Genomic DNA, 144179 nt, shown 5'->3' with positions numbered 1-144179 from the left:
CCAATTTGTCCCGAGTGCGCTGATAACCCATATGTTGGGGTAAACCCCTGTTTGGGCACACGGGAGAGCTCAGAAGGGAAGTAGCACTGTTTTACTTTTACAACCAGAATTGGCTGGAATTGAGATCGAACGCCATGTTGCGTTTGGAGAGCCCCTGATGTGCGTAAACAATGGAAACCCCCAATTCTAACTGAAACCCTAATCCAAACACACCCCAAACCCTAATCCAAACACACCCCTAACCCTAATCCCAACAGTACCCCTAACCACACCCCTAACCCTGATCCAAACCCTAATCCCAACCGTAAAGGTAATCCAAATCCTAACTTTAGTCCCAACCCTAACCCTAACTTTAGCCCCAACCCTAACCTTAGCTACAACCCTAACCCTAACTTTAGCCCCAACCCTAACCCAGACTTTAGCTCAAACCCTAGCCCCAACCCTAACCCTAACGGGAAAATGGAAATAAACACATTTTTTTTATTTTATTATTTTTCCCTAACTAAGGGGGTGATGAAGGGGGGTTTGATTTACTTTTATAGCGGGTTTTTTAGCGGATTGTTATGATTGGCAGCCGTCACACACTGAAAGACGCTTTTTATTGCAAAAAATATTTTTTGCGTTACCACATTTTGAGAGCTATAATTTTTCCACATTTTGGTCCACAGAGTCATGTGAGGTCTTGTTTTTTGCGGGACGAGTTGACGTTTTTATTGGTAACATTTTCGGGCATGTGACATTTTTTGATCGCTTTTTATTCCGATTTTTCTGAGGCAGAATGACCAAAAACCAGCTATTCATGAATTTCTTTTGGGGGAGGCGTTTATACCGTTCTGCGTTTGGTAAAATTGATAAAGCAGTTTTATTCTTCGGGTCAGTACGTTTACAGTGATACCTCATTTATATCATTTTTGTATGTTTTGGCGCTTTTATACGATAAAAACTATTTTATAGAAAAAATAATTATTTTGACATCGCTTTATTCTCAGGACTATAACTTTTTTTTTTTGCTGATGATGCTGTATGGCGGCTCGTTTTTTGCGGGACAAGATGACGTTTTCAGCGGTACCATGGTCATTTATATCCGTCTTTTTGATCGCGTGTTATTCCACTTTTTGTTCGGCGGTATGATAATAAAGCGTTGTTTTTTGCCTCTTTTTTTTTCTTCCGGTGTTTACTGAAGGGGTTAACTAGTGGGACAGTTTTATAGGTGGGGTCGTTACGGACGTGGCGATACTAAATATGTGTACTTTTATTGTTTTTTTTTATTTAGATAAAGAAATGTATTTATGGGATTCAGTTTTTTTCTTTATTTAGGAATTTTTTCTTTCTATTTTTTTTTTTACACATGTGGAAATTTTTTTTTTAACTTTTTTACTCTGTCCCGGGGAGGGGGGGGGGGGGGAGGGACATCACAGATTGCTGATCTGACAGTTTGCACAGCACTCTGTCAGATCACCGATCTGACTTACAGCAGTGCAGGCTTACCAAGCGCCTGCTCTGAGCAGGCACTTGGTAAGCCACCTCCCTCCCTGCAGGACCCGGATGCCGCGGCCATTTTGGATCCGGGCCTTGCTGCAGGGAGGAAGGTAGGAGACCCTCGCAGCAACGCGATCACATTGCGTTGCTGTGGGGGTCTCGGGGAAGCCCGCAGGGAGCCCCCTCCCTGCGTGATGCTTCCCTGCACCGCCGGCACACCGCGATCATGTTTGATCGCGGTGTGCCGGGGGGTAATGTGCCGGGAGCGGTCCGTGACCGCTCCTGGCACATAGTGCCGGATGTCAGCTGCAATAGGCAGCTGACACCCGACCGCGATCGGCTGCGCTCCCCCCGTGAGCGCGGCCGATCGCATATGACGTACTATCCTGTCACTGGGAATTGAGTCCCAGGGCACCTTGATGGGATAGTACGTCATATGGGATTAAGAAGAGCTTCGGTTTTACGGTCTAATGGGTCTAGTAAGATTCCTGCATCTTCAACAGGGAGAGATGACTGTTTTGAGGTGGATGCCACAGCCGCATCCACTTTTGGGACCTTGGACCACGCTGCTAACTCTTCATCACTGAAGGGGTAACGCCTTTTGGAAGAGGATTGGAGAAACCCCTTACCTTGTTTGTCCCATTCTTTTTTTTTACAAGGTCTTTGATGGCGGAAATGACTGGGAAAGCTCGCCGTTTTTTGTGGCCTAGGCCTGCAAACATAATATCCTGTGCTTATCTGACCCCCTTAGTGTCTGGACAACTTATAGTGTTTCTCACGGATTTTATAAGATTGTCTATGCTGTCAACTGGAAAGCATGCTCCGCCCTCATCCTCAGAAGAACTGGATGATGATCCTGAGGTACTGGAGGAACGGATTAAGCCCATCTCAAACTCTGAACTGGAGACGGGGGAAAAGCTTTTGCTTTCTTGTTTTTTTAGGCTTTTTGATCCCAGAGATTGGATCTCCTGCCTAATTATGGCCCTGATATTAGTGGTTGTAACCGCAGCCTCGTCCTGTAAGGTCTGATTTAGGCAGCTTGGACACAACCTCTTTGAATATGAATCGGGAATGGGTTGTACACACAGGAGATTTAGGCAGTATTCTATCACTGTTTTTCTAAATGATTTTCTGCATTTTCACTTTTGAATGTGCAATATTAGTCTTATGGGATAGTGCATTCTGCATGATACGCACTGATATCTTGGTAAATATCTCTGTTATATTTATATACCATGGCCTGTTGAGGGACGTCCTTAGGCTCTATCACAAGCCGTTTGGGTAGTTCATATGTCATGTCTATGACTTTTTAAATGTTTTTATTGGTATTTGTCTGCTGTGTATTCAATAAAACCTTTTTGTATTTTGTGGTGATCCCTGTTGTGGTCTTTAGCTTTTTCTATGCATAATTATGATTGTTTCTTATTGACCTCAGGTGTATCCCCGTATGCATTTTGTGGTGCCCTCCAGAAAACGTATTTTTGTCCTATATTTCTATGCAGCTGAACGCTCCAGTCCCGAGTGCTGGCGGTATTGTCGGGTATTTAGTGCGAGTTTCTCGCATTGCAGTTGTAAGTGTGACACCGGCCTAACACAACGACACCTCTATATAAGACAACGCCCTGTGTAATTGCTTCTATGAGTAAAACTTATAAATCTAATACTAAAATACAAAATGATCAAAGGTATTTAGGTATATTTCATTGTCTAAATAATAATTAAAGCAAAGTATGAGCCCAAAAGAAACAGACATTATACTGGACCTTTATCTAATAGAAAATAAAAATATTGTTGAAATGACAATGTTAAAAAATGGACAGAATCCATAAACTGCCAGCATGGCTTTTGGAAGAGCGGCGAGCAGCAAAAGCCTCGTTAAAGGATCACGAACGCCACTATCGACCAGTTACATAAACAGAGGTTAAGGTTGACTTAGTTTTCTAAAATAATCAAGGATATCTCAAGAGTACAGTTGTAGAATGTTTGTGCCCGATATGCTAATAAGTTGGCAACCAAGAACACCATGCCTTGAGGACACAAAGGCCTTAAAGCTGGCATATTGATGAGCTCAGAATACTCCCCCACCCTTTCAGAGTGTGATTGACAGACCATTTTTTCAAGCCACATAATCAGAACCTAGAAAATAATTACAAATTCCAGTTACAGTTCAGCAACTGTTGGAGAACCACAAGGCTGGCGACCACAGCGCTTCAATAGATTACAAATGTGCTCAAGAGCCGCAAAGAGGGAATAACATTTCTTCCATGATGTTTATAGCAATGTAGATTTAAAGGTAATTTGGACTTTATGTTTAAAGGTTGATATATAAATGCATAAAATTAAATGGCGTCAAGTGTTTTTTTTTTATAACTTCCTAACTGAGCCGCTGAGGGCTGCCATTCTTATTTGCTGTTGTGTAAATGCGTGGCATTACACACAGTAACTAAGGCAGCCCCAGGCTATAAGAGACTACTTCTGTGTCCGACCCTATCTGCTATACTGTGACAGCCTCAGTTGAGAACTAGGCACACTGTTGTGAATTCTGTTGTCGAACTCCCTCCCGTGGTCGTGAATGGTACTTCGGCGAGTTCTGTCTATGGGCTCCCTCTGGTGACTATGAGTGAAGCTGCTGCTTCTGAGGTTCCTTACACAGGTGACGTGGTTTATCCTTTGGTTGGCTTCTCTATTTAACTCCACTCAGATCGTTACTCCATGCCAGCTGTCAATGTTTTAGCATTGGTTCAGTTCGCTCCTGGATCTGCCTGGTGACCTGTCTTCTCCTGCAGAAGCCAAGTTCCTTATTGTTATTTTTGCTTATTGTTTCGTTGTCCAGCTGGTTATCCTGATTTTGTCTTGCTAGCTGGAAGCTCTGGGATGCAGAGTGGCCCCCCCCCCCGCACCGTGAGTCGGTGCGGAGGTCTTTTTTGCACACTCTGCGTGGTCTTTTGTAGGTTTTTGTGCTGACCACAAAGATTCCTTTCCTATCCTCTATTTAGTAAGTCTGGCCTCTCTTTGCTGAAACCTATTTCATTTCTGCGTCTGTGACTTTCATCTTTTCTCACAGTCATTATATGTGGGGGGCTGCCTATTTCTTTGGGGAATTTCTCTGAGGCAAGGTAGGCTTTATTTTCTATCTCTAGGGCTAGCTAGCTCTGAGGCTGTGACGAGGCGCCTAGGGAGCGTCAGGAGCGCTCCACGGCTATTTTTTTGTGTGTGATAGGATTAGGGCTTGCGGTCAGCAGAGCTCCCACATCCCAGAGCTCGTCCTGTATGAGTTTAACTATCAGGTCGGGTGCTCCCAACCACCAGGTCATAACAGTACAGCTGGCCCAAAGTATTAATGCATCTCAATAGAGGGATAAGAGGACTTCTGAGACCATTTTTTTTTCTTTGCACTGTGTTTTGTCTTTCTTTTCCCCTAGACCTTTGGGTGGTTCAGGACACAGGTGTAGAGATGGACATTCAGGGTATATCCTCTTGTGTGGATCATCTCACTGCAAGGGTACAAAACATTCAAGATTTTGTGGTTCAGAATCCTATGTTAGAGCCTAGAATTCCTATTCCTGATTTATTTTCTGGGGATAGATCTAGATTCTTGAATTTCAAAAATAATTGTAAACTGTTTCTAGCTTTGAAACCCCGCTCCTCTGGTGACCCCGTTCAACAAGTAAAAATCATAATTTCTTTGTTGCGTGGTGACCCTCAAGACTGGGCATTTTCCCTTGCGCCAGGAGATCCTGCATTGCGAGATGTAGATGCGTTTTTTTCTGGCGCTTGGATTGCTTTATGATGAACCAAATTCAGTGGATCAGGCAGAGAAAATCTTGCTGGCTTTGTGTCAGGGTCAAGATGAAGCGGAGGTGTACAGTCAGAAGTTTAGAAAGTGGTCTGTGCTTACTCAGTGGAATGAATGTGCCCTGGCGGCAATTTTCAGAAAGGGTCTTTCTGAAGCCATTAAGGATGTCATGGTGGGATTTCCCACGCCTGCTGGTCTGAATGAGTCTATGTCCTTGGCCATTCAGATCGATCGGCGCATGCGTGAGCGCAAAGCTGTGCACCATCTGGCGGTATTCTGAGCATAGGCCTGAGCCTATGCAATGTGATAGGACTTTGACTAGAGCTGAACGGCAAGAACACAGACGTCGGAATGGGCTGTTTTTACTGTGGTTAATCCACTCATGCTATCTCCAATTGTCCTAAGCGCACTAAGCGGTTCGCTAGGTCTGCCACCATTGGTACGGTACAGTCTAAATTTCTTTTGTCAGTTACTCTGATTTGCTCTCTGTCGTCCTATTCTGTAATGGCATTTGTGGATTCAGGCGCTGCCCTGAATTTGATGGACTTGGAGTTTGCCAGGCGCTGTGGTTTTTTCTTGGAGCCCTTGCAGTATCCTATTCCATTGAGAGGAATTGATGCTACGCCTTTGGCCAAGAATAAGCCTCAGTACTGGACTCAATTGACCATGTGCATGGCTCCTGCACATCAGGAGGATATTCGCTTTTTGGTGTTGCATAATCTGCATGATGTGGTCGTTTTGGGGTTGCCATGGCTACAGGTCCATAATCCAGTATTGGATTGGAAATATATGTCTGTGTCAAGCTGGGGTTGTCAGGGGGTACATGGTGATGTTCCATTGCAGTCAATTTCGCCTTCCACTCCTTCTGAAGTCCCTGAGTTTTTATCAGATTACCGGGATGTATTTGAAGAGCCCAAGTCTGGTGCCCTATCCTCATAGGGATTGCGACTGTGCTATTAGTTTGATTCTTGGTAGTAAGTTTCCTAAGGGCCGTCTGTTTAATTTATCTGTGCCAGAGCACGCCGCTATGCGGAGTTATATAAAGGAATCCTTGGAGAAGGGTCATATTCGTCCGTCGTCGTCACCATTGGGAGCAGGGTTCTTTTTTGTGGCCAAGAAGGATGGTTCTTTGAGACCTTGTATTGATTACCGCCTTCTTAATAAGATCACAGTCAAATTTCAGTATCCTTTGCCGCTGCTGTCTGATTTATTTGCTCGGATTAAGGGAGCTAGTTGGTTCACCAAGATAGATCTTCGAGGGGCGTATAATCTTGTGCGAATTAAACAGGGTGATGAATGGAAAACAGCATTTAATACGCCCGAGGGCCATTTTGAGTACCTGGTTATGCCATTCGGGCTTTCTAATGCTCCATCTGTGTTTCAGTCCTTTATGCATGACATCTTCCGAGAGTACTTGGATAGATTTATGATTGTATATTTGGATGACATTTTGGTCTTTTCGGATGATTGGGAGTCTCATGTGAAGCAGGTCAGAATGGTGTTCCAGGTCCTTCGTGCGAATTCCTTGTTTGTGAAGGGGTCAAAGTGTCTCTTTGGAGTTCAGAAGGTTTCATTTTTGGGTTTCATTTTTTCCCCTTCTACTATCGAGATGGACCCTGTTAAAGTTCAGGCTATTTACGATTGGACTCAGCTGACATCTGTGAAGAGCTTGCAGAAGTTCCTGGGCTTTGCTAATTTTTATCATCGCTTCATCGCTAACTTTTCCAGTATTGCTAAACCGTTGACTGATTTGACCCAGAAAGGTGCTGATGTGGTCAATTGGTCCTCTGCGGCTGTAGCGGCTTTTCAGGAGTTGAAGCGTCGTTTTGCTTCTGCCCCTGTGTTGTGCCAGCCAGATGTTTGGCTCCCTTTTCAGGTGGAGGTTGATGCTTCTGAAATTGGAGCAGGGGCTGTTTTGTCGCAAAGAAGTTCTGATGGCTCGGTGATGAAACCCTGTGCCTTCTTTTCTAGAAAATTCTCGCCTGCTGAGCGCAATTATGATGTGGGCAATCGGGAGTTGTTGGCCATGAAGTGGGCATTCGAGGAGTGGCGACATTGGCTTGAAGGAGCTAAACATCGCGTGGTGGTCTTGACGGATCACAAGAATTTGACTTATCTCGAGTCTGCCAAACGGTTGAATCCTAGACAGGCTCGATGGTCGCTCTTTTTCTCCCGTTTTGATTTTGTGGTTTCATACCTTCCGGGATCTAAGAATGTGAAGGCTGATGCCCTGTCAAGGAGTTTTGTGCCTGACTCTCCGGGTGATCCGGAGCCGGCGGGTATTCTTAAAGAAGGGGTAATTTTGTCTGCCATTTCCCCTGATTTGCGGCGTGTGCTGCAAAAGTTTCAGGCTGATAGACCTGACCGTTGTCCTACGGAGAAACTGTTTGTCCCTGATACATGGACTGGTAGAGTTATCTCGGAGATTCATTGTTCAGTATTGGCTGGTCATCCTGGAATCTTTGGTACCAGAGATTTGGTGGCTAGATCTTTTTGGTGGCCTTCTTTGTCACGGGATGTGCGTTCTTTTGTGCAGTCCTGTGGGATTTGTGCTCGGGCTAAACCCTGCTGTTCTCGTGCCAGTGGGTTGCTTTTGCCCTTGCCGATTCCGAAGAGGCCCTGGACGCATATTTCCATGGATTTTATTTCTGATCTCCCTGTTTCTCAAAAGATGTCGGTCATTTGGGTGGTTTATGATCGCTTCTCTAAGATGATCCATTTGGTACCCTTATCTAAACTGCCTTCCTCCTCTGATTTGGTGCCATTGTTTTTCCAGCATGTGGTTCGTTTGCATGGCATTCCGGAGAACATAGTCTCGGACAGAGGTTCCCAGTTTGTTTCGAGGTTTTGGCGGTCCTTTTGCGCTAAGATGGGCATTAATTTGTCTTTTTCTTCGGCTTTCCATCCTCAGACTAATGGCCAAACCGAACGAACTAATCAGACTTTGGAGACATATCTGAGATGCTTTGTTTCTGCTGATCAGGATGATTGGGTGTCCTTCTTGCCTTTGGCTGAGTTCGCCCTTAATAATCGGGCCAGCTTGGCTACTTTAGTTTCTCCTTTTTTCTGCAATTCTGGTTTCCATCCTCGTTTCTCTTCAGGGCAGGTTGAGCCTTCGGACTGTCCTCGTGTGGATGCGGTGGTGGACAGGTTGCAGCAGATTTGGACTCATGTGGTGGACAATTTGACATTGTCCCAGGAGAAGGCTCAACGTTTCGCTAACCGCCGGCGTTGTGTTGGTCCCCGACTTCGTGTTGGGGATTTGGTTTGGTTGTCATCTCGTCACGTTCCTATGAAGGTTTCCTCTCCTAAGTTTAAGCCTCGTTTCATTGGACCATATAAGATTTCTGAGGTTCTTAATCCTGTGTCATTTCGTTTGGACCTTCCAGCTTCTTTTGCCATCCATAATGTGTTCCATAGGTCGTTGTTGCGGAGATATGTGGCGCCTATGGTTCCCTCCGTTGATCCTCCTGCCCCGGTGTTGGTCGAGGGGGAGTTGGAGTATGTGGTGAAGATTTTGGATTCTCGTGTTTCGAAACGGAAACTCCAGTACCTGGTCAAGTGGAAGGGTTATGGTCAAGAAGATAATTCCTAGGTTTTTGCCTCTGATGTTCATGCTGCCGATCTTGTTCGTGCCTTTCATTTGGCTCATCCTGATCGGCCTGGGGGCTCTGGTGAGGGTTCGGTGACCCCTCCTCAAGGGGGGGGGGGTACTGTTGTGAATTCTGTTGTCGAACTCCCTCCTGTGGTCGTGAATGGTACTTCGGCGAGTTCTGTCTATGGGCTCCCTCTGGTGGCTATGAGTGAAGCTGCTGCTTCTGAGGTTCCTTACACAGGTGACGTGGTTTATCCTTTGGTTGGCTTCTCTATTTAACTCCACTCAGATCGTTACTCCATGCCAGCTGTCAATGTTTTAGCATTGGTTCAGTTCGCTCCTGGATCTGCCTGGTGACCTGTCTTCTCCTGCAGAAGCTAAGTTCCTTATTGTTATTTTTGCTCATTGTTTCGTTGTCCAGCTGGTTATCCTGATTTTGTCTTGCTAGCTGGAAGCTCTGGGATGCAGAGTGGCCCCCCCCGCACCGTGAGTCGGTGCGGAGGTCTTTTTTGCACACTCTGCGTGGTCTTTTGTAGGTTTTTGTGCTGACCGCAAAGATTCCTTTCCTATCCTCTGTCTATTTAGTAAGTCTGGCCTCTCTTTGCTGAAACCTATTTCATTTCTGCGTTTGTGACTTTCATCTTTTCTCACAGTCATTATATGTGGGGGGCTGCCTATTCCTTTGGGGAATTTCTCTGAGGCAAGGTAGGCTTTATTTTCTATCTCTAGGGCTAGCTAGCTCTGAGGCTGTGACGAGGCGCCTAGGGAGCGTCAGGAGCGCTCAACGGCTATTTTTTTGTGTGTAATAGGATTAGGGCTTGCGGTCAGCAGAGCTCCCACATCCCAGAGCTCGTCCTGTATGAGTTTAACTATCAGGTCGGGTGCTCCTAACTACCAGGTCATAACAGCACACCCCTTGGGCTGTCCAGTTCACAACTGTAGGTGGAACCCTGCGCTGTGTGCATAGCTACAATTTCCCCGTCATTGTTCATGCAGTGATCAGCGGCAAGTGGTGACAGGAGAGAGCCTGAAAACATCCCGTTGCTGTGGTCTGAACACTTGGGGTGTGTTTCCACGGTCAAGGAACGCTGCGTGTTTGACGCTGCGTAGAGCCGCAGCATCAAACACGCAACGTCCAGATGTTACATCATAGAGAAGGGGATTTCATGAAATCCTGTCTCCACTATGCGTTAAAATACGCATGCGGCAGACCCGCGTAAACAGACATGCGGCGCATCTTTTCAGAACACAGCACGTCTGTTTACACTGCGGCGACTCACTGTAAATTTCCCATAGATAATCATTAGATGCGGTAAAATCGCATCTAATGATTAGTCACATGCGTAGTAACTGCGTGAAGGCAGCTTACTATGCAGGTCTCCTAATTTAAATAAGCTCTTACTTGTCCCGCTGCCGGAAGTCCCGTGTCCACTGCAGTTCTCGCGGTAAGCTAATTTCTCACGATAACTTGGCTTACCATGAGAACTGCCATGCACGTGACACGGAGTTATCTCCGGTCACTAGTCCGGTTCTCACAGCTGATCATCTGATTGGAAGAATGCTGCAGTGTAGGTGATCGCTGGAGAGTTATCTCCAGCGATCATTTACAAGAGCTGCCATGTCTGGATGTCAGGCATCCAGATGTAGCAGAGCTGGACTCATCGTGGGACACTCGTTATTAAGGACTACGTCGGACGCAGGGAGTATACTGTTGATTTATTATTTTTCTTTTTTTCCAAGAGACGAGGGCATTGCATAGATTGAGTGCCATTTCTGGGGCGGCTGGTATTTGTAGCCGGGGAGAGTGGGGGGCGGTGGCCAATATGAATATCAGCCCGGAGCGGTCTGCGTAGCCTTTCTGGCTATAAATTATAGGGGGACCACACGTCATTTTGTTTTGGGGGGGGGGGTCCCCCTATTTTTATAGCCAGTAAAGCCTAAATATACAGCTGCGGGCTGATATTCATAGCCTGGGTAGATCCATGAGTATTAACCCCTTCCCAGGCTACAAACATCAGTACCCCAGTCATTGGCTTTCCCTCTCTGGCGCAGAAAATTGCACGGGAGCCCACGCCATTTTTTTTTTTAAATTAGCAGATATTGCTTTTAAGGCCGGAGTCATCCTTGCGAGAAACTCACATGAGTCTCTTGCCTCAATACCCGACACTGCCGCTGGCACTCGGACCGGAGCGTTCAGCTACACAGAAATACATGCAGCCGCACGCTCTGGTCCTGAGTGCCGGCGGCAGTGCCAGGTATTGAGGTGCGAGACTCGTGCGAGTTTCTCGTATGTGTGATCCCGGCCTAACTCTTTATTAACATTTTATTATATTTATTACTAAACATCGGGCTTGGTATTATCTATCTATTATCTATCATCTATCTATTGTATCTATCTATCTATTATCTACCGATATATCTATAAATATATCTATCTATAGATAGCTAGATAGATATATCGATAGATAGATAATAGATACAATGACCTGAGGTTAGCATCCTCAATAATCAGAACCTCCCACTCCCGTCTCCAAGACTTTACACGTGCTGCACAGATTCTTTGGAATGCACTACCTAGGTTAATACGATTAATCCCCAATCCCCACAGTTTTAAGCGTGCCCTAAAAACTCATTTGTTCAGACTGGCCTACCGCCTCAATGCATTAACCTAACTGTCCCTGTGTGGCCTATTAAAAAAAAACAAAAAAAAACAACAACATAATCGGGTTCCTCGCATCATGTTCTCATACACTTTATGTAGTTAATAGCCCTCTGTGTCTGTACTGCTACATACTTAGGCAGTTAACTGGTTCATGCAGCTTTACATGAACACCTGAGCCTTACACTATGGCTGGTCCGAATAACTAAAGCAATTGTTACCATCCACCTCTTGTGTCTCCCCTTTTCCTCATAGTTTGTAAGCTTGCGAGCAGGGCCCTCATTCCTCCTGGTACCTCTTTTGAACTGTGATCTCTGTTATGCTGTAATGTCTATTGTCTGTACAAGTCCCCTCAATAAGTTGTAAAGCGCTGCGGAATATGTTGGCGCTATATAAATAAAAAATTATATTATTATTATTAGATAGATACAATAGATAGACAATAGATAGATACAATAGATAGATACGATAGATAAATAGATGGATAGATAGAGCGATAGATAGATACGATAGATTTATCGTATCTATATCTATCGCTCTATCTATCTGTGTGTCTAAACATTATTCTTCAATGGAGTATGTAAATGAAGAGGTTGGATAAGAAATGACAATTTTTTTGTATAACTTTATTTAGCTTACAAAAACACACACAAATCCTCATGAAAAAAAACGCATGAAAAACGCATGTAAAAACGCATAAAAAACGCAGGTGACCTGCCAGTGACCTCAGGTGTAGATTTGGTGCAGATTTTACCTGTGTCAAATCCTGAGCAAATCCTGATGCAATCCTGACCGTGGAAACATACCCTAACTCTGCTCCGTCAGTGTAAAAGGGAGGAGGATGTGGGAACCACAAACAAAAATGTGACCCAATAAGTCCATAGTAAAAAAATAGTACTTCATTAGAATCTCAAATAATCCACAAGTTAATGACAGGGACAAAAAAAAAATGCAGCCATTAAAATACGTGCGACTGTTGAAATAGACGCCCCAGCCCGAGAAGCAACCAGGCAGATTATCAAAGCAGACAATCAAACATAGATTTAGTTCATTAGAATCACCCACCCCATGTCCCCATGTTATGCATCTGTCTTATTTATCCAACAATACATATTACAATATAAGGGCACAGAGTTACGCTGAGCAGAACCCAATGGGATCACTCATGTGGGGTAAAACAAAGATGCTGCCTTATTGTGAATACCAAATGGTAAGTGCCAAGATGTAGATAATTACCTCAAGTGAGTGGCACAAATGTGCTTGCAGGGCTGGCGCGTCCCCACGACTCGCGTTTCAGATGTCCTTCGTCAAGTCCTTCAATGTTGGGAAGAGGATGTTGAGTCCATAAAATATTTTACTGTCAGACAATCAAAAGGTCACACTCTCTGAAAGGATATGGCTTTTTTACATCATACAGGGATCAAATGTATTAAAGATTTTAAAGCTTTAATATAAAAATATGCACGGCTTACAATAAAAGATAGAAAAAGATCAATATAAAAATATGCAAAAACAGTTATGAAATAAAAAAGGTAGAAATAACAAATACCTAAATGTTTCCATTTACAGATACCTTCTGTTCCTTAAAATCATATTGTTGTAAAATGAGGCTCCATCTGAGCAGTTTCCCATTTTCCCCTACTACTCTGTTGAGCCAACTCAGTGGGTGATGATCTGTGATCACGGTAAAGTTGTGCCCATACAGGTATGGCTGTAGTTTTTGCAGAGCCCACACAATTGGTAAACATTTCTTTTCAATTGTAGCATAAGCAACCTGTCTGGGCAGGAGTGTCCTCCTCAGGTACTCAACTGGATGCTCTTCACCTTGCTGGTTCACCTGGCTGATAACCACACTTAGCCCATAAGTGCTAGCATCAGTCTGCATCACAAACCTGCAAGTGAAATCTTGGGTCTGAAGAACGAGTGAACAAGCCAATGCTGATTTTAGGGCATCAAAGGATTCCTTGCATTGAAAAGTCCAGGAAATAATTTGGGCAAGCTTCTTTTTTCTCAGGTCAGTTAACGGCTTAGCCAGAGCACTGGCAATACAGTCAGACCTACTGTGTTAATTTGCAGTAGCACATGAGACAGATGCCCCAGGTGTTCCTGCCAGGAATTACTAAAAATGGCTACATCATCAAGATAAGCAACTGCAAAACCATTAAATCCCTCCAGTAGCTGGATTAACCAACCTGTGGAAGGTGGCAAAGACATTTTTCATACCAAATGGCATCACCAGAAACTCAAACAGACTAAACAGTGTTTTAAAAGCAGACCTCTCGTGCCTATTTTGTCATGGGCATCTGTTAATATCCCCTACTTAAGTCCATAGTGGTCAGGCAAGACAAACTAGCCATCTGTTCGAACAACTCTTCAGCATTTGGTAGGCAAATGTTGTAAGCAAACTTAATTTTCTGTAATATACACAAAATCGGGTGGTGCGGTCCTTTTTCGGGACAAGAACTACAGGGATTCCCAGGCAATCTGGCATTTTTGCATTACACCAAGGCACAGCATTTCCTTTATCTGTTCCTTCATGTTTGTTTTTATATCCGCTGATATCCGATATGCCGATTGCCTTACAGGGGAATGAGTAAAAGTGTCTACATGGTGACTTGCTAAATGAGTCTTCCCAGGTTTCCCTATGAAGACTTCTCTGAATTCCCTGAGCACCCCAAGTAGCTCTGACTTCTGACTGCAGAATAGCAGTCCACTCCAGTGACTCCATACACTGAGTCCCAGCCCCCAAGTCTGGCAGCAGGTCATCCTTTCCCTTCACGGGCATGCTGCAAATAGGTAAGACATAAACCTCATTGTTGTGATGTGCTTTCAACATGATCACATGAAAACTTTTCTGATACTGTGTATGTTCATCCAGGGTCACTACGAAGTTAAAAATGTAAACGCTTATAGACCGTGAACGGTCTCTCCCATGCGGGCTGTAATTTGTTCTCCAACATAGGAACTAACACCCAAACCTTCTGCCCCTCTTCGTAGGCCCTCAGTCTGGCATTACGGTCATACCTGATCTTCTGATTGATACGGGCCTGGGTCACATTCTCATGAGCCAGTTCTCTGTTTCTGCATTCTCTCCTGAAGTCTCATTACATATTCCACCACAGCGACTCCTAAAGTTTTGGGCTCATCCTTGCAACAGTCATTAACTAAAACAAGTTACCCCCTGACCCTTCTTCCATAAACGAGTTCAAAGAGGGAGAATCCTGTAGAGGCCTGAGGTAACTCTAGGTGTGCAAACAGATGAGCGAGGTAAAATTTCCAGTCTGTCCCTTCCATCTCTACCAGCATCTTGAGCATTTGTTTTAGGCCATGTTCACACAGTGCGTTTTTAACTGCGGAACCGCCGCGATTTTGCCGCTGCGGGTCCGCAGCTGTTTTCCATGCAGGGTACAGTACAATGCACCCTATGGAAAACAGTTACCACTGTGCACATGATCCTGAAATTCAATAAAAAAGCCGCGCTGAATAGCCGCGGTAAAAAAGAAGTACCATGTCACTTCTTTTTGCAGAACTGCAGCGGTTCTGCACCCATTGACCTCCATTGTGAGGTGAAACCAGCAGTAAAACCCGCAGACGAAAAAAATATCTGCGGGTTTTCTGCGGTTTGTGGTGCAGAACCACTGCAGCAGGAAGTGCGTGGGCGGAGTGTGGCTGCCCCCCCGTGCCCCAATCCCACCCCCCCATGCTCCGATGCCACCCCCCGTGCTCCGACACGTCCCCGTGCCCTCATCTCCCCCCCTTATACTTACCGGGCCTCCCGGTGTCCGTCCGTCCGTCTTCTCCCTGGGCGCCGCCATCTTCCAAAATGGCGGGCGCATACGCAGTGCGCCCGCCGAATCTGCCGGCCGGCAGATTCGTTCCAAAGTGCATTTTGATCACTGACCTAACTAACCTATCTCAGTGATCAAAATAAAAAAAATAGTAAATGACCCCCCCTTTGTCACCCCCATAGGTAGGGACAATAAAAAAAATAAAGAATTTTTTTTTTCCCACTAAGGTTAGAATAGGGTTAGGGTATTTTCAGCCATTTTAACCCTAAAAAACTTCCTAGAAAACACACAGACTCTGCACAGAAAACTGCATAAAAAAGCACTAAAAACCGCATCAAAAAACCGCATCAAAAAACGCACCAAAAACGCATCAAAAAACGCACCTGCGTTTTCTGCCAAGAGCTGCGGTTTTTAGTGCAGGAAAAACAGCAGGGAAATCAGGAACGTGTGAACATGGCCTTAAGGTACCGTCACACTAGACGATATCGCTAGCGATCCGTGACGTTGCAGCGTCCTCGCTAGCGATATCGTCCAGTGTGACAGGCAGCAGCGATCAGGCCCCTGCTGTGCTGTCGCTGGTCGGGGAAGAAAGTCCAGAACTTTGTTTCGTCGCTGGACTCCCCGCAGACATCGCTGAATCGGTGTGTGTGACACCGATTCAGCGAGGTCTTCGCTGGTAACCAGGGTAAACATCGGGTAACTAAGCGCAGGGCCGCGCTTAGTAACCCGATGTTTACCCTGGTTACCATCGTTAAAGTAAAAAAACAAACGCTACATACTTACCTACCGCTGTCTGTCCCCGGCGCTGTGCTTCTCTGCTCTGGCTGTGAGCACAGCGGCCGGAAAGCACAGCGGTGACGTCACCGCTCTGCTTTCCGGCTGCCCGGCGCTCACAGCCAGAGCAGAGAAGCACAGCGCCGGGGACAGACAGCGGTAGGTAAGTATGTAGCGTTTGTTTTTTTTACTTTAACGATGGTAACCAGGGTAAACATCGGGTTACTAAGCGCGGCCCTGCGCTTAGTTACCCGATGTTTACCCTGGTTACCGGGGACCTCGGGATCGTTGGTCGCTGGAGAGCTGTCTGTGTGACAGCTCTCCAGCGACGCTGCAGCGATCCGGATCGTTGTCGGAATCGCTGCAGCGTCGCTTAGTATGACGGTACCTTTAGAGTTTAATTAAAATGTTCACACAGACCATTGGTCTGAGGATGAAAGGGACTGGCTACAAGATGCTGCACATGTATTTTCTAGCAGAGACTTTTCATCAGGTTAGACATAAATTGGGTCCACTGATCAGTTAACATCTCCCTGGGTAACCCCAAGCGAGAAAATACAGTCAGTAGTGAAATCAGCCACTTTATCGCCTCTTATGGAGGACAGTGCCACTGCTCCTGGATATCACGCAGCATAGTTGACAACTGTGAGAATGAAGCGTTTGCCAGAGTGGCTAGCTATTTGAAAGAGGCCCTATGATAACAGCTACTCGTTGAAAAGGCTCATCATTCACTGAGTGTGGTATCAATGGGGCCTTTTGGATGTCTTTCTAAGATTTTGAAAAACTGTGCAAGATCGACAGTAATTGGCTATGTCCATCCCCTTATTAAGCCAATAAAAGTTGTGTGTCAAACAGGCTTTAGTCTTTTGTACTTTAAAGGTGCACGGCCAGTGGGATTTCATGGGCAATTCTTGGTAAGTGTTCTATGAGTAGATAGGGGATAACCAGACACTTAGAACAGCTCCCATGCTCTATTGTGCTATTGGAGGGGATCTCTTTATACAGCTTTCCCTGATTCTAGTATATTCTCTTCTTGTCAGCCCCAGCAGGAAGTTGGTCTGCAAGGCATCTCAGCTTCTCCAGACTGGCATATATTAGCAGAGCTTTCTAGAAGCTCTGACTATCAATCTGTAGGCCCCAGCCTAGTGGGAACGCCAGACTCTGGTCTGATGCGGAGTCTGCAATCAGGAACCTCAGTAGATCTGCCATGTGGAGAGGCTCCTGGGCCATAGTAGGGTTCTCCAGTTTTGGCAGTTTTTTTCTGAGACTCATCGTTTAATCCTTGGGGTTCTTAGGTGGGTAACTGGCTTCCACCTTGTCCGGGACATAATGGAATTCCATTCTGCCCAGGTCTGTGCCTAGCAACGCATTGATAGGGATGGTATCTGATACACCCACTTCACTCCTCAGTCCTTTCCCTGCTGCCCAGTCCAGATACACACAGGCCATGGACACGGCCGAGCTGTCCCTCCCAACTCTGGTTACAGACATTGGCCTTCCTGGAATTATATCCGAAGTAGTCACCATTTCTAGATGCACCAGAGTTACTTCTGCTCCAGTGTCTCTGAAGCCAGTGTCTCTGAGGCCAGTGGTAACTTTATTGCCAATAGTGACAGATTGACAGTTCTCATTATTCCTCACATCAGTGCCAGCCACAAATAAGACAGGTGGTGAGGGCCCCGGCGGCATGGTGGTCATAGTGGGTTTCTTCCTACAAGGGCAAGTGACACCAACATGTCCCACTTTGTTACACGTAAATAATCAATGTGTATCAGCAAAATATTGTCTGGTCCCAGGGGCTCCGGAGGATGTAGATGTAGAATGTCCCTTTCCTCCCTTCCAGCTGAATCACGATGGATTCCAAGCTTCTGGCAGGGTTACCTTTGGACTCTGTGCTGCCTCACTGATTAATGCCCTCCTTCCTCGGGCTTAGAGGTTTGGTGGGCTTCCCTCTCTTGGAAAGTTTGTTGTGCTACCATGTTTTTTCCTTTTGACGACAATGGATTTGATGATGCTGTGGGCGATCATCAGAGATTGGGATTTTTTTTTCTTAAATAACCAAACCCTGACTTGTACTTCTCAATAACTTGTATGGAGATCTCCTTGGTCTTCATGGTGATTGGTTCGTGCTACCTCTTGCTTCATGATGTTGCAGCCTCTGTTGCCTTTCAGAAAAGGTGTGTATATACTGACAGACTATGTGACGCTTAGATTGCACACAGGGGGACTTCCTTTTACTAAGCATGTGACTTATGAACGTAATTGCTTGCACCAGAAATGTTTAAAGGCTTCACAGCAAAAGAGGTGAATACATATGCACATGACAATTTTTAGCCATTTGTTTCCATACATTTAATTTATGCCTATAGTTTTCTCACTTCACCAACACTTCACCAACTTAAAACTATTTAGTGCTGATGTATCACACACAAATCAAATTTCAAAATATTTAAACAGGTTGTAATGTAAAAAAATAGGTAAAAAGCAAGGGTGAGTTTGTGAATATATACACTTTCGCAAGCCACTGTAAAAGCTGAGTTATGTTCACTCAGAGGCTGCATCCCAAAACACACACACACACTTCAATGGAAAAATAAAAAAATAAAATATTTTCCTACAGGACTCAGAAAATGGCAACACAAACCAAAAGTCTTAATTACTCACCATGACAGTACCACCTGAGACAGGGGATCCTCCCTTCAGGAACAGGAAACCTACAGATACAAAAGGGCAGCACCTCTCCCACGCATCAGTTGGATTACAGAGCACAAAAGGACCACCAAGGTAAATGACATGATTTATGTACAATACTATTAATATTAATTATTCCACCAAAATGTAGATCATAAGAGGAAGTGCACACCCAGAACTAAAAAAAGAAGGGAGGGAATCTACAGGTGCAACTGAGAGAATTACAGAGAGTAATAACTAATTAGGGAGGGACTACAGCCTGCAGCACCCTTACACCAAAGGCGAGGTCTGAGGAAGCACCCGGATCTAGTCTGTAATGATTGACAAAATATGTAAGGCAGCTACTTGACCCTCTCCAAGCATGTTTTTCAATCAAAACCTCCGATCTCTCCACCCACGAGGTTGCCATGGCTCTAATGGGATGCGCCCTCAGACTTCCAGGTGCCGACCTGCCCTTCGAGATGTATGCTGGTGAAATAGCCTCCCTAATCCACCTAGCTAGCATGATTTTTGATGCCCTAAGGCCCCTTCCTAGTGCCCTGATAGGAGACAAACAAGGCGTTCTCTTTTTTCCAGGGATCAATAACTGCTAAGTATTCTAGGAGACATCTCCTAACGTCTAGGGTGTGGAGTTTCTTTTCCTATTCGTTACCAGGATTAGGGATGAAGGACGGAAGAACTAGTTCCTGCGTTCTATGGAAACTGGAGACTACCTTAGGCAGGTATTCTGGGTCAGGTCTAAGTATTACTCTATCATTTATTATTATTGTACATTTTTATAGCATCATTTACTCCATGGCGCTTTACATGTGAAAAGGGGGCAAATATAGACAAATACAACTAAACATGAGCAAAAAACAAGGCACACCGGTAGATAAGGAGGGAGGACCCTGCCCGCGAGGGCTCACAGTCTGCAGGGGATGGGTGAGGATACACTAGGAGAGGGTCATCATCTCCAAATTGTGTATAAGGAGGAAGCCTGGATGTCACTTAAGGTACCGTCACACTCAGCAACTTTGCAACGAGAACGACAACGATCCGTGACGTTGCAGCGTCCTGGATAGCGATCTCGTTGTGTTTGACACGCAGCAGCGATCTGGATCCCGCTGTGCCATCGCTGGTTGGAGCTAGAAGTCCAGAACTTTATTTCGTCGTCAGGTCGGCGTGTATCGTCATGTTTGACATCAAAAGCAACGATGCCAGCAACATTTTGCATGGAGCTAACAACCAGCGAGAACGATAAGTGAGTCGTCGTTACGTCACTGGATCGCTCCTGCATAGTTATGGAGTTGCTGTGTTTGACGTCTCTACAGCGACCTAAAACAGCGACGCTCCAGCGATCGGCTCGTTGTCTATATCGCTGCAGCGTCGCTGAGTGTGACGGTACCTTTACTCTACGAGCTGATGTCAGTGCTACCAGGAAGGCTACTTTGAGGGACAGGTTTTTTTATGGAGGCCGCTGAGATAGGTTCAAATGGGGCCTCTGTCATGGCCGTGAGGACTAGGTTTAAATCCCACGGCATGAACCTATCTTTTACTACTGGTCTGGACCTACTTGCCGCCTTAATGAACCTATTGATCCAGTGATTACCGGCAATGTTACAGCTAAAAAGAGCTCCTAAGGCTGACACTTGCACTTTAAGGGTACTAGTGGATAGCCCCATGTCCAGACCTCTTTGTAGGAATTCAAGAATCTGATTTATTGATGTTGATTGACCAGCTACCACCCCTGAGTCCTGAAGGAACCTTTTCCAGATTCTGAAGTATATTTGGGTAGTGATTACATTCCTGCTTTTAAACAGGGTATTAATCAAGCCTGGGGAGAAACCTCTATCTTTCAGCAGTGACCGTTCAAAATCCACGCGTCAGATGAAGGCCATCTATCCCTGGACTAAAACCTCACCCATATGAGCCCCCCCAACTGGAAGGGCTAGTGTCCGTGGTGACTATACGGGTTATGTTATATTCCCAGGGTACCCCTCTAGCTAGATTGTTTCGCTCTAGCCTCCAATCGAGGGATTTTATAGCGTTTCGGGATTAAGTTAGCTGGCCTTCTAGATAACCCCCCAAAATCTTTTGACGTAACAAAACCTCGCCCTGTAGTTTCCTTGTATGGAACTGGGCCCACCGGACCGCGGGAATACAGGACAAGAGAGAGCCCAAAAGAGACATGGCTTTCCTTAGAGACATGGTGGGGTTATTAGAGGCACTCAGGACCTGATAGTGCAGGCGAACTAACTTTTTGGAAGGCAGACGGCATTCCTGATTCTGGGAATCTAAGATTAGGCCTAAAAATTGCTGAACTCTCATGGGCTGCAGTCGGGATTTTTTGATGTTTAGCAGCCACCCTAACCGCTCCAGGGCAGACATTGCTTTTTGTAATTGCTCCAACTAATGTGCCGCTGTTTTGCCTATAATAAGGAAGACATCAAGGTAGGGGATCACTAGAATGACTGACTCACGCAAAAGGGCCATTACCTCAGCTATAACCTTAGTGAATACTCGGGGGGCGACTGCAATACCAAAGGGAAGGGCAACATATTGGAATTGTCGGATCGACCCCTCTAAATGAACCGCCACTCTAAGGAATTGCTGGTGAGCTGCATGAATGGGTATATGGTAGTAGGCGTCTTTTAGATCTAATACCACCATAAAGCAGTTTTCAAACAATTTTATTGTGGAATTGATTGATTCCATTTTAAACGGCCGTATGACCAGAAATTCATTGAGGGCTTTCAGATTTATTATGGTCCTAAAGGAGCAGTCTGGCTTACGGACTAGGAACAGAGGAGAGTAGAAACCTCTGCCCCCCATCTTCCTCCGGCACTTCTGTCAGGATTTTTTGCTGCAAAGGTCATGAATTTCGACTTCCAGGGCCGCCTGCTTCGATGGGGAAGACCTGAGTGGGGTAATCTTAAACCTGTTTCAGGAATACAGGAAAACTCTAATCGTAGTCCCATGGCTATTAACCCCAGAATCCAGTTGCTATTAGAAGTCAGGGACCAGGCCGGGTAGAAGGCAGTTAGCCTACCTCAGCCGCTAGTCATTGGTGTGGTTTCTTAAATAAATAAATCCAGTACCTCTCCTTTTTTCATCCCATCTGCCTTGATCTCTGGACCTTCTTTGAAAAAAAATATTTTCCTGGTGAAGGGACGTCTAAGAAGGGGTCGGCAGACTGGAGAATTTCATTTTATCGTCTCCAGCTTTTTCCAGAAGTTCGTCCAGATCCGGGCCAAACAGATATTCTCCCTCACATGGAATGGAGCAGAAACAGGATCTGGCCTGGATGTCCCCTGGCCAACACTTTAGCCACAGAGCCCTTCGTGCAGCATTTGATAGTCCAGCGGCCCTGGCAGCCATCCTTGCTGAGTCCGCCGCAGCATTGGCTAAAAAGGATGCGGCGTTCTGAATTATTGGCAGGGACTTTAAGATGGAATTTTTCGAGGCTCCATCTTCTAGCTGGGATTCAAGCTGGTCCAGCCAGACCATCATGGATCTGGCTGTGCATGTAGCAGCCACCGCCGGTCTTGGGGTACCAGCTGACATTTCCCACGTCCCTTTCAGAAATGAGTCCGCTTTCTTATTTAGTGGATCTTTTAAGGAGGACATATCATCAAAATGAATGGAGGATTTTTTGGAGGCTTTAGCTACAGCTGCGTCCAGCTTTGAGGCTTTATCCCATCTGTTCACCAAGGGGTACTCGAAGAGATATCTCCGCTTGAAGGCTGGTGGTAGAGAGCCCGTTTTTCCGGCTTTTCCACTCTATAGTTATCAAGCCCTGAACTTTGTAATATAACGGAAAAGATTTGTATTTCTTAGGGTCAAGGCCGCCAAACCGTTACCCCCATAGTGGACCTTACTGATTTGAACAACTTGGCCATCTGATCTAGGGGGAAGCAGAAACAGTTGGAGTACTCTTCTGAAGATGATGCAGAAGAAGAGGCAGAGGCTTCTGAAGAATAATCGCCTTTCCTAGGGGCAGCTGAGGACTCTGACCCTAAGAAACTCGCTCCTCTTTTCTTCTTAGAAGATTCCCCTTGAGATAGGGACTTTGGGGAATCCTTAACTTCCATTCTAATAATCTCCCTTAGGCTTGCGGTGAAGTCAGGGGTTTCTTCCACCACCTGTAGAAGTGGGGGAAAGAGTTAAAGACTACGCCTTAACTAAGGACAACTGCTCCATCTTTATTTAATCCCCTACCGTCTGTTGCAAACAAGTTTAGGACAGGTATCTGGCAAAAGGCAATTGCAAAGGGCACATTCCGTTTTTCGTTTTACCATAGCATTTCTTCCCCTAGAAAAATAAATAAGGGAAACACTGCATCAGGGTACATTCACGAAAGATCTCTTACCCAAGCAGTAGCGGTAGGTACCGGATCACAGGGAAGCGAGCTGAATCCTTCAGCCTGGAAGAACCTTTGTGGCTAGGCTGCTCACTTCGTCCTCGGTTTTTCAACTGGGGGTTTGCATGGGACCTCTCTGAGGCACGCTCCTGCTCCAAGGGAGCCTCTGGCTCATCCATTGCTGCAATGGACCAAAAGCAGCCCTGCAGCATGTCATGTGGATTTTATAGCCCTCCCCCAGAATCCAGGTCAGCAGGTGGGTGTGTGTAGCCAGGGAATTCCCCGCTCCGTAGTTCATCCCATCGTGCTCCGTCCCCCGCTGCCCAAACCACTACGACCCGGCGGCACCCACATGGAAAAAAAGTCAGCCGTCATCTGACTTCCGGCCCCCAGTCACTTCCGGAGCTCAAATGGACGCGCAGGAGGACAGTGGTGCAGCACCAAGGCACGGCCAGGCCCCCCGTGCACAGAACAGGCCCGAACAGCACACCAGCAGGGGGCATACTTGCGTTCCAGCGCTGGCTTTGGAGACTGCAATCCTCCGGACCCCGCTCCACACACTGTTGTGGCGCTTCCAGGGAACCCCCCTTCCCGCTCCCCCCCCCCTCTACCTGAGCCGGACAACCGGCCTGGGAATCCTGACGATCGAAAAATGGACGATCTGTAGGGCATCCTGTCCTCTAGGAATAGGAAACCAACTGTTGCGTGGGAGAGGTGCCGCCGTTTTGTATCTGTAGGTTTCCTGTTCCTGAAGGCGGATCTCCTCTCAGGTGGTGCTGTTATGGACGTTTGAATAAATATATACCGGTATATATACAGTACAGACCAAAAGTTTGGACACACCTCATTTAAAGATTTTTCTGTATTTTCATGACTATAAAAATTGTAAATTAACACTGAAAGCATCAAAACTATGAATTAACCCATGTGGAATTATATACTTAACAAAAAGGTGTGAAACAACTGAAAATATGTCTTATATTCTACGTTCTTCAAAGTAGCCACCTTTTGCTTTGATGACTGCTTTGCACAGTCTTGGCATTTTCTTGATGAGCTTCAAGAGGTAGTCACCGGGAATGGTTTTCACTTCACAGGTGTGCCTGTCAGGTTTAATAAGTGGGATTTCTTGCCTTATAAATGGGGTTGGGACCATTGGTTGTGTTGAGGAGAAGTCTGAAACACAGCTGATAGTCCTACTGAATAGACTGTTAGAATTTGTATTATGGCAAGAAAAAAGCAGCTAAGTAAAGAAAAACGAGTGGCCATCCTTACTTTAAGAAATGAAGGTCAGTCAGTCCGAAAAATTGGGAAAACTTTGAAAGTGCCCCTAAGTGAAGTTGCAAAAACCATCAAGCGCTAAAAAGAAACTGGCACACATGAGGACCGCCACAGGAAAGGAAGACCAAGAGTCACCTCTGCTTCTGAGGAGAAGTTTATTTGAGTCACCAGCCTCAGAAATTGCAGGTTAACAGCAGCTCAGATTAGAGACCAGGTCAATGCCACACAGAGTTCTAGCAGCAGACACATCTCTACAACAACTGTTAAGAGGAGACTTTGTGCAGCAGGCCTTCATGGTAAAATAGCTGCTAGGAAACCACTGCTAAGGACAGGAAACAAGCAGAAGAGACTTGTTTGGACTAAAGAACACAAGGAATGGACATTAGACCAGTGGAAATCTGTGCTTTGGTATGAGGAGTCCAAATTTGAGATCTTTGGTTCCAACCACCGTGTCTTTGTGCGACGCAGAAAAGGTGAACAGATGGACTCCTCCATGCTTCACGGTGGGAACCAGGCATGTAGAGGAGGTGTGATGGTATGGGGGTGTTTTGCTGGTGACACTGTTGGGGATTTATTCAAAATTGAAGGCATACTGAACCAGCATGGCTACCACAGCATCTTGCAGCGGCATGCTATTCCATCCGGTTCGCGTTTAATTGGACCATCATTTATTTTTCAACAGGACAATGACCCAAAACACACCTCCAGCCTGTGTAAGGGCTATTTGACCAAGAAGGAGAGTGAAGGGGTGCTACGCCAGATGACTTGGCCTCCATAGTAACCAGACCTGAACCCAATCGACATGGTTTGGGGTGAGCTGGACCGCAGAGTGAAGGCAAAAGGGACAACAAGTGCCAAGCATCTCTGGGAACGCCTTCAAGATTGTTGGAAGACCATTTCCAGTGACTACCTCTTGAAGCTCATCAAGAGAATGCCAAGAGTGTGCAAAGCAGTCATCAAAGCAAAAGGTGGCTACTTTGAAGAACCTAGAATATAAAACATATTTTTAGTTGTTTCACACGCTTTTTAAGTATATAATTCCACATGTGTAAATTCAAAGTTTTGATGCCTTCAGTGTAAATTTACAATTTTCATAGTCATGAAAATACAGAAAAATCTTTAAATGAGAAGGTGTGTCCAAACTTTTGGTCTGTACTGTATATATTTTAATTTTTTTTTTAAACTATTTTCAAACAAAACAATACAAACTCCCTCCCATGTTTCCAGATAATTCTTTACCATACAATTACGGTTGCAAAAAAACAAAAATGGCAGACCTTTATTAAAGAGAAAGGAACAAAAACTCTACAAATTGCTAGGTCGACAGAAAAAAAAAAGGAAAAACAAAAGCTAGCTATGGCTCCTTGAAGAGGGGAAAAAAAAAACAAAGTACAAAATCTGTTAACAGGTCAAGAGTCACAAGTTTTTGTTCTTATTTTATTACCCTTACACCTCTGAGTAAGCTGCCATACAATTCCAGAGATATTGAACTTTTTATTTAGGACTAATTTTTATTGTATTTTCAAGTGGTCCAAAATAGTGAGCAGCCTAAAGATACACCCCAGGGTGTATAGACAGATCGCCTCTGCTGGGAACTCTGCAACTCCTTCAGGGTTTCCTGGTGTCTGTGCTGCCCCGCTGATTAATGCCCTCCTTGCCAGGGCTCATAGTTTTGGTGGGATGCCCTGTGGGTACCTCCCACTTGGGAGAAGACCATAGAAATTTCTAAATAAAAAAAACCTAGTGCAGATTAAAAAAACAAAAAAAACAAACAAGGGTGCAATGGGAATAAAAATAAGCAAAAGCTGGCCATTTACTGTGGCGGCGGGTCCTTTTTAAGAATTATGCAATGCTCACTCAAATCAATACACTGTAATGCAGAACTCTGTAGCCAAGAAAACCCTGAACTGTGGATCCCCTACTGCTTCTTCAGAATTCCCTTCCTGGCTTCTCTTTTTTTTTATCCATTCTTCTTATCAACTTAACGGTCTCAAAGCCTTACAGAATATTTAAGGACATGATTATTATCACAGATATAATTGGTACATCAATAAAGACGCTCACATAAAAAGGTTGTCTTATTTAATAGAAAAGTAACTTTCTGGTTTACAACAAATCTGGTATACATTGTATACAATCACACAATCTTTTTATTTTTTTTTATTTTTTTTTTAGCCTAATGCAGATGAACATGTATTTCATATTGAAATATATTAGGTATGACGGGCCAACAAAAATATTCATTTTCTACATACAATTTAAAAAGATGCATAAGAATGCAAAAAAAAAAAAAAAATTAGGAACACAACACAAGACACTTGTCCCATGTACTTGGCTGAATACATTCTATAGACAAGACATCAATATGTAAAATCTACAATTCGTCCACCAGGCTGCTATATGGAGATCAGAGCTAATAGAATCATCTATCGCGTTAATATCTAGGCACAGCAAGATGTCAGCAGATGCCATGGCCAAAAAATTCCATCACTCAATGGGGGCAGTCAAGATATGTACATTGGGATCTGTGTGTCTATGCCCAAACAGGTTTATGCCCATGAGACCGCTGAGATGAGGTCAGTAGACCCGTGGGCAGTCCGTGCCTGGACCATAACACGCGGATGTGTGAAATCAGCCATAGACGGATAATAAGTGATGTGAAGGAGTTTTGGGCAGATTTTCTGCCCCACAACAACCAAACAAAAAAAATTAATAAAAAATAAAACGGCTGCCCAATATATGTAGAAATAAAAAGAGTGCTTGGTATTTCGACATCACGAGGTTCTGCAGGTGCCCAGTCTGGTTCCACATGGCTTCTACAATAACCTGCTTGGACATGGATTGCAGGCCTGAAGAAATTCTAGCCCATTACACCCATACATCTCACTGCATCCCAAACCACTGCTCCTGATCTGCCCACTGAGCTGCTTCACTATCACTTCCCTCCAAGTCCCCTTCTTCTCCACTACCCTCCATATCGTCCACATCTTCTTCCTGAGTGGCATCTGTTGGGCTTTCTTCCTTCTCCATTTTCTGCATTCCCTCCAGTGACTTCTGATCATTTGGATCCAGACTATGAGTAAGCATAACAATTATTGTAGAGCAAAATCCTAAGGAAACATCTATCATTCAACAATTTGTTCAACTCCGCAGAGATTTGCTGAAGACGTTATACCCACACTTGTGTTACATTTACCCACTACTGGGATATTATCAGCACAGCTCTAAAGTAAGACTAAGGCTATGTTCACACGTTGCGTTTTGGCTGTGGTTTTTCTGCAAATTAAAAGCTGTGTTTTACAGTGCCAGCAAAGTCCATGAGATTTTAGAACTCTCGAGCACATACATTGTTTTTTTTTTTCCCCCCATAACCGTAAACCTGGCCTTCTTACCCAGAGCAGCTATTCTCAGCTCAGCTTTCATATTGTAGATCAGATCATGAAATGAAAGTGGAAACTGGTTGCAACGGGTTATAAAGCTAGGCTTACTATTACAGTTTTTATAGACTAGGCCCTAAGGCTAGGTTCACATTGCGTTAGGGCAGTCGGACTGCGCTAACGCAATGTCCCAAAAGGGATCGCGTTTGGCGATTCCGCTAGCGCAGACACCCAATCTGCGCTAGCGAGGAACGGACCTCGGACGCTGCAAGCAGCGTCCGCGGTCCGTCCGAAACTAACGGGACATCGCTAGCGCGTGCCGAAAATGGCATGCGCTAGCGATGAGCTAGAGATCCGTTAGCACATTGCCGTCAATGGGTACGCTAACGGATCCATTGCATGGCGTTAATTGCGACAATTTCGCCATGTAGTGGAGTCCGCTAGCGTTAACCCATTAACGCAATCTGAACCTAGCCTAAGGTTTTTAAAATCGTTATATGACACAAATTTGAGTTTCCAGGGCCAAGTAGTTAAATGGAATCTGGAGATCACCAGCATGATGAAAAGTTCAGTACAAGTGACAACTAGAACTCCATTACTTGGAATCCTGAGCAGTCACACTGCATCTCAGGAGCTGGGTTTAGGGTCTGGATAATACCTCCTTCCCAACTGCATAATGCCAACACGGTTTGGTGGAGGAAGAATACTGGTCTGGTGTAGTTAATGGTTTGCCTAAGTAGAGGACACAAGCTGCTGAGCTCAGTGATTGCCTGCAGCACTGCTGACATGCCACCGCCGCAGCCTGAAAAGAATCACTGGAGCCACCGCAGAGACGTGCCGTTGGACGGAGGTAGGGCGAATACCAGCTGTTTCTAAAATTTGTAACAGAGGAACGCGAATGATGTGCTCAATACGGAAAAAGGAAAACCCCATTAAGCAGAATCTGTCAGCAGGTTTTTGCCATCTCATCTGAGAACAGCATGATCTGGGGAAATGGACTCAATCAATGTTATTACTTGGTGCAACCGTTCCAACACTCAGTTTTTACAAATCCAGGAGAGCTCAAAAACCTGCCCCTGCCCAGACCAGGCACTGTGTATACAAAGTCTATAGACAGTGAGCTGCTTATCACAGAAGGGGGAGGAGTCCAACTTGTAAGCATGTGGCCAGCTAGTCATAGCTATGTTAATCACTAGGTGATTACAGCTTCAGTGTAAGTATATAACAGAACACACCCAGACATGTGACATATCATTTAATTCAATGTTTTAACCCCTACCTCATGCGGTCCTCAGTTTACATAGCAAAAACCTGTCGACAAATTCCCTTCAACACCGTGACACATATACACACAGCTTTGGCAAAAATTAAGAGACCACCACATCAAATCCCTGTCATGGGCAGCCCAATCTCCAGACCTGAACCCCATTGAAAACCTCTGGAATGTAAATCAAGAGGATGATGGACAGTCACAAGCCAAACAAAGAAGAACTGCTTACATTTTTGCACCAGAAGCAATGTGATAGACTGGTGGAAAGCATGCCAAGACGCATGAAAGCTGTGATTAAAAATCATGGTTATTCCACAAAATATTAATTTCTGAACTCTTCCCGAGTTAAAACATTAGTATTGTTGTTTCTAAATGATTATGAACTTGTTTTTTTTTGCATTATTTGATGTCTGAAAGCACTGGGGTTTTTTTTTTTTTTTTTTTTTTTTTAATTTTGACCATTTTTCTTTGTCAGAAAAAAAAAATACAAAAATTATTGCTTGGAAATTCGGAGACATGTTGTCAGAAGTTTATAGAAGAACAATTTATATTTTACTCAAGCATATACCTATAAATAGAAAAATCAGTCAAACTGAACATTTTGCAGTGGTCTCAATTTCTTCCAGAGCTCTAGATCCTTTTGAGGAATATTAGTTATTCTAATCATCCTACGTAGTGCAGTGTATTTTATATCCAATCATAGGATCTCTGGTTCAAGTTCCCTTGTAAGACTAATAAAATTTTGTGACATATAAAAAAACAAAACAAACAAAAAAAAACAACTGTTTTTTTTAAAAACACAAAAATAAAAAAGTAATACTCTCCAATTCCAATGAAAAAAATAAAATAAAATACACCCCCCAACACGACACATTTGGCATTGCATGGCCGTAATGACCTGTACTTTAAAGGGATATACTTTAGCCCCCAAGCTGTTTGAAACAACCTGCCGAGTTCTTTATAAAACTGTGTGCAAGTGCACCTAGAAGACCAAGACCAAGAAAAATTACATGTAAAATACCTTTCACAAAAAATGATCTCTATTCACCAAAAACATGTCGATGACCGCACAAACAAAGTATGTTACAGCCATTAAATTAACACAAACATAGATGTGTGGATGATGTCTGGGCCCGAACTGGTAAAATGAGAAGTGGATGTCTACTAGAAGTGCTAATTGCTGTGCTGCAGAGGGCTATGCAATGCACATGCTCCACACTTTGCTGCAGAATGCTGCATTACAGCAAGACATTAAATGGAAATTTTACATAGGGAAACCCATTCTCTGCACAGCCAAGAGCTATAGCGGGTCACCTTTACCATCTCTGGACATAAATCAGCACATAAATCCACACAATTACAAAAGTACTGATCTTTTAACTCTTAAAAGAAGAAAAAAAGAAGAAAAGGTAGAATTGGTCTACTAATGCTATGCTTGGCTAAAAATGATGGTATTTACGGTAATATCTCCCTCGCCAGGAAATATCATTTAGGTTTTTTGACCTTGATTACTTTTTTTTGTTAGAAAAGTCTTACACAGAGAATTGTAAAATAATAATGTAGATCAGAAAATCCATATAGATTCTATAAAAGTAATTACCATACAGAGAGGGGTTATCAGCAGTCATGTATGTAAGCGAGTGATATTTCAGATACATTAGGGACAAATATTATTCTGGACATGTTCCTGTAATACATGGTCCAGTCCAATAGCAGATTCATATCCACCATTGACCAAACTTGTGCTTAGCTCGGCAGGGCCTCCTACCAGGTCCAAAAACAACGTAGAAAATTCAGAGAAGCCGAGGCACAAAGACCACCGCAGGATCTTGATAAAAACGTGAACTTTATTCCAATATAGTTAAAACAAGAAAACAAAGCAGACAACGTTTCGGCCATAATTGGCCTCTCTCAAGACTAAAAATATACAGCTCTGAGAAAGGCCAATTATGGCCGAAACGTTGTCCGCTTTGTCCTTCTGTTTTAACCAAAGTGGAATAAATTTCAAAGTTTTTATTATCAAGAACCTGCGGTCTTGATGCCTCGGCGTCTCCACGTTTTCTGTAAATATGGTCCAGTAATTATTTTTATAATGTAGGCCAAGTCTATACAGTCTCATACGTTGAGTCACATGTTGGAGGATTACCCACCATCCATAACTGATTGAAGGCTATAAGTGTGAACAGAGCCCAACATCCTGCAGACTCCTCATGGAGACGAGACATTGCTTGTTGCACATGTAGAGAAAAGCACAAAGTCCAGGTACCTGAGTGCGATGCTGTACTGGTCCATAGCTTCCTGAAATTCACTCACAGCAACAAGGAAATCCCCCAGCATACGGTGCAGGACACAATCACTTTGGTTTGCCAGGGTGCTTCGTAGCAGAGCTATACCTTCATCATATTTCTGTTCTCGACCTGCAAGTAATAAACTTTTATTGCACTTTGTTATGATATGGAGAAGACATACAGGGACAGTTTATAAACAAATGGATTTTCCTTATTCATAAATGTGCTCTTAAAAAAAAACTAATACATTCTGAGCCACCTCAACGGCTCGTACAGACAAGAGAATAATGACGGGTGATGACAGAGGGAAAAAAAAAAAAAAAAAGATTCCACACTGACCAATGTAAATGAGCCGTATGAAAGCTATTCAAGTCTATGGATAAACAACAAAAAAATTAAAATAATAATAATAACATGAAAATCTGTATAGCATGAGATTTTTAAAGATATATTGCCATTATTAACCTGGGAAACTATCTGATCATGTACATTTTAAAATGCTGATACATAAAATCAGCTGCCACACGAACGTTAAAAAAAAAGAGAACACACTGAGGACAAAGATGAATATCGTCCTTAGTTTTCTAGATGTGCTTATCTGACCTCGGCCTAAGGCAGTGTGTGACCATGCAGTATAGTCATGTGTTTGGTACTACAATCCCCTCTAGTATGCCACATTTTGGGGTAACCCAAGCAGAAAGTACAGCCAGGTGGGTCCACGGAATATATTTGGCTAGCCTGACATCGCACTGTCAACTATATCAGCATTCTAGATGCCAATACAATAGAAAGCAATGAGGAGGAAAGAACGTCAGCTCATGCTCCCTCTCCCATCATTCCCCCTCTGCATACCGGGCGTGATGACATCATTACAACATGCCCACTGTACCGAGCTGTGCAGAGGATCTGAAGACACCATAAAAAGACAGGAGCAGATGGGGAACACACAGGAGTATTTGTTTTTCAATGTGGGGCCCATTTTACTGTATGGAGCACTATGTGGGGAAATTAATTTTCTTGGGGGACCACTTGAGAGACCATGATGTGGAGGGCCAAACCAATAGCCTGAAATAAATTTTGCTAAGTATTAACATATAATTAGTTTATATTAATTATAACCCCTTAAATGATGTCCTAAAAGCTTCTTAGAGCATGATGTGCCCAGAGCCTCCCAATACAGACCCACAGACAAAGGCACAGTGCCAAAACATGCGTCGGGGTGGAGCCATTCCACCAGGAGAGGTCATCCGTGGGTATGTGAAATGCAAGCAGCGCAATCACAGAGAAGAATCGCTGCTTCTTTGACAGCAGCAAGCACACCTTGCCCATGTCCACCCAGTGCAGTCAGGACGTGAGGGGTAAAGCAAAGTGAGAAGAGGAAACCCGCTGCAGAAGAATAGCCGGCATCTACTGAGCATGTGCAGCCTGTGGGGAAAGAACTACAGAACATATTCTTAGGCAACCATGTAGGAAAGAGCCTTTGACATGTGGGTTTCAGGGAGGGATATCATAGACAGCCAGCAGTTTTGGATAATGACTGCATTTGACATTTTCATTTATATCAAGATATTAAGCCACCGAGCTGTGAATTATATTGTGGGAATAACCCTTTAACATCCCTCCAAAATACATTTTACTCTGGGAACGCCAGCAAGTTTCATATGGACTTTTGCTTGAATATATTCTGCGATCTGCTATTCCCCACACGATTAGTGATCTGACCTAGTTACTTACTGAGTAGTTCAGCTTTCTTTACGACAGCCTTTATGTAATCAGGCCTTTGGAAAAGTGCTTTGTCTAGAAGTGTTTTCGCCTTTTCCTGAGTTACTGGATCTTCCAAGCACACGGTTGCCAGAAGCGTCAGTGTCTGTGCATTGGCTCCAAGGGTTTTGTAAACATTATTGGCCATGACCATGGCTTCCCGGACACTGTTAGATGCCAGATAGCATTCAATGAGCCCTGGTGAGGGAAGAACAAGTGGGCTCTGTCAGATGGGCATTTGCTTGGTAGCAACTCTATGTAAGAAATGGTTAAGGCAGTAGTGCCAGGTCTCTACATTACATGCCAAGCTGAAATAAAAGAAAAAAAAATTATACAGTACAGATCAGCAGTGCAGAACAAGGTCTGCACCATTCAGCGGGTATGTTTTCCTGCATGCAGAGCAGTCTACACTGTAGACTCTTCAGACTAAGATGAATGGCATTCTAAAGTTACAATGAAAAAAAGTCAGAGGCATTTTAAAGACTAGCAAGAAAGTTTCAGATACATCAACTAAAACCCTCCATTACGGATTTTTGCCACAAAAGACCATCAACACTGCCCCCAAGTGGAAGACAGGGGCATAAGTAGAGGTGCTTTTCATAGTATAATTACGGTAATTATATTAATACAGTTGAAACCAGAAGTTTACATACATTATATAAAGAGACACATATGCATGTTTTTCTCAATATCTGACATGAAATCAGAATAAACCTTTCCCGTTTTAGGTCTATTTGGATTACTATTATTATTTGACAAATGTCAGAATATTGAGAATGTTTTAAGGCATTTTTATTTTATGTTTATTAAGTCAAAAGTTTACATACATACATTTCATTAGTATTTGGTACCATTGCCCTTAAACTGAATGACTTGGGTCAAACGTTTGCGATATCCTTCCACAAGCTTCTCACTATATTTGGTTGGAATTTGGGCCCTTTCCTCCTGACAAAGCTAGTGTAACTGATCCAGGTTTGTAGGTCGCATTGCTCGCACCAGCCTTTTCAGGTTTGCCCATAAATTTTCAATAGGATTGAGATCAGGGCTTTGTGATGGCCACTCCAAAACATCAACTTTGTTATCCTTTTTCCACTTTGTTACCATTTTGGCAGTATGCTTCGGGTCATTGTCCATTTGGAAGACCCATTTCCGTCCAAGCTTGAACTTCCTGGCTGATGTTTTGAGATGTTGCTTCAGTATTGCTACATAATCATGCTTTCTCATGATGATGTCTATTTTGTGAAGTGCACCAGTCACTCCAGCAGCAAAACAACCCAACATCATGATGCTGCCACCGTGTTTCACAGTTGGGATGGTGTTTCTTAGGTTTCCAAGCTTCACTCTTTTTCCTCCAAACGTAACAATGGTCATTATGCCCAAAAAGTTAAATGTTAGTTTCATCAGACCACAGCAGGAGAGGTCTTCAAAAAATTAAGGTCTGTGTTCCTGTGTGCATTTGCAAACATTAATCTGGCTTTTAAAGACTATGTGCACACGTTGCGGATTTGCCTGTGGAATTTTCCATGCGGATTCTGCATCTCTTGGCAGAAAACGCAGGTCAAAATCTGCGCTTTTTTAATGCGTTTTTACCCCTACTTTTTCCTAAAATGGAATGGGTGCAGAAACGCACAAAGAATTGACATGGTCCTTTTTTCAATCCGCTGCGGATTCTGTGCAGATTTTCCACACCATTTGCACAGTATTTTTATTTTCCCATTGATTTACATTATACGGTAAATCACTTGCGGATCTGCAGCATTTCTACACAGAAAAATGCTGCGGATCTCCAGTAAATCCGCAACGTTTGCACATAGCTTTATGGTTCTTTTGGAGTACTGGTTTCTTCCTGGCAGAATGGCCTTTCAGTTAATGTTGATACAGTACTCATTTCACTGTGGATATTGAAACAATCTTCATCATCTTCACAAAGTCTTTTGCTTTTGGGTTGAAATGCTCATGTCAGACCAAAGCACGTTCATCTCTGGGACACAGAACCAGTCTCCTTCCTGAGCGTTATGATGGCTGGACATTCCCAGCTTGTATGTACTTCCGCATAATTGTTTGCTTCAGGTATCTTGAAATTGTACCCAATGATGAGCCAGACTTGTGCAAGTCCAAAATTATCTGCCTGTTATCTTGGCTGATTTCTTGAGACTCTATTATGCTACACAAAGAAGCAGTGTGTTTCAGGTGTGCATTAAAATACATTCAAAAGGTGTGTCTCTAATTCACTCAGATGTTGCCACAAAACATATCAAGCTTCCAAACACATGACATCATATGGGCAGTCCAGAATGGTTTAAAGGCATAGTAATCTTAGTCTATGTAAACTTATGACTTTGCAGTAAGTAATAAAAATGCCTTAAAACATTTTCTCTCATTATTCTGACATTTGGCAAATAATAATTATGGTAATCCTAATTGACCTAAACCAGGAAAAGTTTATTCTGATATCATATCAGATATTGAGAAAACATGCATATGTGTCTTTTTATGTAGAGTATGTAACATCTCTACTTATGCTCCAGTCTACCACTGTATTGAGAGAAAATGGGTAAATTAATGTTTACATTTAATTACCATATATACTCGAGTATAAGCAGAGATTTTCAGCCCATTTTTTTTAGGCTAAAAGTGCCCCTCTCTGCTTATACTCGAGTCATTGTCCCAGGGGGGTCGGCGGGGGAGGGGCAGGAGTGGCTGCTGTCACATCATACTCACCCCCTCCTGGCGAGGTCTCCGCTTCTCATATGGTCTCCAGAGCCAGTAGCTCTTCCTGTGTTCAGCGATCATGTAGTACCGCTCATTAAAGTAATGAATATGGACGCGACTCCACTCCCACAGGCGTGGAGCGGATATTCATTACTGTAATGAGCGGTACAATGTGACCGCTCAGCACTGGAAGGAGCTGCAGGCCCTGGGACGATGCAGGGAAGTGCAGAGACCACATAGTATGACGGGGGAAGGGTGAGCCATGCGATATTCACCTGTCCCCGTTCCACCACCGGACTGTGTCTTCCGCATCCTCTGGCTGTGACGTTCAGGTCAGAGGGCGATGACATGTTTAGTGCACGCCCTCTGCCTGAACAATCACTGCGAGACCCAGAAGACACGGCGGTGGAACGGGGGCAGGTGAATATCGCAAGTGCCAAGGGCCTGAGCCAGCGGCGACTCCGGTACCTGGCTCCCATAGTGCGCTGATGTCCCCGCCTGCTCAGGACACCGGCACCTGGCCAGGTGAGTATGTTTGTTTTTTGTTTAAATTGCAGCAGAATACGGGAAATATTATTCTATGGAGCATATTATGGGGCTATCAACCTTTATGGAGCAGCATATGGGGCATATTATTCTATGGAGCATCTTATGGGGCCATCAACCTTTATGGAGCAGCATATGAGGCAATTATTAACCTTTGTGCAGCATTATATGGGGCGTATTTTGAATGCAGCATCTTATAGGGCCCATTATGAACTTTATGGAGCATTATATGGGGCTTCCTGATTCAATATGGATATTCAAAAACATTTAACCTACTGATGTCAATTAATTTTACTTTTATTGGTATCTTTTTATTTTTGAAATGTACCATTTCCCACCCTAGGCTTATACTTGAGTCAATAAGTTTTCCCAGTTTTGTGGCAAAATTAGGGGTCACTGCTTATACTCGGGTCAGCCTATACTCGAGTATATACGGTACCTAAAATCCATTTTTTTCAATTTGGGATTTTAATTTTTTAACTGACACTATATATTAAAATAAAATTGGCCTCTGAGCCACATAATACATTGATACTTTGTTCTTTAGAGACTTATTTCAGCAATTTTCTCAGCACCACAAACAGAAAGGATTGAAATGAAAAGCTGTAAGCAAATGGGATCCACTACTGACAATGACCTCTGCAGAACTCGAGAGTATGCTCGTCATCAGGGGATGGGCGCGGTGTCACTCACTGCATTCATCACCACCCTCTGTTGCTGAATCATTTGAGGGTGGTACTAGAAGCTGTGGAGAGGGACTGGTGTCTATCTCCACCCCGATTACCGCATCCATCGCTGCCACAGGTTCTGTGAAAGAAGATGAGTGCTGGCGCTGCACTCACCTCTCCCACAGCATCCATTACTCAGGACGACTTTAGAGGATGCACCTATAACATTACGTTTGAGACTCTTCTCAAATGAAACTTGACAGGAAGTACAGTAAGAAAAACACATTTAGGGATTAGCTAGATAGGAAAAAGTGTAAGGCATTGTGTAATAATGCAAATGAGTGCTTGGGGGGTAAAGACATATTTAGAAAATATATTTTAGGTGCAGGACCATCCCTTTTAACTATTCGTCTGAGCCATAGCAGAAGAGCTGAGTGCTCTCGTTTTCAGAGTCTTCGAGATTTCTGATTTTCATACCCTGTTGGCTGTGTCCTGGGCTTATATAACAGCAGGCTTACAGCATGATCAGGGTGGGTATGGAGGCCAAATAAATCCATGCATCCTTCTCCTTTTGGAATACTTCGCATGAATCAGTTCGCATGATGCACATTGCTTGCTAGGCTAAGGCTGTGCATATCATATGCTCTGATGGGAAGTGTCAGGAAGGGTACATCCTCTAGAGAAGCTTGTAAGCAGCGCTCTTCATGGATTAAGCACAAAATACGGAACTGCCATTTCAACAATCCAATGGATCATCAACTACCAAATTCTACCTTCTAGACATTTCTCATTACCCTGGTGAACCTTTGATTCCAAGGATGAATGTGTAGAAAATCAAGCATAGGTGAAAGACATCACGACTACAGCTTTTTAGGGCAGCAGCCGAATATCCATTAAGTTTAAGGCTGGGTTCACACTGCGTTGTGTGAACCCGTTTAACGGACTACGTTACACCACGGCATAACGCGGTGTAACGTAGTCCGTTAACGCCGCCATTACTTTCAATGGCGAACGCATCGCTAGCGCACGCCCACAATGGGCATGCGCTAGCGATGTGCAGTCATTGAGTGACGGCCCCGAGACGCGGGCTGTAGCGTTTCCAGGTCAGTCACTGCTAGCGCAAATGGAGCTAGCAGATGCTCCATCTGCGCTAGCGCAGTGCCAAAGTCGGCACTTGCGTTAGTGCAGTCCGTTTAACGGATTTGTTAAACGGACTGCACAACGCAAGTGTGAACCTAGCCATACTTCCCTATTGCTGAACAGGCGCATTTTTGTTGTTCCCGTACACGTACTATTATGTGGCACAAAAGAAAAAAAAAAAAATTTCAAAATACATTTTGCTTCCCCCCCTTCAATATACAAGGCTTAACCCCTTCACGACCTTGCCCTTTTCCGCTTTTGCGTTCTCGTTTTTCGCTCCCCTCCTTCCCAGAGTCATAACTTTTTTATTTTTCCGTCAATATGGCCATGTGAGGGCTTGTTTTTTGCGGGACAAGTTGCACTTTTCAACAACATCATTGGTTTTAGCATGTCGTGTACTGGAAAACAGGAAAAAAATTCCAAGTGCGGTGAAATTGCAAAAAAAGTGCAATCACACACTTGTTTTTTGTTCAGCTTTTTTGCTAGGTTCACGAAATGCTAAAACTGACCTGCAATTTTGATTTTCCAGGTCATTACGAGTTCATAGACACCAAACATGTCTAGGTTATATTTTATCTAAGTGGTTAAAAAAAATTCCAAACTTTGCTAAAAAAAAAAAAATTAACAAAAATTGCGCAATTTTCCAATACCTGTAGCGTCTCTATTTTTTGTGACCTGGGGTCAGGTGAGGGCTTATTTTTTGCGTGCCGAGCTGGCGTTTTTAATGATACCATTATGGTGCAGATACGTTCTTTTGATCGCCAGTTATTACGTTTTAATGCAATGTCGCGGCAACCAAAAAACCCGTAATTCTGGCGTTTCAAATTTTTTTCTCGCTACACAGTTTAGCGATCAGGTTAATACTTTTTTTAATTGATAGATCGGGCGATTCTGAACTCGGCGATACCAAATATGTGTAGCTTTGATTTTTTTTATTGTTTTATTTTGAATGGGGCGAAAGGGGGTGTGATATAAACTTTTTTTAAAAATTTTTTTTCATATTTTTTAAAACATTTTTTTTTAAACTTTTGCCATGCTTCAATAGCCTCCATGGGAAGCTAGAAGCTGGCGTAACTCTATCGGCTCAGCTACATAGCAGCGATCATCAGATCGCTGCTATGTAGCTGAATTCCAGGCTTGCTCTGAGCGCCGACCACAGGGTGGCGCTCACAGCAGGCTGCCATCAGTAACCATACCATAGAGGTCTCAAGGACCTCTATGGTTACCATCCTGACGCATCGCCGACCCCAGATCATGTGACGGGGGGGGGGGGGGGGGGTCGGCGATGCGATCATTTCTGGCCGTGCGGCCAGAAGCGCCGGTTAAATGCCGCAGTCAGCGTTTGACAGCGGCATTTAACTAGTTAATAGCGGCGGGTGAATCGCGATTTCACCCGCCGCTATTGCGGGCACATGTCAGCTGTTCAAAAACAGCCGACATGTCCCGGCTTTGAGGTGGGCTCACCACCGAAGCATCAAAGCAGAGAACCCGACCTCCGCTGTAATAGTACGGCAGAGGTCGAGGAGGGGTTTTAATATAATACATTGTTATTACTTTTTGTTTAAATGTTCCCCTCCGATATCTGAAAAAAACCCAGCAACTACAGGGACAATATATTAATAGGCGTTTATGCAATTATTCTGGGGTTAAACAGCTGAGAAGTCAAAGTATTTTTCCAGGATACATGACTTACAAGAGCCGGCATCAGCGCTATACAAATCTCGGCCGCGGCTTTGCTCCCACACTTCATTGAACCTTGGAAGCCGGGTGTACGAGTCTTGGCTTCAGAGTCACACCGCGCATGATCGAAAGTCTTCTGCACTTCTGATGATGCGCAGTGTGCCTCTCTGAAGCCAGGATGCGTACACCCGGCTTCAGAGGCTCAATGATGTTGGAAGCAAAGCCAGGAACTTTCATTTTATTGTATTCATTTTTTTTTAATGCTTTTTTTTCTATTTTATTTTTGCTTTTTATTTCACACACTGAACACCCCCATAAGATCTTTAAAGACCTTTGGGAGCATTTTAACATATTAATACATTCTAATTATTGTAGATTAACTCTGTAACTGAGGTTGTTATGATAACCTCAGTTACAGGGGAAATTCTGCCTCCTGCCTGCATATCAGAGTTTACTGGGTCTCCTAGGATCAAGCAGCTTCTGCTCCGTCCCTACACCCGGCTATCACACGATCACTCCAGAGAAGGAGGAGCTGTCAATGCTTCCTAATCTGTATACACAAGAGGTACTTCATTGCTATGCATATTGCGATTGAAAAAGGTAAACTTGGTAATAAACCACGTTTATCTTCTTTGTGGTGAGTCCGGCTGTGGCCAACAACCGTGTCTCCATCCCAGTATTTGCACTTTCTCCTGCAGGCTTCTTAAGGTACCGTTACACTAAACGACTTACCAACGATCACGACCAGCGATACGACCTGGCCGTGATCGTTGGTAAGTTGTTGTGTGGTCGCTGGGGAGCGGTCACACAGACAGCTCTCTCCAGCGACCAACGATCTGGGGAAAGACTTTGGCATCATTGAAACTGTCTTCAACGATGCCGAAGTCCCTGGGTAACCAGGGTAAACATCGGGCTACTAAGTGCAGGGCCGCGCTTAGTAACCCGATATTTACCCTGGTTACCATTGTAAAAGTAAAACCCCCCCCCCCAAAAAAAAAAACCAGTACATACTCACATTCCGATGTCTGTCATGTCCCCCGGCGTCACCGCTGTGCTCTGCTTCACGGCCGGCGCTGACACAGTGCAGGGAAGCTGACGACGGGGGACGTGACAGACATCAGAATGTGAGTATGTACTGTTTTTTTTTTTACTTTTACAATGGTAACCAGGGTAAATATCGGGTTACTAAGCACGGCCCTGCACTTAGTAACCCGATGTTTACCCTGGTTACAGGTGAACACATCGCTAGATCGGTGTCACACACGCCGATCTAGCGATGACAGTGGGTGATCAGCGACCAAAAAAAGGTCCTGATCATTCCCCACGACCAACGATCTCCCAACAGGGGCCTGATCGTTGGTCGCTGTCACACAAAGATATCGTTAGCGGGATCGTTGCTACGTCACAAAAAGCGTGACGTTGCAACGATATCGTTAACGAAATTGTTATGTGTGAAGGTACCTTTACTCTTCACTGAAGTTTTAGAAGGTAAGTGCAGAGCAAAGTGTGGACAGCCCGGATGTTATAGCTTATGAGCAGTCGAGATGTAGTTAAACATATAGGACAAGCAATAAATTATATATATATTGAGACTCCTCTCAAATAAAACTTGACAGGAAGAACAGTTCTAAAAAAACAAACAAACAAAAAACCCCACAATTAGAGATTAGCTACACAGGAAAAAGTGTAAGACATTGTATAATAAAGAAACTCATAAAAGAGTGCTTGGGGAGTAAAGATAGATATTTAGCAAATACATTTTAGGTGCTGAACAAGCCCTTTAACCATTTATCTGAGCTATAGCTTATCCTTCCATCCCCACCCTTCAGTGTCTTTTCCAAGTACAAATCTTCTCAAACAAACGTAAAATCACATGAAGATAGAAAATGTTACAAGGGTGGGAATCTAACCGCACTGTCAGGATGGACGCCTAGAAATACAAGCAGGTCTAATTACCATTTTTCAGGGCATCCCTCCTGACAGAACCAAGGAGAATACCAGAGTGTGGCATTATGGCAGGACAACTGCATGGAGAATCTCCCTACTGAAAACAGTCTGCTGCCCTGATAACAAGTCCTCAGGTTGGACCATATTGCAGGCCTACAGATTTGATATATTGAAGCCCCCCCCCTCCTTCTGCCAAGAATGTGGACACTGCTCTAGTCAAATGAGCTTTTAAAACTTCAGGTGGAGGGGGGGGGTTCCCTTCTATTGAATGAGCCAGGTCTATTGTGGATCTAATCTACCTTGTGATTGAAGACTAAGATGCTTCCTTTCCTCTGTTCCTACCCCATGTTGGATAAACAAATTGGAGTCCTATCTCCAATCCTGGGTAGCCTCTAAGTAATGAATGACTGTCTTCCTAACAGAGTGAAAGAGGGAATTAGACCTACCGGAAATTCGGTTTACAGAAGTCCCTCAGCACAGCATCACAGGAGGTAGTCCTTCCTTGACCTATGACAGGATCAGAGAGAGGTTAAAAGGCCTCTCCCACCTCCACATTCTAGTGTTTTTCAAAGTACCACCAAAGGATGGATGCAAACTGTCTACAAGAGCAACTAGAAACTCGTATGCAAGATAACCGTTTAACAGTCCCAGCTAGAGCCATGGCGACTTGATTCATGAACGATGTGCAGGAAAAACGATCTTGTGCAAGCCACAGTTAAACATAAGGGAGGGAAAATAAGAGTGTTGACCTGAGGAAACATGGAAACCAAATTACCTGTAGGTCTAATTCCCTTTTACCAGTCCGTCCCTCCGGACAGCACCACAGGATTAGTACCAGAGAAATAGCACCAGGGTGGGTACAGAAGCCATAAAGAACCGAAGTCCTGGGCAGAACTAGGTTAGATATGGTAAATGACTTGTAAAACCAGAAGAAAATATAGACAATTATGCAAAGATAAGTCACGGTAGCAAGTGTCAGATATATGTCTGTAATGACAAATATTCAGTATAAATGTGGTAGACTAATTATACAGCAGAAACAGAGAGAGAAAGTCTCCACTGTTGTACCCAAACACCAATAATGAACAGCAGTGATTGTTGGACAGATTATACTTCTAACTATCGCAACCATAGAATAGACCTCAAACACCTCTTATTGCACAGCAGAAATATGGTGAAAGCCACCGCCACAACCACCATGAGGATTGCTGCAGACCAATAACCTCACGTGCTTCTTCCAGGCTCCGACTATACCTTGATTAAAGACCATCATACCAAATCACAAGGAGTCCTGCAGGACCAAGTAGATTAGACCAATCCCTTAATATACATCATCATAGTCTATTGAATTCCATTGCCATTAGAAGAGAAGGGACTCCAACTCACAAATGATAAAATTAAAAAATAAATTGTTATTCAATAAAAAGACAAAATAAGACTAAAAAACACAAGGCAATAAACCTCCAAAAAAAGAGCTAAGAATAGTTTATATTGTGCAGTATGGAGGTGCCAATCAGCGCTAGTGGGTTAAATGAGGGTGCAGAAAAAAAAAATAAAAAAAAAAAATCAATAATACTGCTTTCCGTTAAGGATACTCTATACAGGGAGGCTGTAAAGATGCAGGAACAACAATGCTCTATGCTATATATCAATAGTATCCCCACAAAGACAAAGCACTCAAAAAAATGGTCCCATAGATGTACACCAAACTATGCAAATATATCCAAGTAGGGGTAATAAGGTGCCAATACACCCATAATCATTACCAGGGTAAGGAATGGTGCTGTTTGAAGTGTCTAACATTTATTGACCTTTGGACATATAGGAATTACAATCTCTAAACGGGTGAATAAATGGGCAGAGCATTGGGATGCTTATCCATTATACACCCAGGAGTCCACAGACGTCTATTCTGAATCCTTAAAGGGAACCTGTCACCTGAATTTGGCGGGACCGGTTTTCGGTCATATGGGCGGAGTTTTCGGGTGTTTGATTCACCCTTTCCTTACCCGCTGGCTGCATGCTGGCCGCAATATTGCATTGAAGTTCATTTTCTGTCCTCTGTAGTACACGCCTGCGCAAGGAAATCTTGCCTTGCGCAGGCATGTACTACGGAGGACATAGAATGAACTTCAATCCAATATTGCGGCCAGCATGCAGCCAGCAGGTAAGGAAAAGGTGAATCAAACACCCGAAAACTCCGCCCATATAACCGAAAACCGGTCCCGCCAAATTCAGGTGGCAGGTTCCCTTTAAATCTCTAGTTCTCAAGCAAGTGGCTGGACACTATGGAAATATATAGTTTGGCCGGTACATCCCCTGTCATTGCCAACATTGGATCATCATCAGAACACCTGATAGAGCAATGTGGATCATTACTGTGGTATTGAGGTTAACGACACAGCGAGTCTGGACTCTAAATGTGGCCTAAATTAATGCTGTTACCATCAATTGTGCCATATACGTATATACATGCAAATAAATGAGGGCACAGCACAAGATCCTTTAAGTGATATCTGTACAACCGTACTGCAACTGAGACAGGATCATCCTCTATAGCCAGATAAAAGAACGTTTCCTTCAGGGAAGATTCTCCACTAGTGCTTTGTTTCTCCAATTATGGCTGTTTTGCTGCACTGGTAACTCAGGCCCAGAAGTACAATAGTTTACCTCTCACCTGTCTTCCATCTGCATTGTCAGGAGCGGCCTTCCCCCTTTAAGCAGTGATTCGCCTTTCCCCAAAGTGCGATCCATGCTGGAACGCAGGTCGGGTAATAGAGACTTACATGTTGCTCCCTGTAACCCGACCAGGAAATGGATGACCGCGAGCCAAGAGCCCCTCCCGAAGGGCTAAGCAGCTTGAACCAGGAACACCAGCTCTATTGGCAGGCTGAGGGACCCCTTATTCAGCGAGATGTCAGCCTCTGGATAGTGCCGTAAGGGAATGGATGTAAGAGCAGAGATCCCCCTGAGGGGGAAGTGGCTTAAACCAGGAGCCACAGCTCTACTTGCAAGCTGAGGGTCCTCTTGTTCAGTGAGGCGTCAGCCTCCGGACCCTGCTGCAAGAGGAAGGAGAGAGAGAAATGCTAGGACTTCCACATCCAGCAGCTCCTGCTCAACTGATCAGGAAGATTTTTTCTGCTCTTCCTATGAGCCTCTCATGCATCTGTCCCTCATGGGGATAGGAAAAAACACTGTCAGGTGGAGGTGGGAAGGGGTTTTTAACTGGTCTTTGATCCGGTCACATCATAGGTCAAGGAAGGACTACCTCTTGTGGTGCTGTCTGGAGGGATAGACTGGAAAAGCATTAAGCTACTTACTGGTAGCGGCATTTCTCGGAGGCCCATGACAGCACGACGAGAGAGGGGATCCGCCCATTAGGAACAGGAAACCTACAGATACAAAAGGGCGGTACCTCTCCCTTGCCTCAGTTGTATTTCAGAGTCTTGAGAGGACTACCGCGGTTAGTGGCACAAAAATATACACTATATACAGATTATATACAAAATTTCAGCCATATATTTGGAACTGGGTATCATATGTGAGATATATACATCTATAGGAAGTGCAACCCCCACATGAATAGGGAGGGAACTAAGGGTGCTGTCATGGGCCTCCGAGAAATGCCGCTACCAGTAAGTAGCTTAATGCTTTACTCGGACTCCCATGACAGCACGACGAGAGAATTACAGAGATGTAAGGTACCTTAGGGAGGGACTATGGCTTGTAGCACCCTTAACTCAAATGTGAGATCAGAGGAAGCCCCCAAATCCAACCTATGGTGTTTAAAGAAGGTGGACGGGGATGACCATGTGGCCGCCTTACATATCTGGTCGATTGATACTCCAGATTTTTCCGCCCAGGACGTAGCCATGGCCCTGGTGGAATGCGCCCTCAGATTCTGCGGAGCCGGACCCCCACCTGCAGCATAAACCAAAGAGATAGCCTCCCTAATCCACTTTGCTAGCGTGTACTTTGATACCCTGAGTCCCTTTCTAGGATTTTGGAAAGAAAAATAATGCATCATCTTTCTTCCATGTGTCAGTAACAGATGTATTCTAGCAGACATCTCCTAACGTCTAATGTATGGAGTAGTTCTTCCTTAGGGTTAGCAGGATTGGGGAGGAAGGATGGTAAAATTATCTCTTGTGACCTGTGAAACCGTGATGATACTTTTGGTAAATAGGCTGGGTCCGGTCTGAGGATTACTCTGTCTGGTAGAAACTCTGTATAAGGGGAAACCCTGGAGAGAGCTTGTATGTCTCCTACTCTACGGGCAGATGTAATTGCTCCAAGAAATGCTGTCTTAAGGGATATGGCCTTAATTGAAGCTGATCGTAAAGGTTCAAACGGCTCTTTAGCCAATGCTGATAGGACTAAGTTGAGATCCCAAGGCATAGATCTATCTTTATGTATGGGTCTAGACCTACAAGATGCTTTAATGAACCTTGAGATCCAGTAATTATTGGCGATGTTACAGGAGAATAGAGCCGCTAGGGCCGAGACCTGTACCTTTAAAGTACTAGTGGATAGACCTAACTAAGCCTTTTTGCAGGAATTCTAAGATTTGTTTTATAGGTATTCCTTCTTCTAAATTGAAATCAGAAGAGGCCAGAAACTTTCGCCAGGTCCTAGCGTAGATTGTTGTGGTTATTTGCTTCCTACTTTTCATAAGGGTTTCAATTAAACTCGGGGAGAACCCTTTGTTTTTCAGTAACGCCCTTTCAAAATCCATGCCGTTAAATGAAGGTTCTTTACTTGCGGATGACTGATCGGACCCTGGTAGAGCAAATCCGGAATCTCCGGAAGCACCCAGGGATCCTCCACTGACATGATCCTGAGCCAAGTGAACCAGGCCATTCTGGGCCAGAATGGGGCAATCAATATAACTCTGGCTCGATCTTCTCTTATCTTCCTGACTACTAAGGGTAACAGGCCTAGTGGAGGAAATGCATACACCAGCTGAAAATCCCAATTGATCAGAAAAGCGTCTACCGCCAGAGGATTCTCCCTGGGATTTAGGGAACAGAATTTTGTTGTCTTCCGGTTGTCCCTGGTAGCAAATAAATCTACTTCTGGATGTCCCCATCTGTGGACAATCTGATCGAACACGCAATTGTTTAGGGACCACTCCCCTTGCCTCAAGGTGTTGCGGCTTAGAAAGTCCGCTTTGACGTTTTTTTTTTTTCTCCTCTTATGTGTAGAGCGGTTAGGGATAAGAAGTGATTTTCCGCTGTCTGGAACAGACATTCCGCCACTCTCATCAGTGACTCGGAATGAGTTCCACCCTGATGATTTATGTATGTGACCGCCACCTGGTTGTCCGATAGGATCTTGACATGATGACCCTGCAGATATATGAGGAATTTTTTCACTGAAAGCTCTACTGCCATTAACTCTTTCTGGTTGGAGGAGGCTGATGTTAGGGGAGGGGGCCATAGACCCTGAACCATCATGTCATCCATGTGTGCTCCCCAACCCGAAGGGCTAGCATCTGTTGTTACAACACGTGTTACCTGTGACACCCAGGGAACTCCCGCCGATAAGTTTTCACTGACTAGCCACCACCTAAGAGATGTGAGTGCTTTTGGACCTAAGGTAATCTGACTCTGCAGGGACCCCTGTAAGATTCTATCATTAACCAGCACCTCAGATTGTAACGGTCTGGTGTGGAATTGGGCCCAACGGACAGCGGGAATGCAAGAGGTTAAGGAACCCAATAGTGACATAGCCTGTCTAAGGGTCATGGATGGTTTGTCAATTGCCTTAGACACCTGTTGCTGGATATGTAATAATTTGTCGGGTGGAAGGCAACACTGTTGGGATTCTGAGTTTAATAACAGTCCTAAGAATCTTTGTATTTTTTGAGGCTGTAAACGAGATTTCTCATAATTTATGATCCACCCCAGACGCTCAAGTTTGGATGTGGCTGTTTCTAGCTGGGACAGGCAATGGTCTGCTGAGCTCCCTACTATAAGAAAATCATCCAAGTAGGGAATGATCAGGATGTCGGACTCTCGTAAGTGCGCCATGACCTCGGCCACTAGTTTTGTAAACACCCTAGGAGCCGCTGATAAGCCAAAGGGGAGAGCTCTGAACTGGAAATGGCGAATGCGACCCCCCATTGACACAGCTACTCTCAGGAACCTCTGGAAATCTTCATGTATCGGAACATGATAGTATGCGTCTTTAAGATCTACAACTACCATGAAACAGCGATTAAACAACATTTTTATTGCTGAATTAATTGTTTCCATTTTGAAGGAGTCATTAACCAGGAACTCATTAAGACATTTTAGATTTATGATCGTTCTAAAAGATCCATCTGGCTTTTTGATCAGAAAAAGAGGAGAATAAAATCCCCTTCCTCTTTCTGATTCTGGGATTTCCACCAATACGTTTTTAGAGCATAAGTTCATGACTTCTGCTTCTAGAGCTGCTTGCTCCAGGGGGGAGGAACGAAAAGGGGTTAATTTGAATTTTTCTCGAGGCCAATGATTGAAGTCCAGCCTTAGACCTTTAGTAACAATGCCTCTGACCCATTTACTGTTCGTAATGTCAAGCCACGCTGAGGAGAATGCTGACAGTCTATCCTCCACAGGGATCGCTAGTCATTCCGGTTTTTTCTGATCCTTTGAGGAACGGCGAAACATGTAGCCCGTACCTCTACCGGGTCTGTCTTCCCATCTGAAACTTTCTCTAGTGGGAGAGGACCCGCGTTTCTTCCCGCGACCAAACCTTCTTCGATTAAAGGGTCGGCGGTAGGATGCAGAGTACAGACTGGGAAACTTCTTTTTGTCATCGCCTGCCTTTTCCAGCAATTCATCCAGCGTTGGACCAAAGAGATATTGTCCCTCGCACGGAATGGCGCAGAGTTTAGTTCTGGACTGAATGTCACCTGACCAGCACTTTAACCATAGGGCTCTGCGAGCCGCGTTAGATAGTCCTGCCGCCCTAGCCGCCATTCTGACAGAGTCCACAGATGCGTCCGATAGGAACGCCGCAGCATTCTGAATTGTCGGTAGCGCTTTCAGAATAGAATCTCTGGATGCACCGTCCTTAAGCTGAGACTCTAATTGATCTAGCCAGACCATTAATGACCTGGCTGTGCATGTTGCGGCCACGGCTGGTCTGAGGGATCCTGCCGCCATCTCCCAGGTACCTTTTAGGAAGATATCCGCCTTCCTGTCTAGAGGATCTTTGAGGGACCCCATATCCTCAAAGGGTAATGAGGCTTTCTTTGACGCTTTTGCTACTGCCGCGTCCAACTTAGGGGCTTTATCCCACGTATCCACAACCAGATCATCAAAGGGATACCTGCGTTTTAAAGCTGGCGGTAAGGCCCCCTTTTTTTCCGTTTTTTTCCATTCTCGGAGGATCAATTCTTGGATCTTCTCATTTACCGGAAAAGATCTATGTTTTTTACGATCTAATCCACTAAACATCAACTCCTGTTTTGAGGGCTGTGATTTGGGTTCCTCTATACCCATCGTGCCTCTAACTGATTTGACCACCCTGTCAATCTTATCCAAGGGTAGACAAAATCGTCCAGACTCCTCATCTGATGAAGAGGAGAAAGGAATAGAGAGATAGGTACTTTCTTCTCTTTCCTCTTCTGACGAATTAGAGTCCAGAGGGGTCCTATGCTTCGAGCCTTCCGCTTGGGATAGGGATCGTAATGACTCCCTTACTTCTAGCCGGATCATTTCTTTTAAGTTTGCCGTACTCACGGACTCTTCTGCTACCTAGGGGAGGACAATATAGGTGATAACCACTATCTGACCTAAAGTCACTTCCACCCAACCACTCCTGTAGACCTCACCGTCTGTTGTATACAGGGGGCACATAACTTTTTCGAACAAGAGTCAGGTAAGGGGACTCCACAGAGGGCACACTCCTTATGTTTTGACTTGTCCGTACTCTTCTTCCCCTGGAAAATAAAGTATAAGGGGCCCGCGTCACAGAGTGAACTTTCACGTATTTCACTTACCCGTGCGCCAAAGTCAAGTACCGGAATCCGAGGGGGTTCTTTCTTAGTCGAAGCTCTGGATCCCTGTTCGGATGAGCTTTTGCGACTGGGCTGGTCGCCTCCATCTTTCTTGGGTTTCTGACGCACCTCGTCTGACCGTTGCTGCTGCTGCTGCTCACCACCACTCTCCATGACGAATTGCGACCAAAAGCAGGGTTCTAACATTGTAACCCGCTTAAATCCCCCTTGGATCCGGTCAGCAGATGGGCCAGCGCGATCCCTATTGGCTGCGGACACAGCAGGGAGGGCAGGAGGGCTGGCGGACGAACCGGCGTCCAGATGCGATGGGCGCCGCCATCTTGGACCGACCGCGCATGCGCAGACGTCCGGCGTCCCGGAAGCGGCTACCAAACTCCGCCCCTCCACGTCACCGCACCCGGAAACGCTCCAGCACGCGCTGAGAGCGGTGCAGAACGCCGGGGACGGAGCGGCAGCGCTCCGGAGCTCACTCCACACATCTGAGCCCGACACCCGCAGCCACGCCGCACCGCTGCGCCACCAATGGGAAATACTTACCTGCGCCGACGCTGATGGATGCAGGAAATCCTCCGGACTCTGCTCCCTGCTGCGAACGCCACCGACGTGCAATCCAGCAAAGACCACCGTGGCGTCTCCAGGGATCTCCGCACCGGCCGAGGTAGGAGACCCCCCCGCTACCGTAATCGGCCGGCCGGGGCTCCTTCTGTAGGCACCCGTCCCCTCAGGAACAGGAAACCAACTGAGGCAAGGGAGAGGTACCGCCCTTTTGTATCTGTAGGTTTCCTGTTCCTAATGGGCGGATCCCCTCTCTCGTCGTGCTGTCATGGGAGTCCGAGTAAAACTGCTCTTTCTGGTTCTTGAGATGCTAATAGGAGATCAAGGCCACCTCCTGATTCATATTTGGGGTAGATAATACCTTGGGAAGGAAGGCCGGATCAAATCTGAAGACTATTCGGTCATCATAAACTTGCAGAACTTGCGGATCTCTGTTAGACAACTCTGCACTTGCCACCAAGAAAGCAGTTTTAAAGGAAAGTCTGCGGATATTCACATCACTCACAGGCTCGTAGGGATGTTTGCATTAAAGTACTAAATTCAGATCCCATAATGAAATGGATTTCCTCGCCAAGGGTTTTAGACTCTGGACTGCCCTAGAAAATCTGGCTATCCAGGGGTGAGAGGCTAGGGTAAAGTCAAAGAAGACACTTAAAACTGAAATTTGAACCGTTCATGTGCTTGGCCTTAAACCTTTGTTGAACCCTGCCTTTAAAAAAAAAAAAAAAAAAAAAAAAAAATCTAGAATTCTAGGAATTTTTGGACCAGAAATATCCACCGTAGATTCCCCACATTCTAAACCAAATCTTTTCCAGATTTTACTGTATATGGCTGATGTAACCAGCTTCCTGCTTGCCTATATGGTGGATATTACCTGGTCAGAAAGACTGCTTAGGCAATACACCAACTGGTTTTGGGCCCCCTCTAAGTGGACTGCTGAAAAACAGACAGAACTGTTCTCTATACCCAAAGGAAAATCTTTGTAGCTAGACCCTGTAGTAACAGATGTCTTGGTCACCCCTGATGGTGTAGAAAGGATACTGTTACATTGTCCAACAGAACCTTTATATGCCCGTTTTTGCCTAGAGACTGGATCTGTTGAAGAACATCCCATACAGCACAAAGCTCCCTGTAAATCGAAGATCGGACCGAACTTGGAGACCAGGTCCCTTGAAGAAATTTCCCTTCCAGACGACCACCCCATCCTAACTGACTTGCGTTGGTGGCAACCAACACGCATGGAGAGGAGATCCATGGGATCCCTACTTGAAGGTTCTGTGGAAAAGTCCACCAGACCAAGGATCTTTTTACAGCAAGGGGAAGGGGCATCTTGTTGTCCAAAGTTACCCTGCCATCTGTCCCAGGCTAATAAAATGGCCTTTTGGAGTTCTCGTGAATGGAAATGACTTCATTCAACCCAGTGGATGCAGGCTGTCATTAATCCCCAAGAATCTCATTGCCGCTCTGATGTAATAACGATTTCATGAGAACAGATTAATCCTGTCTTTTACGGATCTCTGTTTCTCTACTGGTAGAAATGAGGTCATTAGGCAGAAGTCTAAGAACTCCCAGGAAATTTTTCCTGGTTCCTGGCACTAGGTCTGATTTTTTCCAATTTGTTATCCAACTTAGCTTCTGAAGTGTAGATATCGAGATCTGAAGATGTTCTAGAAGTTCGTAACTGGATCTGGTTATTAGAAAAATCGGCCAAATAGGGGATTATGGCGATACCTACTCTCCTTATGTTAGCCACTATTTCCGCTACCATATTCCTGAATGCCTGAGGGGCTGAGGCTAGGCCAAATGGAAGACATTGAAACTGAAAGTGATGAATCTGATCCCGAGATTTTATGGCGAATCTTAAAAATTTCTGACAGAAAGGATGAATGGGGACATGGTAATATAAGTATTTTTTTTTTTTTAAATCTGATGTACACATTACCGCATCTCTGTCTATCAGGGGAATCCCTGACTTGATTGACTCCATCACGAACCTTTTGCATCTGACTCAACAATTTAGAGGTTTTAAATTTATTATCGTACAGGACGCAAATGAGGGTTCTTTGATGGAGAAAAGGCTCGAGTAGTGACCCTAGAATCATTCCCCCTGAAGAAATAGGATTATTGCTCCAGCTTTTAATAGATCTTGTATGTCTGACCTCATGGGAGACGGCGGCAGGGGACTGGGAATCAGGATAAAACTACCGGGTGGAAACGGGATGAATTCTATCATATACCCAGAAGATATAGTTTTTAGAACCCACTGATCCTGGGAAACTTCCAGCCAACCTTCTATGTACAACTTTAGCTGCCCTTCGACGCATACCGCCACATTATCTTCCCAGACCTGACCCTAAGAAAAAGAATTCCCTTTCACTTTATAACCCAGTCCCTGGGAGGGGCGGGACCTATGAAAGGGCTGATAGCTCTTGGCCTTCTCCTCAGGAAACCATTTTTTGGTGTCAGATGCCTTTTCTAGAATTTTATTTAGCACGGGCCCGAATACTCTAGATCTTGAGAAGGGGATAGAATAGAACTTCTTTTCGACTACCCCCACACCACATTTTCAAGAAAAAAAAAAAAAAAAAAAAAAAATATAATAATAATAATAATAATAATAATAATAATAATAATAATAATATAGCGCCAACATATTCCGCAGCACTTTACAATTAAGCGGGGACATGTACAGACAATAAATTCAGTACAAGTTAAGACAATTTAAACAGTGACATTAGGGGTAAGGTCCCTGCTCGCAAGCTTACAATCTACAATGAAATGGGGGGGACACAATAGGTGAGAAGTGCTTGTTATTTCAGGTCTGGCAATTATAATAAATAGGGATTTTCATATAAAGCTGCATGATCCGGTCATCAGCCCGTGTGTTTAAGTGCAATAGTCAAGTATCAAGTGCAGTTATCGTGTGTATGGAGGGTGTGGAGACAGATGAATAGTAGGGTGCAGATTCAGAATAATATTTGGAAGGAGGGAACAGGGCAAAGTTAGTTTACTGAGTAGTTGATGTGGTAGTCTTGTTTGAAGAGATGGGTTTTCAAAGCGCCCTTGAATAGGTCGGGGCTAGGTATCAGTCTGATCGTCTGGGGAAGTGCATTCCAGAGAGCTGGCGCAGCACGTGAGAAGTCTTGGAGACGGAGGTGCGAGGTTCGGATTACGGGGGATGTTAGTCTTCGGTCATTTGTAGAACGGAGGGCACGTGTAGGGCGATAGACAGAGATGAGAGAGGAGATATAAGGTGGTGCAGAACTGTGTAGAGCTTTGTGGGTGAGAGCGATGAGTTTATACTGGACCCTGTAGCGAATGGGTAGCCAGTGTAATGACTGGCACAAGATGGAGGCATCGGTGAAGCGGCTGGACAGAAATATGACCCTGGTTGCCGCATTCAAGATGGATTGGAGAGGAGAAAGTTTGGTAAGAGGGAGACCGATCAAGTCCAGACGAGAATGAATAAGAGCAACAGTAAGAGTCTTAGCAGTTTCAAAGGGGAGAAAAGGTCGGATTCTGGAGAGGTTTTTAAGATGCAGGTGACAAGAGCAAGTGAGTGATTGGACATAGGGAGTAAAGGAAAGGTTGGTGTCGAATATGACCCCAAAACAGCGGGCATGCTGCTTGGGAGTTATAGTTGAACCCTCCAGGGTAATTTCGATGTTGGGTAGAGTGATGTAGTAGAAGGGAGAAACACAAGAAGTTCCGTTTTGGACAGATTTAGCTTCAGATAGAGGGAGGACATGATGTTAGAGACAGCAGACAGACAATCCTTGGTATTTTGTATAAATCAAGTTTATTGAAGCAAATAGATAATACAAGCAATGGAACAATGCTGAAACATAGTTTTTAAGCTCAATAGAATACAACCCATAATTTAGGCAGGAAGAGAAAGTCCCAGCGAGTTTTGGGTGCTATTGGCCAATGCCAATGATATCACTTTCAATTTAGCAATAATAACTTTCATTGTTGAAACATATAAAACAACAGCGAAGGCAATCAAGCATTACTAGCTATATTTAATCGTTTATTTTAGTAGAGAATGTCACTAAGTAGAAAAAGTAGAAAAAGTAGATAGAAGGAGAAAAAGTTAAGAAAGGAAAAGAGGAGGAAAAAAGAAAGAAAAGTGGGTAGACATAAGAGGGTACGATAAGTACGGGGAATGCGACCCCCCCCGCCCCCCCGGGCAGACCCAGTCCCCGTGTAGCGGTGAGAAAATCAGTATATTGCCGGCATTGGTTTTTAAGCCATGACAGTAGGCTAGGGTATAGGGGCAGCATCTTTATGAATGTATCTAGAGCGGTTTCAGATATGGATTAGGATCCAGACAGCCACACGTCCAGCTCTGGAGTCTCCCTGAATACAATCCATGGAGCCCAAATGTTATAACATTTCTCAGAATCCCCAGTGGATTCGCTTATCAATTGTTCCATTCTGTATATGTTTAGTTCCTCAACAAAGTCGGAGCATGAGGGGTAGCGATCCTGCTTCCAATATCGAGGAATCAAGTTCCTGACAGCCGTGAGAAAATGTCTGAGAAGACTCTTCTTAAACCCAGAGATCGATAGGTCACACAGAGATAAAAGGGCTAGTTCCACTGTGGGCTGTATTTTGCGGATGGATAATTTATTATGAAGATCAAAAACTAACATCCAAAGTTTCTTTATAGGCGGGCATTCCCACCAGATATGAACATATGTCCCTTTTCTGATGCACATCTCCAACAAATATCCGGAATCGCCGGGAACATAGCATGAACCTGGCAAGGGCATCTATACCACCTCGACAGAACCTTGTAACTCCTCTCCTGTGATACAGCAGACAACGAGGTCCTAAAAGTGAACAATAAAATCTTGTCCCTCTCCTCTTGAGACAAAGAAATCCCCAAGTCACTCTCCCATCTTGAAAAAAACGTTGGAAAATCATATGTTGGAGTTTGACTCTCTTGAAAAAGGTTATATAAATCCTTGGTATTTTGAATTAGGGTAGGGGTGATGTCAGGGGAAGAAGTGTATAATTGGGTGTCATCAGCATAGAGATGATACTGGAACCCAAATCTGCTGAATGTTTCTCCAATAGGGGCCGTGTATAGAGAGAAGAGGAGGGGGCCCAGGACTGAGCCCTGCGGAACCCCGATAGTAAGGGGACGAGGAGAGGAAGAGGAGCTGGCAAAAGATACAGTGAAGGAGCGGTCAGAGAGGTAGGAGGAGAACCAGGAGAGGGCTGTGTCCTTGAGGTCTATGGAGCAGAGCATAGTGAGAAGGAGCTGGTGACCCACAGTGTCAAATGCGGCAGAAAGATCCAGGAGAATCAGCAGAGAGCAATGACCTTTGGATTTAGCTGTTATTAGATCATTAGAGACTTTAGTGAGGGCAGTTTCAGTGGAGTGAAAAGAGCAGAAACGAGATTGTAAGGGGTCGAGAAGAGAGTTATCCGAGAAATAGCAAATTAGACTGGAGTGGACCAAGCGTTCCAGGAGTTTAGAGATGAAGGAAAGGTTAGAGGCAGGTCTGTAGTTAGCAGTGCAGTTCTGCTCCAGGGATGACTTCTTAAGTAAAGGGGTTATGATGGCATGTTTAAATGAGGAGGGAAAGATACCTGAAGAAAGAGAGAGAGGTTAAATATTTTAGTCAGGTGAGTGGTGACCACTGGTGAGAGAGACTGCAGGAGATGTCAAGGAATGGGGTCACTGTTGCAGGTTGTAGGCCGAGCAGAAGTGAGGAACTTGGAAACTTCTTCTTCTGAAACAGGCTCAAAGATGTCTAGTGAGCTTGAGGTGCGGCAGAGAAGGGGATCCAGGCACTGAGGAGATTGGGCTGAGATATCCTGATGGATGTGGTTGATTTTTTCTAGGAAATAAGTGGCCAGATCCTCACCACTGAGATTGGTGATGGGGGCCTGTACTTTAGGTTTCAGGAGGGAGTTTAAGGTTTCAAATAGCCAGTCAGGCAGCATTTTAGAGGGCACCATTTCTGGCAGCAAATCTGACCGATTCCGCACATGTGTCTGCCATGAATCCTGTAGCTAATTTGGGTAAGGGAAGGAATCTTAAAATAACTTCCCTAGAAGTCTTATCCTTTAAGTGCTCTTGCAGATCGTCGATCCACAGCTGCATGGATCTGGCAACTGAAGGGTCAGCTACATTAGTTTTCCAAGATCCTTTTTAGAAGGCAGTTTGTCTTCCTACCCATGGGCTCCTTAACACTCGAAGAATCTTCAAACGGAATTGATGTTTTCTTGGCCACCCTGACATCCATCTTCGGAATCTTCTCCCAGGATTTTAGATCTTCTGGCTCAAAGAGCAGACATAGCCTAAAGTCACGAGGTCTTTTTTTTCCCACATCCTCCCATTTTTCCATAATTATGGCGCGAATGTGGTTGTTTACCAGAAAGACAATGTCTATGGGACCTTAGGCCCCCGAACATCTCATCCTGGATAGAGTGAGACTTCTGAGCTTCCTCTACCTTATTGGTATTCCGGACTGCTCGAAGGAGTGCATCTGTATTTTCCAATGAGAAGTAGTATTTCTTCCCTTCTTCCAGAGGGTCTGAGGCACGCTCTTCTTCCTCTTACTGATCCGATGGAGTGTACTTCTTCCTCTGAACTCAACTCCATCTCCCACTATGGTCTTTTAACACGGGAACCAGGCTGAGATGAATGCGGGGAAAGGAGAATGGAGATAGACGCTTGTACTTCTCTAATCATGGATCTCATGTCTGTTAGAAAAGATGATTGCTCCTCCCTGATGATCTTAGAAATACAGTTTTCACATAACGGTTTCCCCAATTGTTTCAGGAAATTTACTGCTGCAGATGGCACACCTCCTAAGCTTCCCAGACTCTTTCCTGCCATCCTCATTAGGTGATGCTACAGATGCGGTAAAGGCTCCTCTGTCCTAAAATACAGAGTGAAAAACACTTTTTGTTCAGAAGGGGAACTTCATCCTAAAGGAGAAGCATGTGCATGCTTCCTCTATGGAGGACCTGGAGTTGCTCTGATGGGATCTCTGCTCTGCCAGATTCTTCCATCACAGCCAAATGCTCAGCAAGTAGGACCTTAGAATGCACAGTTTAGACCAGGGGTCAGGAACCTTTTTGGCTAAGAGAGCCGTAAACGCCACATATTTTGAAATATAATTCCGCGAGAGCCGTACAATATGTTTAAAGGGCCATTGACAGATCAATCGCTCCAATGTTCACTTAGTACAGCAAGGAATGCTCCTCCCTGCTGTATAAAGCCACAACTGGACTGAAACAATGGTAATTAGCAGTAAAAAATTAAATAAATAACTTACATTGTGAGCTTGCGATGCATGACATCAGTCCAGCAGTCTGGCTTCTTCTTTTTCCTGCGCATGACTGGAAGCTGGCATTCTTCCCACCTGATGTTGAGAGAATGCCAGCTTTGAGGCATTCGCAGAAGAAAGAAGCTGGAATGTTGGACATGTCACACAACGCATTGTCAGTTATGTCAATTGTCTATTTTATTATTGTATCCATCCTGCCCCATGTCTCCAATCATGCCCCGTGTCTACATTCTGCCCATGCCTCCAGTCCTGCCCCCAGTGTGTCCAGCATATTACCCCCAGTGTGTCCAGCATATTACCCCCAGTGTGTCCAGCAATCTGCCCCAGTATGTCCAGCATATTGCCCCCAGACAGTGTGTCCAGCAATCTGCCCCAGTGTGTCCAGCATATTACCACCAGTGTGTCCAGCAATCTGGCCCAGTGTCTCCAGCATTGCCCCAGTGTATCCAGCATTGCCCCAGTGTGTCCAGCAATCATCTGCCCCAGTGTCTCCAGCAATCTGCCCCAGTGTCTCCAGCAATCTGCCCCAGTGTCTCCAGCAATCTGCCCCCAGTGTCTCCAGCAATCTGCCCCCAGTGTCTCCAGCAATCTGCCCCCAGTGTCTCCAGCAATCTGCCCCCAGTGTGTCCTCCAATCTGCCCCACTGTCTCCAGCATTGCCCCCAGTGTGTCCTCCAATCTGCCTCACTGTCTCCAGCATTGCCCCCAGTGTGTCCTCCAATCTGCCTCACTGTCTCCAGCATTCTGCCCCACTGTCTCCAGCAATCTGCCCCACTGTCTCCAGCAATCTGCCCCACTGTCTCCAGCAATCTGCCCCACTGTCTCCAGCATTGCCCCCAGTGTGTCCCCCAGCATTGCCCCCCAGTGTGTCCTCCAGCAATCTGCCCCACTGTCTCCAGCATTGCCCCCAGTGTGTCCTCCAATCTGCCCCAGTGTTTCCAGCTTTGCCCCCCAGTGTGTCCTCCAGTCTGCCCCACTGTCTCCAGCACTGCCCCCAGTGTGTCCTCCAATCTGCCCCAGTGTCTCCAGCATTGCCCCCCCCAGTGTGTCCTCCAATCTGCCTCACTGTCTCCAGCAATCTGCCCCACTGTCTCCAGCAATCTGCCCCACTGTCTCCAGCATCTGCCCCACTGTGTCCTCCAGCATTGCCCCCCCAGTGTGTCCTCCAATCTGCCTCACTGTCTCCATCATTGCCCCCAGTGTGTCCTCCAATCTGCCCCAGTGTCTCCAGCATTGCCCCCCAGTGTGTCCTCCAGCATTGCCCCCCACTCCCCCAGTGTGTCCACCGATAACTGATCCAAAAAAAACAAAAAAAAAACAAGCAGTCTCCTCACCTGTCCGCGCTCCAGGCGGCGAGCTCCCTGCAGCAGCGCACACTCGCCGGCGACTGACAATGACGTCAGACGCCGGCGACGTGTGCGCTGCGGCCGACATCAGCCGCCAGCCTCCAATTGGCTGGCGGCTGTTGTTGTTAACTATTGATGTGCGGGCGCGCGCCCGCACATCAATAGGAAACCGCCGCAGCGCTGCAAGGGGCCCGGTGAGCAGATGAGAAGGGGCCCGATGCGGCCCCCTCTCTCCGCCCACCGGGTCCGGGGGGCACATAAACGCCGGCGGCCGGCACGGGCCGGCATTCACAAATGATTATCAGAGGGTTAATCTGCGGTAGCCCAGGGCCCCCCCAGACCACTGGGCCCTGGGCTACCGCCCATATTGACCCTCTGATAATCCGTCCCTGGAAGTAAGTGACGGAAGTGTGCGGGAGCAGGAGGCGGACATAGTGCGGTGACCAGGGGCGTCTGACTTGCCGGCCCCGGGCCCCCTGTCTGCGAGCCAGATACGGCCATCAAAAGAGCCATATCTGGCTCGCGAGCCATAGGTTCCCGACCCCTGGTTTAGACCAAAGGTCTCAAACTGCATTCCTCAAGGGCTGCAAACAGGTCATGTTTTCAGGATTTCCTTGTATTGCACAGGTGATAATTTAATCATAATTTAATCACCTACACACATAATGATTACAGCACCTTGTGCAATGCTAAGGAAATCTTGAAAACACGCATGGTTTGCGGCCCTCGAGGAATGCAGTTTGAGACCCCTGGTTTAGACAATGGTAACATTTTATATATTACCTTGTCTTCCTGGATCTCCCCTGCCTCCTGCGTTCCACCCTGTAATGCACGCTGAGCTGCTCCACATCTTAGATGACGTTGGCGGAAGTACGCCTCTGCACCTAGTCCGCATCTTCAGCGTGCCCGAGTAGAGAATCCCCCACCGGAGGGAAGCAGCTCGCAAACCAGGTGCAGCGCTCACTGGTTAAGGCTGAGGAATCTCCCCTCGGGGTGTGTCTCACGCAGACCACTTGACAGGCAAAAGGAGGAGCTGGGGGCACACGATCCACCCGAGTCCGCCTTCAAAAAGTAATGCTGCTAATCTTCTGCTCTTCCTCTCGCTGTTCCTATCCTCACAGGTACAGGAAAAGCACTGAGGGGTGGGAGGGTCTTTTTAACCTCTTGTGTGTTTCCTGTCCCTGAGAGGGTAAGAAGGACGACCGCCTTGGTGCTGTCAGGAGGGACATCCTGGAAATATATTGTATAAATATCTATCTTTGCTCCCCAAGCACTCTTATAAAATTGCTTTATTACACAATGACATATACAGGTTTTTCTATCTAGCTAATCCTAAATCTATATAGGAAGTCAAAACACCCCTGAGCTATCCGCAGAAAAGGTGGTGATACACATGGGGCTCTTCCTCATTACATATATTTTATTGCCTCATCCACAGGTCCTTTTCTACACATCAAGCTCATTTTGGGGCTTATCCAATGCAGCAGTAATTCTGATTTGTTATTTATAATGTTCATTGAATATTTAAGTCTATTGCTGTGTGGACTATTTCAGATTTGCAAGATATTGATGTTACAGGTGGTGTTCTACCAACCTCTTATATTGGTAACAGATATTGTCTTAGTGATCAAGATTGTTCATCTACTTTGGCCACTTCAACAGTGCTGCAACTATAAAGTGAGCTCACTGGTCCAGTCTGAGTAGAAGGGACTCACCAATTGGCTGCAACGCTGTCAATGTGACGATAGTGCTGCGTATTCTAACAGACAGTCACAATTTTGCCATGATTTACCTTCGCAACAGTCCAATCGACAGGGAGCTAAACGGATTGCTTCCCGAAAGTGAATGATTGCTTCTTGTACTCTGCCCATGTTTCTCAATGCCGCCCCTTTCAATAACAAAGCCTGAACACTGTTACTGTTGAGTTGGATAGCTTTGGCTCCCAAGTACAGAGCTCTGGAATGTCGCTTTGTATAGAAGCTGTGACACCTGGATGTGAAGGAAAAAAAAAAGTCAGATTTATAAGAAGAAAAAAAAAAAAAGAGAAAGAAAATGAACACTTCTTTAGAGGTGGGCAAACCCGAACAGTAAAGCTCGGCATCTGTACCAAACACCTACTGTTTGGGCACCGCTGCGTTACTGTTCGGGTTCAGCCCACTGAACATCGGATGTTTCTAGCATTGTCATGCACATGACAAAGGGGCGAACACTGCCACCGATTGGCGAGAATATCACTAATGCTGGTCACATAAGCCCGCAGCTCTGACCGCAGGTAAAAAAAAAAAATATATATATATATATATATATATATATTTTTTTTTTTTTTTCCTTTAAATTTAAAAAATGCGTGGGGACCCCCCATTTTTGACAACCAGCCAAGCTGAAGCGGATAGCTGGGGGCTGGTATTCTCAGACTAGTAAGGAGCCACGGATATTACCCCGCAGCCATCCAGAAAAGGTTGACAGCGTGGGAACCGCGGCTGTCTGACCAGAGGTAATGATTTTACCCCCGATCAAAGGCAGTGTTTGCCATGCTGTCATGCAATGGTTCTGCCGAAATCGCCACAACCAAACGTCCAGGGGTTCATCCATCTCTACATTTCTTCCAGATTCCAATACCAAATGCGGCAGCGACTAATATTTCCATTTAATTTAATAGAAAATTAAACTTACATATTTCAATAAAATTAATATATCACAGCACTTACTGCCTTAATCATATTTTGACTCAGTCGCTAGTAAAACTGAACAATGTAACTTGAAATCTTCAGAAGATAAAACAATGAGGAGGAAGTTGGACATGGATTATGTAGGAGTTTAAAACAACTGGATGCAGAAGGGATCTCCCCTCACCACTGTCTGCACTAGGACATAAACATGCCCCATTACTGAAGCCTCCTGGTACACTTTAGAGATGTCAGCTAATGGTTAGACCAGCAGCTCTCTCGCCTGACAGAGGTGCGCTTGTGAAATCAGGGTCTGCTTATCTGAAGTTTACTTTTATTATTGATTTCATCACTTAATTTCCTTCAAAGCAGTAGGTGTGCCCTAGATCACAATCTTATACCACTGATGGCGAATTTCTCAGAAAAAAAACTGAATTTTTAACAGGCAGTTCTGCAGAACATTCAGATTACTAGAGATTACCTCTATAACTGTAATAAATCTTACATACTACAATAATGTACTACAATCAATAAATTTGCTATGCAAATGTGGTCCATCAGCAAGACATTGCACATATTCTTACCCCGACACCACCCAAGGCTCTGCGTGTTGGTCAGATATGTTAAATAATCTACAGCCAAGATTCTCCACATCCTCCAGTCGCCCTTCTCGAGCCAACAAGTATCCATATATATCCATTCCTACAGAGAGATAGGACAAGTATGAAAATTCAGAATGTAATAGAGGTGTTCAAATTGTGTGTATGGACATAGAAACATTTAAATATAGGCAACCCAAGCTTTCAAATGAAGCCATGTAGCATGGTAAAGTATACATGAATGAGATGGTGTAAGATATATAGGCTACAAGCTTCTAAAATAGTGGTGCTCACATAGCAGATTGCAATCTACCGGTCATTTAGCAGATCTTTATGTTATTGTCATCAGTCTATTCTCGGATTGGCCTCAACACAAGCAGAAAAATTACATTAAGGCTGTGTTCACACGTTGCGGTTTTTTCGCGGTTTTTCCCGATAAAAACGCTATAAAACCGCAATAAAACCGCATACAATAAGCATCCCATCATTTAGAATGAATTCCGGATGTTTTGTGCACATGATGCGTTTTTTTCCGCAAAAAAAACGCATACCGCACAAAATCCGGACATGCTCTATCTTTTTGCGGATTTCCCATTCCAAAATGCATTGGGAAGTGTCCGGAAAAAAACGCGTCAAAAACACATGCGGTTTTCTTGCGGATTTCATGCAGAAAATGTCCGGAATTCTCAGGAATTTTCTGCATGAATTCCTGAACGTGTGCACATAGCCTTACAGTGAAATAAACACCTTAAAAAAAAAAAAAAAAAAGGAGGTACTCTGCGGAGATAAAAACTTTCAGTATTGCCCCTGCCCTCTAACTATAAAGATGAGATGTCCATTATAGTTCTATTATCTTTAGTAAACTTGTAATTCAGTGTGACAAAAGCTGCTCCTCACTTCTCCCCCACCCGTCTGGGATGTTATGTCACAGCAGCGTGAAGCTCCCCGCCAGTCCGAGAAGAGTGGGCGTGGTCTGCTCTTGGCTTTTAGTAGCAGCAGACAGCCCCGATGTCCCTTTCATTTCAGCAGATGAGGGGGCGTGACCTATCTACCCCTAACTTTTAAGAGATACCAGCCCTCTGATAAGGCCTCCTTCACTGAGGGGCTTCTAGCATGGAGCAGGCCCTGCCTCCTCACTTTGGACCGCAGACGGGGACACAATCAGGAGCTGCTTTTCACTGCTCACCCCTCCTTCTGGGACCATACAGCAGTGTGCTGCTCCATGCCGTTACCATCAGCCAGTTTCCTGATAATAGAGGGTTCTCTGCAGAGAACAGGTGGCGTTGCCAAGCCCACTCTTCTCAATGTACGCCACAGAATTACTGACAGTGGAAGTTCATAACCACTCTGAGCAGAAAGATCGGCACTGGTCAAAATAGGCATTTAGAGCTTACAGGCAGGCAGTTTAGCACCATAGGAACATAATACCTCTTTAAAGAGTCCAACATTCTGTAGACAGGTCATCTTTAAAGAGGTTAATCACTGCCCCAACTCAGTCTCTGCTTTTGCCACAAATGCCCAAGTATAATGCTTCTGAAACAGACCCCACACTTACCAGGCAGATTTTCGTTTGTCTTCCCCAGCACTGTTGTAGAAAAAAAAAAAAAAAAAAAACAAACACTTCCTTGGATCCTCTACTTCCTTCTGACTGCTATTCATCTGCCAATGCACTGGCTTGCCAGTCAATTGTGAGCCCACCCTCTGAAACTCCACCCAAACACCTACCATTGTTTCCCCAGTTCCATCTTGTTTCTCCCCAAATATCGGTCACTTTTTTTTTTTTTTTTTTTAAACACACTTTTTCAAAAGGGGTCTTGGCAAATATTGCCTCAAAAAGACATCTTGCAAAGATACTCTGAGTATGTGTATTATGGCAAGCAAATAAAAATAAGACTATATAAATTTGGCATTTGCATGATCGAATCATCCAACATGGTACAAAGTAAACAAAATATACAATTATTGGGGTTTTTTGTTCCAGGGGGTGGGGGAAAGTAGTATAGTGCTTCCTGTTCATTATGTCATTTACCTCATGTGCAGGACATTGCAGTAGCCTAGATATCCATGATTAGGACCACTAACAGATCTCACTATATGAGTGGTCGTAACTATGGATACCTAAGCTTCCCAAGTAAACATTAGGACTGCTTCACATCTATATTGCATAGAGTCAACCAACTCCTGCCACCTGTTATTCCAGCCCAGGATACTTTGACTACAACCTACAATTTTTCGGCTTTTCTTGGCTTTGCCTCAAACGGCATTTTTCAGGTCACCCCTCAAGTGTTCTGATTAAGGTCCAGGGATTGAGCTGGCCACTCCATAACCTCAATTTTGTTGGACTGGAACTAAGAAGAGGGTAACAACTTCAATGCTTTGGCTCACATGAACAGTGTTTTCAGACACATTATTGAAAGGAATATATGTGGGGAAGTATTCATCTAATATTTTGACACATGACCGTGTCACAACTTCCTGGTGAAGTCCATGTTCGAACAGTAGGTGTTCGGTAGGGACGCTGAACTTTACTATTCAGGTTTGCCCCTCTCTAGTTATTGGTAATTGTAACAACTCTGCTGGCATCACAGCATGGCCTCACATCTCTCACACAATCTTACCCACTGCTCCAGGTCATGATGTGGTTTCTGTTTAATGCCAGCTCCATGTTCTGTGTCTCTGGTCTCTGCATGCCTCATGGCTATGTGTATAGGAGGCCGGCGCCTGAACTCTCTGGTTCTTATAGGAATCAGGTGCACCTGTCCAATCAGTTCCTGACCAATTACCAAGAGGCCTCCTGTATATAGTGCAGCTCCACCCTGTGGTCTGGGCCTGTGCAATGTGTTAGCTCAGTTAGTGTTTAGCTGCTGAGTTTGCCTGGCCTTGCTCTGAGTTTCTCCCTCTGAGCTTTTCTCTGTGCTATTGCCTTGATCTTGTAGTCCGCCCTCCAGGAGGCAGAATATCCTGGTCCCTGTGTCTTTGTCCCTGTGTCTTGTTCTATTGCCTTGTCTGTACTTTGTCTTTTCTCGGTCTCCTTGTCTGCGGCTTCCTTCCCTGCTTTCTTTCCTTGTGTTCTCAGTCTGCTTACTCACCGCACTCTTGTGGCTCTGCACTCAGACCTTGCTTCGCACTCTCTGGCTTTGCTCTGTGGCTCCGCTCTTTGCGGTTCTATCTGGCTCCGCCTCCTGTTTCTACACTTGGCTCCGCCTCCGCCCTTGGCTCCGCCTCCAGCGTCTCCGCCTCCAGCGTCTCCGCCCTTGGCTCCGCCTTCTCTTTTCTTAGTTCCACCTTCTACTTGTTACTTAGTCCTCCTGTCTGAACAGGTTCCAACCTGTTTCTCATACCTGCCTGCAGATCGGTCCCTACCGGTTCTTCCTATGTTCCAGCCGTACCCGCCTGCCTACCAGAGAGCCAGCCGTGTCCGCCTGCTCGCCAGTGTCTCTGTTGTACCCGTCTGTCAGCCAGAGTGCCAGCTCCGTTCCTTAGTGGGATCAGCAGCCACAGCCAGACACCACCCTGGAGTGGTACCTGGTAGCTTCCTATTGCACAAGTCTGACCTCACCATCAGAGGCTCCAGCGAACACCTAGGAAGCTACTTAGTTACGCCCCTTCCAGGGAAGTTTGGTCTGTGGTCCAGTGGGACCACACCCCCGTATGCCCGCGCCAACCAGTCTGGGCGCGTGCGTGACAGTAATAATTGAAAAGTTGTTGGTACCAACAGTGCTCTCCATCAACAATCCGGTCACAAAAACCCATCTAACAATTGCTGGAGTTTTAAGGCATTGTTGGCCAGAATGACTAGCTACACTGACCGAATATAGACAAAAAAGACATCAAAAAAATAACTGTCCAAGTATTATAGACAGTTATAGAGAAATACAACCTTAAGAGCATCACAATAATATAGTACAGGTATATAAATATAATATAGAAAGAAGGTAGAAAGGGGGGAAAAAAACCCCACACACAAAAGGAACTGGTAAATACCTTTAATCAAATAAGGGTCCAACATCTGCGCCTGCTCAAACTTCAGAATGGCATTTTTATTATCGCCTACCCGAAAATATAGATCAGCCAAACTCCCCAGTAGGTCCACATTGTCTCTCAGCAAAGATTTCTTCTCTAGAGAACTGGAGGAAAACAAGCTTTAAGCCAATAGATATAAATAAAATGCATAGTAAAGAGGAATCCAAACAACGTTTAAAAAAAAAAAAAAAAAAAGAGAGGGCTGTACAAACTATTTAAAGAGGTTGTCCGGCTTTTCTGTATAATTGTGTGTGTCCCGAGTACGTTGAATGACTGTGTAATATACTCGCGGTGAGGATTCTGCACGGTGTCCTAGGTACCACACTTAGTCATGTGAGAAGCTGTTTCCTGATTCTGAAGGAGCTGCTCACTCACCGACTAGTTTTCCTGTCTGGCAGAGACTAGTCATACTGTCACAACAGACACGAGTCTCTGCGCCCCCCCCCCCCCCAGACATATCTGTCCAATCAGCTGTAAGGAGGAGGGACATCTCAAGTATATTCACAGCAAGTGATATACATGGAGACGTGTCTATCAGCTGTGTCAGCGCTGACCTGAGGATGGCATTCTTGGCTGGTGTATAGGACAGTGGCTGCAGGCTCGGCTCATCCATACTATGTTCCATAACCCCAGGCAGGTTGGGAGTGTTACCAGCTGTCAGCACAACCGTGCTCCCTCTCCAGTGCAGGCAGGTCAGGGAGCGTTAGCAGCCGTCAGCACAAGAGTGCTCCCTCTCCAGTGCAGGCAGGTGGGGAGCGTTAGCAGCCGTCAGCACAACCGTGCTGCCTCTCCAGTGCAGGCAGGTGGGGAGTGTTACCAGCTGTCAGCACAACCGTGCTCCCTCTCCAGTGCAGGCAGGTGGGGAGTGTTACCAGCTGTCAGCACAACAGTGCTCCCTCTCCAGTGCAGGCAGGTGGGGAGTGTTACCAGCTGTCAGCACAACAGTGCTCCCTCTCCAGTGCAGGCAGGTGGGGAGTGTTACCAGCTGTCAGCACAACCGTGCTCCCTCTCCAGTGTAGGCAGGTGGGGAGTGTTACCAGCTGTCAGCACAACCGTGCTCCCTCTCCAGTGCAGGCAGGTGGGAAGTGTTACCAGCTGTCAGCACAACCGTGCTCCCTCTCCAGTGCAGGCAGGTGGGGAGTGTTACAAGCTGTCAGCATAGCAGTGCTCCCTCACCAGTGCAGGCAGGTGGGGAGTGTTACCAGCTGTCAGCACAGCAGTGCTCCCTCTCCAGTGCAGGCAGGTGGGGAGTGTTACAAGCTGTCAGCATAGCAGTGCTCCCTCACCAGTGCAGGCAGGTGGGGAGTGTTACCAGCTGTCAGCATAGCAGTGCTTCCTCACCAGTGCAGGCAGGTGGGGAGTGTTACCAGCTGTCAGCATAGCAGTGCTCCCTCTCCAGTGCAGGCAGGTGGGGAGTGTTACCAGCTGTCAGCACAACCGTGCTCCCTCTCCAGTGCAGGCAGGTGGGGAGTGTTACCAGCTGTCAGCACAGCAGTGCTCCCTCTCCAGTGCAGGCAGGTGGGGAGTGTTACCAGCTGTCAGCACAGCAGTGCTCCCTCTCCAGTGCAGGCAGGTGGGGAGTGTTACCAGCTGTCAGCATAGCAGTGCTCCCTCACCAGTGCAGGCAGGTGGGGAGTGTTACCAGCTGTCAGCATAGCAGTGCTTCCTCACCAGTGCAGGCAGGTGGGGAGTGTTACCAGCTGTCAGCACAGCAGTGCTCCCTCTCCAGTGCAGGCAGGTGGGGAGTGTTACCAGCTGTCAGCACAGCAGTGCTCCCTCTCCAGTGCAGGCAGGTGGGGAGTGTTACCAGCTGTCAGCATAGCAGTGCTCCCTCACCAGTGCAGGCAGGTGGGGAGTGTTACCAGCTGTCAGCACAACCGTGCTCCCTCTCCAGTGCAGGCAGGTGGGGAGTGTTACCAGCTGTCAGCATAGCAGTGCTCCCTCTCCAGTGCAGGCAGGTGGGGAGTGTTACCAGCTGTCAGCACAGCAGTGCTCCCTCTCCAGTGCAGGCAGGTGGGGAGTGTTACCAGCTGTCAGCACAGCAGTGCTCCCTCTCCAGTGCAGGCAGGTGGGGAGTGTTACCAGCTGTCAGCACAGCAGTGCTCCCTCTCCAGTGCAGGCAGGTGGGGAGTGTTACCAGCTGTCAGCACAGCAGTGCTCCCTCTTCAGTGCAGGCAGGTGGGGAGTGTTACCAGCTGTCAACATAGCAGTGCTCCCTCACCAGTGCAGGCAGGTGAGGAGTGTTACCAGCTGTCAGCATAGCAGTGCTCCCTCACCAGTGCAGGCAGGTGGGGAGTGTTACCAGCTGTCAGCACAGCAGTGCTCCCTCTCCAGTGCAGGCAGGTGGGGAGTGTTACCAGCTGTCAGCATAGCAGTGCTCCCTCACCAGTGCAGGCAGGTGGGGAGTGTTACCAGCTGTCAGCACAACCGTGCTCCCTCTCCAGTGCAGGCAGGTGGGGAGTGTTACCAGCTGTCAGCATAGCAGTGCTCCCTCACCAGTGCAGGCAGGTGGGGAGTGTTACCAGCTGTCAGCACAGCAGTGCTCCCTCTCCAGTGCAGGCAGGTCAGGGAGTGTTACCAGCTGTCAGCATAGCAGTGCTCCCTCTTCAGTGCAGGCAGGTCAGGGAGTGTTACCAGCTGTCAGCATAGCAGTGCTCCCTCTTCAGTGCAGGCAGGTGGGGAGTGTTACCAGCTGTCAGCACAGCAGTGCTCCCTCTCCAGTGCAGGCAGGTGGGGAGTGTTATCAGCTGTCAGCACAGCAGTGCTCCCTCTCCAGTGCAGGCAGGTGGGGAGTGTTACCAGCTGTCAGCACAGCATAGCAGTACTCCCTCAGCTTCTGCCTCCATCTGATGTGCTGCTTGAGGCTCTCACAGAAGTAGCTGCACTGGAAACTGCTTCATGGAGTGAAGTGAGGACCAGAAGAGAAGAGGGGGTGAGCTGTGCGGAGAGGGTGCCTTCATGGGCCGCTTCTAATCTCACACAACAGGCACAATCCATATCTCACTCCCTCACCTGAGCTCCTCCTGATGGTCTCTCCTGGCAGTGAAAAACTCCTCATGGCTGCAAGAATCCCCTGCCAGGTACTAGAAACACTGCAGAATGTTGTATAACAGTCAGACTTCACTACAGCAGTTCTTCCCTGCCCTGCAGAGTTTGGGTGGACTGTCGTGTCTATAATTTATTAATAGACGGCTAGAAGTGCAGTGTATGCAGGGGACAAGATTTCAATGACACTCTGGACCAGAGGAAAGCTGGGTATTAGTTGGTGTAGGCATTGTAATGACCAGTATGTTATGTACCACACATGCTTAGACGCAGCGTTTCTGCAGACAGTATCACACAATACAGTGCTGGTGGAAAGTGTCACAAATGAAAGACTGTCTAGGTTCACACACCCTTTTGAGCCACAGTAAGGAAGTAGCAATGCAAGTTGGATTCGATCCATGTGACACAAACAGCGTCAGACGAACCCCATGAGCTGCAGTGTGTCTCATTTTATTAGAAAGAGAAATAGAGCAACATTGATAAAATAGACATTATTATAATTAATGGGGTCCGTATGGCACTTTGCGCCCAGGGTGGGACAAAACCATTTACTTGAACAGAAAAATGGAATTCCAGACAGCAGTATGAACATAGCCTTAGATGCAATAGCAGATACTATCCCACATAAGCTTAGATACAGCATTGAGTCAGATACCTGCACCAGGGGCCAATCATTAGAAGGCATTCTGGCACAGAGAAAGCTGAGTAGTAGTGATGAGCGAACGTGCTGGGATACCGTGTTATCCGAGAATGCTTGGATGTCATCTGGGTAGCTTAGGCGTGCTCGGATAATATGTTCGAGTCCCTGCGGCTGTTTGACAGCAGCATCACATGCAGGGATTGCCTAACAAACAGCACGGAACATATTATCCGAGCACGCTGAAGAAACTCGGAGACCACCTGAGCATTTAATAATAAAGACCTTCATTCCAAAGACATACTGAGGGAATTTAGATTGTGAGCCCCATCGGGGACAGTGACGATAATGTGTGCAAACTGTAAAGCGCTGCGGAATAGGTTAGCGCTACATAAAAATAAAGATTATTATTATTTAAAAACTGCATTTTGTGCTTATTTGTGTTATCTGTGTCTATTTAATACTAGTGATCTGAAACATTTAAGTGTGACAAAAAATGCAAAAGAATAGGAAGTCAGGAAGGAGCAAACAGTTTTGAACACCACTGTACAGTTAACTCTAGAAATATTTGGACAGTGACACAGGTTTTGGCATTTTAGCGGTTTACCAAAACATATTCACGATACAGCCCTGCGCTTAGTAACCCGATGTTTACCCTGGTTACCAGTGAAGACCTCGCTGAATAGGCGTCACACATGCCGATTCAGCGATGTCTGCAGGAGATCCAGCGACAAAATAAAGTTCTGTCCTTTCTGCTACGACCAACGATGTCACAGCAGGATCCTTCGGCTTCCTTCGACTTCGGCATCGTTGGTCGCTGGAGAGCTGTCGGTGTGACAGCTCTCCAGCGACCACACAGTTACACCTGCCACTCTGTATTCTGTGACTGAACCGACGCCTCCTCCGTGACTGAAACCGAAACGCTGCCGGGGGGAAAAAAAGTTAATTTTCTCCCTGCAGCGTTCGGCTAAGTGGCTAATAGATAGCGTTAACCTGCATATTAACCCCATAACTGCAGGTTAATAGCGTTTTTTCCTGGTGACTAGTTCCCCTTAACAATAAGTATGTGATTGCTGAGCTTTGTGAAAAATAATGCGATTATGGGAGTAACTCTTTAATAAAATGGTAAAATATCCACGAAACTGTGTGTATTAAAAAGAGTATTCCGGCAAGAAGCATCTATCTGTAGAATAGGTGACAACTTCTAGATCAGAAGGATAGGCTGGTGGGGGCTGTTTTGGAAAACCACTGGGACCCCACAGATCCCCAGAATGGGGCACTTTTATCCAAGTTAAAATGAAATGGCCCAGGCATGACCACCATTCCATTTATTCTCTATGGGACTGCTGGAGTTCTCTACTCTGCTTTCCTTGAATGACCCATTGGAAATTATGCTAATTTATTTTCTTAGCTTATGATGTCAGTTTTCCATTGGTGACTTACCAGATTGTATTAATGGCTCTTGTGTTGTCCCCTGTGTGTACAAATGCATACGCTTTGATCCAGGCAGAGAGCCAGTCCAAATTGGGAATGCTCTGAATTACATTTAGTGTCATAGAAGCTACTTCTGCACCTTTTACAGAAAGAGACAGCAAACCTGCAAATAGAAGATTGGCGACATTTTATAGCATCAGGAGGACAATGCCTCCACTATGCACAAGATGATATAACAGTATCTATCTTTATATAGCACCAACATATTCTATAGCACAAGGGAATGTCATTTTGTGCCAAAGTGGTCTGGGATAGATAACTTCTGGCGAGACTCTACAATATTGAGCATTAGATTCCTAGAATGTCCCAGACCGGATCCCGACAAAGCATGCCCAAAAACTTTCAGCATTCACTTTTCCGTCCTAGCTGCTGTGCCATTACATCCACAATGCACGTGGACGACTTATTTCCATCAGCACGAGGCGTTGCTTTCTAAAATTACATTGCCCATCAGTCAATCAATACACAGCATCTCCCCAACAGGGAACGCTCGTGTCTAACCCCACTTGGCACCAGACTTCTCAGAACCCACAATACAGCACAGCTTCTCTCCAACTTTAATTGCAAGGCTGAATTAAAACATTTGTTTTTCTGTTCGTGCAGATAAAAATATCCATCTGAAGAAGTAATCAATAGTTCCCAATTACAGCTTTTGTTCAATTGGAGTTGAAATTCGGGGCTTGCTGTGAGGGTTATACCAAGGAGGCGCGGCCATTTTAATCTACCTAAAACAAAAACACTTATTTTTAACTCCTCAAAATGTGAAAAATTTGCCAAGAAGGAATTTAAACTGTTCAGATATAGTTTTTAGCTCGTTTTGGACTGGCCTCGGCAATCCAAGTTATTAGTGTAGATTTCACAGAAAATTTGGGGTAAAAATGTATAGAAGCAATGGATTCAGTGGAGATTTAAATGGGTCATCCACTAATTTAAAAGTCAACTCTAAATGGGCGCAGGGTGGTGGGAAAATTAAGTCGATCCTCACCTACCAGACCAGTGGTGCTCCTTTCTACGTGCCCCCTGGTGATCTCCTGACCAGGGAACGTAGTGGGCGCAGTGAGGAGGATGGAGGAGCGTAGGTGTGTAGATAGATTTGTTTTCTCATCACTCTGGGCTAATTTAGAATGTAGCGGACAAGCCCTTCGACCACTTTAAGTTGAAGGTGTAAAATTCACAGTGAAAATAATTACCATTTCTGCAACATATACAATATGCCATGGGAAAAAAAAAAAATAAAAAAAAAAAAATCAACAGATGGAATCGGCCACATTTACCCTTCGATCTTCTGCTGTGGTTCTACGAAAGATGAAGACACCACAGGAACGTTGGGCTACATTCACACATCTGTGTGTTTAGGTCCGTGCACACACTGCGATGCACGAACCAGCCATGTGTCTCCTGACCTACACTCAGCTGTCGAGCGCGGGTCAGGGAACCCACGGCCGATCCATACATCGTGGTCTTTACATGGACGTGTGAATGTAGCCTTAGGCTGAGGTCACACTGCGTTATGGCAGTCCGTTAGACAGACTGCGTTACACAGCGGCATTCTGCGATGTAACGCAGTCCGTTAACGCGGCCATTAACCCCTATTATCGGTCGCATCGCCAACGCATGCCATAATCGGCATGCGCTAGCGATGTGCCGTCATTTAGTAACGGAGTCTCGGACGCGGGCTGCAATGTCTGAAGCTCCGTCACCGCTAGCACAGATGGATCATTTGCGCTAGCGGTATAACATATTGCGATGGCGTGTATGCTATAGCGTTAACGCAGCCTGTCAACGCTATGCATTGAACGGGCTGCTTTAACGCAGTATGAACTTGGCCTTACCCCAAACTTCAGTATCAAATTTGATCGGCCTCATTACGGTTGTCAAGTTGAGGAGGATATGGAAAAAAAAAAAAAAACACAAACGAATGAAATTGAAGTAATAACATTGATTTATACCTAAAATGGCATCCAGTGCCAAAGGACATTGTCTCAACACCTCCTTGTAACTTGTCACAGCAGATCGTTCCTGTCCAGCCTTCTTGTACAAATTGGCAAGCATCATATTAATCTTTAAGTAGAGAAAGAGTAAAATTTTGTAGACAGAAGTGCAATGCAATAATTAAAAGGGAACCTGCTATAGAGCAGGAGGAGCCAATCAGATAGATATACATTTTTGTGAGATAAGTTTCAGTAAATCCCTGGTGCTTGTATACATGAGTCCAGTGGGTGGGGTTATTAAGTGATTGACATTCATCCTTTATGACTGTGCATGCAGAGATAGCTGTCAATCACAGAGTAGGACCGCCTACTGGACTCCTATGGATACAAAATCCAGGGAGGGATTTCAATAGATAAGTCATACTGAGTATTTTCCATCAGATAGAGCATACTGCTCAGCTTCTCCTTCTCTACACCACATCCACAGATCAGACTGCATGTACAATGTGACAGGTCCCAATAAAGATAGATTAACGCTGTAGTACTAAAGTCCCACTTCGTTATGTTACACTTTTTTCCACCTGTTTATTGAAAACATGCAGTGTTTAACAGAGTATGGATGGGACTTTATTACATCCATTTAATCACAAACTTGTGTGGAAGTTTTTTCCTTGCATTTATTTACCTTTGGAGTTCTTTGCCGAGAAGGGATTCCATCTAATATGGCGACAGCATCTTTATCTTGCTTCAGCATTGTGAAACATTCCGCCATTTTATACTTTACTTCAATCTCTGAGGGGAGACTCTGTAGACACCAAAACATAAGAAAACATGACTACAGTATAGGGCGGGTACCACAGATGCTGAAAATGTAACGTATAAGAGGCCGTCACCGGTTACATGCACATCTAAAGAGGGTAAACTCTCTCAGAACAAAGCCTGTTAGGCCTTGTAGTACAGAGCAGTACGGCCTCAGTCACCATATGCAAAGGTATTCGGCCCGATTCTCCAAGACTGGCGTTGTTCACACCAGTCTGAAATGAGGGGATGCACGCCTCACTAATCTGGAGCATAAAATGTCACTCGAGTCAGGTACTGGAGAGAGATTTCTGGCATAGGGAGCACCACAGCTCGGAATGAATTCCAACTCTGCCCATTTTGACAAAGACACCAAATTTAGTCGCATCTCTGCACTTTTCAAAACTTTTACGCCAGAATTCTGTCATGAAAGCTTTGATGAATCGGACCAATTGTTCCTTAGAAATAATGCTTCTTTCAAGGATCTCTGAACATGGCATTCGGTGGAAAGGTATGCAATTTATTTTTTGGGGTGAGGAGATTCCTCCCGAGTCTGCCAAAAAAGAAAAAGATTTGCATGACATTGGGCTACAAAAGAGGTTTCCATCTATGATGGGAGATTTGTGGAAACTGTACAAAATGCAGCTGGCATGTCTTTAGAGCAGCTGGAAGACTGCCTCACAAATACATACTCTGTCCATGGGAGATCAGGCTGGATTATGTCATTATCCATAGGAGGGAAGAGCTGCCATAGAGAAGAAAGATTGCACTCCAGATAAAGAGAACCTGTCATGTCTCTAGAAAAAGAGAAAATTTTACTAAATCACATGGATTTAGCCACAGTATCTCATGAGACCTAACAACAAGTTCCGACACCTCCCAGACACCCAGAGGGGACCCGGGAGGTACAACACATGCAGTCGGGAAAACAAGAGGACAACAGGGCGCCAGTTCAAACTGGACCGATTACAGGGAGTCTGCCAGCACAAAAGGACTGTGCAACCAAGCAGAGGGACTTGGTGCGCCCTTGGCGAAGCCAAACAATTAGTTCCCCCCCCCCCCCCCCCCCCCCATCTACCTCTGCCACTTTATTGACTGACAGTTCTGACTCTACAGGAGCCAGGATCGGGCAGAGTTAGGCTAATTTCACATTTTGCGTTAAAGCAGCTTGTTCAACACATGAGTTAAACGGGCTGCGTTAACGCAAGTGCCGAAATGTGATCGCTCTAGCGCAGATAGAGCATCTGCTAGCTCTATCTGCGCTAGCGGTGACGGACCCGGAAATGCTGCAGCAGACGTCTGTCGCTCAATGACGGCACATCACTAGCGCATGCCCATTTTGGGCGTGCGCTAGCGATGCATCCGACATAGGGCTTAATGGCGGCGTTAACGGACTGCGTTACACTGCGGTGTAATGCAGTCAGTCTAACGGACTAGGGAAACGTAATGTGAACCCAGCTAACGTCCCACACACCAATGACACACTGGGATGTCATCTGTGTAACACGTTCAGGTGCCCGAGAAGCAGTTTCCCGGCGCAGGCTGTGTTCCCAGCAGGGCTGAAATGCGTTGACCTCAGCATTGTGGGAAAAATGATAATTACTTACGGGTAAATTGATTTTCCAGATCCATGACAGCACCGTTACGTGAGAGATGGCTCCCACCCCCAAGAACAGGAAACCTGCAGAGGAGATAAAAGATGGGGGCGGCACCTCTCTCCTCAGTTTGTTTACAGAGTATGGAACCAGGAATTAGTGCAGTGCTGTCATGGATCTGGAAAACCAAATTACCCGTAAGTAATTATTTTTTCCCTTCCCCATGACAGCACCGTTACGTGAGAGGAAGAAATAGAAAAGACTCCTAGGACGAGACAACAGCAGATAACACCTTTCTCCCAAAGGCAAGACTTGATAACCCCAGACCTAGCCTGTAGTGGCGGAAGAAAGTAGAAGGTGAAGACCATACTGCTGCGTTACAGATCTGTTCTATAGACGTTACAGATCTGTTCTATAGACGCGTTTGCCCTCTCGGCCCAGGAAGTGGCGATAGCCCTTGTAGAGTGAGCAGCTACACCCAGTGGAGGGCTTGGCCCTGAAGAATACTAAGAAAGTGATTTAGACATACAAAGCCACCGTGCGATGGTTGATTTTGTGGCCTTTTTCCCCGTTTGCCCCCTGGAAGGAGACAAAAAGGGCTGACGACTGACGCCATGGTTTTGACACTTCTAGATATTGAAGTAGACAACGTCTGACGTCTAGGCATTGGAAGGTTTCTTCTCCCTGGGAATTGGGGGAAGCACAAAATGAGGGCAGCACTATCTCCTGATCTCTGTGAAATTTAAAGTTGACCTTTGGTAAGAAGGCCGGGTCACTTCTAATAATTACTCTGTCATCCATAAACACAGAATATGGGCGATCTACAGATATGGCTTGGAGCTCACTAATGCGTCTAGCAGACGTAAGGGCAATCAGGAGAACCGTTTTCAAAAGGTTAAGGCTTTTACCGAGATGGCAGAAAGAGGATCAAAAGGAGAGGAGGTTGAGGCATTTAATACTAAATTTAGATCCCAGGGAGCGACCTTTGGACGGGGTTTAAATGGTCTGGCCGTAAAGGAGGCTCGGGTGAATCTATACACCCAGGGGTGATTAGCTAATTTCTGGTCAAACAGGGCGCTAAGCGCCGAGACCTGCACTTTTAAAGTGCTGGTAGACAACCCCCTTTCCAACCCTTTCTGGAGGAATTCTAGAACCTCGGCCATTGGAATTTTTTGGATAGTATTTGACAGGTGTCGTCCCGAAAATTCTAGCAATTTTTCCCACACCTTTTCATATTTATCAGATGTGACCTTTTTCCTACTGGATAGCAGGTTAGTGACCAACGGTCCGAGAATCCCTTTGATAGTAGAAGTCCCCTCTCAAGTTCCACGCAGTGCGGTGCAGGTTGTGTATTTGAGGATGCGTTACCGGACCCTGGTGTAAGATTTGGGACATCTGGAAGGATCCAAGGGTCCGAGATGGACATACGCCTGAGCCAAGTGAACCATGCTCTCTTCGGCCAGAAGGGTGCGATTAGGATTATGCGTGTTTTGTCCTCCCGGATTTTCTTTAGGACTGTAGGAATTAGTGGGATTGGTGGAAAAGCGTACACAAGTCGAAATTTCCACGGGTGAAGCAAAGCATCCACACCCTCTGGATTTTCCCTTGGGTTCAGGGAATAGAACCTTTCCACTCTCCGTTTTTGTTTTGTGGAACACAGGTCTACTTAGGGAACCCCCCAGGCGGCACAGATTTCTCCAAAGACGCTTTGATCTAAGGACCATTCGCCTTGATGTAGCACATGTTGACTTAAAGGGAACCGGTCACCCCGTTTTTTCAGATTGAGATATAAATACTGTTAAATAGGGCCTGCGCTGTGCGTTACAATAGTGTATGTAGTGTACCCTGATTCCCCACCTATGCTGCGAAATACATTACCAAAGTCGCCGTTTTCGCCTGTCAATCAGGCTGGTCTGGTCAGGTGGGCGTGGTGACATCGCTCTTTTCTTCCCCAGCTTTCCGTTGGTGGCGTAGTGGTGTGCGCATGTCGCAGTGACGAATCCACTGCGCGCACGTGAAGAAGCAGCGCGCGATCTGCGCTATTACCCCCTGTCATCGGCCGCCCCCACCGATGACAGGGGGTAATAGCGCAGATCGCGCACTGCTTCTTCACGTGCGCGCAGTGGATTCGTCACTGCGACATGCGCACACCACTACGCCACCAACGGAAAGCTGGGGAAGAAAAGAGCGATGTCACCACGCCCACCTGACCAGACCAGCCTGATTGACAGGCGAAAACGGCGACTTTGGTAAGGTATTTCGCAGCATAGGTGGGGAATCAGGGTACACTACATACACTATTGTAACGCACAGCGCAGGCCCTATTTAACAGTATTTCTATCTCAATCTGAAAAAACGGGGTGACAGGTTCCCTTTAAGAAGTCTGCAACAAGGTTGTCCGCTTGTTAGTAACAGGAGATGGTTTTCCCCCCAGTAAAACAGTCTTTTTGCCTCTTCCAACAACAGTCTTGATCTTCTTCCCGTTTGACGGTTTATGTATGAAACTGTTGTGCTGTTGTCGGACAACACCACTAGATGTCTTCCTTTTATGTGTTCTTCTGCTTGAAGAATTGCTAGCCTTACTGCCGTTAGTTCCTTTAGGTTTGAGGAGGCCGAATCCATCTGGGGATCCCAAAGGCCTTGCAGGATATGATCTTCAAGGTGCGCCCCCAAGCCTAATGGACTCGCATCCGTTGTTAGAACCAGGGAATTGTGTATTGACCATGAAACCCCATTTTTTAGGTTTTTGGTTTCTAACCACCAATTTAGAGAGTCCCGTACTTGTGGTGCTAATGTGATTTTTCGGTTCAAGTTGTAAGGGTTTTTTACTTGTTCTGATAGTATCTGCCACTGTAAGGCTACGTTCACATTTGCGTTGTTGGGCGCAGAGTCGGCGACGCAACCAACAATGCATGTGCACAACGCTGCGTTTTGCGACGCATGCATTGTCATAAGAAAGCACAGAGCAGGAATTTTGGCGCAGGAAAAACGCTACAAGTAGCGTCCTCTGCGCCCTGTCTGTGCGTCTATATGACGCATGCGTCGTAAAATGCAGTACAACGCATACCGGCGCATGTCCATGCGCCCCCCATGTTAAAGATAGGGGCGCATGACGCATGCGTCGACGATGCTGCGCCCAAAGGCGCAAATGTGAACGTAGCCTTACTCTCTGGAATGTAGTTGTGCCCATTGGACCGCCGGAATCATTGCCGTCAGCATACCCAGTAGAGACATGGGCCTCCCTCACTGAGATGGACCGGGTACTCTGTGCTTGCCTTATCCTATAGCCTCGACCTTCCTGTCCAGAAGGACACAGACTTGTTTGGTTGAGTTTATCTGAATCCCCAGGAACTCTTGTATCTGGGTTGGAATCATTTTAGACTTTTAAATTTATTACCCATCCTAGCCTGGACAGTATCTCCCGTACTTTCGCTACTGTCTCCACGCAGTCCTCCTGGCTGTCTGCTATAAGGAGAAAATCGTCTAAGTAGTGTACTAGAAGGATATTTTCTTTCCTTACGTAGGATGTTATCTCTGAAATTAGTTTTGTGAAGATACGAGGGGCTATGGACACCCCAAAGGGGAGGCATTGATATTGTAGATGGGTATACACCTGACCCAGCCGTACCACCATCCTCAGATACTGTTGATGTTCTATGCAGATTGGTACATGGTAGTATGCATCCGTACGATCTATCACTGCCATGTAACAACCCGGATGCAGTAATTTTATTGCTGATTTTAGTGTTTCCATTTTGAATTTTTCTACCCGGATGTATTGGTTTAGGGCCTTTAAATTGAATATTGTTCTTAGTGACCCGTCCGGTTTTGGCGTGAGGAATAGGGTGCTGTAAAACCCCTTCCCTATCTCCTGTGGTGGTACCCTTATAAGGACTTTTTCCAGAAGCAGGAGGATTTCCCTTTCTAGCAACTTTTGGTTTCTTAGTGCTACAGTATGTGGGTGACTTTTATCCGATGAGGAGGCTGGGTAACAAAGTTCAAATGCAGGCCTTTGGATAACAGGTCGATTACCCATTGTGAGGGCTGTAAGGTCTCCCATTGATGGACGAAAAACTGAAGCCTTCCTCCCACCCGGACTCTAGCGTCATTGTTGTTTAGGGTCTGGTTTATGAGGGGGTTTATTGAAGAGGAAGCCTCTGTCTCTTCTATCATTCCAAGCCCTCCCCTGAGTGGCTCTATTTGCTGGCCGGCCTCAGCCTGCTTTACCTGACCCCCGAAAGGATGGACGCGTGTCACCCCAACGGCGTCCGAAGAAGAGAGGCGGAGGGAAATGCTTCTTATCTGCCGCCTTCTCCAAAATGCCATCTAGCGCTTTCCCAAATAGGTACTGTCCTTCACAAGGTACTGCACAAAGTTTTACCTTTGATTGGAAGTCAGCATTCCAATTCTGGAATTGGAAAGGGCGCTTGCCCGGGCAGAAAAACGTACTGAGTCAATGGCAGCGTCTGCTAGGAACCCCGCCGCATATTGTAATGACGGTATTACTTCCAGGAGTCTAGCCCTTGGGCATTTGTCTCTTATTTGTTCCCCTAGTTCTTCTAACCATTTTACCATGGCCCGAGCTGTACAGGTGGCGGCTACTGCTGGTTTGAACGCCCAGGTTGATGCCTCCCAAGCTGATTTTAAAAAGACATCTGCCTTTTTGTCAAGGGGGTCCTTCAAGGCACCCATGTCCTCAAAGGGAAGAGCAATACCTCTGGAGGTGCTCGCAATGGCTGCATCAAGCTTAGGCGCTTTCTCCCATTTGTCACATATCTCCTCATCAAAGGGATATTTACGTTTTAATGCCTGGGGGACTGCCATTTTCTTATTCGGCATTTTCCATTCCTTTTTAATCAGATTTAGGACATTATCATGAAACGGAAATACCCTCCGTTTCCTTCCCTCCAGATTGCTAAACATTGAATCATGGATTGATTGCTGTTCTTTTGGGGTTTCAACTCCTAGGGTAGAACGAACAAGTTTCAACAATTTCCCAATATATTCAGATAACACATACGGGCAACCACACTCTTCTTCTGACGAGTCCAAGTCTGAGTCACCCCCAGGCAGTAATTCTCCTGGTTACCCCTCAGATTCTATGTCAGAGATTTGTGCAGGGGCAGAAGATGTATTTTCAGAACTATGCAATCCATGTTTTTTTAATTGCTCTTTTACTGTTGTCTGGACCTCGTCTCTAACAATCGCTTTAATGTTCTGGAGAAATGATGAAGACTCCTCAGTCAACGTTTCTCTATCGCCTCATTGGGGGACACAGGAACCATGGGTGTATGCTGCTGCCACTAGGAGGCTGACACTATGCAAATAAAAAAGTTAGCTCCTCCTCTGCAGTGTACACCCCACCGACTGGAAGTAGGATATTCAGTTTAGCTTAGTGTCAGTAGGAGGTGGACACGGGTCTTTCATTAGACCCTTATCTACCTCAATGTGCGTCGTTTCTTTTCAGGTACCACGGAGGGATACAGGGTGAAGAGTCACACCTGTAGTCCCACAAAGAGACTATGAGTACGGCGTGTACTGCCACCCCGTATCCTCATATGTCTGGTCGGCAGGACCCCAGCCCCTAACACTGAAGCGTGTTGAGGTGATTCAGACCCGGGCCTGCCTCTGTCTCCCACCCACTCGCCCACCAGAGCCTGTCGGTTCGAGGAGACACGGACGTCCCACTATGCTGGATTATCGGACGTCCGATCTTGGATGGGGAGGTACGCTCTCTCTCTCTCTCCCCAGGTACAGAGATAAGAAGATCACAGAAGAAAGAAGATCGGGAAAGAAAAAAAAAAAAAAAAAAAAAAAAATTCCTTTATTTTAATAGTGGGCCCCTTAATTCAGGTTACCTTTGCAGCAGTTTTAGGGCTTTCCTCAACACTTCCCCCGTGCTCCGGTGGTCATGGGATGTAATCTAGGTCCCGGCCTCTTCCAGGCCTAGCTGCAGAGTGGGGCATCGGGGGTCTTTTCCCCTTTAATTTTGCGGGTATTTGGGGCTGCAGGCATTGTTTTGCAGCGTTTTTCAATCCTCTGCGCCGCTCCCCCATCCTCCGGCGGTCACCAGCTCTAATTTAGGTCCCAGCTTCTCTTGGGCCTAGCTGCAGGGCTGGCTCCGCCCCTCTTCTTCCTGCTTTTCGGGCGGGCTTTTTTCCCACCTAGCTCTTAGTCAGCTCCTTCCTGCCTGGACTTAGCTCCGCCCCCTGCACTTGGCTCCGCCCCTGTTACCCCCACCCCACCCGATTTAGCTCCGCCCCTTTTTCCTGTCTCAGAGCAGGCTTTTCAGCATGTGTCCCTGCAGTGTGCGCTTTTTCACTCCTGGTCCTGGACACCCTCTTGTGACTGCCATTTTTCCTATTGATCCAGATTGTACTTGTTTCCTGTGGAGCCTTCTCTTCCTGGCACAGCAGCCCTACAGTCTGGAGCTGAATACAGGATGACTGCACCTACTGTGAGTAGCTGCTCTGCAGCCCGACACTCTCCTCGGCTCTCCTATTCCCTAATGTTCTGGCATCAGTTAATGGGTCTGCTCATCATGAACCCACCGGCCTGGAGTTCCTACCCCGGGTGAGACAGAGGCCCCTATCCCTGGGTGGGCTTTCCTTCTGTCTCGGTCTGTGGCGGACCTCACCAGGATGTCACGTCCCTGGTGTCCGTGCTTGACAGATTGTCCCTCCCAGCCCCCCGCAGTTGCCAGTGGGTCACAGGATTCTCCATCCGGCCTTTTCAACACAGGTCACAAGAGATCCAGACAGGAGCGAAATTCTGTCCTTTTCCCGATCCATCTCGCCCTCCGGTCTGGCACGGTGAGATCCCTCTTCCAGATCCTCCTCTCCCGAGTCAGACGGGCGTCCTCGGTCATGTTTTCAGAGGAAGATTCAGACTTTGTTTCACTACAGGCCTCTAGCATGAGTGATAGGGTGCAAAGCCTTATTATTGCAGTCAACCAGACCTTAGGCATCATGGATACATCTACGGAACCCGCAGAAAAGGCGGTTTCGTTTAGACGGTCAAAACCAACTTCCAAGGTCTTTGCTCTACACACTGAATTTGTTGTGGTACTTGCCAGGGGAAAGGTGAACCATACCAGATGCTTTCAGACAGGGAAGCGTCTCGGCATCCTATATCCCTTCTCCCCTGAGCTCATCGCTAACTGGACTGATTTCTCGGCAGCGGACTCGTCGGTCCCCAGACTGTCCGCCAACATGGTCCTTCGACTTTTCTAATGCAGCATCCCTCATGGATTCCAAGGATACAAGTATAGAATCGCTGGAAAAAATCAGCCTTTTGAAGTGGCTGCTTCTGCTTTGTGCCTCGGCCATTGCCTCTACCTGGGTCTCAAGGACCACAGCTAGATGGACCAAACAGCCTTGTAAGGGTACCACGGCTGGACCTCTTCCGGGGGAGCTGGCCGACCTGACGTACCAGATTTCCTATGCAGGGAAATATTTGGTAGCTGTCTCCCTAGATGCGTGTCTTGTGCAGCTCAGGTATCCAGCAATATGGTGACCATCTGGCGGAATATTTGGCTCAAGACATGGCAGGTGGACTTGTTTTCAAAGAAGTCCCTTACCAGCCTCCCTTTCCAGGGGGCCCGTCTTTGACTACATGCTGGAACAAATTATTAAGGACGCAATGGGAGGCACGAGCGTCGCTGGCCTCCCCTGATATGGCAGTTCAGCTCCCTTTTTGTCCTTTCGCTGGTTCGTGGCGTCAGAATATTCCTCTGGCTAGCACAGACCGCGGTCTCGCCTGGCTAGAGAAAAGGCTTCCTTCAAGCCTACCCCTTCCTGGCGTTCCCTCAATTCCCATGGTAGGTCCACCAGGCCCAGACCTGGCAGATCTTCCTTGGCATAACTCGTGCTAAGGGCCCAGTGTTCCTCCCAGTTTGGGCGGGCGTCTGTTTTGTTTTTTTTCTTTTTTGCAGGGATGTTTGGCTTGCCTCAGTCGAGGTCAGGGAGGTGGTATCCTCTGGATACAAGATGGGGTTCGCTTCACGGCCCCGGAATCGCTTCTTCAAATCCCACCCTCTAAAAGATCCTAATCTGATCCCAGGTTTCTTTGTGTCCATTGCCTTTCTTCTTTGTTCAGAGGTTATCGTTTCCATCTCAGAGTAGGAACGCTTCACAGGTTTCTATTCAAACCTGCTTGTAGTGCCGAAGAACAACGGCGCAGTTCGACCCATCTGGTTCCTAAGTTAGTGAACAAAAGGTTCTGCCTGCGGCATTTCAGGATGGAGTCCCTCTGTTCAGTATTGGCTTGCATGGAACCACAGGAATTCCTGTTCTCCATAGATATCCAAGAAGCCTCACAGGAATTCCTGTTCTCCATAGATATCCAAGAAGCCTATCTCGATGTTCTGATTTTCCCAGCACACCTGTGTCTCCTGCGTTTCGTGGTGCAGAAGAGTCATTTACAGTTCATCGCCCTGCCACTCGGTCTTGCGACCGCACCCAGTGTCTTCATAAAGATCATGGCTACATTTATGGCCATTTTGAGGATCACGGGCCTAGTGCTCATTCCGTACCTCGAAGACATCAAGGCTCCGCCCCCCTCTCAGGCCCAGGAGAGTGACAATCATCCGACTCCCTGTCCCGTTTCTGGTGGCTGGTCAGCAGAACAAAGTCTTGTCTTGTTCCGAGTCAGTGCCTCGTCTTGTAAGGCATGCTGTTCGACACCTGTCAGTCGAGGGTTTTTTGTTATTTTTTTCTGCTCAAGGAGAAACGGGCAATTCTCCAGGACGGAGTTTTCTGCAAGGCCCTCGGCTGCCTTCCTTCCGTTCAGCAATGAAGGTCCTGGGACGAATGGTGGCAGCATCGGAAGCGTTCCCTTTTGCGCTGTTCCACTTCAGTAGGCCATCCTTTCTCAGTGGGACAGGTCGGTGCTGTCTCTGGATCGTCCGATTCGGCCTTCCGTCCGATTCTAATGGTCTCTCAGCTGGTGGCTGTCATCCCCTCTCATTCCCCAGGTCCGGTCCTTCCTTCTCGCCCATGGCAGGTGCTGACGACGGTCGCCAGCCTTCCCGGCTGGGGCACGGTTTCCCACAATCCGTCAGTTAAAGGGGCGTTGGTCGGAGCAAGATTCCCCTCTGCCGATCGACATCCTTGAGATAGCGGCCATTCTTCTGTCCCTGAGTCACTGGGAAAAGGTTCTCAGAGGTCTGCCAGTCAGAATCCAGACGTCCAATGCCACGGCTGTGGCATATGTCAAACACCATGGAGGGAATCAGTCTCTTGGAAATGGCGGAGGTATCCAAGATCCTCTTCTGGGCAGAGGCGACGGTTCCGGCACTATCCGCAGTGCATATTCCCGGTGTTGGCAACTAGGCCGCGGTGTTTTTCTCTGCCACGAGGGCCTTTCGGCAGGAGAGTGGTCCCTGCATCGGGAGGTCTTCCTTCAAATTTGCCTTTGATGGGGATCTCCGGACACGGATCTCTTGGTGTCGCGACTGCTTAGGAAGGTTCCACCGTTTATTTCCAGGTCCGCGACCCTCTTGTAGTGGAGACCGATGCTTTGGCCATTCCTGGGTCGCATTTTGTATTTCCCTATCTGTTTCCTCCCCTTCCCTTCTTCCCAGGCTGTTGAAGATCATTGCGGAGGGGGTGCCGGTCTTTCTGATCGCACCAGATTGGCCCAGAAGGTTCTGGTTCGCTGAGATCGCCAATCTCCTCGCGGACTTCCTCTGGAGGCCCCAAACAGGCCAGATCTTCTGTCCCAAGGACCGATCTGCCACCAGAGTTCTTGGTTGCTCAATTTAACATCTTGGCTGTTGAATCCTTCCATTTGGCCTTTTCTCAAGGCGGGACTTGATGCTGGCCTTGACCTTAGTCCTCTAAAGGGTCAGGTAGCAACGCTTTCCATTCTCTTTCTGAAGTCCCATTTCAGAAGTCCTTGACTTCCCGTTCTCAGGTCAGATATTTAGATCTGAGAGACCTCGGTGGTTGATACCTCTTAATGGCTAACTGAAAAGATGGTAGCAAATTGCAAACCTTCGAGACTTCTCAGGCCTCTTCATCAGGCATAGACTAATTCAATTCCAAATATTTTATCTACTGGCTATCACGGTACAAGGATATATATCCGTCCCATTCTCAGGTCAGAACTTTTCTTCAAGGAGTGGTGCATGCAGCTCTCTTGTACCGGACTCTCGTGGATCCCAAGGAGCTTAATCTTGTTCTGGAGGCTGTGGGGTTCCCCCCCTTGAACCTCCCCATGAGGCCTCACTGTCTGTTCTGTCCTGCAAGGTGTCGTTTCTGGTGGCCATCACCTCCATTAGGCGCGTCTCGGAGTTGGTGGCTCTCTCCTGTCGCCCCATTTCTTGGTTCTTCACCAAGATAAGGCAGTTTACGGCCATCGTCGCCTTTTCTTCCCAGGGTGGTGTCCTCCTTGTTACTTCAATAAGATCGTCCTTCCCACCTTTTTGTTCTGCTCCGACCTCTTCTCTGGAGCGTTCGCTGAACAGGCCAGACCTGGTCAGGGCGGTGAGGATCTATTTGTCTAGGACCACCTTCTTTAGGAAGACGGACCGTCTATTTGTCATTCCAGACGGTGCGCCAAGAGGCCTGCCAGCCTCCAAGGTTATGATTGTTCTCTGGATCAGACCTGCTATTCTGGAGGCTTACCAGGTCCGGAACAGAGTGACTCCTCCTGGGATTAAGACTCACTTTGCCTCGGGCAGTGGGCGCCTCCTGGGCGGTACACCATGGGGCATCTGCCCTACAACTTTGCAAGGCAACCTGGTGTTCCATTCACTCATTTGCCAAATGTTATAAGCTCCATACCTACGCTTTGGCAGTTGCCAGCCTAGGCGGAAGGATCTTGCAGGCGGCAGTGGTAAGTTCTCCGACCTGAATGGAGTTTTTTTCTGCTGTTCCCACCCCAGGGACTGCTTTGGGACGTCCCATGGTTCCTGTGTCCCCCAATGAGGCGATAGAGAAAACAGGATTTTTGGTTGCTTACCGTAAAATCTGTTTCTCGGAGCCTTCATTGGGGGACACAGCACCCTCCCAAGTTGAACAGCTCTGTTTTATTGTGTTATATTGTCACAGTTTGACTTTCTATCTTTAACATGTTGCTTCTCCTACTGCTTTTTTCACTAACTGAATATCCTACTTCCAGTCGGTGGGGTGTACACTGCAGAGGAGGAGCTAACTTTTTTATTTGCATAGTGTCAGCCTCCTAGTGGCAGCAGCATACACCCATGGTTCCTGTGTCCCCCAATGAAGGCTCCGAGAAACAGATTTTACGGTAAGCAACCAAAAATCCTGTTTTTCTCTATACACGGATGACAGATCCGTTTTTCATATACTCTAGGGAGGGCTTTCTCACAGAGTGCACATACTTTATTCTTTTGTTTGGACGCCACTTTCTTTCCCTGTATACGTGATACAAATATAGTGTTACAGATCCGTTTTTGCCTTAAAAAGGCACTCACCCCGGAACCTTAATACCACGGCAGGCTGTGGGTTCTCTGCTGGAACGGCCGATTCCACCGGGTCCGCCATTCTGCAGGGGGCAGTAGCTGGCGTTAGAATTGCCGCTCCTTCCTTAAATTATTTTAGAGCGGTGTGTGCGTCCCTGAAGCTTCTCCCCTCTGGGAGTGTCAGCACACCGTTCTCACTCGGCGTGTGACGTCACTTCTGGTTTGATACCAGAAGTTCCCCCATTCACTCAGCGGCCGGCGTCGTGATGGGCACGCCTCTTACCCCGGCTCAGCCTCCGGGCAGGAGCGAACGCCAGGGAGACCACAGCAGGCAGGACGCTTCTCCGCAGCTCCAGGGCCCGTAAGTGGCGTGCGCCGACTCCGCGCTGCAGGCCTTGGTCTCCGGACTAGAATCTGCCAGAGGGAGATCCCTCCGTATGCAGCACTGCAGGCTCCCCACCAGAACAGGAAACCAAACTGAGGAGAGAGGTGCCACCCCCATCTTTTATCTTCTCTGCAGGTTTCCTGTTCTTGGGAGCGGGAGCCATCTCTCATGTAACGGTGCTGTCATGGGGAAGGGAAAAAAGTCAGTGATGAGGTCACCACAGTTCAGCTCACTGAGTTCACAGCAGATCAGTGTGAGAATTTCTCGCCGTGGGAATTTCTCACCGTGATCTTCGGTGAACTCATCACTGACTTTTCCCCATGGTTCTAAGATCACCGCAGTTCAGTCCTGCTGGGAACGCAGCCTCGCTGACCGGCGGTAACCACGATGATGTCACCGCTGGTCAATGATGCTGCTCATTCACCAGTGGTTGTCAGCCTGGACGGTCACATCTTGGCACCATCCAGATTGAAAACTATTCATCCCCAGACATGGATTACAGCATGAGACAGAACGACGGACAGGCAAGGGATATTGTTTTTTTATTTTAGTTTTATTACAAGAGACAAGGATTACGTGGAATTAGGCATAAGGCTATGTGCACACGTTACAGATTTCCTGCAGATCTGCAGCATTTTTTTTCCACGCAGAAACGCTGCAGATCAACAAGTGATTTACAGTACAATGTAAATCAATGGCAAAAAAAAATCCTGTGCTGATGGTGCAGAAAAATCTGTATGGAAATTGCAGCAGATTCAAAAAAGGACCATGTCAATTCTTTGTGCAGATTTGCTGCGTTTCTGCACCCATTCCATAATAGAAATCTGCAAGGGTAAAAAAGGAAGAAATCTGCACAAAAATCTGCAACGTGTGCACATACCAAAAAAGGTACAGATTCTGACCTGCGTTTTTTGCCAAGAAATACAGAATCTGCACAGAAAAATTCCACAGTCAAATCTGCAACGTGTGTATATAGCCTTATACTCACCTGTGTTTGTTATTTTTAAATAAAAAATGGAAAACGGTGTTTTGTTTATTTCTAATAAAAGACTTTATTCTGGCTGTGTCTTTATTTACCAAATAACTATGGGATTAGTACTGGATAGGTGTCTTATAGACGCCTCTCCATTACTAAACCACGGGCTTTATGTCACCTGACAATACAAAGGTGACATCAACTCCACAAATAGGAACCCCACTTGCCACCGCTACAGGGCAAGTGGGAAGAGCTGGGCAAAGCACTAGAATTGGCACATCTAATAGATTTGCCTTTTCTGGGCAGCTGCGAGCTGCTAATTTTAGGCTAGGGGAAGCAAATATCCACGGCCCCTTAGCAGCCTGAGAATACCAGCCCCCAGCTTTAACAAGGCTGGTTGTTAAAAATGGTGGGACCCCATGCCGTTTAAAATTATTTAAATAATTAAAAAAAACAGTGTGGGGACCCCCTCTATTCTTGATTACCAGCCTTGCTGAAGCTGACAGTTGCAACCCCCAGCTATTTATCTATACCACAGGTAGTGGGTGGTGAATACTCATCAGCCGCCACCTGCATTCACTGCTATTAGTGGCAGCTAGGGTTGAGCGAAACGGATCGTTCATTTTCAAAAGTCGCCGACTTTTGGCAAAGTCGGGTTTCATGAAACCCGACCCCTGTGTGGGGTCGGCCATGCGGTACGCGACTTTCGCGCCAAAGTCGCGTTTCGTATGACGCGCTTGGCGCCATTTTTTCAGCCAATGAAGGAGCGTGGGCAGAGTGATGACATAGGTCTTAGGGGCGTGGACGCCTATCGTCATCTTGTCGCTTGTGCGCTGTAGCGATTTGAAATGTGTAACACCAGCTTTTCTGTGGAGGGACGGAGGGAGAGAGGGAGAGGGGGGAGGGAGAGGGGGGGAGGGAGAGGGAGAGTAAAAAAAAAAAAAAAAAAAAAATCCCATTGACTTTGCACTGGGTTTCGTGTTTCGGTCGATCCCCGACTTTTCGCCATAATCGGCCGATTTCACTCGACTCGACATTAGAGATAGTCGGGTTTCGCGAAACCTGACTCGACCCTAAAAAAATTAAAGTCGCTCAACCCTAGTGGCAGCAGTTGTCGGTTGATGGGAGGAATAGTACCATCAACTGCCGCCTGTGGTCATTTTTCTCACTTGAATATAACTCATCATTCTCCCCTGCTCACGCTGATCGACGGCAGAGCAGAGGAGCATAATGAGAGCAGTATTCAACACCCCAGCGCCAGAGAAAAGCTCTTACTATACCGTTTCTTTCCTGGCGCCCATCACGACATGTGAAACCGGCCTTAGACGTATAATTACGTCTAAGGTGGCCTCCTCATGTTTGCTGCGGGCTCTGGAAACTTTTCCAGCGCATGTCAGCTGATTTCCCGTGGCTATTAACATGTGAAATGCCGCTGTCAATCTTTGACAGAGGCATTTAAACACAATTGCGCCGGAAGCGTCACTAATCTCTCCCACTGGCGCCTGTGTCACATGACCGTGGGTCTCCAATGGGTTGGCATGACAACTAGGGGTCTGCAGGAGACCACTGTGGTTGTCATTGCCAGATAGCTTTGAGTGCCGCAGAGCGGTTGGTGCTCATAGCATGTGAGCATTTCTGAAGCCCTGCTCTGTGTAGCACAGGCGATCGGATGATCGCAGCTTCTAGTCAATATATAAAAAAAATTAATCTGATCAGTATACGGCGTAAGGGAAAAAAAAAATGCCAGAATTATGTTTTTTTTTCGGCACAGCAACACTGCATTAAAATGCAATAATGAGCGATCAAAAGATCGCATCTACACCAAAATGGTATCAATAAAAACGTCAGCTTGGCATGCAAAAAATAAGCCCTCACCCAACCAGAGATCACAAAAAACAGACAATACGACTCTCGGAAAATGGCGACTTTTTTAAATTAGAAACTTTGGATTTTTTTTAAACCACTAAGGGTATGTTTCCACATTCAGGAAACGCTGCGTGTTTGACGCTGCGTAGAGCCGCAGCGTCAAAAACGCAGCGTCCAGACGTTACAGCATAGTGGAGGGGATTTCATGAAATCCCGTCTCCACTATGCATTAAAAGACACAAGCGGCAGACCCGCGGAAACGGACATGTGGCGCGTCTTTTCAGAACGCAGCATGTTCTTACATTGCAGAAAAAAAACGCAAGGACAGCGCAGGTGACCTGCCAGTGACCTCAGGTGCAGATGTGGTCAGGATTTTACCTGCGTAAAATCCTGACCAAATCCTGAACCTGGACACACACCCTTAAAAAAGAATCTAGACAAGTTTGGCATCTACAAACTCGTAATAATTACTTGAAGAATAATAATTGCAGGTCAGTTTTAGTATTTAGTGAACATGGTAAAAAAAAAAAACAATTGTGGAATTGCACTCTTTTTGCAATTTCACCTCACTTTGAATTTTTTTCCCCATTTTCCAGTATACTGTATGGCATAACCAATGGTGTTGTTCAAAAGTACAACTCGTCCCGCAAAAAAACAGGCCTTCACATGGCCATATTGATGGGGGGAAAAAAAAAAAAAAAGTTATGGCTCTGGGGAAAAGGGGAGCAAAAAACAAAAACCCAAGGTGTTGAAGAGGTTAAGCACCACTATTGCTACGGTACCTGATTTTGGGGAGTTGTAGCAGGATTCCCGGTTGAAGGTCTGACTTTAGACGTCTTGGTTAACGATTTTTTCTGCTGTAGAGCCATGGTGTACTTGCTGACGGCATTCCTGTACTCTTTGTCATGAAAGAGAGAGTCTGCATGGTATACCAAAAGCTGGTACTTCTGCGAGGGCGAGAACATTTCCCTAAATGAAAATGAGAAAATCCATGTATGAAATAACATTACAGACATCTCCTGCTGTCACGGGTACTGATGCGAGAGAGTTCTCACATCACGCTTGCAAGTGTGACCCCAGCCTTATCCGTAATTCAGATTTTAGTAACCAACCATGACAGCACCACAGGAGGATGTCACCTCACCCCAATTGGGACAAAAGACACAGAGGTCAAACAGCCCCTCCCACATCCTCTCTCCAGTGTTATTACAAATTTTTTATCATTATTTTATGATTTATTTTTTTAAGTTGCTTAAGTTATTTTATTTGTTTTGATTTTCTTACTTAGTCCCTGTATGGAACTTTAAAGGGAACCTGTCACCCCGACATTCGCGGGTGAGGTAAGCCCACCGGCATCAGGGGCTTATCTGCAGCATTCTATAATGCTGTAGATAAGCCCCCGATGTTACCTGAAAGAGGAGAAAAAGACGTTAGATTATACTCACCCAGGGGCGGTCCAGCTGCTGGTCAGGTCAAACGGGCGTCTCCGGTCCGCTGCGGCGCCTCCCATCTTCATTACAAGACGTCCTCTTCTGATTTTCAGCCACGGCTCCGGCGCAGGCGTACTTTGTCTGCCCTGTTGAGCCCAGAGGATAGTACTGCAGTGCGCAGGCGCCGGAAAGGTCAGAGGCCCGGCGCCTGCGCACTGCAGTACTTTGTCTGCCCTCAACAGGGCAGAGCAAAGTACGCCTGCGCCGGAGCCGTGGCTGAAAATCAGAAGAGGACGTCTTGTAATGAAGATGGGAGGCGCCGTCTTTTTCTCCTCTTTCAGGTAACATCGGTCTGATTGCTGGTATAATTGTTTATACCACTCAGTGCTGCACTGACAGAAACCTCTTAGGCCATGGTCTGAAAATGGTCTAACAGGCTTTCCTATTGCTATATAGAGACCAGTTGCCACTCTTATTTATTTTCAAATAACTACCTATTTTCTTTAAGAAATAACTAGCACCTTTTCTTAGAATTCTGCAACACAGACTCCAATTTATCAAGTCGTTTATGGCAATTTTGAGGAGTAAAACTGCTTAAAATATTGCATATTTTTGGTTTAAAGCGTCTGTACCAGCTACCAAGTTAAACCATGGACAGGACAGGGTAAGGCCAAGCATACTGGACAAATTTATAGAATTTTCGCTACAGAAGCTTACTTTACAGTAGCTGAATACCAGCCTTAATGAATCAGGACCATAGTTTCTTGGCTGTTCCTCCTATGAATACATTGTCAACTATTCGGGGGCTGTCCTGACTCAGTCTGACCAATCAGTGCTGGAAGTGTCACGCACCGCTACGACGAAGGGAATAGTAACACCCACTTGTCAACAGACTGATACACTTCTAGGAGGAAGAAGGGCACAAAGCAAAGATGAACTAGAATTACTTTATCACGGAGAGGCTAATTATAACCCTGGCGAGACAACAGGATCAGGTTTAATTAAACATATCAAAAACTTGGCACTCAAAGTAATTTTGGAAAAAATGTCTTGATTTTAATTGCAATCCATAAATAAGTACAGACGTTTCGGTCTCTACTACAAAATAAAGAAAAAGGATATTTTTCAATAATCATTTCAGGTAAATCGCATGCCAATAATGTCATGTGGAAATATGTGTATACATCCCCCCAAACAATATCAACTGTTAAATAATACAATACAGAATAGATCATAAAAAAAAAAATATATGAACCTACCCGACTACACAAGTAAAGGGAAAGAAAAAAAACGGACACAGTGTCCCACAGAGTAGGTATTCTGCCTTCTATCCAGACCTTTCCGGTAGGTTCATGTGCCTTCATACGATATGTGCTGTATTTTATTCTTCTACAGATGAGATTGTATTTGGTTGTTTTTTTTCCAGAGGGTGGGAGGGTATACACATATTTCCAGATTACATTGTTGACATGTTATATATCTGATGTGGTTATTGAAAAAAAAATCCATTTTTTTTTTTTTATAGTACACGGATGGAGGACGTTTGAGACCTAAACATCTTTACATACTGATAGGGAACGTAGATTGTGAGCCCCATCGGGGACAGTGATGATAATGTGTGCAACCTGTAAAGCGCTGCGGAATATGTTGGCGCTATATAAAAATAACGATTATTATTATTTATGGGCTTTGTTCCAAAATTGCTTTTGGACCCCACCTCCTGGGCAGTGATCCAGCAGCGCCGGGATTATAATATATATATATATATATATATATATATATATATATATATATATATATATAGTCACATCATCTAAACTATGAAATAAGAAGCCGGGCTGTAAGTGGTTGCTATAGGCAACGCCTCCGGTGTGTAGTGGCGGATTCTTGTACAGCAGCGGATGGATGAAGAATCAGCACAAAATCCGACATCACACGACGCCGCTGTCTGCTCACTGGCCAATAGATTTCTCTGATCTGTCCAAGACTCAGATTTAGAAGGATCACGGTGGGGCAATCTGATGATCCCAGGGTCAAAAAGGGGGAAAAAGAAGTCATTGGTGCCCAGGCCCAGCAGCTCTGCTATGGGATAACGCCCTCACTATGGAGACACCGTGCCATCAGCCCCGTGATGACTAGATGTACTGTCGGTGACAGCTGCCGGTGCAGCGGTCAGGATCGAGGCGTCGGTCGCGGACACTCACGGGTTGTTGTTGCTCATGGTCAGCAGCAGGCTGCTCAGTAGCCGCACGTTGGAGTGCAGTCCGGCCGCAGCCATGTCCCGCACATGATCTACCACACTCATCATTCCCGGCCAGCGGCTCCCGCAGTCTCCCGAGCACGGCACGTCAGCTCCACCCAGAAGCGCCGCTCGCGTTAAATGATGGCGCACACTGACGACCCGACTGGAAACATAACATAGGTGTCCGCACTCCGCCTGCTCGTTTTACGCTGAGCGGTGACCGTCTAGGCTTCTTAAAGTCATACCGCCGCTTCCATTTCAACACTGCATTGACCACTGTAAATGGTTTATATGTCTGGTAACTCTCTACGAAGGTAAACAGCGCAGGCGCCACAGGACATCTCTCATAGGGAAAATGGTGGCTTGTGCTGCGGCCGTGCGTTCCAACCAAGGCAGAGGCGGGGCTTATGCGTTCCGGAGAAAAGACTGAATTCTATAAGGGCGGAAGTGGTGCAAGGCAAGGGGGTGAGCAGCAGGGAGAATTGTGGTGACAGGTTGTCGGAGGAGAGCGGGGAGCGGTGCAGTGGTCACAAGATGTCAGAACAGTCTGTCCTTCTGCTCAGGAAGCAGCTCGCAGGTGAAGTTCTGCTCTCATGGCGTGCCTTTGTTTTACTATTGTTCTGAAAGTGTTGTGGGCGGCTCGTGGTGGAGCTCCGGGTTTCCAACACGAGGTTTCCAGCCCGGACCGTGCACTCCTCAGTGGTGCTGTAGGACTAAGAGTCCCAAGCGTCCTGGGCTCTGCCTCCTCCATATAGTAGAGAGACTCCGGCGTACTCTACTGACAAGTGTGCTGTATAGAGGAACTGTCCTAGAGGGGTCGTAACGCTAACCGGCCCTCACATGATGAAGGGGAACAGCAGACTGCCAGGGCGGGACATATCTACAGAGGAATGTATACAGCAGGCTGCCTGGAGAGCACGTGTGTACACAGGAATGTATACAGCAGGCTGCCATCAGGGGATATATATATATACACAGGAATGTATACAGCAGGCTGCCAGGAGAGGACATGTATATACAGGAATGTATACAGCAGGCTGCCAGGAGAGGACATGTATATACAGGAATGTATACAGCAGGCTGCCAGGAGAGGACATACATATACGGGAATGTATACAGTGAGCTGCCAGGAGGGGGCATATATACACGGGAATGTATACAGCATGCTGCCAGGAGAGGACATGCATACATGGGAATGTATACAGCGGGCTGCCAGGAGAGGACATGCATACATGGGAATGTATACAGTGGGCTGCCAGGAGGGGACATATATACACAGGAATATATACAGCAGGCTGCCAGGAGGGGATATGTATACAAAGGAATGTATACAGTAGGCTGCCAGGAGGGGACATGTATACACAGGAATGTATACAGCAGTCTGCCAAGAGGGGACCTATATATACAGGAATGTATACAGTTAGCTGCGAGGAGGGGACATGTATACAACAGTCTGCTAGGAGAGGACATATACGCAGGAATGTATACAGCAGGCTGCCAGAAGAGGACATGTATATACAGGAATGTATACAGCAGGCTGCCAGGAGGGGACATGTATACAAAGGAATGTATACAGTAGGTTGCCAGGAGGGGACATGTATACAGTAGGCTGCCAGGAGGGGACATGTATACACAGGAATGTATACAGAAGGCTGCCAGGAGAGGACATATATACACGGCAATGTATACAGCAGGCTGCCAGGAGGGGGGATATGTAAACAAAGGAATGTACACAGTAGGCTACCAGGAGGGGACATGTATACAGTAGGCTGCCAGGAGGGGACATGTATACACAGGAATGTATACAGAAGGCTGCCAGGAGAGGACATATATACACGGTAATGTATACAGCAGGCTGCCAGGAGGGGGGATATGTAAACAAAGGAATGTACACAGTAGGTTACCAGGAGGGGACATGTATACACAGGAATGTATACAGCAGGCTGCCAGGAGGGGACATGTATGCACAGGAATGTAGACAGAAGGATGCCAGGAGAGGACATATATACACGGCAATGTATACAGCAGGCTGCCAGGAGGGGGGATATGTAAGCAAAGGAATGTACACAGTAGATTACCAGGAGGGGACATGTATACAGCAGGCTGCCAGGAGAGGACATATATATCCAAGGGAATGTGTATAGCAGGCTGCCAGGAGGGGACGGACATACATACACAGGAATGTATACAGCAGGCTGCCAGGAGAGGACATGTATATACAGGAATGTATACAGCAGGCTGCCAGGAGGGGACATGTATACAAAGGAATGTATACAGTAGGTTGCCAGGAGGGGACATGTATACACAGGAATGTATACAGCAGGCTGCCAGGAGGGGACATGTATGCACAGGAATGTATACAGAAGGCTGCCAGGACGGGACATATATACACGGCAATGTATACAGCAGGCTGCCAGGAGGGGGGATATGTAAACAAAGGAATGTACACAGTAGGTTACCAGGAGGGGACATGTATACAGCAGGCTGCCAGGAGAGGACATATATATCCAAGGGAATGTGTATAGCAGGCTGCCAGGAGGGGACATATATACACAGGAATGTATACAGCAGGCTGCCAGGAGGGGACATGTATACACAGGAATGTACACAGCAGGCTGCCAGGAGGGGACATGTATACACATGAATGTATATAGCAGGATATAAGGAGGGGACATATATACACAGGAATGTATACACCAGACTGCCAGGAGGGGACATGTGTATACAGCAGACTGGCAGGAGGGGACATATATATACACAAGAATATATGCAGAAGGCTGCCAGGAGGAGACATTTACACAGGAATGTGTACAGCATGCTGCCAGGAAGGGACATGTATACAGCAGACTGCCAGGAGGGGACATGTATACACAGGAATGTATACAGCAGGCTGCCAGGAGGGGACATGTATGCACAGGAATGTACACAGCAGGCTGCCAGGAGGGGACATGTATACACATGAATGTATATAGCAGGATATAAGGAGGGGACATATATACACAGGAATGTATACACCAGACTGCCAGGAGGGGACATGTGTATACAGCAGACTGGCAGGAGGGGACATATATATACACAAGAATATATGCAGAAGGCTGCCAGGAGGAGACATTTACACAGGAATGTGTACAGCATGCTGCCAGGAAGGGACATGTATACAGCAGACTGCCAGGAGGGGACATGTATACACAGGAATGTATACAGCAGGCTGCCAGGAGGGGACATGTATGCACAGGAATGTATACAGAAGGCTGCCAGGACAGGACATATATACACGGCAATGTATACAGCAGGCTGCCAGGAGGGGGATATGTAAACAAAGGAATGTACACAGTAGGTTACCAGGAGGGGACATGTATACAGCAGGCTGCCAGGAGAGGACATATATATCCAAGGGAATGTGTATAGCAGGCTGCCAGGAGGGGACAGACATACATACACAGGAATGTATACAGCAGGCTGCCAGGAGAGGACATGTATATACAGGAATGTATATACAGGAATGTATACAGCAGGCTGCCAGGAGGGGACATGTATACAAAGGAATGTATACAGTAGGCTGCCAGGAGGGGACATGTATACACAGGAATGTATACAGAAGGCTGCCAGGAGAGGACATATATACACGGCAATGTATACAGCAGGCTGCCAGGAGGGGGGATATGTAAACAAAGGAATGTACACAGTAGGTTACCAGGAGGGGACATGTATATAGTAGGCTGCCAGGAGGGGACATGTATACACAGGAATGTATACAGAAGGCTGCCAGGAGGGGACATGTATACAAAGGAATGTATTCAGTTGGTTACCAGGAGGGGACATGTATACAGTAGGCTGCCAGGAGGGGACATGTATACACAGGAATGTATACAGCAGGCTGCCAGGAGGGGACCTATATATATACAGGAATGTATACAGTTAGCTGCCAGGAGGGGACATGTATACACAGGAATGTAGACAGAAGGATGCCAGGAGAGGACATATGCACATGGGAATGTATACAGCAGGCTGCCAAGAGAGGACATATATACATGGGAATGTATACAGCAGGCTGCCAGGAGAGGACATATATACACGGCAATGTATACAGTGGGCTACCAGGAGGGGATATGTATACAAAGGAATGTATACAGTAGGTTGCCAGGAGGGGACATTTATACACAGGAATGTATACAGCAAGCTGCCAGGAGGGGACCTATATATACAGGAATGTATATAGTTAGCTGCCAGGAGGGGACATGTATACAACAGACTGCCAGGAGAGGACATATATACACGGGAATGTAACAGCAAGCTGCCAGGAGAGGACATGTATACACAGGAATGTAACAGCAGGCAGTCCAGAGGGGACACAGGAATATATACAGCAGGCTGCCAGGTGGGGACATATACACACAGGAGTATACAGCAGGCTGCCATTAGGGAACATGTACACAGGAATGTATATAGGAGGCTGCCAGGAGGGGACATATTTACACATGAATATATACAGCAGGCTGCCAGGAAGGGATATATAGACACATGAATGTATACAGCAGGCTGCCAGGAGGGGACATGTATACACAGTAATGTATACAGCAGGCTGCCAGGAGGAGCCATATATTTACAGGAATGTAACAGGCAGTCAGGTGGGGACACATATAGACATGAATGTATACAGCAGCCTGTCGGGGGGGACACATAGACAGCAATATATACAGAAGGCTGCCAGGAGGGGACATATATACACAGGAATGTATACAGCAGGCTGCCAGGAGGGGACATGTATACAGCAGGCTGTCAGGAGGGGACATGTATACACAGGAATGTACACAGCAGGCTGCCAGGAGGGGACATGTATACACATGAATGTATATAGCAGGATATAAGGAGGGGACATATATACACAGGAATGTATACACCAGACTGCCAGGAGGGGACATGTGTATACAGAAGACTGGCAGGAGGGGACATATATATACACAAGAATATATGCAGAAGGCTGCCAGGAGGAGACATTTACACAGGAATGTGTACAGCATGCTGCCAGGAAGGGACATGTATACAGCAGACTGCCAGGAGGGGAGATATATCCAAAGGTATGTATACAGCAGGCTTTCACGAGGGGACACAGGACAGGAGTATACAGCAGACTGCCAGAAGGGCAATATACACACAAATGAATATATACAGAGGACTGTCGGAAAGCGATATGGATACACGCAGGAATATATGTATAGCTGAGTACCAATGTATACCCACAGGCGTATAGAGCAGTCTGCCACGGTATAGATAAACAGAGCAATATATGGTATATAGCAGAATGCCAGGAGGTGACATATATATACCTACAAGAATATATACAATAGACTTCTAGATGACATTTTTACAGCAGACTGCCAGGTGGTGACATATATAAATGTATACACTAGAGTGCCAGGACGTGAAAATTATACATACAAGAATATATACAGTAGGTGATGTGTGTGTGTGTGTGTGTGTGTGTGTGTATATAGACGGTTATACAGCAGACTGCCAGAAGGTGACATATTTACACACAGGAGTATACAGAAGACTGCCCAGTCTTGGGGTACGTTCAGACTAGCGTTGTGCTAGTGTGCGTCAGCGCCGCGTCGGGCGACGCAGCGGCGACGCACGCGTCATGCGCCCCTATGTTTAACATGGGGGACGCATGCGTTTTTGCTTGTTGCGTTTTGCGGCAAATGCGTCTTTTTTGCCGCAAGCGTCGGACCAAGAAAACGCAACAAGTTGCATTTTTCTTGTGTCCGATTTTCGGCAAAAAACGACACACGCGTCGCAAAACGCAGCGTTTTTGCGTGCGTTTTGCCGCGTTTTTCGGTGCGTTGTGCGTCGCGTCGCTGACGCAGCGGCGCACAACGCTAGTCTGAACGTAGCCTTATTGTGTTACAGGATTCTGCATTTTTCACACCAAGCCTTGGTCAACTGAGATAGGTTTGGGATCATTGATCTGTTGGAAGGCCTAATGACGCCCAGGATTCTGCTTCCTCACAGAAGACATGCCATTTTCTCTTGGATTTCCTGATAATTGATTGAATCCATCTTGGTGTCCACACGCTGTAGGTTTCCAGTGCCAGAGGGAGCTGAGCAGCCTCAAAGCATCACTGAGCCACCACCATGCTTCACTGTAGGAAGTGTTCTTTTCAACAGATGCTTGATTCTTGAATACCGCTCATCTATAGGCAGAAATTTCTATCTTTTTTAATTGCTCAACAGAACAGAATGCCATAGGTCATCAATATTGGATTGATGGAGGTCCTACACCCATCACCCCCCACCAGTCAGCAGTTATCCACAGCTCTTATTCATGAGAATAAGTTCTGAGCTACATACGGAACCAAGCCCTTGTTTTCATGTTAACATCTGGCTACCAGCGAGCTAATAACAGCTGATCGTTTTGCTGCGCACCGGACCTGATCTGATATTGATTACCTTTAGAAAGGATAGATTATTGATCTCAATTGCCTGGACAGCATATTTTTAAGATAACAAACTAGTTTATGAATTACTTTTCAGAACTGAACAAGAACCCTGTTGAGGGATTTTCTGCTGGGCTGATAGACGACAATGATATCTACAAATGGGAGGTGCTACTTATTGGGCCACAAGACACTTTATTGTAAGTGCTCGTTCAATGTTTCTATATGTATTTTTTTTAACCCTTTTTTTTAAATTATAATACTGGTAAAATTGAATTGCATAGCCATACTCCTAATACACCTGGACCTCTAAGGCTATCTGCACACGTTGCAAAATTGCCGAAGAAATTTCCGCGGCAATTCTGCAATTCCCTGCCGTGGGAAATACGCATGCAGAATTGGCATGCATATTCCTACTAAACACTAGCGTTTTGCAAGCGTCATTAGCTTGCAGAATGCTAGCGTTTTCCAAGCGATCTGTAGCATCGCTTGGAAAACGTGATTGACACGTTGGTCACACTTGTCAAACATAGTGTTTGACAAGCGTGACCAACTTTTTACTATTGATTCTGCCTATGCAGCATCCGTAGTTAAAAGATATAATGTTAAAAATAATTAAAAAAATAAAAAATCATGATATTCTTACCTTCCAGCGTCCCCCGCAGCTTTCCCGCTCCTCGCGATGCTCCCGGCAGCACCCGCTCCCAGTAATGCCTCGGGGCAATGACCCCAGATGACATGGCGGTCTTGCGAGACCGCTACGTCATCACAGGTCATTGTTGCAAGGCATTACTGGGAACGGGAGCATCGCGAGGAGCAGGAAGGCTGCGGGGGACGCCGGAAAGTGAGAATATCCAGATTATTTTTATTTTTTTTATTTTTTTTATTTTTTTTTTTTAACAGGTATATGGTTCCCAGGGCCTGGAGGAGAGTCTCTTCTCCTCCACCCTGGGTACCAACTGCGCATGATCCGCTTACTTTCCGCATGGTGGATATAGCCCCATGCGGGAAGTAAGCGGATCAGTGCATTCCTATGTGTGCGGAATCCCCGCGATTCCGCACAAAGAATGAACATGCTGCTTTTTTTTTTTTTTTCCCGGAATGCTATTCCACCGTGGGAAAAAACGCAGCATGTGCACAAAAGATGCGGAATGCATTAAAAATGATGGGATCCTTATGTAAGCTTTTTTTTTTTTTTTTAGTTTTTTCGGTGGAAAACGGCCGAAAAAACGCTAAAAATCCTGAACGTGTGCACATAGCCTAAACAGGTTATTCCCATCTTATGAAGTGATGTTATAGCTAGAATATGCTGTTACCTTATAATAAGTGAGGCTCAACGGAGGGATTTTTAACTCTTTAGCTCGTAACATTGGTGATTGTCCAATCTGAAAGTCTTGAGGGATGGCTATCTACAGTGGCAGCAATAAGTATTTGATCCCTTGCTGATTTTGTAAGTTTGCCCACTGACAAAGACATGAACAGTCTATAATTTTAAGGGTAGGTTATTTTTAACATTGATAATTGGAATATTAAAAATAAAATCCAGAAAATCGCATTGTATAAATTATATGCATTTATTTGCATTTTGCAGTGAGAAATAAGTATTTGATCCCTCTGGCAAACAAGACTTAATTCTTGGTGGCAAAACACTTGTTGGCATGCACACCAGTCAGGCGTTTTTAGTAGTTGATGATGAGGTTTGCGCACATGTCAGAAGGACATGTGCAGATCATCTCTAAATCATTAAGATTTTGAGGCTGACCGCTTGGCACCTCGGAGCTTCAACTCCCTCCATAAGTTTTCTATGGGATTAAAGTCTGGAGACTTGCTAGGCCGCTCCATAACCTGAATGTGCTTCCTTTTGAGCCACTCCTTTGTTGCCTTGGCTTTATGTTTTGGGCCATTGTCTTGCTGGAAGACCCAGCCACGACCCATTTTTAATGTCCTGGCAGAGGGAAGGAGGTTGTCACTCAGGATTTTAGGGCACATGGCTCCATCCAGTCTTCCATTGATGCGGTGAAGTAGTCCTGTGCCCTTAGCAGAGAAATACTCCCAAAACATAATGTTTCCACCTCCATGCTTGAGAGCGGGGATGGTGTTCTTTGGGTCATATGCAGCATTTCTCCAGTCACCTTCCACAACTGCATCATCAAAGATATCTCCCCGCCCTAAAGGGGGACCCAAACAGAAGAGGTTAATTACCCTCCCCTTCATGCAACCACCAGTGTTTTTCCTGTCCCCCATGGGGCATGAAGAGACTTTCGATGGTGCTGCCGTCGCCGGCGATCCGGAGCTTTCAGTGATGGGCAGCTGAGGTCGGGGGCTCCGCTCTCCTCCTTCGGTGGCTGCTCCCGTCTCCACGTGTGCGTGTGACTCGGGACCTTTCCCGCCCCTCCTGCGCTCCCTCAGGGGGGGCAAAGCGGGGCTTTGTGCGGCTGGGGTCCTCTGTAGCTCCCCGACGTCGTCCTCCTGTGCTGCTGATTTCATGAAGTGTGCGCATCGGAGGTGATGGCCCGAACTTCCGGTTTACTTCCGGTGCGTTCCACACTGGAACGCGCGCGCTGGCAGACGCCGGGCCTTAGGAATTGGCAGCCTCGTGGGGCGTACTAATTGCGTGCCCCCCATTGGACCTGGGGGGAGGAGCACAGAACGACGCTGGGGCCTCAGTTTTCTTTAACCCCTTTGTGACATCTGACATACTATCCCGTCGAGGTGGGGTGGGCCCGTATGACCACCGACTGGATAGTACGTCATAGCGATCGGCCACGCTCACGGGGGGAGCACGGCCGATCGCGGCCGGGTGTCAGCTGCCTATCGCAGCTGACATCCGGCACAATGTGCCAGGAGCGGTCACGGCCGCTCCCGACACATTAACCCTCGGCACACCGCGATCAAACATGATCGCGGAGTGCCGGCGGTACAGGGAAGCATCGCGCAGGGAGGGGGCTCCCTGCGTGCTTCCCCGAGCCCCCCGAAGGTCTCTTACCTCCTTCCTTGCTGCAGGCCCCGGATCCATAATGGCCGCGGCATCCGGGTCCTGCAGGGAGAGAGGTGGCTTCACAGCGCCTGCTCAGAGCAGGCACTGTGAAGCCTGCAGCTGTGCATGTCAGATCGCTGATCTGACACAGTGCACAGCAAAGTGTCAGATCAGCGATCTTACACTATAACATGATGCCCCCCCCTGGGGCAATGTTATAGTGTAAAAAAAGAAAAAAAAATACCCAAAAAATATTTAGTATCGCCACGTCCGTAACGACCCCACCTATAAAACTGTCCCGCTAGTTAACACCTTCATTGAACGCAGTAAAAAAAAGGCAAAAAACCGCTTTATTATCATACCGCCAAACAAAAAGTGGAATAACATGCGATCAAAAAGACGGATATAAATAACCATGGTACCACTGAAAACGTCATCTTGTCCCGCAATAAATGAGCTGCCATACAGCATCATCAGCGAAAAAATAAAAAGTTACAGTCCTCAGAATAAAGCGATGCAAAATAATTATTTTTTCTATAAAATAGTTTTTATCGTATAAAAGCGCCAAAACATAAAAAAATGATATAAATGAGGTATTGCTGTAATCTTACTGACCCGAAGAATAAAACTGCTTTATCCATTTTACCAAACGCGGAACGGTATAAATGCCTACCCCAAAAGAAATTCATGAATAGCTGGTTTTTGGTCATTCTGCCTCACAAAAATCGGAATAAAAAGCGATCAAAAATTGTCACGTGCCCGAAAATGTTACCAATAAAAACGTCAACTCGTCCCGCAAAAAACAAGACCTCACATGACTCTGTGGACCAAAATATGGAAAAATTATAGCTCTCAAAATGTGGTAACGCAAAAAATATTTTTTGCAATAAAAAGCGTCTTTCAGTGTGTGACGGCTGCCAATCATAAAAATCCGCTAAAAACCCCGCTATAAAAGTAAATCAAACCCCCCTTCATCACCCCCTTAGTTAGGGAAAAATTAAAAAATGTATTTATTTCCATTTTCCGGTTAGGGCTAGGGTTGGGGCTTAAGTTAGGGTTAGGGTTTGGATTACATTTACGGTTGGGATTAGGGTTAGGAGTGTGTCAGGGTTAGGGGTGTGTTTAGTGTTACCGGTGAGATTAGGGTTAGGGGTGTGTTTGGATTAGGGTTTCAGTTATAATTGGGGGGGGGGTTCCACTGTTTAGGCACATCGGGGGCTCTCCAAACGCGACATGGCGTCCGATCTCAATTCCAGCTAATTCTGCGTTGAAAAAGTAAGTGCTCCTTCCCTTCCGAGCTCTCCCGTGTGCCCAAACAGGGGTTTACCCCAACATATGGGGTATTGGCGTACTCGGGACACATTGGACAACAACTTTTGGGGTCCAATTTCTCCTCTTACCCTCGGGAAAATACAAAACTGGGGGCTAAAAAATAATTTTGGGGGGAATTTTTTTTTTTTTTTTTCACGGCTCTGCGTTATAAACTGTAGTGAAACACTTGGGGGTTCAAAGTTCTCACAACACATCTAGATAAGTTCCTTGGGGGGTCTACTTTCCAAAATGGTGTCACTTGTGGGGAGTTTCCACTGTTTAGGTACATAAGGGGCTCTGCAAACGCAATGTGACGCCTGCAGACCATTCCAACTAAGTCTGCATTCCAAATGGCGCTCCTTCCCTTCCGAGCCCTCCCATGCGCCCAAACGGTGGTTCCCCCCCACATATGGGGTATCAGCGCACACACATCTAGATGAGTTCCTTAGGGGGTCTACTTTCCAAAATGGTGTCACTTGTGGGGGGTTTCAATGTTTAGGCACATCAGTGGCTCTCCAAATGCAACATGGCGTCCCATCTCAATTCCTGTCAATTTTGCATTGAAAAGTCAAATGGCACTCCTTCCCTTCCGAGCTCTCCCATGCGCCCAAACAGTGGTTTACCCCCACATATGGGGTATCGGCGTACTCAGGACAAATTGTACAACAACTTTTGGGGTCCATTTTCTCCTGTTACCCTTGGTAAAATAAAACAAATTGGAGCTGAAGTAAATTTTTTGTGAAAAAAAGTTAAATGTTCATTTTTATTTAAACATTCCAAAAATTCCTGTATAACACCTGAAGGGTTAATAAACTTCTTGAATGTGGTTTTGAGCACCTTGAGGGGTGCAGTTTTTAGAATGGTGTCACACTTGGGCATTTTCTATCATATATACCCCTCAAAATGACTTCAAATAAGATGTGGTCCCTAAAAAAAAAAAAAAAAAAATGGTGTTGTAAAAATGAGAACTTGCTGGTCAACTTTTAACCCTTATAACTCCCTAACAAAAAAAATTTTGGTTCCAAAATTGTGCTGATGTAAAGTAGACATGTGGGAAATGTTACTTTTTAAGTATTTTGTGTGACATCTCTGTGATTTAATTGCATAAAAATTCAAAGTTGGAAAATTGCGAAGTTTTCAAAATTTTCGCCAAATTTCCATTTTTTTCACAAATAAACATAGGTAATATCAAAGAAATTTTACCACTATCATGAAGTACAATATGTCACGAGAAAACAATGTCAGAATCACTGGGATCCGTTGAAGCGTTCCAGAGTTATAACCTCATAAAGGGACAGTGGTCAGAATTGTAAAAATTGGCCTGGTCATTAACGTGCAAACCACCCTTGGGGGTAAAGGGGTTAAAATCTTGGTCAAGGATGCCGCTATAAGACTCTATGTTCCCCTTTGACTGTGGACTGACATGGACGGCGACAAATCCTCCCTATCTGCAGAACCCAGCATTCCCCCTCCTACTGTAAGTAGTGGTTGATGTCCCTGCAATCCAGGTACTTGTAACATGGGTCACTTAAGGTACCGTTACACTAAACGATTTACCAACGATCATGACCAGCGATACGACCTGGCCGCGATCGTTGGTAAGTCGTTGTGTGGTCGCTGGGGAGCTGTCACACAGACAGCTCTCTCCAGCGACCAACGATCAGGGGAACGACTTCGGCATAGTTGAAACTGTCTTCAACGATGCCGAAGTCCCCGGGTAACCAGGGTAAATATCGGGTTACTAAGTGCAGGGCCGCGCTTAGTAACCCGATATTTACCCTGGTTACCATTGTAAAAGTAAAAAAAAAACACTACATACTCACGTTCCGATGTCTGTCACATCCCCCGGCGTCAGCTTCCTGCACTGTGTAAGCGCTGGCCGTAAAGCAGAGCGGTGACATCACCGCTGTGCTCTGCTTTACGGCCGGCCGGCGCTGACACAGTGCAGGGAAACTGATGGCGAGGGACGTGACAGACATCGGAATGTGAGTATGTAGTGTGTTTTGTTTTTTTTTACAGTGGTAACCAGGGTAAATATCGGGTTATTAAGCGTGGCCCTGCACTTAGTAACCCGATGTTTACCCTGGTTACAGGTGAACACATCGCTAGATCGGCGTCACACACGCCGATCTAGCGATGACAGCGGGTGATCAGCAACCAAAAAAAGGTCCTGATCATTCCCCAGCGACCAACGATCTCCCAGCAGGGGCCTGATCGTTGGTCGCTGTCACACATAAAGATATCGTTAGCGGGATCGTTGCTACGTCACAAAAAGCGTGACGTTGCAACGATATCCTTAACGATATCGTTATGTGTGAAGGTACCTGTAGTATACCATCTCTCTCTCTTATAGGGAGAAAAGGTCCCTGCCCTGAAGAAAGACAAAACAAGCCGCAAGTGTGGTATTTGCGCCTGCAGCTCCCTTCCACACATAAGGAAAATCTTTGCTAGCCGTGCTGGATGAGGTGTTAGGTACTGAGCAGCCCTCCCTCCTGGATAGCATCAAAACCCTCATGAAGCAGGAGGTCCAATCCTCTATGGCTACTTTCTCCCAGGCCACAGTACCACAGCCCCCTCCTCCTAAAAAAGGAAGGTGGCTCCTGTAGAATCTGACTCAGGCTTGGGCGAAATCCGTACCTCGGGTTCGGAGGATTTTTGGGAGAATGAGGGTTCCAATTCCACCCCTAAATCAGATAATAAGAAATATTACTTTTCTTCCGAAGACATGGAAGAACTGATTTGGTATGGTGAGGAGCACCATGGGTGTTAAGGAGGATATACTGTAGTAAAACACTACACTAGACGAGATGTTTGGGGCGCTGAAACCCAGGGATCAGAAGGGGTTCCCTATACATGAGAAGGTACAGAACCTTATCCTTCAGGAGTGGGGTCTCCCTTAGAAGGGTCTTAGTGTGCCCTCAGAACTAAAAAAAAATGTTTCCCCCTGGACGGGGATTGTTCCTAATGGGAAATTCCTAAGGTAGATGTGCAGGACTGCAGGTGTCTAGGGTAGCCAAAAAGACGGCTCTTCCTTTTGAGGGTTCTTCCCAGCTCAGGGATCCTATGGACCGGAAAATCAAGAGCTTGTTAAGGAAATCCTGGGACACCTCCACCAACCTGCTTAAAACTAACATGGCCTCGACGTGCGTCGTCGGATCTCTATTCCTCTTGCTACGCACGTTGGAAAATCACTTTACTCCAGGTACTTCTAGAGAGGAGATACTGGACTCCCCCCTTCTACAGAAGGCGATGGGGTTCCTGACTGACGCTTCGGCTGAATCCGTCTGGGTGGTGGCAAGATCTGCCGTCCTCTCCAATTCATACAGGAGAGCACTATGGCTGAAGTCTTGGGGGGGCGACCTTACTTCTAAATCTAAACTATGCACTATTCCCTTTCAAGGCCATTATGTGTTCGGCCCAGCCCTGGACAAGATCCTAGACAAAGGCTACGGACAAGAAGAAATTCCTTCCTGAACAGAAAAACAGGGCGATGGAGCTATAAGGGCAAGAACATTCTGGTGCCCCACCAACACCAAACCCCGGACAAACAACGACTCTCTCCGGTCGGGGGTGGACTCTCGTGTTTCCTCACCCAGTGGCAATCCATCTCCACAAACCAATGGGTTCCCTGTACCATACGGGACAGACTGAGGTTAGAATTCAAGAGTCCTCCCCCTCAATGTCTAAGGATTTACCTCACTGCAGTCTCTACATCTCCAAGAGTCCCTACTGTCAGATCTACAGGATCTTCAGATGGAGGCGATCTCTCTCAGGTTCCACGACTGGAGATAGGCAGGGGCCATTATTCTCGTCTGTTTGTCATAACCCGATGTTTCCTCGAGGGTTTTGTTATCATAAATCTGAAACCCTTGAATCGAGTGGTCAGCTACAGACTATTCAAAATGGAATCAGTCAGGTCAGCAATCCCTCTCCTTTGATGGAATTGGGTAATGGCTACACTGGATCTGAGGGATGCATACTATCATGTGCTGATACATCGGACCACAGAGTTCCTCAGATTTGCAGTTTCCCACGGTCATCGGGTCAGCCATTTCCAGTTCAACATCCTACCCTTCAGCATCTCGTCAGCATCGCGGGTGTTTACCAAGATCATGGCGGAGGCAGTCATCTTCAAAAGAAGCCAGGGAGTGTGCATTATCCCGTATCTGGACGACTTTCTTATAGTCGCTCCATCTATCCCTCGTCTGAACCTAGATGTGGCAAAGACTCTGGAAATCCTGAAATCCCTAGGCTGGATCCCAAATCTAGAAAAATCAGATCTTCATCCTTCCACAAGAAAAAAAGTTTCTAGGAATCCTTCTAGATTCAGAGAAGAGGACATCCTTCCTACCCAGGGACCGTCAACTCGACCTCATCCAAAAATTTCCAGATTCAGGGATCAGAGATCGCCTACCTTAAGGGATTCAATGTCCATCCCGGGATTCCTGACTGCATGTATCAAGGCGGTATCCTGGGCTCAAGCTCATACACGAGTCCTACAATCCCACGTACTTCTAAATTCAAGAAGACATCAGGGCCCACTATCCAGGAGAATCCCACTTCCCGGTCTTGTGAAATCGGCCCTATTGTGGTGGCTGGATTACCGAATTCTTCAGCAGGGGATCAACTGGGACTAGCTTCCCCTGATGATACTCTTTTCGGATGCCAGTCAGAGAGGTTGGGGTGCAGTAATAGAGGGATCTTACTTCCAGGGGTTGTGGCCCCTAAACATCAGCTCCAGCTCCTCAAATTTGAGAGAGCTCAAAGCAGTGGAGGAAGCATTAAAAGCCTCATCAACTCTGATTCAAGACCACCACGTGCGTGTCTATTCATACAACATGACCACAGTAGCCTACCTCCGTCACCAGGAGGGCACAAAATATGCCAGTCTAAAATCAATTGTGGCAAGGATTTTTTTCTTGGGCAGAAAAAAAACCTATTGTCCATATAGGCAGTACACCTGAAAGGATTAGACAATGTTCAGGCATACTTCCTCAGCAGGAAAGATGTCCATCCGGGGGAGTGGTGCCTGGACCAAGCGGTCTTCTTGTCCCTGACTTCAAAATGGGGGAATCCTGACATAGACCTATTTGCCGATGGCCAAAATGCAAAAGTAAAGACATTCTTTTCTCTTTCGAACAAGCGGAGCACAGGGGAAGATGCCTTATCCCAACCTTGGAACTTCGGCATGGCGTACGCCTTCCCGCCCATACCAATGCTGTTGAGAACACTACAAAAGATTCGAATAGATCAAGTCACTACGATCTTAGTCGCTCCTACATGGCCAGGGAGAAGCTGGTACGGCGCCTTGCTGGACATGACTCAAGAGGGTCCTTTACTCCTGCTTCAGAAGATCGACCTCCTTCACCAAGGTCCCCTTCTATATCCGGATCTAGCCAAATTGAACCTTGGTTACTGAAGCCAGGTCTCTCTGATAAAGTGCTCCAAACTCTCCAGAAAAGTAGGAAGCCAGTCACTATTACCATCTATGGCAAAGTCTGGAAGCGCTTCTCATCCTGGTGTTTTCCTTTCTCTTCCTGATCCCTTTCATCCCAGTATAGGTTAGATTTTAGACTTTATACAAAAGGGATTGGAGCTAGGACTTATCTGCACTTTCAGTGTACTGGGTGTATCAGCTCTCAGCTCCTTCTTTGATCAAGACCTAGCTGGCCACTGCTGGGTTAAACGTTTCATGACCTCTGCAACTAGAGTTCGTCCTAGGCCCCGTAGTCAGATTTTCATCCCCCCCCTTGGGATTTGAATATAGTCCTATATAGACACAAGCAGTGTCTAGGCAGGGAGAGCTCTCCCCGCCTAGACACTGCTTGTGTCGGCGCTTCCCACGGTACCTCCAGCTGCGGACTTTGTAACCCCGGACCGCGCCTCCACTGCGCCACCAATTACTGCACATATGTCTTTACTAAGGTGACGGACACGGTATGGAGGAAGTTTAATATTCCCTGCCTTCACCACATTCCCTCCGCTGGAACCCTCGAGTTTGCAGGGCCACGTAGGAGCCTACTTAAAATCCAGCCAACCTGACCCTTGACAGATGTCTCAATACTATTGCTGGACTGTACTATATCTACCAACCATTGAATAATAAGGCAGTATATCCGTCATCAGGGCTACTGCCGGACTACCCTTACCTGGCTACATATAACTTTATCCCTGTTCTTACATGACGCGTCATAAACAGTCTTTAAGGCACCATTTGTGAACAAGGCCACTGAGTGGCCGAAACATTAAACTTGTTGCCTTACTGTTTTGTCTCTGCCCTCACGTTTTCAATAAACATTTTCACTTTAGCAAATTTGAACTGGATGAGTGCAGTGTTTTGACTTTTCTCTAGTAACTGGGGGTCTCTGGATCCCGTTCACTAGCACCATCAAAAACCACCTATTTGTCGAGTGCTAGCTCTTTGTATTTTCAAGTATTAAATTTCAATAGGGATTTAACATTTAGCAGACGAGTTCTGCAGGCTGTGATCCCTTCCTAAAGAAATCAGTTGTTGGTATTACTCCGATGATACTGTCGTGGAAGGTGACTGGAGAAAATAGAATTAGTCTTACCGGTAATTCGGTTTCTAGGAACCTTCCACAACAACACCAATTTCCCTCCCTATCTGATATTCTTATTGGATGATTTCTGCACTTAAGTGGTAACTATACATGCTACTGTGTCCAGAAAAACACTGGTGGTTGCTGGAAGGGGAGGGTATTTAACCTCTTCTGTTTCCTGTCCCCCATTAGGGCGGGGAGATCTCTTCGATGATGCTGTCATAGAAAGATCCTAGAAACCGAATTACTGGTAAGACTAATTCTATTTTCTCTTCCTCCAAACACGGTGAGTTGAGTTAATGCCAAAGACCTCAATTTTTGTCTCATGTGACCACAGCACGTTCTCCCAATCACTCACAGAATCATACAGGTGTTAATTGGCAAACTTCAGACTGGCCTGTACATGTGCTTTCTTGAGCAAGGGGACCTTGCGAGCACTGCAGGTTTTAAACCGTTACAGGGTAATGTGTTGGCAATGGTTTTCTTGGTGACTGTGGTTCCAGATACCTTGAGATCATTAACAAGTTCCCCCGTGTAGTTTTAGGCTGATCTCTCACCTTCCTCATGATCAAGGATACCCCACGAGGTGGGATTTTGCATGGTGCCCCAGATCTGTCGATTCACAGTCATTTTGTATTTCTTCCATTTTCTTACTATTGCACCAACAGTTGTCTCCTTCTCACCCAGCGTCTTATGGTTTTGTAGCCCATTCCAGCTTTGTGCAGGTCTATGATCTTGTCCCTGACTTCATTATAAAGCTCTTTGGTCTTATCCATGTTGTAAAGGTTAGAGTCTGACTGATTAAGTCTGTGGACAGGAGTCTTTTATAAAGGTGACTATGTAAGACAGCTGTCTTTAATGCAGGTAGCAAGTTGATTAGGAGCGTCTATCTGGTGTGTAGCCAGAACTCTTAATATTTGGTAGGGGATCAAATACTTATTTCCAGTGGCGTACTGCCAATGGCCGCAGGCCACGCGATTGCTATGGGGCCCCGAGGGGTGACTGGGCCCGCCGGAGTCGGACCGCAACAGCTGTGCCAGGGGTGGGCATACCGACCAGGGCCCAGAGGCTCCGGGGAACCCCTGCAGTGCGGCTAATAATGAGGGCAATCTGGCCTGTTTATCCGGCATCGGGGGGGGGGGGGGGGGGGGGGGGGGTCGGGGGCCCTGGCCAGATTGCCCTCATGTGCGGCAGGCAGAGAGAGATCCCGGAAGCTCTGCTTCCTACAATAGAAAATGTCAGCGGAGCTACAGCGATCCGTCCTGCTTCCTGCCCACGCTTCCTGTCTCACACATCAGTCAGCTGCGCACCTGAATGACATCATCATTCAGTGCTGCGACCGCTGTGAGAGTAAGATGCTGGCGATGCTGCGGGAGAGCATGCAGAGAGGTGAGACGTGCTGTATGCTGTGCATGTGTATATGTGCAGAGATGAGTGGTGCGTAGCTCTGCAGGAGAATGTGCAGAGAGGTAAATGGTGCTGTGTGTGTAGGGGGAGGAGAGGGCAATGATGGGGGTGACTGAGAGGGCAATGATGGGGTGGTGGGGGAGAAAGCAATGATGGGGTGGTGGAAAGGGCAATAATGGGGGGTGGGGTAGGAGATGATGGAGGTGGTGGAATGGGCAATGATTGGGTGGTGGGGGAAAAGGCAATGATGGTGGTAGTGGAAAAGGGGAATGATGGGGGTGATAGGGGAGGTGGAAATGATGGAGGTGGTGGAATGGGCAATGATGGGGTGGTGGGGGGAGAAAGGCAATGATGGAGGTGGTGGAATGGACAATGATGGGGTGGGGGACAATAATGGGATGCGGGGGGAGGAGAACAATGAGGTGTGGGGGATTTATAATGGATTTAGAACAGTGAGGTGGAGGAAGACATTATCGCTTATTACGTTTAAGTTTTAACACAGTCCCTTAGTATATAGTGTACTCTCTTATTATACATAGCACAGCCCCTTAGTATATAGTGTACTCGCTTATTATGTATAGCACCATCCCTCAGTATATAGTGTAGTCACTTTTGTATAGCACAGTCCCTTAGTATATACTGTACTCCCTTATTATGTATAACACCATCCTTATTTACATAGTTTCCTTTTATCATGTATAACACCGTCCATTATTACATACCATCCTCTCTAGTTATATATGGTGCCGTCCCTTATTATATAGCTTCCTCTGCTGTTATGTACAGTGCTGTCTCTTACATAGGGTATTCTTGTTGTTTTTGTTATTCACAGCACCCTCTTATTACATAGTTTACTGTCTTGTTAGATATAAAATGACTGCTGATGGAGGAGCCGGTGACCTGACTACCAGTCCATCATCTCCTCCATTAGAAAAGAAGCTTTCCCATGCTCCATCAGGCATCATCGCATTATATATCTAACAAGAGAGGACAGTATGTAATAAAAAAAAACAGGGCTGTATATAATCCAATATGTAAGGGACAGTGCTGTACATAGCAAGAGAGGGCACTGTATAAGGGACAGCAATATACATAATAAAGGAGACTATGTAGCTTTGTCGCCATAAAAGGAGGGGACCCAGACACATTTCTTGCACAGGGGTCCCAAGCTGTCAGTCTCCGCCCCTGGGATGTGCTGTGCCTTGTACTTTTAATTAAATGTACGCGCCGCCGTGACTCTGTACCTGGCTCCTCCTATCTCCTCCTTTCTAGTCCTGCACTGCTCCCAGCTGAACTCTCTGGTTGGATTTGCATAAGGACGCCACGCCTCCTTGCTGATGTAGCTTTCCAGACAGAGAGAGCCGTGTATGCTGGGCCTGGCAGGAAGTATTTGCACATGTGAGGGGCAGGCTACCGGCTGTTGGAGGCAGAGCGTGAGGAACTGAGGTTTTGTGGTTGTGCTAAGGGCACAAGACTACTTCATCGCATCAATGGAGGAATGGATGGAGCTATGTTCCCTAAAATCCTGAGTGACGACCTCCTTCCCTCCGTCAGGACATTAAAAATGGGTCATGGCTGTGTCTTCTAGCAAGACCATTGCCCAAAACATACAGCCAAGGCAACAAAGGAGTGGCTCAAAAAGAGGCACATTAAGGTTATGGAGTGGCCTAGCCAGTCTCCAGACCTTAATCCCATAGAAAACTTAATGGAGGGAGTTGAAGCTCCAAGTTGTCAAGCGACAGCCTCAAAATCTTAATGATTTGGGCTATGTACACATGTTGCGGATTGGTGTGCGGATTTTTCCGCACTGTTTTTGCAAAATCCGCAAGTAAATCGCACTGCGGATTACCCGCGGATTTAGGCTGGTTTCACATTTGCGTTTAAAAACGCAGCGTTTTAAACGCATCCGCAAGTGGTGAAAAAACGCGTACAAACACTGCGTTTTTTTAGACGCATGTGTTGTCGCATGCGGTTAAAAAAAAGCCGCGTTTACATGCGTTTTTTTCCTGCATTTGTGCTTTTGGTACGCATAATGAGAAATTTCACAAGCTGGTGTTTGTTCATTCTGCTTCACAAACATCGGAATAAAAAGCGTCTTTCAGTGTGTGACAGCTGCCAATCATAAAAATCCACTAGAAAACCCCTTATAAATAGAAATCAAACCCCCTTCATCAACTTTTAGTTACGGGAAAAAAGTAAAAGTTAAAAAAATGTTTATTTCCATTAGGGTTAGGGTTTGGATCCCTTTATCACCTTGATGGTGGGGGGTGGCTTATCAGTGTCTAGACTTGTTTTTCTCTATTGAAACGCATGCGTTCAAAAACGCAACAAAACGCATGTGCTAAAAAACTCATGCGTTTACATAGACAGCAATACGTTTTTTTGACGCAATCGAACGCATGCATTTTTTTGCGGCAAAAAAACGCCTCTAGAAATTACTACATGTTGCATTTCCGCACCAAAACGCAAGCATCGAAAAAATGCATGCGTCGCCAAACGCGTACAAAAAAGCGCATGCGTTTTTTAATGTTAAATATAGGGGGAAAAAACGCATGCGTTTATATTCGTTAAAACGCAGCGGCAAAAAACGCAAATGTGAAACCAGCCTTACCGCAGATTTTGTGCAGATTCCACCTGCGGTTTTACACCTGCGGATTCCTATTGAGGAGCAGGTGTAAACAGCTGCGGAATCCGCACTAAGAATTGACATGCTGCGGAAAAAACACGTTGCGTTTCCGCACGTTTTTTTTCCACAGCATGTGCACTGCGGATTTTTGTTAGTTGCATGATTGTGCACAGTTTGGACCAGCAGCAGGATCATGGTACCATTTCAAATTGTCAATATTTAGGAGTGCGCTGCCCCCTGTAGATAGCTGGGTGCTCTTGAAAAAGAAAGAATAATCCTTTAAACTGCCAACTGTTAATTTTTCTCTTTTTAGTGAGGGAGGATTCTTCAAGGTGCATCTTACATTCCCAGCGGACTATCCTCTGAGACCTCCCAAAATGAAATTTATAACAGAAATCTGGCATCCTAATGGTAAGTCATGTCTTTGCTTTCTGATCAGCAGAAAGTCCAACCAAATCCCGTTTTGGGGGGTTAAGACACAAGCAACGATGGGGCCACTGAATGGGTGCCTAAAAGGAATATGAAAGCACCCTTAGTCTGATAGTGATGGATCTCGGGAAGGTGGCAGTCAACTGTATCTTTCTTGGGAAGGTGGCAGTCAACTGTATCTTTTAGCAACAGTCACTTTAGGTTAAACCGATAATGCAGAAACAGTCAGTAGTAGGCTGAGATTTGTTTGCAGTTTCAAATAGCATATTGGCACCTTATAAATATTTTTTTTTTTTTTTTAACTAACAGTCGCAAAGAATGGGGATGTTTGTATTTCCATTCTTCATGAGCCCGGTGAAGATAAATTTGGTTATGAGAAGCCTGAGGAACGCTGGTTACCCATTCACACTGTGGAGACCATAATGATAAGTGTTATTTCTATGCTCGCAGACCCAAACAGTGACTCCCCAGCCAATGTAGATGCAGCAGTAAGTACAGCTCTAACTTTAACTCTTGATGTGCTTTTCTGCACAAAGCTTTCATTATACAAACCTCCATTATTTCAGGTATCCATTCCTCATGCTGTAACTGCAGGATTGTGTGATCTCTTCCCATGACCTAGCAGTTTGGCAGAGGTGTATCCTCCTAGCAAGATAACATTTTTAAAAATTGCAATGTGTGCAATTGGCTACCGTGTATTGAAAGTCTTACCTTCTAGAAGCAGGAGAAGGCATGTAATATGGTGGTATATGCAGAAAACTATACTGAACACTTCTGAATTGTGCACGATATTGTGGTTTATATTGGTTTAGTGACTAATGGACATTTAGTAACTCACATCTGTCATTTAACAGAAAGAATGGAGGGAAGATCCAAATGGTGAATTCAAAAGGAAAGTTGCTCGCTGTGTTAGGAAAAGTCAAGAAATGGCTTTTGAATAAACTAGTGAGTATTAATCAAGGTTTCCTATTCTGATAATCTGGTGTCATAAGGGTGCAGTCAGATGGCCTTCTAAATCTGGCAGCAATGCTCCAACTGGCCGAAGGCTCTCCCGACCCGAGCATAACCGCATAACCGCTTTATATATTTCTATGTAGCTGTCACGCTCAGGCTGGTAGAGCCACAGACAGTCCGAGCATTGCTGTCCAATCTCATATGGCCGTCTGATTGCACCCATAAGGGAACCAGTCACCTAATTTTCCAGATCTAAATTGCTGCCACCAATTTGTGTGGCCAGCAGCATGGCATATATGGAGAAATTAACTTTATACATCTCTCTGCCTGGTAAGCGGTTTCAAACTGGAAAATGGTCAAATATTGACCCACCTCATAGCTTGCTAACCCAGCCCATCAATCAAAAGCAGAAGGGCTGACTGCAATTAGTGAGGTTGGTCTGTATCCACCTACTGAACTATTTGGTACTGATGGAAAAGCAATATATAAAGTTCATTACTCCTGGTTTCCTGATCTGCAAATCTTACAGGGAACCTGTCAGCAGGATTGTGCACAGTAACCTACAGAGAGTGTCAGGTTAGCGCCGTTGTACTGATTAAAAATGATACCTTGGTTGATTAAATCTGTCTTGTGGTTGTTTAATCTTTATTTTGAGTTAGGCTAGGTTCACATTGCATTAACAGTAGCCCGTTCAACACATGCGTTAACGGGCTTGTGTTAACGCAAGTGCCGATATGTCATCGCTCTATCTGCGCTAGCGGTGACGGACCCGGAAACACTGCAGCCCGCGTCCCAGGGTCCGTCACTCGATGATGACACATCGCTAGCACACGCCCATTGTGGACTTAACCCCTTCCCGACCTTTGACGCACCATATGCGTCATGAAAACCTGTGCCAATCCGACCTGTGACGCAGCATATGCGTCATGGTCGGATTGCGCTCCTGCAGGCTGGGTGAAAGGGTTAACTGTAATTTCACCTGGCCTGCAGGGACAGGGGGAGTTGTACTTGAGCTACGATCGCTCTGATTGGCTGTTGAAAGTGACGTTTCACTTTCAATCAGAGCGATTAGTAATATTTCACCAATGAAAATTGGTGAAATATTACAATCCAGCCATGGCCGATGCTGCAATAGCACCAGCCATGGCTGGAGATCGCGATCTGCCCCCTGCCACCGATCTCCTCCCCTCTGTCCTCAGTCCTGTCATATAGTGTCCTCCGCTACCCTCTGTCCTCCTGTCCGCTCCCCCCGCAGTCCGATCTGCGCAGTGCGCCCGCCGGCAGATTCGTTACAGGTACATTTTGATCGCTGTGATCAAAATAAAACAAATAATAAATAAACCCCCCTTAATCACCCCCATAGATAGGGACAATAATAAAATAAAGAAAATTATTTATTTATTTATTTTTTTGCCCCGTTAGGGTTGGTTCACACTGCGTCTAAGCAGTCCGTTAGATGGACTACTTTACACCGCGGCATAAGCGCGGTGTAACATAGTCCGTTACGGCCGCCATTGACAGCAATGTCGGACGCATCTCTAACGCACGCCCACAATGGACGTGCGCTAGGGAAGTGCTGTCATTGAGTGACGGACCCAGAGACGCGGGCTCCAGCGTTTCCGGGTCCGTCACTGCTAGTGTAGATAGAGCTAGCAGATGCTCTATCTGCGCTAGCGCGATGCAAACGTCAGCACTTGCGCTAGCAGCAGCCCGTTAGCGTATGTGCTGAACGGGCTGCTGCTAGCGCAGTGTGAACCTGGCCTTAGGGTTACGGCTAGAATTGGGGTTAGAACTAAGGTTAGGGTTAGAATTAGGCTATGTGCACACGGTGCGGATTTGGCTGCGGATCTGCAGCGGATTCGGCTGCAGATCCGCGGCGGATTGGCTGCTGCGGATTCGTAGCAGTTTTCCTTCAGGTTTACAGTACCATGTAAACCTATGGAAAACCAAATCCGCTGTGTCCATGGTGCGGAAAATACCGCGCAAAACGTATTTTCCGCAGCATGTCAATTCTTGGTGCGGATTCCGCAACGTTTTACACCTGTTCCTCAATAGGAATCCACAGGTGAAATCCGCACAAAAAAACACTGGAAATCCGCGGTAAATCCGCAGGTAAAATGCAGTGCCTTTTTACCTGCGGATTTTTCAAAAATGGTGCGAAAAAATCTCACACTAATCCGCAACGTGGGCACATAGCCTTAGGGATAGGGTTGGAATTAGGGCAATAATAGGGTTAAGATTAGGCTTTGGTTAGGGTTAGGGGTGTGTTGGGGTTAGGGTTGTGGTTAGGGGTGTGTTGGGGTTAGGGTTGTGATTAGGGTTATGGCTAGAGTTGGGATTAGGGTTAGGGGTGTGTTGGGGTTAGTGTTGGAGGTAGAATTGAGGGGTTTCCACTGTTTAGGCACATCAGGGGTCTCCAAACGCAACATGGCGCCACCATTGATTCCAGTCAATCTTGCATTCAAAAAGTCAAATGGTGCTCCCTCCCTTCCGAGCCCCGACGTGCGCCCAAACAGTGGTTTACCCCCACATATGGGGTACCAGCATACTTAGGACAAACTGGGCAACAATTATTGGGGTCCAATTTCTCCTGTTACCCTTGTGAAAATAAAAAATTGCTTGCTAAAACATCATTTTTGAGGAAAGAAAAATGATTTTTTATTTTCACGGCTCTGCGTTGTAAACTTCTGTGAAGCACTTGGGGGTTCAAAGTCCTCACCACATATCTAGATAAGTTCCTTGGAGGTCCAGTTTCCAAAATGTGGTCACTTGTGGGGGGTTCCACTGTTTAGGCACATCAGGGGCTCTGCAAACGCAATGTGACGCCGCAGACCATTCCATCAAAGTCTGCATTTTAAAAGTCACTACTTCCCTTCCGAGCCCCGACGTGTGCCCAAACAGTGGTTTACCCCCACATATGGGGTATCGGCGTACTCCGGACAAACTGGACAACAACTTTTCGGGTCCAATTTCTCCTGTTACTCTTGTGAAAATAAAAAATTGTGGGCTAAAAATTAATTTTTGAGGAAAGAAAAATGATTTTTTTTTTCACGGCTCTGCGTTAAACTTCTGTGAAGCACTTGAGGGCTTAAAGTGGTCACTAGAGTTGAGCGACCTTGACCTTTTTAGAGTCGAGCCGGGTTTCGCGAAACCCGACTATCTCAAAAGTCGGGTCGAGTGAAATCGGCCGATTATGACGTAAAGTCGGGATCGACCGAAACACGAAACCCAATGCAAGTCAATGGGGCAGCATAGTCGGCAGTGAGTGGGGGCCAGGAAAACACCTAGAGTGCCCATTTTAATGTCAAAACCATCCATTCTTCTTAATGAAGCTTGTCAAGCGTAATTTACCTTATAATAATTGGAAGGCATTTGAAATTGGGGGTCATTTGGCTAAAGTTGTGTGGGGTAGGGCTGGTTCAAGTAATTAGTGGGCCCAGGAAATCTGGACCATGTCACGGCAGTGGAGCAGGGAGAGGTAAGTATTTCAACTTTGCAAGTGCTGTGATCCTGAGCAAGCAGGGGGGGCCCACTTGTTGACATTGGCACTGGCACTGGGCCCCTCAAAGTACAGCGGTGTGTTTGCACGGCGGGGGCGCCTCCCACCGGCAGCAACACTTTTGCGTACTATGAGAGGCCCTGTGCCAGTGACGTCGCCAACTAGTATTCTTCCCCCCACCTGATGAAGGAACCTGCACTTTCATCTGCACCTTCCTCTTTGTCCCCGTGTAAGGTGGTATGGTATGCGGGAAGAGCAACCTGACTTTCAGCAGGGTCACAATGTTGTTGTGTAGCATGCACGGGGAATGTTGCGTTATGGGTCAATGTACCAGCAGACTCATCTATCACTGGCTGGGCAATGGGCACGATGAAGTGGAAACACAGATATAGGCCCAAAGAATAAAGTGGGCTAAATGCAGTTCAAAATTGGTAACACAGGACTAATCAGGGGGCATTGCAGTGGAGGACAACTGGAATGAGAGGCTGACACAGAGAGTAGGGCCAAATCAGTAAGTAGTCGAAATGCAGTTCAAAATTGGCAACCGTAGTAAACAGGCGGCACAGCTTTGTTCAGTGGAGGAGAACAGCAAGGAGTGGCAGACACCGATAGTAGGCCCCAACCCAACTAGTAGGCCAAATGCAGTCTAACATTAACAACTACTTAACGAGAGCCTGAAAATGGAATTTCAGGACAGGAAACCAGGAGAACAGCAAGGAGTGGCAGACACCGATAGTAGGCCCCAAACCAACTAGTACGCCAAATGCAGTTGTTCTATTTAACCACAATTTAATGAGAGCCTGAAGATAGAAGCTCAGGAAAGGCAACCTGGGGAACACCTTGGAGTGTAACACACCCTCTCTCTACACCCCATACCCAATTTGAAGGCCTAATGCAGCGTAGTTTCCAACAACTACTAAACGAGAGCCGGAAGATCGAAGCTCAGGAAAGGCAACCTGGGGAACACCTTGGAGTGTAACACACCCTCTCTCTACACCCCATACCCAATTTGAAGGCCTAATGCAGCGTAGTTTCCAACAACTACTAAACGAGAGCCGGAAGATCGAAGCTCAGGAAAGGCAACCTGGGGAACACCTTGGAGTGTAACACACCCTCTCTCTACACCCCATACCCAATTTGAAGGCCTAATGCAGCGTAGTTTCCAACAATTACTAAACGAGAGCCGGAAGATCGAAGCTCAGGAAAGGCAACCTGGGGAACACCTTGGAGTGTAACACACCCTCTCTCTACACCCCATACCCAATTTGAAGGCCTAATGCAGTGTAGTTTCCAAGAACTACTAAACGAGAGCCGGAAGATCGAAGCTCAGGAAAGGCAACCTGGGGAACACCTTGGAGTGTAACACAACGTCTCTCTACACCACGGAAGGGCTGATTCTTAGGAAGGAAGGCTGTTGGAAATAAGCATTGCGCGTCCGAGGGTGATTATATTCTTATTAGGTATATACTCACCCTCGGACGCGCCCTGCTTCTTTATTTGGAATGAATGTTTATTTGCAATGTGGTGTTGACTTTCTCTATTATTTTGGTAATTAATGATTTTATTATTTTCATTGTTTTGCATCTTCTCGGCAATAATATAAAGAAGACGCGACAGGACAACACTCGGTGGATGCCATATCTGTGTTTTCAATTTAAAAAACCTTTCAGTTAACTACTTGCAGGAGAAAGTAATTGTAGCTGGTGGCCATTTTTAGTACTGTACCAGATTTTAGTTGTGTGTTTGTTTTTAATGTTAAAATGTCTGCATTTGATATCTCTCCAGTATTTTCTTTTTTATAAGCAAAATACTTATTTTTATATTTTCTGATGTTGGTTCCAGGGGTACACGGGCAGCAGTGGTGTGGTCAGTGGAGGCCTAGTGGAAGGAGTGACCACAGACAGGCATCGAAGGCCTAAAATAATAACACATGGCTGTAGGCAATTTTAAATTGGTTCCAGGGGTACACGGGCAGCAGTGCCCTGGTCAGTGTAGTAGTAGTTGAAAGAATGGACCGCAGACAGGCATCGAAGGCCTAAAATAAAAAAATTGGGCTGGCTGTAGGCAATTTTAAATTGGTTCCAGGGGTACATGGGCAGCAGTGGTGTGGTCAGTGGAGGCCTAGTGGAAGGAGTGACCACAGACAGGCATCGAAGGCCTAACATAACAAAAATGTCAATACAATGGTATTGTCAGTGGCAGGCATTGAAGGATGTCAGCGCATAGACTAAACATTGGTGGAGCTGTGAGATAATTTTGCAAGTGGTAGAGCACTGTTTGAGCTGGGGTGGGGGGAAACTGTCTTGTGGCCGGCGGTACAGGCCCAGGGCCCCTCATATTACAACGGTGTGTCTGACGTTGGGTGCGCACCACCACCGCCAGAGACACTTTATTGTACTAGGAGGGACCCAGTGGCAGTGCTGTCGACCAAAAGCGGGCTCACCCACCTCTTCAGACAAACTGCACTCTCACGGGTGCTGTCGCCAAGTGTCGATACCACGGCCCCGTGTGGGGAGTTTGGCCATTTAGTGAGGTGTAAACATGTCGTATGCTGGACAATCAGGTGCTGAAAATTACGAGATTGGAAAAGGCATTCAGAATAGTCCACAGGCAAGACCTTTTCATAGGAAAGCTAGGTGTCAGCCGGGCAAGGTGGGGCAAAAGATTTCGAAATCCAGTTGTGGTTCGTTTTAATGAAGGTTAGATCATCTACATTTTGGGTAGCCAGACGAGTCCTTTTTTCTGTTAGTATTGAACCTGCAGCACTGAATACTCTTTCTGATAGGACACTAGCTGCCGGGCAAGCAAGCTCCTGCAATGCATATTCTGCCAATTCTGGCCAGGTGTCTAATTTTGATGCCCAGTAATCAAATGGGAATGACGGTTGAGGGAGAACATCGATAAGGGATGAAAAATAGTTTGTAACCATACTGGACAAATGTTGTCTCCTGTCACTTTGAATTGATGCTGCAGTACCTGTCCTGTCTGCGGTCATAGCAAAATCACTCCACAACCTGGTCAGAAAACCCCTCTGGCCAACGCCACTTCTGATTTCTGCCCCTCTAACTCCTCTGGTCTGCTGGCCCCTGCAGCTCGTGTGAGAACGATCACAGGCGCTGTGTGCAGGGAATGCCAGAAGCAAACGGTCAACAAGAGTTGATTGTTTGGTTGCTAATATTAGTTCCAAGTTCTCATGTGGCATTATATTTTGCAATTTGCCTTTATAGCGAGGATCAAGGAGGCAGGCCAACCAGTAATCGTCATCATTCATCATTTTAGTTATGCGTGTGTCCCTTTTGAGGATACGTAAGGCATAATCCGCCATGTGGGCCAAAGTTCCAGTTCTCAAATCTGCGGTTGTGCTTGGTTGAGGGGCAGTTTCAGGCAAATCAACGTCACTTGTGTCCCTCAAAAAACCAGAACCCGGCCTTGCCGCGCCACCAATTTCCAGTGGCCCCGGAAAAGCTTCCTCATTAAAAATATAATCATCCCCATCATCATCCTCCTCGTCCTCCTCTTCGCCCGCTACCTCGTCCTGTACACTGCCCTGGCCAGACAATGGCTGACTGTCATCAAGGCTTTCCTCTTCCTCAGCTGCAGACGCCTGATCCTTTATGTGCGTCAAACTTTGCATCAGCAGACGCATTAGGGGGATGCTCATGCTTATTATGGCGTTGTCTGCACTAACCAGCCGTGTGCATTCCTCAAAACACTGAAGGACTTGACACATGTCTTGAATCTTCGACCACTGCACACCTGACAACTCCATGTCTGCCATCCTACTGCCTGCCCGTGTATGTGTATCCTCCCACAAAAACATAACAGCCCGCCTCTGTTCACACAGTCTCTGAAGCATGTGCAGTGTTGAGTTCCACCTTGTTGCAACGTCTATGATTAGGCGATGCTGGGGAAGGTTCAAAGAACGCTGATAGGTCTGCATACGGCTGGAGTGTACGGGCGAACGGCGGATATGTGAGCAAAGTCCACGCACTTTGAGGAGCAGGTCGGATAACCCCGGATAACTTTTCAGGAAGCACTGCACCACCAGGTTTAAGGTGTGAGCCAGGCAAGGAATGTGTTTCAGTTGGGAAAGGGAGATGGCAGCCATGAAATTCCTTCCGTTATCACTCACTACCTTGCCTGCCTCAAGATCTACAGTGCCCAGCCACGACTGCGTTTCTTTCTGCAAGAACTCGGACAGAACTTCCGCGGTGTGTCTGTTGTCGCCCAAACACTTCATAGCCAATACAGCCTGCTGACGTTTGCCAGTAGCTGCCCCATAATGGGAGACCTGGTGTGCAACAGTGGCAGCTGCGGATGGAGTGGTTGTGCGACTGCGGTCTGTGGACGAGCTCTCGCTTCTGCAGGAGGACGAAGAGGAGGAGGAGGGGGTGCGAACGGCTACAGCCAATTGTTTCCTAGACCGTGGGCTAGGCAGAACTGTCCCAAACTTGCTGTCCCCTGTGGACCCTGCATCCACCACATTTACCCAGTGTGCCGTGATGGACACGTAACGTCCCTGGCCATGCCTACTGGTCCATGCATCTGTTGTCAGGTGCACCTTTGTGCTCACAGATTGCCTGAGTGCATGGACGATGCGCTCTTTAACATGCTGGTGGAGGGCTGGGATGGCTTTTCTGGAAAAAGTGTCGACTGGGTAGCTCGTAGCGTGGTACAGCGTAGTCCATCAGGGCTTTGAAAGCTTCGCTTTCAACTAACCGGTAGGGCATCATCTCTAACGAGATTAGTCTAGCTATGTATGCGTTCAAACCCTGTGTACGCGGATGCGAGGCTAAGTACTTCCTTTTTCTAACCATAGTCTCATGTAGGGTGAGCTGGACTGGAGAGCTGGAGATCGTGGAACTAGCGGGGGTGCCGGTGGACATGGCAGACTGAGAGACGGTGGGAGATGGTATTGTTGCCACCGGTGCCCTAGATGCAGTGTTTCCTACTACGAAACTGGTGATTCCCTGATCCTGACGGCTTTGGCCTGGCAAAGAAACCTGCACAGATACTGCAGGTGGTGCGGAAAATGGTGGCCCTACACTGCTGGAAGGGATGTTGCGTTGCTGACTAGCTTCATTGGCCGAGGGTGCTACAACCTTAAGGGACGTTTGGTAGTTAGTCCAGGCTTGCAAATGCATGGTGGTTAAATGTCTATGCATGCAACTTGTATTGAGACTTTTCAGATTCTGTCCTCTGCTTAAGGTAGTTGAACATTTTTGACAGATGACTTTGCGCTGATCAATTGGATGTTGTTTAAAAATATGCCAGACTGCACTCTTTCTAGCATCGGATACCTTTTCAGGCATTGCAGACTGAGCTTTAACCGGATGGCCACGCTGTCCTCCAACAGGTTTTAGCTTTGCCACGCGTTTTGGGCAAGATACGGGCCCGGCAGATGGAACCTGTTGCGATGTTGATGCCTGCTGCGGCCCCTCCTCCTCCGCTTCAGAACTGCTGCCGCCTGCACCCTGTTCCCCCAATGGCTGCCAATCGGGGTCAAGAACTGGGTCATCTATTACCTCTTCTTGTAGCTCGTGTGCAACTTCGTCTGTGTCACCGTGTCGGTCGGTGGTATAGCGTTCGTGATGGGGCAACATAGTCTCATCAGGGTCTGATTCTTGATCAGCACCCTGCGAGGGCAATGTTGTGGTCTGAGTCAAAGGACCAGCATAGTAGTCTGGCTGTGGCTGTGCATCAGTGCACTCCATGTCAGATTCAACTTGTAATGGGCATGGACTGTTAACTGCTTCACTTTCTAAGCCAGGGACGGTATGTGTAAAGAGCTCCATGGAGTAACCCGTTGTGTCGCCTGCTGCATTCTTCTCTGTTGTTGTTTTTGCTGAAGAGGACAAGGAAGCGACTTGTCCCTGACCGTGAACATCCACTAACGACGCGCTGCTTTGACATTTACCAGTTTCACGAGAGGAGGCAAAAGAGCTAGAGGCTGAGTCAGCAAGATAAGCCAAAACTTGCTCTTGCTGCTCCGGCTTTAAAAGCGGTTTTCCTACTCCCAGAAAAGGGAGCGTTCGAGGCCTTGTGTAGCCAGACGACGAACCTGGCTCCACAGCTCCAGACTTAGGTGCAATATTTTTTTTCCCACGACCAGCTGATGCTCCACCACTACCACTACCCTCATTACCAGCTGACAATGAACGCCCCCGGCCACGACCTCTTCCACCAGACTTCCTCATTGTTTTAAAAACGTTACCAAACGAACGGTATTTGTTGCTGTCACACAACTTACACGGTGAGCTATAACTTCAGTATGATTTAGCTACCCCTTTACAGGTGGGTGAGACCACAACGAAAATCAGCCACAATGTTACACACTCTGTTGTTGTTGGCAACAAATGAGATGGCACACACGCAGGACTGTCACTGAAGCGCAAATGTAAATATTTATCTCCCACTGATTTGTGTTTGTTTTTTTTAAAAGGGAGACTTCAGAAGAAAAAAAATTAAAAAAAAAATATTTTTTACAGAAGAATTTATAAAACAAATAAAATGAAATGATTGTTTCAGGGAGAATTTAGGAAAAAAAAAAAAGGCTTTGTAGGGCCCACTGAGTGAGAGAGGACGCACACAGGAGTCAGGAGTGGCACACAAGCCCAGAGGCCAATATTAATCTCCCACCGATTGATTTAGTGATTTTTTTTTTGGTAGATTTTGGAACCCAAATCAAGCAAAAAAATTAATAGGCTTTCTATGGCCCACAATTGGGGAGAGAGAGATGGCACACCCAGGAGTCAAGACTGGCACACAAGCAGAAGGGGCAATATGAATCTCCCACAGATTTTTTTTTTTTTTTTTTTTTTTTTTTTTTCAGGGAGACTTGAGAGAAAAAAAAATACAAAAAAAATGATTTTTTTTCAGGAATAATTTAGAAACCAAAGAAAATAAAATGATTGTTTCAGGGAGAATTTAGAAAACAAATAAAACAAAAAATAGGCTTTCTATGGCCCACTATTTGTGAGAGAGATGGCACGCTCAGGACTGGCACACAAGCCCAAAGCCCAATATTAATCTCCCACTGATTGATTGAATGATTTTTTTCAGGTAGAATTTAGAACCCAAATCAAGCAAAAAAATTAATAGGCTTTCTATGGCCCACTGAGTGAGAGATGGCACACACAGGAGTAAGGAGTGGCACACAAGCCCTGAGGCCAATATTTTTCTCCCACTGATTGATTGATTTTTTCAGGTAGAATTATGAACCCAAATCAACCAAAAAAATAAATAGGCTTTCTATGGCCCACTATCAGAGAGAGAGATGGCACGCTTAGGACTGGCACACAAGCCCAAAGGCCAATATTAATCTCCCACTGATTGATTGATTGATTTTTTCAGGTAGAATTATGAACCCAAATCAACCAAAAAAATAAATAGGCTTTCTATGGCCCACTATTTGTGAGAGAGATGGCACGCTCAGGACTGGCACACAAGCCCAGAGGCCAATATTAATCTCCCACTTTTTTTTTTTTTTCCAGGGAAAATTTATAAACCCAATAAAATAATAAAAAAATAGGCTTTCTATGGCCCACTATCTGAGAGAGAGATGGCACGCTTAGGACTGGCACACAAGCCCAAAGGCCAATATTAATCTCCCACTGATTGATTTATTGATTTTTTCAGGTAGAATTTAGAACCCAAATCAAGCAAAAAAATTAATAGGCTTTCTATGGCCCACTGAGTGAGAGATGGCACACACAGGAGTAAGGAGTGGCACACAAGCCCTGAGGCCAATATTTTTCTCCCACTGATTGATGTTGTGATTTTTTTCTGGTAGATTTTGGAACCCAAATCAAGCAAAAAAATAAATAGGCTTTCTATGGCCCACTGAGTGAGAGATGACACAGACAGAGATGGCACTCTAGCAGAAATGTCAATCTTAATCTCCCACAAAAAAAAAAAAAAGGAACTGTCCTTCAATTACTATCTCCCTGCAGTAATCTCAGCCAGGTATGGCAGGCAGCAATAAGGAGTGGACTGATGCACAAATTAAATAAAAAGTGTGGACAAACAAACAAGATGGCTGTGCAGAAAGGAAGGAACAAGAGGATTTGTGCTTTGAAAAAAGCAGTTGGTTTGCACAGCGGCGTACACACAGCAATGCAGCTATCAGGGAGCCTTCTAGGGCAGCCCAATGAGCTACAGCGCTGAGGAAAAAAAAAAAAAAAAGGAGCTTCCACTGTCCCTGCACACCGAAGGTGGTGTTGGGCAGTGGAAATCGCTACAGCACAAGCGGTTTTGTGGTTAATGGACCCTGCCTAACGCTATCCCTGCTTCTGACGAAGCGGCAGCAACCTCTCCCTAAGCTCAGATCAGCAGCAGTAACATGGCGGTCGGCGGGAACTCCCCTTTATAGCCCCTGTGACGCCGCAGACAGCAAGCCAATCACTGCAATGCCCTTCTCTAAGATGGTGGGGACCAGGACCTATGTCATCACGCTGCCCACACTCTTCGTTTACCTTCATTGGCTGAGAAATGGCGCTTTTCGCGTCATTGAAACGCGACTTTGGCGCGAAAGTCGCGTACCGCATGGCCGACCACGCACAGGGGTCAGATCGGGTTTCATGAAACTCGACTTCGCCAAAAGTCGGCGACTTTTGAAAATGTTCGACCCGTTTCGCTCAACCCTAGTGGTCACCGCACATCTAGATTAGTTCCTTGGGAGGTATAGTTTCCAAAATGGGGTCACATGTGGGGAAGCTCCAATGTTTAGGCACACAGGGGCTCTCCAAACGCGACATGGTATCCACTAACGATTGGAGCTAATTTTTCATTCAAAAAGTCAAATGGTGCTCCTTCCCTTCCGAGCCCTGCCGTGTGCCCAAACAGTGGTTTACCCCCACATATGAGGTATCAGTGTACTCAGGATAAAATGGATCCTAAAATTTATTGTGCAATTTCTCCTGTTACCCATGTGGAAATGAACAAATTGAGGCTAAAAGAATTTTTTTGTGAAAAAAAAACAAAAAACATTTTTTCATTTTTACGGATCAATTTGTGATGCACCTGGGGTTCAACATGCTCACTATGCATCTAGATAAGCTCCTAGCGGGGGGTCTAGTTTCCAAAATGGGGTCACTTGTGGGGGAGCTCCAATATTTAGGCACACAGGGCAACATGGTGTCCGCTAAAGATTGGAGCCAATTTTTCATTGAAAAAGTCAAATGGCGCTCCTTCCCTTTCAAGCCCTGTCGTGCGCCCAAACAGTGGTTTCCCCCCACATATGGGGTATTGGTGTACTCAGGACAAATTGTACAATAACTTTTGGTATCCAGTTTCTCTTTTTACCCTTGGGGAAAATAAAAAAATAGTTGCTAAAACATCATTTTTGTGACTAAAAAGTTAAATGTTCATTTATTCCTTCCATGTTGCTTCTGCTGCTGTGAAGCACCTGAAGGGTTAACAAACTTCTTGAATGTGGTTTTGAGTACCTTGAGGGGTGCAGTTTTTAGAATGGTGTCACTTTTGGGTATTTTCAGCCATATAGACCCCTCAAACTGACTTCAAATGTGAGGTGGTCCCTAAAAAAAAAAAAAAAAAAAATTTTGTAAATTTCGTTGTAAAAATGAGAAATTGCTGGTCAAATTTTAACCCTTATAACTTCCTAGCAAAAAAAAAAATTTTGTTTCCAAAATTGTGCTGATGTAAAGTAGACATGTGGGAAATGTTATTTATTAGCTATTTTGTGTCACATAACTCTCTGGTTTAACAAAATAAAAATTCAAAATTAGAAAATTGCGAAATTTTCAACATTTTTGCCAAATTTCCATTTTTTTCACAAACGCAAAAATTATCGACCTAAATTTATTACTAACATGAAGCCCAATATGTCACGAAAAAACAATCTCAGAATCGCTAGGATCCATTGAAGCGTTCCTGAGTTATTACCTCATAAAGGTACACTGGTCAGAATAACAAAAAACGGCCAGGTCATTAAGGTCAAAATAGACTGGGTCATGAAGGGGTTAATGGCGGCGTTAACTGACTACGTTATGCCGCGGTGTAACGTAGTCCGTCTAACGGACGCCTATAATGTAATGTGAACCCAGCCTTAATGATATGCTTGTGCTCTGGGACAGGCCTGTGGGGGGTCTTTGTGGTGCTCTGCTCTTAGTGGAGACCGTTTTTTTTTTTTTTTTTTTTTTTTTCCTTTAGCAAGATAGCATTGGCGGTGCCTGCGCAGTAGCATCTATTGGATAGATGCTGCTGCGGAGGCGCAGCCGGCGCCATTTTGAGACAGAATTTTTTTTTTTTTTTTTTCCTGAATAAATTTATATCGGCAAATAAAATAATTTAATGCATATTATACATGCGATCATGCTGCAGTGCAGGCGGCGCCCGCCTGCTGAATGTGTGGGTTTAAAAAAAATTTTTTTTTTTTTTTTATTTTAATTTTCCACAATGCATATAATATTCAGTAGGTAAAATAGGAGGCCGGTCAGTGAGGGATTGGTGACCGGTCATAACCCATCAGTATGAATAGCTAAGCAGAGCACCACATAAAGCCCTCACCCACAGGCCGCCTTGGAGCACGAGCATATCATTAATCTTTATTTTCAGTTTTGAGTTAAACAACAACCACAAGACGGATTTCATCAACCAAGGTATCATTTTAATCAGTGTAACATCGCCGACCTGACACGGTCTGTAGGTTACTGTGCACAATCCTGCTGACAGGTTCCCTTTAAGTAATCGCTGGGATCCTAATAAAGTGACAAAGAAAGTGATGGCAGCAGCTTACATCTTAGAAACTTGGTGACAGTACAGCCTTTTCCCTGCAGAATTCAATCAGAACTTGTTCAGCTTTGTAACTAACATTTTTATTTTCTATTGTAGTGGATGAAGAGCCATCAGAAGAGCAATAGCATTCACAGGCAGAAGCAGAAATGGGTGTTTTACTGACCTCTGTTTTACCCTCAGTGGGCAGTTTACTTACTGGTTTATTTTATAAATTATATATGATAGACTTCACATTTTTAACTGCAAAACCTGCAGATTGGTTTTCAATCCCACCTGGAGTTCTTTATTTATTCAAATATATATTTTTGCATATGTCTGTTTTCTTTAATGAAGCTGAAGTGGCTTCCTTTACAGCACTAGTCCTTGCATTGTAAAGGGGGTCTTCAAGTGAAACAATGACTTTCACATTTGGTTACAGGAAAACTTGCCACAACCATTGGCTAAATGCCTTTTGCCCGTAACAAAACTCTTGTGGCTCGGCTACTCCTCTCAGCTGGAAGTTTAGTCCTGATCAATACCACACTGGCTTTTGCTACAGTTAATGGACTCTTGGATGTTGCAACCTTTAAATAGAAGCGGGAAGATTCATGGACCGCATTTGGACCTATTGATAGACTAGACACTTTAAATCCTCTTTTATATTAACCCTATGCTGTATGTCATTTTGTGTAATGTTTTTTTTTTTTCTTGTTTTGTGAAACTATTTGGTTACAGAATTAAACTATTTTTGAGATGTTTTGATAATTGTTTTCTTGTGTAGTCTTTATTGTAAATTTCAATGTAATAATGAATGTGTCAGTGTACAGTTAGGTCCATTTATATTTGGACAGACAACATTTTTCTAACTTTGGTTATAGACATTACCACAATGAATTTTACAAAACAATTCAGATGCAGTTGAAGTTCAGACTTTCAGCTTTCATTTGAGGGTATCCACATTAAAATTGGATGAAGGGTTTAGGAGTTTCAGCTCCTTAACATGTACCACCCTGGTTTTAAAGTGACCAAAAGTAATTGGACAATTGACTCCAAGGCTATTTCATGGACAGGTGTGGGCAATCCCTTCCTTATGATGATCTCAATTAAGCAAATAAAAGGCCTGGAGTTGATTTCAGGTGTGGTGCTTACATTTGGAAGGTTTTGCTGTGAAGTAAACATGCGGTCAAAGGAGCTCTCCATGCAGGTGAAACAAGCCATCCTTAAGCTGTGAAAACAGAAAAAACCCATCCGAGAAATTGCTGCAATATTAGGAGTGGCAAAATCTACAGTTTGGCACATTCTGAGAAAGAAAGAAAGCACTGGTGAACTCATCAATGCAAAAAGACCTGGGCGTACACGGAAGACAACAGTGGTGGATGATCGCAGAATAATCTCCATGGTGAAGAGAAACCGCTTCACAACAGCCAACCAAGTGAACAACACTCTCCAGGAGGTAGGCGTATCAATATCCAAATCTACCATAAAGAGAAGACTGCATGAAAGTAAATACAGAGGGTTCACTGCACGGTGCAAGCCATTTATGAGCATCAAGAATAAAAAGGCTAGACTGAACTTTGCTAAAAAACATCTAAAAAAGCCAGCACAGTTCTGGAAGAACGTTCTTTGGACAGATGAAACCAAGATCAACCTCTACCAGAATGATGGAAAGAGAAAAGTATGGCGAAGGCTTGGTACAGCTCATGACCCAAAGCATACCACGTCATCTGTAAAACACGGCGGAGGCAGTGTGATGGCTTGGGCATGCATGGCTGCCAGTGACACTGGGTCACTAGTGTTTATTGATGATGTGACACAGGACAGAAGCAGCCGAAATGAATTCTGAGGCATTCAGAGACATACTGTGTGCTCAGATCCAGCCAAACTGATTGGTCGTCATTTCATACTACAGATGGACAATAACCCAAAACATAAAGCCAAAGCAACCCAGGAGTTTACTAAAGCAAAGAAGTGGGATATTCTTGAATGGCCAAGTCAGTCACCTAATCTCAACCCAATTGAGCATGCATTTCACTTGTTAAAGACTAAATTTCAGACAGAAAGGCCCACAAACAAACAGCAACTGAAAACCACCACAGTGAAGGCCTGGCAGAGCATCAAAAAAGGAGGAAACGCAGCGTCTGAAGTCTTGAACTCATGGGCATCACCAGGCAGTCATTGACAAGAAAGGGTTTTCAACCAAGTACTAAAAATGAACATTTTGTTTAAAATTATTGAATCTGTGCAATTACTTTTGGTCCCTTTAAAACAGGGTGGCACATGTTAAGGATCTGAAACTCCTAAACCCTTCATCCAATTTTAATGTGGATACCCTCAAATGAAAGCTGAAAGTCTGATCTTCAACTGCATCTGAATTGTTTTGTTTAAAATTCATTGTGGTAATGTCTATAACCAAAATTAGAAAAATGTTGTCTGTCCAAATATATATGGACCTAACTGTATATATGCTAGGTACCCTATTTCATTTATAAACAAAATGGAATACAAACCTGCAATAGGCATCTGTGTGTTGGGTCAAACACTCCTAATTTGGACTTTTCTTGTAACCATATAGAATGTTTTTTTTTTTTTATACATCACTAATGTACATAAAATTGTAATATATTTTTAGAGAAATCTCCTCTTCCTTTGGAACTGCTTATTTCTTGAAATTCTCAATTGACGGATAAAATTGGGGATTTTTGTGTACTCACTGTAAAATCCTTTTCACCGAGCCACTCATTTGAGGGACAGGACCGTGGGTTTATGCTGCTGCTACTAGAAGGATGACACCCTAAGTAAATACAAAAAGGGTTAGCTCCTCCTCTGCAGTATACACCGCCCACTGGATCTGGGTAGAACCAGTTCAGTGACCAAGCAGTAGGAGATTCACAAAAAACTTAACCGTAGGTACAACATGTCAAAACTATAACACTCATCATAGGCAAAAAAGGGGTGGGTGCTGTGTCCCCCAATGAGTGGCTCGGAGAAAAGGATTTTACAGTGAGTACACAAAAATCTCTATTTCTTAATCGCCACATTGGGGTCACAGGACTGTGGGACGTCCCAAAGCAGTCCCTGGGTGGGAAATTACAACATAACAGAGTAAACTCGCTGCGCCTGCTGTCTAAAGGTGCTCTACCACTGCCTGCACAATTCGCCTACCCAGGCTCGCATCTGCAGATGCCTTAGTATGGACACTATAATGCTTTGAGAAAGTATGCAGGCTAGACCAGGTCGCAGCATTGCAAACCTGCTCAGCAGACGTTTGATGCTGAATGGCCCATGAAGCACCCACCGACTGAGTGGAATGTACCCTGATCCCCTCTGGGACAGGCTTGCCTCTGACGCGATAAGCTTCTTGAACAGTCGACCGAATCCATCTGGCTATTGTCGACTTAAAAGCGGCCAATCCCTTCCGGTGTCCCGCTGGGAGAACGAACAGAGCTTCCGTCTGTCGAAAAGGTGCCATCCTAGACACATACTTTCTGAGAGCCCTTACAAAATCCAAGGCGTGAAGAGCCTTCTCCACGCGGTGCGTCAGGGCAGGACAAAACAAAGGACGGACGATATCCTCGTTAACACCTTTGGAAGAAAGGAAGGAGACGGTCTGAGGACCACTTTGTCTCGGTGGAATGTAAGAAAAGGTGCTCGAGAGGAAAGAGCAGCCAACTCCGAGACTCGTCTGATAGAAGTAATTGCGACAAGTAAGGCTACCTTCCATGAGAGGAGCGATAGAGAGATTTTCCCGTCTCCCATGACAGCACACATGAGAGAGGGGATCCGCCCAGTCAGGACAGGAAACTTACTGAAATAAAAGGGCGGTACCTCTCCCTCGCTTCAGTTGGGTTTCCTGTCCTGAGGGGAACCCTTGTTCTGAATGTACGGCGGTACGTTGATTGAAGATTCCACTCACCCACTCCTGTCCCGGCTCTGGAAGAACAGGCAGAATGCCTGTAGGCCGGCCTTCACGGTGTGGAATCGCCGTTCGCAGGTCCTGGGGCCTTAGCGCACGTGCGGGCGTTTGGCAGCGCAGTCCGCCGGCTCTGGTTTCCGGGTGCGCGGCGGTGATGCGCGTGGGGCATGCTGGGAGTAGGCGTGGCCTCGTGACGTCGCCGCTGCGCGCCGGATCCAAGATGGCGGCGCCCATGAACAAGCGCTGCGGCGTCTCAGGAATCCCCTGGCGGTCTCCGGTGGGCGCAGAGGCGGGGGGAGGGGCAGTAATGGTACCGGAGGAGGCGGTGAGCAGAGTGGATCACCCTTTAAAAGGGTGTGAATCCACAAGAAGAGTGCTCGCATATACAGAGCTCCACTATGGAAGACTGTACAGAGCAACACTCGAACTCATCACCACAGCAGCAGCAGGAGAATTTATCAGGAGTTATGTCTGCTCACCAGCATGCTAGGAGAAGAAGCGGCAGTCGTCCGGATCGGAAATCACAGGACTCCTCAGCTTTTAGGAGAGACGTTATCCGTACTCCAGATCAGCCTCAAAAGCCGGTACCCTTGAGTGTCAGCGGGTGGTGAGTGATCTTCGTGAATGTCACATGGTGTTAATGGGCTACATATCTCTGCTTGCTTATCAGGCGCCGAGGAAGGCTAGTGCCAAGTCCAAGAATAAAGAATGTGCCCTCTGCAAAGCCCCGCTAGCAGTCCAATGGCAGGAAAGCCTCTGTGCGGACTGCATTCAAAAAACTATTCAAGATGAAACTCCTGACTTTGCCGCTAGCCTCAGGGCCATGATTAGAGCAGAGGTTAAAGGGTCTTTAAAATCAGCCCTTAAAAAGAGCAGTAGCAAGACCTTAGAGACTGTTCCAGATTCTGATACCCCTCAATCTGATGAGGAATATCAAGAAAAACCTCTGTCTCCTTGTTCATCCTCTTCTGTACTCTCGGGCTCCTCTTCGGATAGTGATGTTGGGGGCCGACCATGCTTCCTAACTGAAAATACAGATAAACTAGTTAAATCTGTTAGGGCTACAATGGGCCTTAAGGACGAGAAGGAGTCCAGATCTGTAGAGGACGTTATGTTCGGTGGTTTGGAGGAGGAGAAGAGGAAGCGTACCTTCCCTGTAAATAATAGAATTAAAACCCTTATAGAAAAGGAGTGGAAGAAGCCTGAAAAGTCGGGTAGTCTTCCCTCAGCTTCCAAGAGACGTTATCCTTTTGATGATAAGGATTCAGAAATATGGGACAAACCCCCCAAAATTGATGGTGCAGTGGCCAGATCTTCTAAGAGGTCTTCCCTTCCCTTGGATGATTCAGGCGTCCTTAGAGACCCTCTGGATAAAAAGGCCGACGCTTTTTTAAAACATACCTGGGAGGCAGCTGCAGGAGGTTTAAAGCCGGCAATAGCTGGTACATGTGTTGCCCGCTCCCTTATAGTCTGGCTGCAACAATTAGAGGATCAATTAAAATCTAGAGTGCCGAGAGATGAAATCCTAGCCAATATGGCAATGGCACAAGGAGCTGCGGCCTTTGTAGCGGATTCCTCAGCCGACTGTTAGACTTGCAGCTAGGGCAGCGGGATTGTCTAACTCGGTAAGACGTGCCTTGTGGTTGAAAGGGTGCCCAGGGGACTTACCCTCAAAAAATAGACTCTGTTCCATTCCGTGTGACGGCAAATTCCTCTTCGGTCAGAAACTGGAGGACATTTTAGAGAAAGCTGGCGACAAGAAAAAAGGTTTTCCCCGTTTTCCAGTGGATATCAGACGGCCTTATTTTCGGAGAGGAAAATTTAATAGAGGTCGCCCTCCAGGGGATAGAAGAAACTGGGATTATAGAGATAGAAAAGGATCAGGGTATATGTTTAAGGGTCCCTCCACATCCACCAAAAAGCCTCCCCCCCCCCAATGACGCCATGCTAGAAGTAGGGGGAAGGCTTTCTTTCTATCATCACGCCTGGTTGAATATTTCCCCCAGTCGTTGAGCGTTGAATGTTGTCAACGACGGACTAAAAATAAAGTTTATTCATCTACCTCAACAGACTTTTGTGTTAACACCTTGCAGGAAACTTCCAGAAGAACAACTAGCTCTGGAAACAGAGGTATTGGGGCTAGTTCTAAAAAAGGTCCTAGTAGAAGTTCCAAAAGTAGAGGAAGGAGAAGGGTTTTATTCCCCTCTCTTCTTGATACGAAAACCAGATGGCTCACTAAGGACTATTGTCAACCTAAAAAAACTAAATCGGTCAATACAAAATTACTCCTTCAAGATGGAGTCGGTAAGCTCAGCGATAAAGATGCTGTTTCCAGACTGCTTCATGGCAGCTATAGACTTAAAGGACGTGTACTACCATGTCCCAATTCATCAAGACTATCAAAAATTTCTGAGGGTAGCTCTGTTCGTCCAAGGTCAGCTCAAACACTACCAGTATGCTGCCCTTCCATTTGGTCTATCAATAGCGCCAAGGATATTTACAAAATTAATGTCAGAGGTCATGTCCTTCCTCCGTTCCCGGGACATAGTCATCGTCCCGTACCTAGACGACTTCCTAATAATAGGCAGATCAGTGGATCACTGTCTTGCGCAGATAGAAGTGACTACGACCCTAGCAGTATTAGGTTGGGAGGTAAATGTCGCAAAGTCAAGATTAACACCGGTGAAGGTTCAATCCTTCCTGGGGTTGATTCTGGATTCCACGCGTCAACTCTGTCTCCTGCCGGAGAACAAAATTTCCAAAATACAAAGTCTCGTGGAACTGGCGATTCATCAACCTGTGATGACATTAAGAAAGGCGATGTCCCTGCTAGGGTCACTAACATCCTGTATTCCCGCTGTAAAATGGGCACAACTTCATCTGAGGCAATTACAGTGGGAGGTCCTGTCAACACAGAGGTTGTTAGAAGGGCATTTAGAGGGAAAAATTCACCTCTCAATAAGCGTCAGAGATTCCCTAGTCTGGTGGTCAGTAAGGGATCACTTGAGCTCAGGGGTTCAGTGGCTGACTCCAATAGAGGATGTGATCACAACAGACGCGAGTGGTACAGGATGGGGTGCACATCTGAGGTCTCTTTCCGTTCAGGGGTCCTGGTCCCATACAGAAAAGCTTCAAACATCCAATATAAGAGAGTTATGGGCTGTAGAAAGGGCAGTAAAACATTTCCTCCCAATTCTTCAGGGTCGTCATACCAGAGTAATGTCCGACAATTACGCGGTAGTAGCATATATCAACCATCAGGGGGGAACGAGATCCTTTTCACTCATGAAAGCAACATCGGCGCTCCTTCAGTTAGCAGAATCTCATCTACTGTCCATTACAGCTCTACACATAAAGGGGGTCGAAAACACGAAGGCGGACTACTTAAGTCGAAAAAAACTAAAACAGGGAGAATGGTCACTGAATCCCAGGGTATTCCGACAAATAGTACAGGCCTGGGGAGAACCAGTAATAGACTTGTTTGCCACGCTTCAAAACAGGAAGGTGAAGAGGTTCTGTTCACTAGACCCGAGGGGGAACCCGGTTGCAGTAGATGCCCTTCAAATACCGTGGAAGTTCAGTCTCGCTTACGTGTTTCCCCCAATAGCGTTAATACCGGTTGTAGTGAGGAAGATCAGGTCGGAGCAAGCAAGAGTGATTCTGATTGCTCCATTCTGGCCGAAAAGGCCATGGTTTTCTCTCTTAAGACAAATGTCGGTAACCGATCCATGGATCCTACCAGAGGTCCCGGACCTGCTTACCCAGGGTCCAGTATGCCACTCTCAAGTGAAGGGCTTCCATCTGGCAGCCTGGAATTTGAGAGGGCATTACTGAGCTGACAGGGATTCTCGCCAGGGTTAGGCTTGGTTCCCATTGCGTTAATGGGAACGCGCTAACGGACAGCATTGCACGGCGAAATTAACGCCGTGCAACGCGTCCGTTAGCGCGCCCATTCACGGCAATGGGATCGCGCAGCACTAGCGCGTGCCATGTTTGGCACGCGCTAGCGACTCGCCGGTGTTTCCTGGCGCGCCGCGGACGCTGATTGCAGCGTCCGAGGCGCGCCCGCGGTCCGTTCCCCGCTATCGCAGATCGGGGATCTGCGAGCGCGGGGACGCTACCGCGACCCCGGGACGCGGCCACATAAAAACATTGCGTTAGCGCAACCCGCTAGCGCTAAACGGGTTGCACTAACGCAATGTGACCCTAGCCTTAGTCTCCACCCTGTTGAAAAGCAGGAAGCCGGTTACATCAAGAATTTATGGTAGGACATGGAAGAGATTTCTAGAGTTTTTAGGACAACCTTTGACAGACGAGGCTCCTGTGGGTGCTATTTTAAAGTTTCTGCAAGCAGGCTTACAGCTAGGACTGGCTACCAATACACTTAAGGTTCAAGTGTCAGCATTAGGAGCTTTATATCATTGCAATTTAGCCTCCAATGAATGGGTTGCTCGGTTCATTAGATCATGTAGTAGGTCTAGACCTGTAGTAATTCAAAAAATTCCTCCCTGGGATTTAAATCTCGTTTTAGATGCTCTAACTAAGAAACCTTTTGAGCCCTTGCAAGAATTATCAATAAAATTTCTTACTTTAAAAACAGTGCTATTGGTAGCCTTGACGTCCGCACGTAGAGTGAGTGACTTACAAGCCCTGTCCATTTGTCCTCCATACACTCAGATATATGACGACAGGGTGGTTCTTAGACCAGACCCGGCTTACCTACCTAAGGTAGTCCTTAAATTTCATAGGAGTCAGGAAATTGTACTGTATTACCCTCTTTTTGTGCTAATCCAAAAAATCCAGGTGAGGAGAGGTTTCACACTCTTGAGGTAAGAAGGTCTATGTTACAGTACATATCCTTGACTAGTCAGTGGAGGAAGGATCAGTCTCTATTTGTAGCTTTCCAGGGTAGCAGGAAAGGTCATGGGGTGTCCAAAGGTACTATTGCCAGGTGGATTAGGGAGGCCATTAGCTTATCCTATACTGCATGTGGCGTTCCGATCCCTGATGGCATCAAGGCTCACTCCACCAGGGCCGTGGCTACTTCCTGGGCTGAAAAAGCAGAGGTATCGCTTGATCAGATATGTAAGGCTGCTACCTGGTCCTCACCATCTACCTTCTTTAAACACTACCGACTAGATCTATCCTCCTCTACTGACCTTACCTTTGGTAGAAGGGTGCTGCAAGCGGTGGTCCCTCCCTAAGGTGTTCCTTTCTCCAAAAATCTCTCATGTGTGCTGTCATGGGAGACGGGAAAACACCAAGGTTACTTACTGGTAGCCGGTTTTTCCGGAGACCATGGCAGCACCTGTATATTCCCTCCCTTTTTTCACCCTTTGGTGTGCACTTTTAGTTGGGTGTTTTTGTTATTATAATGTGGTGGTGGATTACCATGTGTACTAACCAAGGAGGCCTCTCATGCTCTGAAAACCAACTGAAGCGAGGGAGAGGTACCGCCCTTTTATTTCAGTAGGTTTCCTGTCCTGACTGGGCGGATCCCCTCTCTCATGTGTGCTGTCATGGTCTCCGGAAAAACCGGCTACTAGTAAGTAACCTTGGTGTTTCCTGCAACGGCTCAAAGGGAGATTCCTACAGGATGTTTAGAACTAAATTAAGGTCCCAAGCCTCTAGAGGTGCTCTATAGGGAGGCACCATGTGGGAGACTCCCTGAATGAATGTTCTGACCTGGGGTTTGGAAGCAATTTTACGCTGGAAAAGGACTCACAAGGCCGAGACCTGCCGCTTAAGGGAGCTTGGCGATAGCCCCAAGTCCAGACTGGATTGAAGGAATTCCAAGATGGTGGGAATGTTGAAAACCAGCAGAGGGTGATTTCTACTCTTGCGCCATTCAAAAAAGATCTTCCAGGTCCGATGATAGATGCGCAATGACAGCGGCTTTCGAGCATTGATCAAGGTGGAAACTACTTTGCGGGAAAAACCCGCTTGAGTCAGGCCCCAGGATTCAATGGACAAGCCGTCAAACACAGGGCCCCCGAGTTCTGGTGGTAAATTGGACTCTCTGAGAAAGCAGATCTGGATGATCTGGTAGTCGCCAAGGAACGTCTGCGATCAGTTGTAGCAGCTCCGCGTACCACGCGTGGTGAGGCCAGTCCGGAGCAATGAGAATCACAGTCACCCCTGTTGTGAATTCCGTTCTGGAGCTCCCTCCTGTGGTTGCTAATGGTATTTTTGTGAGTTCTGCCCTTGGGCTCCCTCTGGTGGTTTCGAGTGGAACTGCTGCTCCTTTAGGTAGCTGTAGCAGCTGCCTTCACTAATCGCCTTGCCTGGGTTTGTTATTTAAACCTGCTCTGGGCTTTAGTCCATGCCTGCTGTCAATGTTCTTGGTTGGATTTGGTTCTTTCCTTGGAATTCTCATATGGCCAGTCCTTGTCTGCAAAAGATAAGTTTTTGCTAGTTTTTGTTTGTCCATTTGTTTGGACTCTATTGCCTTGCAAATATGTCTCTTTTTGTCCAGCTTGTCACTATGTGGTATTCAGGCTAGCTGGAAGCTCTGGGAAAGCAGATTTGCCCCTCCACACCGTGAGTCGGTGTGGAGTCCATTTTTGTAAACTCTACGTGGATTTTGTAGTTTTTATACTGACCGCACAGTATCCTTTTCTCTCTGTCTATCTAGTTTAGTATTGGCCTCCTTTGCTGAATTCTGATTTCATTTCTTTGTACGTCATTTCCCTCTCCATTCACAGTCAATATTTGTGGGGGGCTATCTTTCCTTTTGGGGGTTTTCTCTGAGGCAAGATAGCTTTCTATTTCCTTCTTTAGGGGTAGTTATTTCTTAGGCTGTGAAGAGGTGTCTAGGGAGAGTCAGGAACATCCCACGGCTATTTCTAGTGTTGTTGTTAAGATTAGGGACTGCGGTCAGTAGAGATACCACCTTCTCAGAGCTCGCTCCATGTTGCGTTTTAGCCACCAGGTCATATCAGTGTGGCCTCTTAACCACCAGGTCATAACAGTACAGCAGGCCAAAAATGAATTAAATGCATCTCAAAAGAAGGAAAAGAAAGTTCTGAACCATTTTTTTTTTCTGTGCTCTGTTCTGTCTTTTTTTTCCTCTTGATATCTGGGTGGTGCTGGATATATGCTCTGATATGGAGGTTCAGAGTTTGTTTTCTCGTGTGGATCAACTTGCTGCAAGAGTCCAGAGTATCCAAGATTATATTGTCCAGACTCCGGCTCTAGAGCCTAGAATTCCTACTCCTGATTTGTTTTTTGGGGACAGATCCAAGTTTTTGAACTTTAAAAATAGCTGCAAATTGTTTTTTGCTTTGAAACCCCGTTCTTCTGGTGATCCCATTCAGCAAGTAAAAATCATCATATCCTTACTGCGTGGTGATCCTCAAGACTGGGCTTTTGCTCTTGAAACAGGGGATCCTGCATTGTTGAGTGTGGATGCATTTTTTCAAGCGCTCGGATTGTTGTATGACGAACCTAACTCAGTAGAGCATGCTGAGAAAACACTGTTGGCCCTATGTCAGGGTCAAGAAGCGGCAGAGTTATACTGCCAGAAATTTAGAAAATGGTCTGTGCTCACTAAGTGGAATGAAGAGGCTCTGGCTGCTATTTTCAGAAAAGGTGTTTCTGAAACCCTTAAAGATGTTATGGTGGGCTTTCCTACGCCTACCGGTTTGAGCGAATCTATGTCTCTAGCCATACAGATTGATCGGCGCTTGCGTGAGCGCAAGGTGGTGCACCATATGGCAGTGTCCTCTGAGCAAAGTCCTGACTCTATGCAATGTGATAGGATTTTGACTAGAGCAGAAAGACAAAAATTCAGATGTCAGAATGGCCTGTGTTTTTACTGTGGTGATTCTGCTCATGCTATTTCTGATTGCCCTAAGCGTACTAGGAGGGTTCCTGGGTCTGTTACCATTAGTACTGTACAGCCTAAATTTCTCTTGTCTGTTACCCTGATTTGCTCATTGTCGTCCTTTTCTGTTATGGCATTTGTGGATTCTGGCGCTGCCCTGAACTTAATGGACTTAGAATTTGCCAAGCGCTGTGGTTTTTCCTTGGAGCCTTTGCAGAGTCCTATTCCCTTAAGGGGGATTGATGCTACGCCATTGGCCAAGAATAAACCTCAGTATTGGACTCAGTTAACCATGTACATGGCTCCAGCACATCAGGAAAATATTCGCTTTTTGGTGTTGCATAATTTGCATGATGTTGTTGTGCTGGGTTTTCCATGGTTACAGGTACATAACCCAGTGCTGGATTGGAGATCTATGTCTTTAACTGGTTGGGGTTGTCAGGGGATACATAGTGATATTCCTTTGATGTCCATTTCCTCGTCCCCTTCTTCTGAAGTTCCTGAGTTTTTGTCGGATTTCCAGGATGTATTTGATGAGCCCAAGTCCAGTGCCCTGCTTCCTCATAGGGACTGCGATTGTGCCATTAATTTGATTCCTGGCTGTAAGTTCCCTAAGGGCCGACTTTTCAATCTGTCTGTGCCAGAGCATGCCGCTATGCGGAGTTATTTAAAGGAGTCCTTGGAGAAGGGGCATATTCGCCCCTCTTCGTCACCGTTGGGAGCGGGATTTTTTTTTTTGTTGCCAAGAAGGATGGCTCCTTGAGACCCTGTATAGATTATCGCCTTCTCAATAAGATCACTGTCAAATTCCAGTACCCTTTACCTTTACTTTCTGATTTGTTTGCTCGGATTAAGGGTGCCAGTTGGTTTACTAAAATCGACCTTCGAGGGGCGTATAATCTCGTGCGTATTAAACAAGATGATGAATGGAAAGCAGCATTTAATACGCCCGAAGGCCATTTTGAATACCTTGTGATGCCATTCGGGCTCTCTAATGCTCCATCGGTATTTCAGTCCTTTATGCATGATATCTTCCGGAATTATCTGGATAAATTCATGATTGTGTATTTGGATGATATTTTGGTTTTCTCCGATGATTGGGAGTCTCATGTAAAGCAGGTTAGGATGGTATTTCAGGTCCTTCGTGCTAATGCGTTGTTTGTGAAGGGGTCTAAGTGCCTCTTTGGAGTTCAGAAGGTTTCTTTTTTGGGTTTCATTTTTTCCCCCTCGGCTATTGAAATGGACCCTGTTAAAGTCCAGGCCATTCATGATTGGACTCAACCTACATCTGTAAAGAACCTTCAGAAATTTTTGGGCTTTGCCAATTTTTATCGCCGCTTTATTGCTAATTTTTCTAGTGTGGTGAAGCCTCTGACCGATTTG

General features: G+C 46.0%; 2 protein-coding genes across 2 annotated transcripts; one reads left to right on the top strand and one right to left on the bottom strand.

Moving 5' to 3' along the window:
* Positions 1-26467: 26467 nt before the first annotated feature.
* Positions 26468-94509, bottom strand: ANAPC7 (anaphase promoting complex subunit 7). The gene is made up of 11 exons (XM_069755287.1): positions 94087-94509; positions 91235-91421; positions 74090-74209; positions 73423-73534; positions 71423-71576; positions 66259-66401; positions 62260-62377; positions 60802-60998; positions 33072-33296; positions 31316-31466; positions 26468-27475 (listed from the first exon to the last, which is right to left on the bottom strand). The coding sequence occupies exons 1-11, from the start codon at positions 94188-94190 to the stop codon at positions 27286-27288; spliced, it is 1701 nt and encodes a 566-aa protein (XP_069611388.1). The 5' UTR covers positions 94191-94509; the 3' UTR covers positions 26468-27285.
* Positions 94510-94540: 31 nt separating this feature from the next.
* LOC138667042 (ubiquitin-conjugating enzyme E2 G1-like) lies at positions 94541-131823 on the top strand. Its single transcript, XM_069755299.1, has 6 exons — positions 94541-94701; positions 100659-100761; positions 115756-115853; positions 116181-116359; positions 116726-116816; positions 131176-131823. Exons 1-5 carry the CDS (start codon positions 94659-94661, stop codon positions 116810-116812), a joined length of 510 nt encoding a protein of 169 aa, XP_069611400.1. The 5' UTR covers positions 94541-94658; the 3' UTR covers positions 116813-116816; positions 131176-131823.
* The last annotated feature ends 12356 nt before the right edge of the window (positions 131824-144179 follow it).

Source organism: Ranitomeya imitator, chromosome 1 (assembly GCF_032444005.1).
Source record: "Ranitomeya imitator isolate aRanImi1 chromosome 1, aRanImi1.pri, whole genome shotgun sequence".
Classification (NCBI taxonomy): domain Eukaryota; kingdom Metazoa; phylum Chordata; class Amphibia; order Anura; family Dendrobatidae; genus Ranitomeya; species Ranitomeya imitator.
This window is presented reverse-complemented; position numbering and strand designations above follow the sequence as displayed.

Bases quoted from the DNA above. Each gene is read 5' to 3' on its own strand.
- ANAPC7 (XM_069755287.1), bottom strand. From the start codon at position 94,190: ATGATGAGTGTGGTAGATCATGTGCGGGACATGGCTGCGGCCGGACTG. The intron at 73,535-74,089 runs GTAAATAAATGC...CTCTACTTAAAG, and splicing joins CTCGGCAAAGAACTCCAAAG to ATTAATATGATGCTTGCCAA. The intron at 27,476-31,315 runs GTACCTGGACTT...GCTTACTCATAG, and splicing joins CAGTACAGCATCGCACTCAG to TCTGGATCCAAATGATCAGA.
- LOC138667042 (XM_069755299.1), top strand. From the start codon at position 94,659: ATGTCAGAACAGTCTGTCCTTCTGCTCAGGAAGCAGCTCGCAG. The intron at 94,702-100,658 runs GTGAAGTTCTGC...ATTACTTTTCAG, and splicing joins GCTCAGGAAGCAGCTCGCAG to AACTGAACAAGAACCCTGTT. The intron at 115,854-116,180 runs GTAAGTCATGTC...TTTAACTAACAG, and splicing joins AGAAATCTGGCATCCTAATG to TCGCAAAGAATGGGGATGTT.